Source organism: Pelodiscus sinensis, unplaced genomic scaffold (assembly GCF_049634645.1).
Source record: "Pelodiscus sinensis isolate JC-2024 unplaced genomic scaffold, ASM4963464v1 ctg76, whole genome shotgun sequence".
Classification (NCBI taxonomy): Eukaryota; Metazoa; Chordata; order Testudines; family Trionychidae; genus Pelodiscus; species Pelodiscus sinensis.
Window position 1 is genome coordinate 1 of NW_027465891.1, and position 119145 is coordinate 119145.

Consider the following 119145-nt stretch of genomic DNA (forward strand, 5'->3'; position numbering starts at 1 on the left):
CGTCTACGTGCGGCTCATTGACTCCATGTCCAAGCAGGTACCGGCCTGGGGGGGAACGGGGGGGGGGCAGGGACAGCTCGGGGGGGGGCAGGCTGGGGGCTCGGACCCCGTCACCGATCTCAGCAAGTCCGGTGCCTCCGCGGTGCCACCCAGCCCTGGCCTGGCTCTCGGCCTTCTCCGGCCCTGCCCCCCTGCACCCACCCCGTCCAGCCCTGCCCCCCTGATCCCGCCCCATCCAGCCCGCCCCCCTCCCAGCCCTGCCCCCCTGATCCCGACCCATCCAGCCCGCCCCTCCCAGCCCTGCCCCCCTGATCCCGACCCATCCAGCCCGCCCCCCTCCCAGCCCTGCCCCCCTGATCCCGACCCATCCAGCCCGCCCCCTCCCAGCCCTGCCCCCCTGATCCCGCCCCGTCCAGCCCGCCCCCCTCCCAGCCCTGCCCCCCTGCACCCACCCCGTCCAGCCCGCCCCCTCCCAGCCCTGCCCCCCTGATTCCGCCCCGTCCAGCCCTGCCCCCGACCTGTCCCGCCCTCCTGCTTCCACCCCATCTAGCCCACCCCTGCCCTGCCCTCCTGCCGCCCGCCCCCCCTGCACCCAGCCCATCCACTCCCAGCCCTGCCCCCCTGATCCCGACCCATCCAGCCCTGCCCCCCTGATCCCGACCCATCCAGCCCGCCTCTCCCAGCCCTGCCCCCCTGATCCCGCCCCGTCCAGCCCGCCCCCTCCCAGCCCTGCCCCCCTGCACCCACCCCGTCCAGCCCGCCCCCTCCCAGCCCTGCCCCCCTGATTCCGCCCCGTCCAGCCCTGCCCCCGACCTGTCCCGCCCTCCTGCTTCCACCCCATCTAGCCCACCCCTGCCCTGCCCTCCTGCCGCCGCCCCCCTGCACCCAGCCCATCCACTCCCAGCCCTGCCCCCCTGATCCCGACCCATCCAGCCCTGCCCCCCTGATCCCGACCCATCCAGCCCGCCCCTCCCAGCCCTGCCCCCCTGATCCCGACCCATCCAGCCCTGCCCCCCTGATCCCGACCCATCCAGCCCTGCCCCCCGACCTGTCCCGCCCTCCTGTTTCCACCCCATCTAGCCCACCCCTGCCCTGCCCTCCTGCCGCTGCCCCCCTGCACCCAGCCCATCCACTCCCCAGCCCCGCCCCCACCCTGCCCCCCGATCCTGCTCTGTCCCCCCCCGCCCCCACCCCGCCCCCCCGATCCCGCTCTGTCCCGCCCCGCCCCCACCCCGCCCCCCGATCCTGCTCTGTCCCCCCCCGCCCCAACCCCGCCCCCCCCCGATCCCGCTCTGTCCCGCCCCGCCCCGCCCCGCCCCGCCCCGCCCCCACCCCCCCCCGATCCCGCTCTGTCCCGCCCCACCCCCACCCCGCCCCCCCCCGATCCCGCTCTGTCCAGCCCTGCCCCCAGCCCGGCTTTCCTAAAGACGCCCCCCTCCCCTGGCCCCCCCGTCCCCCAACCAGCCAGGGGAGGGCCTGTGGGTGGGGGCTGGGCTGGGCTGGCCCCCCTACCGGGCAGCTCTGTCGCGGGGCTCCCCTCAGCCCTGCTCTCCCTCCAGGCCATCATCTACGAGGGGCAGGACAAGAACCCGGAGATGTGCCGCGTGCTGCTGACCCACGAGATCATGTGCAGGTGGGTGGGGGGCTCAGCCGGGGGCGCGAGTCTGTGGGTGGGTCCCCCTCCAGCCGGGTGTGTCCCCGGCCCCCGCCCGTATCCCCGGCCCCCGCCCTGCCCGGGGCCCCCTGTGTCCCCGGCCCCCGCCCGTATCCCCAGCCCCCGCCCGTATCCCCGGCCCCCGCCCGTATCCCCGGCCCCCGCCCTGCCCGAGGCCCCTGTGTCCCCGGCCCCCGCCCGTATCCCCAGCCCCCGCCCGTATCCCCGGCCCCCGCCCTGCCCGAGGCCCCTGTGTCCCCGGCCCCCGCCCGTATCCCCAGCCCCCGCCCGTATCCCCGGCCCCCGCCCTGCCCGAGGCCCCTGTGTCCCCGGCCCCCGCCCGTATCCCCAGCCCCCGCCCGTATCCCCCGGCCCCCGCCCTGCCCGGGGCCCCCTGTGTCCCCGGCCCCCGCCCGTATCCCCAGCCCCCGCCCGTATCCCGGCCCCCGCCCTGCCCGAGGCCCCTGTGTCCCCGGCCCCCGCCCGTATCCCCAGCCCCCGCCCGTATCCCCGGCCCCCGCCCTGCCCGAGGCCCCTGTGTCCCCGGCCCCCGCCCGTATCCCCGGCCCCCGCCCGTATCCCCGGCCCCCGCCCTGCCCGGGGCCCCTGTGTCCCCGGCCCCCGCCCGTATCCCCGGCCCCCGCCCGTATCCCCGGCCCCCGCCCTGCCCGAGGCCCCTGTGTCCCCGGCCCCCCGCCCGTATCCCCGGCCCCCGCCCTGCCCGAGGCCCCTGTGTCCCCGGCCCCCGCCCGTATCCCCGGCCCCCGCCCTGCCCGAGGCCCCCTGTGTCCCCGGCCCCCGCCCGTATCCCCGGCCCCCGCCCTGCCCGGGGCCCCTGTGTCCCCGGCCCCCCGCCCGTATCCCCGGCCCCCGCCCGTATCCCCGGCCCCCGCCCTGCCCGAGGCCCCTGTGTCCCCGGCCCCCGCCCGTATCCCCGGCCCCCGCCCTGCCCGGGGCCCCCTGTGTCCCCGGCCCCCGCCCGTATCCCCGGCCCCCGCCCTGCCCGGGGCCCCCTGTGTCCCCGGCCCCCGCCCTGCCCGGGGCCCCCTGTGTCCCCGGCCCCCGCCCGTATCCCCGGCCCCCGCCCTGCCCGGGGCCCCCTGTGTCCCCGGCCCCCGCCCGTATCCCCGGCCCCCGCCCTGCCCGGGGCCCCCTGTGTCCCCGGCCCCCGCCCGTATCCCCGGCCCCCGCCCTGCCCGAGGCCCCTGTGTCCCCGGCCCCCGCCCGTATCCCCGGCCCCCGCCCTGCCCGAGGCCCCTGTGTCCCCGGCCCCCCGCCCGTATCCCCGGCCCCCGCCCTGCCCGAGGCCCCTGTGTCCCCGGCCCCCGCCCGTATCCCCGGCCCCCGCCCGCATCCCTGGCCCCCGTACTGCCCAGGGCCCCCTGTGTCCCCGGCCCCCTGCCCGCATCCCCGGCCCCCGTACTGCCCGGGCCCCCTGTGTCCCCAGTTCCCACCCTGCCCAGCCCCCTGTATCCCTGGGCCCCACCCTGCCCAGGGCCCCTGGCCCCCTGCCCACATCCCCAGCCCTGCCCAGGGCCCCCTGTGTCCCCAGCTCCCACCCTGCCCAGCCCCCTGTATCCCTGGGCCCTGCCCAACCCCCCACCCTGCCCAAGGCCCATGTCCCCAGCCCCCCGCTGCAGGGCTCGCCCCTGGGCACGGCCGACTGCAGGGAGCCAGACCCCCCGGCGCCCACCCCGGCACTGAGCCCCACGGCCGCCCAGGCCAGGCACCCGGGGAGGGGGCAGCCGAGCCGGGCTGGGTGCTGGGGGCCGAGGGCCGGGGGCAGCGGCACACGGCGGGGGGGCCACGGGGCCGGGAGCGTCCCTCCCCCAGCTGGTCCCTGGTGCCCCATTACCGCCGCCGTGTTTACGGCTGGCGCGGTGTTTGTGGGAATTAGCGGCTGCGTCAGCGCCGCCGTCCCAGCTAATTGATCTCCAGGAGCCTCGCTAATGAGCCCGGGGCCCAGGGGACGGGGCGGGGGGCTGCTCACCCCCCCGGCTTTGTGTGCCACCGAGCCCCTGGGCCCGCTGCCGGCCGGCTACCGCCCCCTCATGGGGCTGCCCTCTGCCCGCCCTGCCTGGGGCTCCAGCTGCAGTGGGGCCGGGCTGGGAGATGGGGGGCAGCGCTGCCCGTGGCTGCAGTGGGGCCAGGCTGGGAGATGGGGGGCAGCGCTGCCCGTGGCTGCAGTGGGGCCAGGCTGGGAGATGGGGGGCAGCGCTGCCCGTGGCTGCAGTGGGGCCAGGCTGGGAGATGGGGGGCAGCGCTGCCCGTGGCTGCAGTGGGGCCAGGCTGGGAGATGGGGGGCAGCGCTGCCCGTGGCTGCAGTGGGGCCAGGCTGGGAGATGGGGGGCAGCGCTGCCCGTGGCTGCAGTGGGGCCAGGCTGGGAGATGGGGGGCAGCGCTGCCCGTGGCTGCAGTGGGGCCGGGCTGGGAGATGGGGGCCAGCGCTGCCTGTGGCTGCAGTGGGGCTGGGCTAGGAGATGGGGGGCAGCGCTGCCCGTGGCTGCAGTGGGGCCAGGCTGGGAGATGGGGAGCAGCGCTGCCCGTGGCTGCAGTGGGGCCGGGCTGGGAGATGGGGGGCAGCGCTGCCCATGGCTGCAGTGGGGCCAGGCTGGGAGATGGGGGGCAGAACCCCCCACAAGGCAGTGGTTCCGACCCCCCGGTGAGCAGCGACCCCCCCCCCCCACGTGCCCAGGGCGGGGGCGTTTAGCTAGAGGGGCCAGGGGTCTGAGCCCCCAGATGCCCGAGTGGCGTTTTGCCCCAGGTCGGGGAGGAGCCGGGTCGCCCAAGCTCCCGGCCGCGTGCTGGGCCTGGCTGGCTCCCTGCCCCCCAGGGCTCCGTGGGGTCCCCTGTCCCCAGCCAACGACACCCCGGGGCCCCTTCCTTGGGTGGGCAGGCAGGGGCTGGCTTGCTGGGCCAGTCCTGCAGCTTTGCCCCCCTGTGATTAACCCCCAGCTCCAAGCCAGGGGGTGTGATGGGCCGGGCCGGGTCTGGGCACAGCTGAGGGCGTCCGCTCAGGGCAAATTGCTCAGATTTGGGGCTCCTTACAGCCCCCAGACTGGAGACCTCCCCAAACAGGCCACACACCAGTCCCACAGAGCGCTTCAGCTGCCTGTCTGGAGCCTCACGAGCAAAACCCCTCGAACACCCCAGCAATATCCGTGCCCCAAACAGCCCCAGGACTAACAGACGGGTGGGGGGTCCTAGCACCCAAACCCACCTACCCCGAACAAGTCCTGTCCGGTTCCAAGAAACCAGCCACAGATCCCTGGTCAATTTCCCCTCTGGATCTTACCCACAAATCACGCTGGGCCAATCCTGTAGCATCGAACATCTAAAGGGTTATTGCTACGAGAAAGAAAAGCCTGAGAGTGAGGCTGTTAAAGGATCCTACGTTACATGCACCGAATCTCCCAGTCCTCAGTGCAGGCTCTAGCAGAGATGTTGCAGCTGCTGGGTTAAAAGTCCTTGGTGCACATCCTATGCCAGGATGGGTTCACAGGTCTTCCCGGCTGGTGATTCCCTGCGAGGCCGCGTCTGGGATGAAGGGCTGAGCGGAGCACCAAATGGAGTCGGCCACATGGCCCCTGTATCCCTCCTTCCGGGTCTCTTCTTGGCTGCAGCAGGTCACCTGGCCCGTGGCCTGTCCCTGTGTCCCCTGCTGGCAGCCCCTAGGTATCGGTCCCCATTCTGGAGGGGTGTCCCCGGGCTATGAAGGGCCGTTGTCCCTAGGCCGAGCTCCCTCGCCCGTTGCTCAGCCCCGCAGGGAATAGTCGGATCCGCAGAGCCCGTGCTCACAGCGTCTCCGACGTTACAGTCGCGCGAGGAGCACGCACAGAGCCAGCAGAAGAGAGGCTTTCGCTTGACCCCTCACATGGCCCCTTTGTGCCCCCCCATGGGTGCAGCAGTGACCTGCCTGCTCCCCTCAGAATCCAGTAACGTGACGGGGGCATGACAGACGCCCCCCCAGGAACCGTGCTCCTGGCCCCCCCAGGCTCAGGAAGGGCCGGGACCCCCAGGCAGCAGCCGGCTCTCTGGGGCTTCCCCATGGGTCTTGGGTCTGGCTGCTGCCCCAGGCTGGATCCCCACAGGCCCTGGCTGCGGCTCTGGGGGCAGGGCTGGTCTGGGGGGGCCTCTATGGAGGTGTCGGGGGAGGGAAAGGGCTGGGGGCAGCGTGGGGCGGGGGGGGCCTGCGGGGTTCTCAGCCTGGCTGCCCTGTACCATTGCCCCCCGCAGGAGGGGAGTGGTGGGCGCTCAGGGCAGCCCGGGCGTGGGGGGCCAGGTGTTCCCCCCTCACCCCAGCTCTTGTCTCTCCCCCGCCCGGCCCAGCCGCTGCTGTGACAAGAAGAGCTGTGGGAACCGCAACGAGACCCCGTCCGACCCCGTCATCATCGACAGGTGAGGGGCCCCGCCGACGCCCCGGCCCTCTCGGCCCCACGTGCCACGGGACCCCCCAGCGCCCCCGGTCAGGAGACCCCCCCCAATGCCCCCAGCCACGGGACCCCCCAGCGCCCCCGGTCAGGGGACCCCCCCAATACCCCCAGCCACAGGACCCCCTCCAGCGCCCCCGGCCAGGGGACCCCTCCAGCGCCCCCGGCCACGGGACCCCCCCCAGTGCCCCAACCACAGGACCCCCCCCCACCCCAAGTGCCCCAGCCACGGGACCCCTCCAGCACCCCCGGTCAGGGGACCCCCCCCAATGCCCCCAGCCACGGGACCCCCTCCAGCGTCCCCGGCCACGGGACCCCCCCAGAACCCCCGGCCACGGGCCCCCCCCCCCAGTGCCCCAACCACAGGACCCCCTCTACCCCAAGTGCCCCAGCCACGGGACCCCCCCCAGCGCCCCCGGCCACGGGACCCCCCCAGTGTCCCCCGCCATCCCCGGGACCCCCGGCCGCGGGACTGCGGCCCCTGCCGATGGAGCTGCTCTGCCTGTTGCGAGGCAGACTCGGGCCGAGGGTTCTCACCCTGCTGGGGCAGCAGGGCCTCTGCCATGGGGCTTTCCAAAGGGGCCTGTGGGGCTCCCTGCCCCATGCACCAGCCCCCCCGGGAGGGGAGGGGGAGCTGGCTGAGGACCCGCGCGTTGCCATGGAAACGAGCAGCTGGTCCCGGAGCTCTTGGGCTTTGTAAGCGCCTGCGGCTGAGCCGGGGTCCCTGGGTCGCCGCTGCCCTCTGCTGGGTGCGCACAGAGCTGCCCCGCTGTGTGTCATGGGCCCAGCACGGCTGGTGAGAGTCGCCCTGCCGGGGTGTGTGGAGGGGTTGAACTGCGGGTCACGCGCTGGGGGCGGTGGGGCGTGGAGCGGGGCAAGGCCCCTCGGGGGGAGACGGGGGGGTGACTCCTGCAGGCTCTGGCCATGACCCACCCCTCAGCTCCGGACCTGGGAGGCGAGTCCATAATCACCCAGTTGTGGGGTTTCTTGGGCTGGCTGCTGTCAGACAGGTCGTGGGCTGGACTCTGTGTGTGACTGTGCTCTGCTGGAGGGAATCAGAACTGTTGTGCTGTGTGTCATAGGCCCTGTACTGCTCTAGCAGCGATTCTCCGTCTGCTGCAGCGGCAGGAGAAGCCGAGTTCCAGCCCTGCTGTTGCTGGTCAGTGCCTCCGGCGTGGGCATTGTGCCAGCGCTCGGGCTCGGCCCCGGGGGACTGTCGCCTTGTGACTATGGCTGGGGCTCCAGGGCGTGTGAAGTGTGGGGAGGGGTCAGTTCTGCGCCCCCCCCCCCCCCGTGTCTCCGCTGGGCCCATGGCTCTCCCGGCACGTTCTCCTGGGGAAGAGCCATCCCCGGCCTGCCGCCTTGCTGCCGGGGGCCTTTCCCTGCTGTGCCAACGGGCCCACCCGGGCCACGAGCCATGGGCAGGGGCTTCCGGCAGCGCGCCCCTGCGCCAACCCCCTGCCCTCTGCCGCCGGGGGCCGGGGCTGCACGCTGGCCCTGTGTGAGACAAGTGCCCCGGGGGTTGGTGCTTTCAGCAAGGCCAAGGAGACAGACGGGCCCCCGAAAATCCCCAGGCCCGGCTTGTCGGGGGGCAGGGCAGAGCTGGGGGGCAGGCCAGGGTCACAGGAAGGGCCAAAGAGCAGCAGGGAGCGTTTGCCGTCTGGCCCATGCGACCCTGCCTCCCGGGAGCAGGGTGGGGTGTGAATTCCCCCCTCAGAGCCCCCCGAGTCGCCGGCTCCTTGGGGCCCCACAGGTCCGGGAGGGGCAGGGGGCGGGGGCCCCTTGGGGATCCGGGGAGCGAGTGCCGCCCTCGGCAGCGCCAGCCCTGGGTTCCTGCCCCAGCGTGTGCCCCGGATCGGGGCCTAAAGCGGGTCTGTACGTTGGGCAAACGAGGGAGGCCCCCCCCCCCGTGCCAGCGGGCCAGACTCGCGTCCTCCCCGCCGCGGCCACCGCGAATTGGGCAGCTCTTTGTGCGTCGCCCGGCTCCCCCGGCTCCTGCCCGGACCGGTGCCACTGGGGGTCACGGCTCGAGGGGCCTGTCGGGGCGCTGGGCCCCGGGAGTCAGAGGCGGGAGGGGAGCAGGCTTGGGGTGCGCCAAGGCCCTCAGGGCCTCTGCTGGCTCCGGCCCCGGCTCGTGGCTCCCTCCCAAGGGGTATCCCGGGGCAGGTTTGGCTGCTGAGGCCTTGGTCTCGTCGCCTGCCCGGAGCCCCCTCCGCAGCGCGTGGGAGCCAGCCGTCCCGGCTGCTTTCCTGCCCGCGGGCTCCCTGCCTGCCGCTCCCACTCCGCCCCCTGCGCGGCAGCCAGGCAGCCAGACGCGGCAGATGGCGGAAGTGACATTTGCCGCCAGCCCGCCGCTTGCACCGCAACGACAACAGATAAATAACACACAACACACAGCTGCTGCCGCGAGCCCCACGGGGACGTGCGCGAGCGTCGTGCCGGGACGCTGCCGGGCTCACCGTGCGGAGAGCAGGCGCGCTCACGGGGCATCCACCCGTGCGAGGGTGACATTGACGTGGTGTCCAGCCAGCCCCTCGGACACGCCACGTGCAGCCACGCCAGGCCAGGCACACACCCATGTGCGAACGCCCCTCCCCACCCAGGCTGTGCCACACCCCCACAGCTCCCTTTCCCAGGTGCCCAGGCTGTTTGCACACAGCTGTGCTCGTCAGCCACGCACATGTAACCAAGGGGACGTGCCACGTGTCCACTCGCAGGGCCGTGCCGGGGCCTCGCCAGGCCGTGCCGGGGCCTCGCCGTGCCGTGCCGGGGACTCGCCGGGCCGTGCCGGGGCCTCGCCGTGCCGTGCCGGGGCCTCGCCGGGCCGTGCCGGGGCCTCGCCGGGCCGTGCCGGGGCCTCGCCGGGCCGTGCCGGGGACTCGCCGGGCCGTGCCGGGGCCTCGCCGGGCCGTGCCGGGGCCTCGCAGGGCCATGCCGGGGACTCGCAGGGCCGTGCCGGGGCCTCGCAGGGCCGTGCCGGGGCCTCGCCGGGTGCGCCTGGGTCTCTGCGAAGGAGCCAGTTGCAGAGGCAGGTTTTGCCAGGCAGAGACTTGCCCACAAGGAGTGTGGCTGCAGCTCCCCTTCCCCCCCCCACTGCCTTTTGGCCCTGCCACGGCGGGAGGAGGGGCGAAGGGCTCCGTGGCCAGCTGCGATTCCCGGGGCCACGCAGCTGCTGGGGCAGAGATGCCCTGGGCTGAGCCCCCAGCGGCGAGTCGGGGGCCTTGCAATGTGCCACGTCTGTGTAACCCCAAAGGCCCTGCTCTGACACCCGGAGGCTGCCGCAGAAACTGCCGGTGGCTACGGCCGCCTGACCTCACCCCCGCTTTGTTCAGGCTGAAATTTCCCGCCGTTGGCCTCTGCCCGCGGGTGCATCTTTCTGGAAACCGTGGGTAGACGCGGTTTGGCTGGCTCAGAGTCCAATGACCAGCCCCCCGCTGAGCACACAGGCTGGGTCTGTGCCCCGTGGCAGGGGGCGGGGAGTGGCCCGGCAGGCTGGGTCTGTGCCCCGTGGCAGGGGGCGGGGAGTGGCCCGGCAGGCTGGGTCTGTGCCCTGTGGCAGGGGGCGGGGAGTGGCCCGGCAGGCTGGGTCTGTGCCCCGTAGCAGGGGGCGGGGAGTGGCCCGGCAGGCTGGGTCTGTGCTCCGTGGCAGGGGGCGGGGAGTGGCCCGGCAGGCTGGGTCTGTGCTCCGTGGCAGGGGGCGGGGAGTGGCCCGGCAGGCTGGGTCTGTGCCCCGTGGCAGGGGGCAGGGAGTGGCCCAGCAGGCTGGGTCTGTGGCCCCGTGGCAGGGGGCAGGGAGTGGCCCAGCAGGCTGGGTCTGTGGCCCCGTGGCAGGGGGCGGGGAGTGGCCCGGCAGGCTGGGTCTGTGCCCCGTGGCAGGGGGCGGGGAGTGGCCCGGCAGGCTGGGTCTGTGCCCCGTGGCAGGGGGCGGGGAGTGGCCCGGCAGGCTGGGTCTGTGCCCCGTGGCAGGGGGTGGGGAGTGGCCCGGCAGGCTGGGTCTGTGCCCCGTGGCAGGGGGCGGGGAGTGGCCCGGCAGGCTGGGTCTGTGCCCCGTGGCAGGGGGCGGGGAGTGGCCCGGCAGGCTGGGTCTGTGCTCCGTGGCAGGGGGCGGGGAGTGGCCCGGCAGGCTGGGTCTGTGACCCCGTGGCAGGGGGCGGGGAGTGGCCCGGCAGGCTGGGTCTGTGCCCCGTGGCAGGGGGCGGGGAGTGGCCCGGCAGGCTGGGTCTGTGGCCCCGTGGCAGGGGGCGGGGAGTGGCCCGGCAGGCTGGGTCTGTGGCCCCGTGGCAGGGGGCGGGGAGTGGCCCAGCAGGCTGGGTCTGTGCCCCGTGGCAGGGGGCGGGGAGTGGCCCGGCAGGCTGGGTCTGTGCCCTGTGGCAGGGGGCGGGGAGTGGCCCGGCAGGCTGGGTCTGTGCCCCGTGGCAGGGGGCGGGGAGTGGCCCAGCAGGCTGGGTCTGTGCCCTGTGGCAGGGGGCGGGGAGTGGCCCGGCAGGCTGGGTCTGTGCCCCGTGGCAGGGGGCGGGGAGTGGCCCGGCAGGCTGGGTCTGTGCCCCGTGGCAGGGGGCGGGGAGTGGCCCAGCAGGCTGGGTCTGTGCCCTGTGGCAGGGGGCGGGGAGTGGCCCGGCAGGCTGGGTCTGTGCCCCGTGGCAGGGGGCGGGGAGTGGCCCGGCAGGCTGGGTCTGTGGCCCCGTGGCAGGGGGTGGGGAGTGGCCCGGCAGGCTGGGTCTGTGCCCCGTGGCAGGGGGCGGGGAGTGGCCCAGCAGGCTGGGTCTGTGCCCTGTGGCAGGGGGCGGGGAGTGGCCCAGCAGGCTGGGTCTGTGCCCTGTGGCAGGGGGCGGGGAGTGGCCCAGCAGGCTGGGTCTGTGGCCCCGTGGCAGGGGGCGGGGAGTGGCCCAGCAGGCTGGGTCTGTGCCCCGTGGCAGGGGGCGGGGAGTGGCCCGGCAGGCTGGGTCTGTGCCCCGTGGCAGGGGGCGGGGAGTGGCCCGGCAGGCTGGGTCTGTGGCCCCGTGGCAGGGGGCGGGGAGTGGCCCAGCAGGCTGGGTCTGTGCCCCGTGGCAGGGGGCGGGGAGTGGCCCGGCTGGCACTGGGCCGGAGAAGCCACATTGGCAGGGCGCCCGTGCCCCTCAGCAGTGTGGGGTGCAGGGAGGAGGACTCCTGGCCCGGCGGAGGCAGCAGGCGGCCATGGCAGGGCGCGAAGGAACGTGCCGCGGCCCCGGGGGCCAGGGCTCCCCGCGGGGAGACGTCGGGGGGGCCTGCCAGGCAGAGAGGGAGCCAGGCAATGGCCCAGGGTGCCTGGGGGGGGCCAGCTGCCAGTCTGCGAGACGAGGTGTGATGCAGGGAGCCAGATGTGCGGCGAAGGGAAGGGAGCTCGTTAGCTAATTGCATATGCAAATCACCCCTCCCTGTCCCTTGGCACCGGGACCGAGCCATGCAGCTGCCACCACGCGGCCGGGGGGGGGGGAGTGGCCCCCCAGTTCCTGCACTGGGGCCTCGTCTACCCGTCCCATCGGAACAGGGGAAGCCGAGGCCAGGCTGTGCCTGGCCAATCAGGACAGAGCAGGGCCCGTGTAGTCTGGTAGCGTGTGGGTCCGAGTGTGTCTGGGTGCGTGCGTTAGCGTGTGGGAGCCTGTCTGTGCGTGTCGGGGCGTAGGTGAGTGCGTGCGTTTGCATGTGTGAGCCTGTCCATGTGTGTCAGGGTATGGGTGCGTGTGTGTGTGTGTGTTAGTGCGTGTCCCTTTCCGTGTGTGTCCGGATGTATGTGCGTGTGTTAACATGTGTTACCCTCTCCGTGTGTGTTGGGGTGTACATAAGAACGGCTGTACCGGGTCAGACCAAAGGTCCATCTAGCCCAGTATCCTGTCTGTCAACAGTGGACAGTGCCGGGTGCCCCAGAGAGGGTGGACCGAAGACAATGATCAAGCGATTTGTCTCCTGCCATCCCTCTCCAGCCTCTGACAGACAGAGGCCAGGGACACCATTTTATCCCCTGGCTAATAGCCTTTTATGGACCTAACCTCCATGAAATTATCTAGCTTCTCTTTAAACTCTATTATAGTCCTAGCCTTCACAGCCTCCTCTGGCAAGGAGTTCCACAGGTTGACTACACGCTGTGTGAAGAAGAACTTTCTTTTATTAGTTTTAAACCTGCTACCCATTAATTTCATTTGGTGTCCTCTAGTTCTTCTATTATGGGAACTAATAAATAACTTTTCTTTATCAGCCCTCTCCACACCACTCATGATTTTATAGACCTCTATCATATCCCCCCTCGGTCTCCTCTTCTCTAAACTGAAATGTCCCAGTCGCTTTAACCTCTCCTCATATGGGACCTGTTCCAAACCCCTAATCATTTTAGTTGCCCTTTTCTGAGCCCTTTCCAAGGCCAAAATATCTTCTTTGAGGTGAGGAGACCACATCTGTACACAGTATTCAAGATGTGGGCGTACCATAGTTTTATACAGGGGCAGTAAGATATTCTGCGTCTTATTTTCTATCCCTTTTTTAGTAATTCTTAACATCCTATTTGCCTTTTTGACCGCCGCTGCACACTGCGTGGACGTTTTCAGAGAACTGTCCACGATAACTCCAAGATCTTTCCTGATTTGTCGTAGCCAGATTAGCCCCCATCATACTGTACGTATAGTTGGGGTTATTTTTCCCGATGTGCATTACTTTACACTTATCCACATTAAATTTCATTTGCCATTTTGTTGCCCAATCACTCAGTTTGGTGAGATCTTCTTGGAGTCCCTCACAGTCTGCTTCTGTCTTGACTATCTTGAACAGTTTAGTATCGTCTGCACTGTGTATGCACTGTGTTAGCGTGTGTGAGCCTGTCCGTGTGTGTCAGGCTGCATGTGTGTGTGTTAATGTGTGTGAATCTGCCTGTGTATCGGGGTGTATGTGCGTGTGGTAATGCGTGTGAATCTGTCTGTGTGTCAGGGTGTATGTGCGTGTGTTAGCGCGTGTGACTCTGTCTGTGTGTGTCGGGGTGTATGTGCGTGTGTTAGCGCGTGTGACTCTGTACGTGTGTGTTGGGGTGTATGTGCGTGTGTTAGCGCGTGTGACTCTGTACGTGTGTGTTGGGGTGTATGTGCGTGTGTTAGCGCGTGTGACTCTGTACGTGTGTGTTGGGGTGTATGTGCGTGTGTTAGCGCGTGTGACTCTACGTGTGTGTTGGGGTGTATGTGCGTGTGTTAGCGCGTGTGACTCTACGTGTGTGTTGGGGTGTATGTGCGTGTGTTAGCGCGTGTGACTCTGTACGTGTGTGTTGGGGTGTATGTGCGTGTGTCAGTGCGTGTGACTCTGTACGTGTGTGTTGGGGTTATGTGCGTGTGTTAGCGCGCGTGACTCTGTACGTGTGTGTTGGGGTGTATGTGCGTGTGTTAGCGCGTGTGACTGTATGTGTGTGTTGGGGTTATGTGCGTGTGTTAGCGCGTGTGACTCTGTACGTGTGTGTTGGGGTGTATGTGCGTGTGTTAGCGCGTGTGACTCTGTACGTGTGTGTTGGGGTGTATGTGCCTGTGTTAGCGTGTGTGACTCTGTACATGTGTGTTGGGGTGTATGTGCGTGTGTTAGCGTGTGTGACTCTGTATGTGTGTGTTGGGGTGTATGTGCGTGTGTTAGCGTGTGTGACTCTGTATGTGTGTGTTGGGGTGTATGTGCGTGTGTTAGCGTGTGTGACTCTGTCCGTGTGTGTTGGGGTGTATGTGCGTGTGTTAGCGTGTGTGACTCTGTCCGTGTGTGTTGGGGTGTATGTGCGTGTGTTAGCGTGTGTGACTCTGTCCGTGTGTGTTGGGGGTGGTACCAACCGGTCACATGGGGTCAGACCGAGGGTGCGTCCAGCCCGTGCCCACTGTGCCGGGTGCCCTGGTGGAAGAGGCGACCAGGTGAGGAGAACACCCCGCCCCGTCGCTCCTGCCAGTCGGGGGGCAACCGGGGGCTCCCCTCTGGTCTCTCGCCTCTGCCCCACAGAGGAGCCCGGGCACCTGGGCTGCCCGGTCCTTGGTCTGTCCGAGGGCGTCAGCCTGTCGCTGTTACAGCACTTCCCCGTCGTGGAACGAGGCGTGCAGCTAGTTTGGATAGGAAGGCTAGTCCGAACTAGCTACTCCGTGCCGCGTGTAGCCGCGTGTAGCCGCATGTAGCCGCGTGTAGCCGCGTGTAGCCGCGGGCACACAGTCCGAACTAGCCGGCATTTAAAAATGGCGGCGCCCGGCTTCATGCAAATTAAGCCCGGGAAATTCAAATCCCAGGCTTCATTTGCAACTCCGAATGACTACATTACCCCGCTAGTTCGAACTAGGGGGTAGTGTAGACAGACCCCCAGTCTGTATGCTAGCATGTGTGTGTCTTGGCGGTTGTGAGCACACGTGGTAGTGTGTGTGCTAGCGTGTGGGGGGCAGTTGTGAGCACACGTTTTAGTGTGTGTGCTAGCGTGTGTGGGCAGTTGTGAGCACATGTGTTAGTGTGCGTGTGCACTGTCCCAATGCCCGGCGTGTTCCTGCCTGTGTGCTGGGCGCTGGGAGGGGGAAGAGCCCGCCTGGGCTTTGTGTGCCTCGGTGCCTGTGCCATGTGTGGTTGAGGCCGGAGAGCAAAGGCCCTGACGGGGAAAGACTCAAACCCCTCCCAACCCGTGGCAGGCCATTGTGTGCCACGGCCCTTCGCGCCCCTCTGGCCCCAGTGCGGGCAGCATGCCGGGGGCAGGGCGCGCCGTCCCCCTGTCCCTACACAGCCCTGTTTGTCTGTCCCTCTCTGCTGCCAGGAGGGGGTGCAGGCCGCTCCAGGGGAGCCCCCGGGTAAGAGCGATGGGGTGCGAGCCCAGGGCCCCGCCTTGCTGCCAGCGGAGGAGTGTCCTCGCCCCCGGCGCGGCCCACGGAGCCCGTCCTGCCTGGTTCTGGGGGCAGGCCGGGCCGGGCAGCGGGGGGGCTGGCTGGGGAATCGGGGCTCTGCTGCTCACAGCCTCCTGCCTGCAGGACCCGCCGGAAGGTGCACGCGCTGGGGAGGAGTCAAGGAGCCGGGCCCGCGGCAGCTGGGGCGGGGGCTCCGTGCCAGGAGGTGCCCGCCCCCGGGACACTGGCCCGCTCCTGGCCGGAGAGCGGGAGGGCAGAGCCAGGCCGGCCCGCGCTGGCCGGGTGCTGTGCCCCATGCGGAGGGGGGAGCGGTCCCGGGCCGGGCCCAGCTGAGGAACGCTGCAGGGGCCGGAGGGCCCCCCCCCTACAGGAAGGGTCCAGGCCCCCCCCCACAGGAAGGACGTGGGCGCACTGGAGAGGGGCCGGGGGGGCGATGAAAGGGGGCTGGAGAGCACGACCTACGAGGGGGGGGCTGAGGGACTGGGGCTTGTTCCGTCTGCAGAAGGGAAGAGCGAGGGGGGATTGGGGAGCAGCCGGCAGCTCCCTGCAGGGGGGTCCCCAAGAGGCTGGCGAGAGGCTGTTCTCAGGGGGGCGGATGCAGAACGAGGAGCAATGGGCTCAAGTTGCAGGGGGGGAGGTCCAGGTTGGACATTAGGCAGGGGGGGGAAGCGCTGGGCTGGTTCCCTAGGGAGGGGGGGATTCTCCATCCCTAGAAGGTTTCAGTCCCGGCTGGACCAAGCCCTGGCTGGGCTGATTGAGTTGGGCTGGTCCTGCCTTGGGCAGGGGGCTGGGCGCCCTGACTCCTGAGGTCCCTTCTGCTCTGGCTCTGGGCCAGCTTTGTCCTCGAGGGAGGCCTGGCCGGCTGGGCTGGGCCATCGCCCCGCGCCTTGCGTGGTCCCTGCCCCTTGCGTTACAGTCGCGCCTGTCTCCTCCCGTCGGGCCGTAGCTTCCCCCTCTGCAGAGCTGGCAGCTGCCCGGCCCTGCGCGGCAACTCTGACCGCCCCCCCCGCGCCCTCGAACCACGAGGGAGAACAGCATCTCCCTCCCGAGTTCCTTGGGGGCGTGGGTGGGGGACGGGTCCGTGCATGAAGGACTTAGTGAAGGAATGAGCCATGTGGGTCGTTTATGGGTTGTGGCCTCTTCTCTGTAGTGGCAAGGAGTTCCACAGATCAGGGCCAGGTCTATAAAATCATGGCTGGAGTGGAGAACGTGAATAAGGAAAAGTTATTTACTTGTTCCCTTAACACATGAACGAGGGGCCACCAAAGGAAATGAAGAGGTACTAGGTTTAAAACAAACAAAAGGAAGGTTTCCTTCATGCAGTGCACAGTCAACCTGTGGAACTCCTTGCCAGGGGATGTTGTGAAGACCAGGACTTTAACAGGGTTAGAAAAGAACTGAGACTCCCCTGTCAGCCAGGTGCCCGACTATGACTCCCCCACCGACTTAGGGCCCCGTGGGATTTCCAAGGCAACCAGAGGGCAAGTGCTTGGGCTTCAGGAAGGTCTCTCTCCCTGTGTCCAATCGTAGCCCCCTCCCCTGCACCCGGCTCCAGCCCCTAAGCTCCATGGCTAAGGGCCTGGCCCCGCCCTCAACCTCACACCATAGGGCTCTGGGCCTCCTCTGGCCGCTGGCCCCTCTGGGGTGTCTGAGTCACTGCCTAGGGGAAGCTGGGGGGCCTGTTCCTCCTTCCCCCTGCACGCCGCCCAGCGTTGCGTGGAAGCCAGGCACTGGGGCAGCCACCCAGGAGAGATTCCGGTGCTGCCCCACGGATTGGCAGAGCGCCCCCAGCCAGCAGCAGCCAGCAGCCTGTTTCTCCTGGTGGTGCACATCCACACATGCTTCCGTGCACACAACAAAATTTCTTCCGCACTTGAATGGAAAACCTTGGCCCCCACCTGCACCAAAGCCCGGGGGAGCAGGGAGCTCTGCAGGGACCCCCCAGCTGGGCCGCCCCCGCTCTCAAAGCGAGGCAAAGCCCCAGCGAAGGGCGTCGCGCTGTGAACCGGGGGCAGCAGGAACCGCCGGCGGAGAGCGGGACGAAAGGCCAAGTCCACCCGGCGCCCCGGAAAGGCCCCTTCGGATAAAGTGAGGCCCCTTCCCCCCCGGGTTTCCCATCGTTCCCTCCAGCATGGGGGTGGCCTGTCTCCTTCCAGCGACTCTCCACGGCCCCGCCCTGCCTTCCTGCCCCGCAGCAGCCCGTCCTTGCCCAGGTCAGCTGGGGGGCCAGGCTTCCCCTCCCCGGGCGCCCCGCTCCCGCGTCCCCTGGCGCCCAGCCCCACTGGTTTAGAGAGCCCGGTAAGTGCCCTATCAACATGTTAATCAAATTACTTAGGAGCTAAAATTGACGCTTTTCATTAATTATACAAGATTATTCTAATTGCCAATTCAAATTTATGCGCTCGGAACAGAAGGTGTTCGGCAGCGTGGCTGGGAATTTGCATATTAAATGGGGAGCGTGGTGCATTAGGGATGCTAATGTATGCGCATTGTCTTTATTTTTAACTCCCGGGCCCATATGCGCGGCTGCCGCGCTCCGAGGTGAAGAAGTCCGACGTCGGCTTCTTCTTATTTCCCCCCCTCTCCTCTTAGTCAAAGTCGGGGGTGCCGGAGGGGGGTGGGAGCAGCCGTGGGGGGGTCAGTGGGGGCTCGGGGCTCGTTTGCTGTCAATCTCAGCTCCTTCCTGGGGTGGGGGGAGCGGTTCTCCCCCCCTTTTCCATGTTCCTTCCTTTCTGTGATTACCACCTGGGATGGAGGCTGGGCCGCCGCGTCCCGAGGCCCCGTCTCTCGGCCTCTCGCCCCCTCTGCTCTCGGCGGCGAGCCCCGCGGCAGGGCCGGCCCTGAGGCTGGCTCCCTTGGCCGGCGCGAGCCACGCGCGGGTTTTCCTTTTCCTTTCCTCCCCGCGACTCCCTGCCGCGGCGCTGTGCGGGTCGTGCACCGAGCCGGATGGGCTGCCTGCTCCGGGGAGGCCTCGCCCGGGCCCTGCCGCGGTCGGGGCGAGCAGCGCAAGCGGGGCGCGGCTGGGTAGGAGGCCACTTGCAGCCCCGGGAGAGGCCATCTGCGTGCGGTTAAGACGGGGCAGAGCTGAGCCAGCCACTGCAAAGGGAACGGCACGGCGCAGTCCGGCACCTGTTAGCGTAGACGCGGCGTTAAAACATCAGAACGGCCAGGCTGGGTCGGACCAAGAGTCCATCCGGCCCAGGGTCCTGTCTGCCCACAGCAACCAACGCCCGGGCCCCGGAGAGAGGGAACCGAACAGGGAACCATCACGTGATCCCTCCTCATTCCCGTCCCTGAAAAAACAGAGGCCAGGCACACCTCCCTGCCCAGCCTGGCTAACGGCCATCGATGGGCCTAACCTCCATGGATTTATCTGGCTCTTTGTAAAGTCCTGGTCTTCACAGCATCCTGTGGCAAGGAGTTCCACAGATTGTGCGCTGCATGGAGAAAAACTTCCTTTGGTTTGTTTTAAACCTGGTGCCCCCTAGTTCGCGTGTTATGGGGTTCTGGAGCATGCCCTAAGGGTTCTGGACCATCGCACTCCTCCTCCCCGGGCAACAGGTCTCCATCACGTGGGGCTGGCGGTGCAGGGCGTTGGCTTTGTCTGAGCTCAGTGCAGTGGGGGCCCTTTGGCACAGTGCGGGGCAGCGCCGCTCTGCACAGCTCTGTGCTGGCCGGGAACAGCGCCCCCGGGGCAGGACGCCACCTGGCCCAGGAGACATTGACACCTGCAGGGGTTTGGGAGAGGAGCCGGGGCCCAGCGGGGGTGAGGGGCTGGGTTCTGCGCCAGGCCATGACTCCGGAGGGGCCTGAGACATCTGGGGGCAGGTTAAATGTCCCAGACAGGATCCCTGCGCCTGCTCTGCCCTTAGCGGCTGGTGCCTCCCCGTAGGCCCAGCCCGGGCCCCCAGCCCCGAGGGAGATGGAGAAGTGTCAGGCCCTGGCCCCCCCAAGCTTTGGGTCTCCCCCGAGCCGTGGGTCAGCGAGGCGGCTGAGCTGCCTGGTACCTTCTGCAGACCCAGTCCAGGTGTGCGCCGGTGCCAGGCCCCGAGGCCAGCCCCTGGGGCCAGCGCCGGAGAGAGCTGGGGCGTGGGCATGCGGGGCCCTTGTGGGGCATGGGACGCTGCCTGGGCCACTCCCGCCCCCCGCCGTGCCGCTCCCGGCAGGACCCGGCGCTGCAGGGCTGGGCTGTGGGGGGAGGTGCGTGGGGGGCGCTGTGTGGAGATGGGGATTGTATTAACATGCTTTGCCACTCGTGCCCAGCCCCACATGCCTAGGGCGGGTGCGCCTGCGGGGGGGGGGGGGGGCTTAGGCTGTAACCGCCCCCCGGGCCAGCGTCCTGCTCTGTGCGGGAGGCAGATGTGGGGTCATCAGCCCCCTCGGCTCCTGGGAGGGCCCTCGAGGGCCCCTTAGCCCAGCCGCCGCATGGAGGCCGGACCAGGCTCCCCGGGCCCAGCCCCGACGGGTTTGTCGGCCTGTTCCTGAGCCCCTCAGTGGCGGGGACCCCCAGCCCCCCGGGAGGCCTGCTCCCAGCTCAGCCACTGGGGCTAGATCCCCCCACGGCTCCCTGCGGCAGGTTCCGCCCCTCGCTCCTGCTCTCAGCCCGCCACAGACGGGACGGCTGGGCCAGGCCCCCTTCGCCGTCGCCCCTCGCGGCCAGACGTGCCCCGTCCGTACCCCACCTCCGGCCCCTGCACCGTCTCCCTGCGGCGCGGCTCTGCCCCGGACTCAGACCTCCCCGCCCCTCTCCCAAGGGGGCCCGGCTCTGGGCGCAGCCCCTGGCCAGTGCGGCCCACCGGGGCTCAGTATGTGACCCAGCCCTGGCCGCTGGGCAGCTGGTCCCTGCTCGGGCTGGGGGCTGCTGGCTCCTTCCCCCCTCCGCCCCCCGAGTGCCTTGCACCGCTCGCTGGGCCGTCTCCCCTGCTCCATGTCAGACCCGCCGGGCCCCCTGGGATTCTCAGCCTGCCCCCCGCAGGGAGGGGGTCGGCCTGCTCGGTGGGAGCCGGGCCAGCCCACCCTGGCGGTCCCTGGCTGGCCAGTCATCGGCCCAGAGTTGTCTCGGATTCCCCCGGCCCTCGCCCCCTTTGTAAAGGCCGGGGCAATGTGTGGGGTTCCCTGGGACTCGGGGCCTGCCCCCGAGATCCCGGAGCCTGTCGCTAGCGGTTCCAGGACGGCTCCGGCTGGGCTCTGACCGGATCCCGGCAGGGCACGGATCCAGGATACAGGCCCTGAGGACGGGCCGTCTGGCCGAGGCCCTGGGGCTGGCGGTGTGAGTCCCTGCCACAGCCTGGGAGGTGGGAGCAGTCCGTTCCCCTGGGACAGGCCAGGCCTGGGGGGATCTGGGCCTGCCCCAAGGGGAGCGGGGGAGCCGGAGACCGGCTGAGGAGCACGGCTCTCGGGGCTGTGTGCCCCTGTTCCCAGGGGGCTCATGCCAGAGGTGACACCTCGGTGTGCCCCTCGCCCCCTCCCCACCCTGGGGGCAGGGCAGCTGTGGCGAGAGGAATGGGGCAGGGAGGCCTGGGAGAACCGGCCCTCAGGGCAGAGACCCCCTGTTACGGGGTGTGTGGGAGCCCCCGGGCCCTGCCCCCCAGCTGCAGCCAGCGGGACTCTCAGGCGGCAGGTAGAAGAGAAGGGTTGTTGGTACCCAGGGCCCAGGAGCCACCAGTGCAGCCCATGCGGGGGATGGGGGACCCCTGGCTCTGGGCCCCAGCCCCCCAGGCCAGCTGGGCTCCCTTCTCCCCCACCAGCGGGGAAACTAACTCCTGGCCCCAGCCCCCCGGCTGCCCCGCCCCCTCCTGGGTTCAGATTCCTGGGCAAGGTGTCACCTGCCCCCCCCCCCCCAGGCAGCCGGGGCTATTGTTGGGAGGTGCTAAGCCACGCCCACATTCCCATCCCCAGCCGGGCACCAGTGCAGCACCAGGGAAACTGAGGCACACCTGGGTTACAGCACAACAGCACAGGCCAGTAGGAACCTCACACAGCACAACAGAGCAAACACAATCCCCACCGTGTCACCCCCCCCCCCCCCCGGCTCCTCCCCGCCCCTCCCCTGCACTCCAGCCTCCTGCTCATCAGCCGCTAATGGGGCTGCTGCTAAGTGGGTTCCTTCCCGCTGTGGCTCCTCTCACCTGAGCCCTCCACCAACCCCCTTCACGCACCGCCCCCCCATCCCATCCCCCGCCTGGCCCCTTCCCCCCAGTCGCCAGTGCTCTGCTCAGCCCCCTTCCCAGCGTGGGGCAGGAGGAGGGCTGGGAAGAGCTGGGGAGGAGCAATGGGGGTGGGTGCGAGGCAGGACTGAGGCACATTAGCAGGACTGGGGGGCAGACGGGCTGGGGTAGCTGGGCTGGGGGTCGGGTTTGGGGGGATTGGCAGAGCAGGGGGGCAGACGGGCTGGGGTAGCTGGGCTGGGGGTCGGGTTTGGGGGATTGGCAGGGCAGGGGGGCAGACGGGCTGGGGTAGCTGGGCTGGGGGTCGGGTTTGGGGGGATCGGCAGAGCAGGGGGGCAGACGGGCTGGGGTAGCAGGGGCTGGGGGTCGGGATTGGGGGATCGGCAGAGCAGGGGGGCAGACGGGCTGGGGTAGCAGGGGCTGGGGGTCGGGATTGGGGGATCGGCAGAGCAGGGGGGCAGACGGGCTGGGGTAGCTGGGCTGGGGGTCGGGATTGGGGGGATCGGCAGAGCAAGGGGGCAGACGGGCTGGGGTAGCAGGGGCTGGGGGTCGGGATTGGGGGATCGGCAGAGCAGGGGGGCAGACGGGCTGGGGTAGCTGGGCTGGGGGTCGGGATTGGGGGATCGGCAGAGCAGGGGGGCAGACGGGCTGGGGTAGCAGGGGCTGGGGGTCGGGATTGGGGGGATCGGCAGAGCAGGGGGGCAGACGGGCTGGGGTAGCTGGGCTGGGGGTCGGGATTGGGGGATCGGCAGAGCAGGGGGGCAGACGGGCTGGGGTAGCTGGGCTGGGGGTCGGGATTGGGGGATCGGCAGAGCAGGGGGGCAGACGGGCTGGGGTAGCTGGGCTGGGGGTCGGGATTGGGGGGATCGGCAGAGCAGGGGGGCAGACGGGCTGGGGTAGCTGGGCTGGGGGTCGGGATTGGGGGATCGGCAGAGCAGGGGGGCAGACGGGCTGGGGTAGCTGGGCTGGGGGTCGGGATTGGGGGATCGGCAGAGCAGGGGGGCAGACGGGCTGGGGTAGCTGGGCTGGGGGTCGGGATTGGGGGATCGGCAGAGCAGGGGGGCAGACGGGCTGGGGTAGCAGGGCTGGGGGTCGGGATTGGGGGATCGGCAGAGCAGGGGGGCAGACGGGCTGGGGTAGCTGGGCTGGGGGTCGGGATTGGGGGATCGGCAGAGCAGGGGGGCAGACGGGCTGGGGTAGCTGGGCTGGGGGTCGGGATTGGGGGATCGGCAGAGCAGGGGGGCAGACGGGCTGGGGTAGCAGGGGCTGGGGGTCGGGATTGGGGGGATCGGCAGAGCAGGGGGGCAGACGGGCTGGGGTAGCTGGGCTGGGGGTCGGGTTTGGGGGGATCGGCAGAGCAGGGGGGCAGACGGGCTGGGGTAGCTGGGCTGGGGGTCGGGATTGGGGGATCGGCAGAGCAGGGGGGCAGACGGGCTGGGGTAGCTGGGCTGGGGGTCGGGATTGGGGGGATCGGCAGAGCAGGGGGGCAGACGGGCTGGGGTAGCTGGGCTGGGGGTCGGGATTGGGGGATCGGCAGAGCAGGGGGGCAGACGGGCTGGGGTAGCTGGGCTGGGGGTCGGGATTGGGGGATCGGCAGAGCAGGGGGGCAGACGGGCTGGGGTAGCTGGGCTGGGGGTCGGGATTGGGGGATCGGCAGAGCAGGGGGGCAGACGGGCTGGGGTAGCTGGGCTGGGGGTCGGGATTGGGGGATCGGCAGAGCAGGGGGGCACAGAAATGATAGGCTAAACAGAAGGCGAAGAGTGGAAGGGGAAACTGAGGCACCGAGCGGGGCTGGGACTCTGCGTGGGGCTGGCTGTGAGGGGTGATCCAGGTCACCGGGGCGGGGGGCAGGGAGGATGCAGGAGGCGCTGAGGAGTGTCCGGCCCAGGGACTAGCAAGGGCGGAGCAGGAGATCCCGGGTCGGGGGTGCGCACGTGGAGTGGTGCTGAGCCGGGTTACTGTGCGGAGACGCCGCCGGCCCTGGGCCCTGGGAGTGGGGTCAGGCCTCCAGGGCGGGGCAGGCCGGTCGAAAGGTGCGGGGGCTCGGCGTGGGCACAGACGCAGGGTGTAGGGCACAAGCCCTGCCCCCAGGGGATGTGGCAGGTCCCAAGCGGATGCTTGTGCATCTGGCTTCACGTTCCCAGCTGGCCGGAGGGACCTACATTCTAAGCCTGACTCGTTCAGCCCCACGTCCCTCCCCTTCTTGAGCCTCTGGGAAATGCAGTCGAGTCCTGTACCTGGGCCAGGAGCATGGGCTACTGCTGCCCTCTGCTGGGGGAATCAGAACTGCCCACCGCGGTTCATAGCCCCTGTACTGCTAGCAGAGGAGATTTGCCATGAGCAAGGGGCTGAGCCATTGGACCAGGGGATCTGACTTCCAGCCCTGCTGTGGCTGTGAAGTGCCAGGGGAGAGCCTGCCCCCCTGCCACAGGATATGTTACTCCAGCAGAACCCGGGGGGCTGTGGTGTGGGGCTAAGGCTGCCAGCAATGAGAGCAGGGATCAGGGCTGGCAAAGGATCCCCCCCATGTGCCACCTCCAGCCCAGACGCTAGGGAAAGGGCCGCAGGCTGAGGAAGCAGCGAGAATACCCCAGGGCTCCTCTGTAAGGCACCGAAGCAGGCTGTGTCCAGACTGCACCCCTCTGTCGCCAGAGCGATGGAGATTAGCACGTCAGAATTGCTAATGAAGCAGGGATTTAAATATCCTGCGCTTCATTAGCATAAACATGGCCGCCGCTTTTTCGAGAAGACCCGGCAGTCTAGACGCGGCTCTGTCGAAAAGAAACGACAGATCCTGGAACCTTCGCTTTGTGCGGAATACAGGGTCTGTCGCCAAAGGGGTCACTTTCACCAGACCCGCGTCTCCACTGCCGGTTTTGTTCTTTTTTCGAAAAAGCTCCACTTCGAAAAACGCGGCGGCCATGTTTATGCTAATGAAGTGCGGGATGTTTTAATCCCTGCTTCATTAGCAATTTTGGTGTGTTTGATTTGCATCTCTCTGTCGACAGTGGGGTGCAGTCTAGACGTAGCCCCAGTCACACAGAGCACTTGACAGCCCGGTGCTCCCTGTGCCCCCCAGCCCCCCTCACACAGGGGAGAGGTTATAACCCATCCCCCCCCTCCCCTCAGACACCCCAGTGCTCCCTGTGCCCCCCAGCCCCCCTCACACAGGGGAGAGGTTATAACCCATCCCCCCATCTCCCCTCAGACACCCCAGCGCTCCCTGTGCCCCCCAGCCCCCCTCACACAGGGGAGAGGTTATAACCCATCCCCACCTCCCCTCAGACACCCCAGTGCTCCCTGTGCCCCCCAACCCCCCCTCACACAGGGGAGAGGTTATAACCCATCCCCACCTCCCCTCACACACCCCAGTGCTCCCTGTGCCCCCCAACCCCCCCTCACACAGGGGAGAGGTTATAACCCATCCCCCCCTCCCCTCAGACACCCCAGTGCTCCCTGAGCCCCCCCAGCCCCCCCTCACACAGGGGAGAGGTTATAACCCATCCCCCACCTCCCCTCAGACACCCCAGTGCTCCCTGAGCCCCCCCAGCCCCCCTCACACAGGGGAGAGGTTATAACCCATCCCCCCCTCCCCTCAGACACCCCAGTGCTCCCTGTGCCCCCCAGCCCCCCTCACACAGGGGAGAGGTTATAACCCATCCCCCACCTCCCCTCAGACACCCCAGTGCTCCCTGTGCCCCCCAGCCCCCCCTCACACAGGGGAGAGGTTATAACCCATCCCCCACCTCCCCTCACACACCCCAGTGCTCCCTGTGCCCCCCAACCCCCCTCACACAGGGGAGAGGTTATAACCCATCCCCCACCTCCCCTCACACACCCCAGTGCTCCCTGTGCCCCCCAACCCCCCTCACACAGGGGAGAGGTTATAACCCATCCCCCACCTCCCCTCAGACACCCCAGTGCTCCCTGTGCCCCCCCAGCCCCCCTTACACAGGGGAGAGGTTATAACCCATCCCCCCCACCTCCCCTCACACCCCAGTGCTCCCTGTGCCCCCCCATCCCCCCCTTACACAGGGGAGAGGTTATAACCCATCCCCCACCTCCCCTCAGACACCCCAGTGCTCCCTGTGCCCCCCAACCCCCCTCACACAGGGGAGAGGTTATAACCCATCCCCCACCTCCCCTCACACACCCCAGTGCTCCCTGTGCCCCCCAGCCCCCCCTCACACAGGGGAGAGGTTATAACCCATCCCCCACCTCCCCTCACACACCCCAGTGCTCCCTGTGCCCCCCAACCCCCCTCACACAGGGGAGAGGTTATAACCCATCCCCCACCTCCCCTCAGACACCCCAGTGCTCCCTGTGCCCCCCCAGCCCCCCTTACACAGGGGAGAGGTTATAACCCATCCCCCCCTCCCCTCACACACCCCAGTGCTCCCTGTGCCCCCCCAGCCCCCCTTACACAGGGGAGAGGTTATAACCCATCCCCCCCACCTCCCCTCACACCCCAGTGCTCCCTGTGCCCCCCCATCCCCCCCTTACACAGGGGAGAGGTTATAACCCATCCCCCACCTCCCCTCAGACACCCCAGTGCTCCCTGTGCCCCCCAACCCCCCTCACACAGGGGAGAGGTTATAACCCATCCCCCACCTCCCCTCACACACCCCAGTGCTCCCTGTGCCCCCCAGCCCCCCCTCACACAGGGGAGAGGTTATAACCCATCCCCCACCTCCCCTCACACACCCCAGTGCTCCCTGTGCCCCCCAACCCCCCTCACACAGGGGAGAGGTTATAACCCATCCCCCACCTCCCCTCAGACACCCCAGTGCTCCCTGTGCCCCCCCAGCCCCCCTTACACAGGGGAGAGGTTATAACCCATCCCCCCCTCCCCTCACACACCCCAGTGCTCCCTGTGCCCCCCCAGCCCCCCTTACACAGGGGAGAGGTTATAACCCATCCCCCACCTCCCCTCACACCCCAGTGCTCCCTGTGCCCCCCCATCCCCCCCTTACACAGGGGAGAGGTTATAACCCATCCCCCACCTCCCCTCAGACACCCCAGTGCTCCCTGTGCCCCCCAACCCCCCTCACACAGGGGAGAGGTTATAACCCATCCCCCACCTCCCCTCAGACACCCCAGTGCTCCCAGTGCCCCCCCCCAGCCCCCCTCACACAGGGGAGAGGTTCTAACCCATCCCCCCCCTCCCCTCAGACACCCCAGTGCCCCCTGTGCCCCCCCAGTCCCCCTCACACAGGGGAGAGGTTCTAACCCATCCCCCCCTCCCCTCAGACACCCCAGTGCTCCCTGTGCCCCCCCAGCCCCCCTCACACAGGGGAGAGGTTCTAACCCATCCCCCCCTCCCCTCAGACACCCCAGTGCTCCCTGTGCCCCCCCAGCCCCCCTCACACAGGGGAGAGGTTATAACCCATCCCCCACCTCCCCTCACACACCCCAGTGCTCCCTGTGCCCCACCCAGCCCCCCTCACACAGGGGAGAGGTTATAACCCATCCCCCACCTCCCCTCAGACACCCCAGTGCTCCCTGTGCCCCCCAGCCCCCCTTACACAGGGGAGAGGTTATAACCCATCCCCCACCTCCCCTCAGACACCCCAGTGCTCCCTGTGCCCCCCAGCCCCCCTCACACAGGGGAGAGGTTCTAACCCACCCCCAGCAGGTTCTCCCGGTGCCAAAGGATGAGCCACACGCCCAGGTCAGTTTATACCGGGGCTCTCACCCCGGAGCCCCCTGGGCCTGTCTGGCTTGGGCAGGGTGAGGAGTGGCGGAAGGAGGCCGCGGGGGCGGGTGAGGGAAGCCCGTGGCTGGGGCCGGCTCTCAGCAGGGACGAACAAGCGGCAGCTCCCCAGTCTCTGGGGGTATGTCTACACTAGAAAGTTAGTTCGAACTAACGGACGTTAGTTCGAACTAACTTTCCTATGCGCTACACTAGCGCTCCGCTAGTTCGAATTTGAATCGAACTAGCGGAGCGCTTAGTTCGAACTAGGTAAACCTCATTTTACGAGGACTAACGCCTAGTTCGAACTAGCTAGTTCGAACTAAGGGCTGTGTAGCCCTTTAGTTCGAACTAGTGGGAGGCTAGCCCTCCCCAGGTTTCCCTGGTGGCCACTCTGGCCAACACCAGGGAAACTCTATGCCCCCCTCCCGGCCCCGGACCCCTTAAAGGGGCACGGGCTGGCTACGGTGCCCGTGCCAGGTGCAAGCCTGCCAGCACCCAGCTAGCAGACCCTGCACCTGGCACGGCACAGAGCCACCCACCCGATGCCCCCCAGCCCACCCCCTCTTGCCGGGACCAGGCTGGCGGCTCCCGGGAGCTTGCCCTGGACCGCAAGAGGCGGGCACCTTCCTGGGCTAGTGCGGACATCGTGGACCTCGTCCACGATCTCCGCACTAGGCACAGGAAAGTGGCCGTCTAGGGCAGGAGAGCTGCCAGCCTGGCCACCCAGGACCAGGTGTGCATGAAAATCAAGGGGGTCCACTGAGACCCCCGACACTGAGCCCTGAGCTTACAATGGCCGTACTGGGTCAGACCAAAGGTCCATCTAGCCCAGTAGCCTGTCTGCCAACAGCGGCCAACCCTAGGGACCCTGGAGGGGATGGACCGAAGACAATGACCAAGCCATTTGTTTCGTGCCATCCCTCTCCAGCCTTCCACAAACTTTGGGCAGGGATACCACTCCTACCCTCTGGCTAATAGGACTCCATGGACCCAACCTCCATGACTTTATCTCACTTCCCTTTCAACTCTGTTCTAGTTGTAGCCTTCACAGCCTCCTGCAGCAAGGAGTTCCACAGGTTAACTATTTGCTTTGTCAAGAACAACAACTTTCTCTTACTAGTTTCAAGCCTGCTACCCATTCCTTTCCTTTGGTGTCCTCTAGTCCTTCTTTATGGGAACTCAGGAAGAACTTTTCTGAATGCACCCTCTCCACCCAACCCCTGCTTTTAGAGACCTCTATCCTGTCCCCCCTCCGTCTCCTCTTTTCTAAGCTGAACAGTCCCAGTCTCTGTAGCCTCTCTTCATCTGGGACCTGTTCCCAACCCCTGATCATGTTAGTTGCCCTCCCCTCTCCCAGCCTTTCTCTTCCCCTCTCCCACCTCCTTTTCCCAGTCTCCCCCAGTTTTGTTCAATAAAGACAGAGTCAATGTTGGAAGAAACGTTATCTTTATTTTGTACATCAATAAGAAGGGGGGCTAGGGAAGGGCAAGTGGAAGGAGGTGAGGGAGGAATGGGGTACGAGCCCCCGATGGGGAGGACTGGGCTGGCTCTGCGGGCTTCTGGGGGTGGAAGCTCTCCTGCAGCCCCCCAATTACTCCCTCTCCCCAGATGGCAGCCTGCGGCAAGTGCAGCCGGGCTGATGGCCGAGTGGTGTGATGTGCCCAGTGTGGGCACTCAGGGCACTCCAAGCCAGAACTTCTTTGCAAGCGGGGCACCCCTTAGAACTGTGTGTCCGGGGTGGGGGTCGGGACCCTTTAAGCGCAGCCCTCGGCTAGCCTGAGACAGCATCTCCATGCTCTAAGTCCTCCTTTTATGCCCTGCCGGCACTGCTTCCGGCCATCATTAAGCCCTGTTCAGAGTCCACTCAATGTGGACTTACTAGTTCGAACTAGCAAAACGCTAGTTCGAACTAGTTTTTAGTTCTAGATGCGTTAGTTCGAACTAGCTTAGTTCGAATTAACTAATTCGAACTAAGTTAGTTCGAACTAGCGCTGTAGTGTAGACGTACCCTGGGACACGTCCTGCGCCGGGCCGGCGCGCCCTCCCCTCTGCGCAGCGCGAGGATGCTCTCCCCGAGGAGGGCTGGGCTGGAACGCAGGGGCCGCTAGGGCTCGCGCGTCCCCTGGCCCGCGTGCAGGGACTCCTCTGCTCCCCTTGTCCGCCTGCCCAGCGCCTTTCTCGGCAGCAGAGCCCCTCCCGTGTGGGTCGCCCCCCGCGCTCCTTGTCCCTCGGGGACGCGGAGTCACTGGCCTTGCCTCCCAGAAGCAGACACTTGGGTAGGTTGCTGTGCGGCCAGGCGTGCATGTGCGTAGGGGTCTGTGGCTGGGTGTGCTCGGAGGTCGGGGTGTGGCTAGATCCCTGTGCTTCAGCGTGTCCGGGTGTGCGTGTGGATAGAATCCCACGTGTCCAACTGTGTGTGTCAGTGTAATCCCGAGTCTCTGGCTGTGTGTGTCGATAGAACCCCAGGTTTCCAGCTGTGCATATCAGTGGAACCCCATGTGTCCAGCTGTGTGTGTCAGTAGAACCCCGAGTGTCCGGCTGTGTGTGTCAGTAGAACCCCGAGTGTCCGGTTGTGTGTGTCAGAAGAATCCCAGGTGTCCGGCTGTGTGTGTCAGTAGAACCCCGAGTGTCCGGCTGTGTTTGTCAGTAGAATCCCAGATATCCAGCTGAGCATGTTAGTGGACCCCTGAGTGTCCGGCTGTGCGTCTCAGTAGAACCCCGAGTGTCCGGTTGTGTGTGTTGGTAGAATGCCAGGTGTCCGGCTGTGCATCTCAGTAGAACCCCGAGTGTCCGGTTGTGTGTGTCAGAAGAATCCCAGGTGTCCGGCTGTGTGTGTCAGTAGAACCCCGAGTGTCCGGCTGTGTTTGTCAGTAGAATCCCAGATATCCAGCTGAGCATGTTAGTGGACCCCTGAGTGTCCGGCTGTGCGTCTCAGTAGAACCCCGAGTGTCCGGTTGTGTGTGTCGGTAGAATGCCAGGTGTCCGGCTGTGCGTCTCAGTAGAACCCCGAGTGTCCGGTTGTGTGTGTCGGTAGAATGCCAGGTGTCCGGCTGTGCATCTCAGTAGAACCCCGAGTGTCCGGCTGTGTTTGTCAGTAGAATCCCAGATATCCAGCTGAGCATGTTAGTGGACCCCTGAGTGTCCGGCTGTGCGTCTCAGTAGAACCCCGAGTGTCCGGTTGTGTGTGTCGGTAGAATGCCAGGTGTCCGGCTGTGCGTCTCAGTAGAACCCCGAGTGTCCGGTTGTGTGTGTCGGTAGAATGCCAGGTGTCCGGCTGTGCATCTCAGTAGAACCCCGAGTGTCCGGTTGTGTGTGTCGGTAGAATGCCAGGTGTCCGGCTGTGCGTCTCAGTAGAACCCCGAGTGTCCGGCTGTGTGTGTCGGTAGAATGCCAGGTGTCCGGCTGTGCATATCAGTAGAATCTTGGGCCCCGATTGTGCTACCATTGGGTGGGATGGGGGGGCTGGGAAAGGATGGGGGTGGGATGGAGGGGAGGTGTGAGGGGCTGGGGAGGGGGTGGGAGTGAAGCCACAGGCCAGATGAGCCCCCCCCACACACACACACACACTAAGCACCTGCTTTTCTTCCCCTTTCTTCAGGTTTTTCCTCAAGTTCTTCCTCAAGTGCAACCAGAACTGCCTGAAGAACGCAGGGAACCCCCGGGACATGCGCCGCTTCCAGGTGAGCCCGGCCCGGCGGGGGGGGGGGGGGGGTCCGTCACGCCTGAGGGGCCGGCGGGGGTGGGTACGAGGGGCAGCCCTCCAGTGCCCACCGTGGCGGGGTCTCGCTGCGGGGAGGGGCTCAGCCCCCAGCAGGAGCTGAGGGAGCAGCATGGGGTGGGGCCAGGGGGCAGGGCACGGGGGGGCAGACCTCTGGCTCCCCTGGGTGGGGGCGAGGGGCATCAGAGGGGCCACAGCTGGGCCAGTGCCTTGGCTCGCGGGGCCCAGGGGCTGCGTCTCTGCTCTTGGCCAGGTGCCCTCATGGCGGGGGGCAGCTTGGGGTCCTGAGGGGACCAGGCCTGTCTCTGGGCTGTGCCCGGCGGTGGGGGCGGGGACACATCTGAGCTCCAGGCAGCTCAACCTCCTCTCGGCCCCCAGGGAGGGGAGAGCCCCCCCGGGAGGGACCCTGCGTCTGATGGGCCAGGCCGTGGGACGGGGTGACAGAGAACAGGTGCCTGCGGGCACCACGGAGCGGCTCAGAGCAGGGCCAACTGCTCCGAACAAGGACGACCCACAGCCCAAGCCGGGGGGTCCCCCTACAAGCACCAAACCAGCCGCACCGAGCACCTCAGCTGCCCCCCTGGCCAGCACCAAGCCTCCCCAGCAAATCCCCTGAGACACCCCGGTGCTCCCTGTGCCCCCCAGCCCCCTCTCACACAGGGGAGAGGTTATAACCCATCCCCCACCTCCCCTCAGACACCCCAGTGCTCCCTGTGCCCCCCAACCCCCCTCACACAGGGGAGAGGTTATAACCCATCCCCCACCTCCCCTCACACACCCCAGTGCTCCCTGTGCCCCCCAGCCCCCCTCACACAGGGGAGAGGTTATAACCCATCCCCCACCTCCCCTCAGACACCCCAGTGCTCCCTGTGCCCCCCAGCCCCCCTCACACAGGGGAGAGGTTATAACCCATCCCCCACCTCCCCTCACACACCCCAGTGCTCCCTGTGCCCCCCCCCCAGCGCCCCCTCACACAGGGGAGAGGTTATAACCCATCCCCCACCTCCCCTCAGACACCCCAGTGCTCCCTGTGCCCCCCAGCCCCCCTCACACAGGGGAGAGGTTATAACCCATCCCCCCACCTCCCCTCACACACCCCAGTGCTCCCTGTGCCCCCCAGCCTCCCTTACACAGGGGAGAGGTTATAACCCATCCCCCACCTCCCCTCACATACCCCAGTGCTCCCTGTGCCCCCCAGCCCCCCCTCACACAGGGGAGAGGTTATAACCCATCCCCCACCTCCCCTCACATACCCCAGTGCTCCCTGTGCCCCCCAGCCCCCCCTCACACAGGGGAGAGGTTATAACCCATCCCCCACCTCCTCTCAGACACCCCAGTGCTCCCTGTGCCCCCCAGCCCCCCTCACACAGGGGAGAGGTTATAACCCATCCCCCCACCTCCCCTCACACACCCCAGTGCTCCCTGTGCCCCCCAGCCCCCCTCACACAGGGGAGAGGTTATAACCCATCCCCCACCTCCTCTCAGACACCCCAGTGCTCCCTGTGCCCCCCAACCCCCCTCACACAGGGGAGAGGTTATAACCCATCCCCCACCTCCCCTCACACACCCCAGTGCTCCCTGTGCCCCTGGGTCTGTCTACACTACCCCCCTAGTTCGAACTAGCGGGGGTAATGTAGTCATCCGCACTTGCAAATGAAGCCCAGGATTTGAATTTCCAGGGCTTCATTTGCATGAAGCCGGCCGGCGCCATTTTTAAATGCCGGCAGTTCGAACCCCGTGCCGCACGGCTACACGCGGCACGGAGTAGCTAGTTCGGATTAGGCTTCTAATCTGGGGACCGTGGAGAGCCGAGCCGGCAGTACAGATCCCCCCAAACATCCCCCCGCGGCAGGCGACCCGGCAGAGGAGGGAAAACCCATCCCAGGCCAGGGCTGACAAAGCCCCAGCAAGCCCAGCCCCCACCCTGCCGAGGGTCCGGGGGCCATGCTGAGCTCAGGCTGCTATCCCTGGCCGAGGTGGATCCCGTGGCCTCGCGGGGCGGGGGGTTCGTTCCCCGTCTGTGGAGGGAGCAGAGCAGCACGGGACACGCAGCCTCGCGCTGTCTCCCCCCGGCGTGGGGCGGCAGCCCCCTGGCTGGCTGTGTGCACCGGGCGCGGCCCCGGGAGCACCGTGGCAGGCTGAGAACCCCACCGCAGAGGACACGGGGTCGGTCACCGTGGCAGCCGAGCGACGGAGGGGGCCCTGGGGAGCTGGGAGTGATCCCCCTCAGGCTGACTCCACTGTGGGACCTGGCGGGATTGTGCCCTCTCGCCCCGTCCAAACGGAAGGGAGCCGAAACGCGGCCCCTGCCCCTCCCATTAGCCCCTGGCCTGGCTCCGGCGCAGAGCCAGAGCGCGGCGTTTGGGGACGTCTCTGTCCCTGCTGGGCGGGTGTGACGCGGGCCCAGGGGCCGGCACAGGGAGGCAGACTTGCGCCCGGCAGGCCGTTCACCGGGCGGCTTCTCTCTGCCTGGCCCGTCTGACTGACTGGGGACCAGTGCCAACACCCAGCCTGCTACCATCGCCCGCTCCTGGGGCACAGGCGGGCCTGCCAGCCATGGCCGCCTCGGGGTCTGTGGGGCCCTGAGTCCGACGCCCTGGGTGTGCTACCAAGCTCAGCGGCCTGCGCCATGTTGTGCAGCCTGCCTGCGGCCCAGGCCACGAGCACGGGGCGTCTGGACAGCTGGGTGCTGTGAGCAATTGTATCAGACACGCTGGGGCAGCCAGCCCTGTTCTGCCACCTGCACTGTGCCAGGCGGGCGGGGGGGTCTGTAACCCCGAGCTGTTCTCTGCTCTCAGCCCCTGTAGCCTGTTGGCTGCCCTCCGCGACGGGACCCCGGTCCTAGAGGTAAAGACACGGACGTTAAACTTCTCGGGGCACCCGTCAGCTCCCTAGGCTGCCCACTGCGATGGGGCCTTGTGTCCCAGCAGTTAAAGACTCGGGTGTAACACACACACACACACACACTGCCCTGACTGTCGGCTGACAGCCCCTCTGCACTTCTCACGGTGCCTTGTTGCATGAGCAAAGCCCCATCATGTCACAGATGGTAAACTGAGGCACGGACAGCGAAGTGACTTACAGCTGCCCAGCAGTGCCGTGGCAGAGCTAGGGCCCCATTGGCTCTCTCAGCCGGAGGGGCACACACCCTCTCCCTGCGCCCCCCACCCCGTTGCATTGCACAGCAAGGGCCGGTTAGGACGCCCCTAGCCAACAGCCCTGTATCTCTCCCAGCAAGCAGGCCCGGCCCCTGCAGGCCCCCTGCATCGCCCGGCCGTGCCCAGCTCCCTCTGGCGCCTGCTGGGTGCCGCTTGGCAGGCGGAGGCGACGGCTCCGGCCCATCTCCCCAGCTCACACCCAGCGTGGGCGCCTTCATTAGGGCCTCTCGGAAAGATATGATAATTGTGACATTTTTACATGATTAACAACCCATCCAATTTGCATAGCGCCGCGGCTCCTGGGAGAGCAGCCAAGCCCCCCCCCGACAGCCAGCGAGCGGGGGGCAGGGGCAACCTGGCAGCCGGGCTGGGGCTGACCTGCCCCCTCGCCTCCCGGGACCACTGACCCGGGCTCTGCAGGGCAGTGCCACAGCTCAGGGTGTGGGACTGAGCAGCTCCTGTGCCCCAGAGCCCCCCCCCCGGCATTCCCATGGTGCACCAGTGAGTGACATGGGCCGTCCCCTGGTACGCAGCCTCTTGTGACAGCATCTCCCTGCCCCGAGAGGGCTGGGCCACTGCCGGCAGCCAGGGGCCAAGCACTGCCGTGGACTGCCCAACTGGGGGGTCGGTGCATGCTGCGGGGCAGTGGGCTGTCCCATGGGGGGGGGTCTAAGGATGCTATGGAGCAGTGGGCTGTCCCATGGGGGGGGTTCTAAGGATGCTATGGAGCAGTGGTCTGTCCCATTGGGGGGGTTCTAAGGATGCTGTGGAGCAGTGGGCTGTCCCATGGGGGGGGGTCCTAAGGATGCTATGGAGCAGTGGACTGTCCCATGGGGGGGGGTCTAAGGATGCTATGGAGCAGTGGGCTGTCCCATGGGGGGGGGTTCTAAGGATGCTATGGAGCAGTGGTCTGTCCCATTGGGGGGGGGGTTCTAAGGATGCTATGGAGCAGTGGACTGTCCCATGGGGGGGGGTCTAAGGATGCTGTGGAGCAGTGGACTGTCCCATTGTGGGGGAGGGTTCTAAGGATGCTATGGAGCAGTGGTCTGTCCCATGGGGGGGAAGGTCTAAGGATGCTATGGAGCAGTGGGCTGTCCCATTGGGGGCTGTTCTAAGGATGCTATGGAGCAGTGGACTGTCCCATGGAGGGGGGGTCTAAGGATGCTATGGAGCAGTGGACTGTCCCATGGGGGGGGGTCTAAGGATGCTATGGAGCAGTGGACTGTCCCATGGGGGGGTCTAAGGATGCTATGGAGCAGTGGACTGTCCCATGGGGGGGGGGGGTCTAAGGATGCTATGGAGCAGTGGACTGTCCCATGGGGGGGGGGGTCTAAGGATGCTATGGAGCAGTGGACTGTCCCATGGGGGGGGGGGGTCTAAGGATGCTATGGAGCAGTGGACTGTCCCATGGGGGGGGGGTCTAAGGATGCTATGGAGCAGTGGTCTGTCCCATGGGAGGGGGGTCTAAGGATGCTATGGAGCAGTGGTCTGTCCCATGGGGGGGGGGGTCTAAGGATGCTATGGAGCAGTGGACTGTCCCATGGGGGGGGGTCTAAGGATGCTATGGAGCAGTGGACTGTCCCATGGGGGGGTCTAAGGATGCTATGGAGCAGTGGACTGTCCCATGGGGGGTTCTAAGGATGCTATGGAGCAGTGGTCTGTCCCATGGGGGGGGGTCTAAGGATGCTATGGAGCAGTGGTCTGTCCCATGGGGGGGTCTAAGGATGCTATGGAGCAGTGGACTGTCCCATGGGGGGGTCTAAGGATGCTATGGAGCAGTGGACTGTCCCATGGGGGGGGTCTAAGGACTCTACCCTTCCTGGCCAGCCTCTGGCATGTGCTCTCGTGGTGCAGCTGGCAGCGATGCCTGAGAGCTGCGGGGGCCCCTGGCCGGTGCGCAGGACGCCCCTCCTGCCGTGCTAACACTGGTGCTCTGCCAGGTGGTGGTGTCCACGACGGTGAACGTGGACGGGCACGTCCTGGCGGTGTCCGATAACATGTTCGTGCACAACAACTCGAAGCACGGGCGCCGGGCGCGACGCCTGGACCCCTCCGAAGGTGAGTGCCTGGCTCCGCCGAGCAGCCGTCCTGCCGCCCGCAGGCCGCCCGGGCCCAGAGCGGAGGCAGCGGCGGGGCCGGCTCAGCGTGCAGGGGTCTCCGGGCACGGAGCGTGGGGCCCTGAGAAACCTGCTCCTGCCCCTCTCCCCCTGCAGCAGCCACCCCCTGCATCAAGGCCATCAGCCCCAGTGAAGGCTGGACCACCGGCGGCGCCACCGTCATCGTCATCGGCGACAACTTCTTCGACGGGCTGCAGGTCGTCTTCGGCACCATGCTGGTCTGGAGCGAGGTGGGGAGTGCAGCCCTGCCCCCACACGCCCTGCCCCACCGGTGCCGCTGTGCCTCACGCTCCCTGCCCCACCGGTGCCACTGCGCCCCACTCACCCTGCCCCCATCAGTGCAGCTGCGCCCCACACGCCCTGCCCCACCGGTGCCGCTGTGCCTCACGCTCCCTGCCCCACCGGTGCCACTGCGCCCCACACGCCCTGCCCCCATCAGTGCTGCTGCGCCCCACACGCCCTCCCGCGCTGGTGCCGCTGTGCCTCATGCTCCCTGCCCCACTGGTGCCGCTGTGCCTCACGCTCCCTGCCCCACCGGTGCCACTGCGCCCCACTCGCCCTGCCCCCATCAGTGCAGCTGCGCCCCACATGCCCTCCCCCGCTGGTGTTGCTGTGCCCCACATGCCCTGCCCCACCGGTGCTGCTGTGCAACGGCTCAGCCACTTCCCCGTGGGCCTGGGTGGCCCCTCCGGCTGGATCACGGCAAAGGAGCCTGCCCCCTCCCCGCCCTCTGGGTGCGGAGCCAGGCTCCCTTCCGAGCTCTGGCCCCAGGGAAGAGCAGGGGGCTGGGGAGGGGCCCGGGGCTGCCTGGGAGGGGCGGTGGCGGAGCGACGGGTCCCTGCCCCAGCCCGGCAGCGAGGCCGGGAAGCCGCCAGGCTCAGCCCCGCTCTCTCGCCCTGCAGCTGATCACCCCCCACGCCATCCGCGTGCAGACGCCGCCCCGGCACATCCCCGGCGTGGTGGAGGTGACGCTCTCCTACAAGTCCAAGCAGTTCTGCAAGGGGGCGCCCGGCCGCTTCGTCTACACGGGTGAGGGCGCGGCGCGGCCGGCTCCGCGACTCCGCCCAGGGCCTGAGCCGCCGGCTGTGGGGGCCCCGCGGGGGGATCGCCCCGGGGTCACTTGCGCCCAACCGGCGCCGCTCGCCCCCTCTGTGAGGCACCGAGCAGGGCCCTGTGCTCCATGGCCCCACGGGCAACCCCTCAGACACCCCAACTGCCCTGTGCCCCCAGCCCCCCCCACACAGGGGAGAGGTTACAACCCATCCCCCCTCCCCTCAGACACCCCAACCGCCCTGTGCCCCCAGCCCCCCCCACACAGGGGAGAGGTTACAACCCATCCCCCCTCCCCTCAGACACCCCAACCGCCCTGTGCCCCCAGCCCCCCCCACACAGGGGAGAGGTTACAACCCATCCCCCCTCCCCTCAGACACCCCAACCGCCCTGTGCCCCCAGCCCCCCCCACACAGGGGAGAGGTTACAACCCATCCCCCCTCCCCTCAGACACCCCAACCGCCCTGTGCCCCCAGCCCCCCCCACACAGGGGAGAGGTTACAACCCATCCCCCACCTCCCCTCAGACACCCCAACCTCCCTGTGCCCCCCCAGCCCCCCCCCACATAGGGGAGAGGTTACAACCCATCCCCCACCTCCCCTCAGACACCCCAACCGCCCTGTGCCCCCAGCCCTCCTGTGACGGCGCGTTGGGGTCCCCCGCCTCCTGCACCCCTGGAATGGCACGAACAGACTCCCCCAGCCGGTAGAACAGAGGGGGTTTATTGCTTCTTCAGGATACAGCACAGCACAGATGTCACCAGGTTACAGGGCAGGCCTAGGATGCCTCAGCCCCCCTTGAGATGGGGGGGTCTCGGCTTCTAAACCCCCCAGCCTGTTGCTGAGGCTGCTTCCTCCATGCTCCCAGACAGAAACTAACTCACCCTCCTCCAGCCCTGCCCCCAGCCAGGGCAGCATCCACCTTCCTTTGTTTCTCCCCATGGGGGGTGTCTGGTTCAACTGGTATGGAGTCCCCTTTGCATAATGAGGTTTTCCCTGCTGGGTCTTGCTCCAGACAGCAGGGGTCACCACAGCCCAGCAAGTACCCCCACTACGTCACACACACCCCCCCCCACACACAAGGGAGAGGTTCTAACCCATCCCCCCAAATCCAAACGGGTTCTCCCAGGGTACGTCTCCACTTCATGGCTCTGTCGACGGAGCCACGTAGCTTTGTTTATTGGGCAAAGGGAAATGAAGCGGATTTCAATAATCGCCGCTTCATTTCCATGTCCGTGGCTGCCAGGCGGCGCCGACACACGGCTGATCCGCGCGCTAGTCTGGATGCTCCGCGGTCGACGTCAAAGCCCTTTGTCGATGCTCCATAAACCTCATCCCACGAGGAATGACGGGGCGTCCTCCCACCCCTCCTCCCCGGCCCCCACGTCCTAGAGGAGCCTCTGGCCCCTGCTGGGAGCTGTGCCCAGCCAGGCGCCTGGGGCCAGCCCCCGGGCGAGCCTCTCCCCGTGCAGGGGGCAGCCGCCGGGTCTGTCGGGCACCTGGCCACAGCCCTGGCTCAGCCCGGAGACATACGGGCTAAAGTACCGGCCGACCGGCCAGCCCCTGCTACGCCCCAGCCGGGAGGGAGCAGGAGCCGGCCCCTTCCCCAGTGTGCCCGAGTCGTGGGCTGGGCACGCTGCTCCCAGGGCGGGTGTTCAGCCTTGGGGGCCGGCCCTGGTAGCCCGGGCGTCTTGTGTCTTTGGGTCGGACGCTGCACCCCTGGGTCTCCCGGCCTGGCCGGCGAGCACATGTCCCCTCTGCCCCCTGGGAGACAGGCAAGGCGGGAGGGAAACCGAGGCACGCTGGGGTGACAGAATCATTACGAAACATTCTCACTTTGTCACCCCAGGACTCCTGGTTGTGCAGGCTGGCCGTGAGCCCGCAGTCCGGCCAGCCCCCTGTGTCGTGCCTCAGTTTCCCCCACTGGGAGAGCGCCGGCCCACGGGACCTGACCCTCCCTCTCTCCCTCCCCAGCGCTGAACGAGCCCACCATCGACTACGGCTTCCAGCGGCTGCAGAAGGTGATCCCCCGGCACCCCGGAGACCCCGAGCGCTTACCCAAGGTAGGGCGGCTGCCATGGGGGGGGTGGAGGCTGCGTGGGCTGGGCTGGATGGCCCCATGGTGGGCATGGCAGCGCCCCTAACAAACGGCTGCACGGCTCTGGCCCCGCCCATGTGGGGAGGCTCCTCACGCCTGTACAGCGCCTGGCGCCAGCCCGAGGGGGCAGGGGAGGGGGGACGACGCCCCAGTGCCCAGCATCTGCCTTGGGCTCCCCTAAGATCTTGAATCCCACCCATGCACCCTGTGGCCACTTACTGAGTTTGTACCCTGAGGGGGAAACTGAGGCACAACTGGCCGGCAGTCCCTGGGGCCTCCCCGCTGCCAGGGCCACCCAGCCAGCTCACAAACACCCCCTCACGTCTGAGCCCCACGCTCCGTCTCCTGCCCACGCCGCTGTCTGAGCCCCGCAGGCTGCCGGGCAGCCCCGGGGACCATGGCGGGAGCTGGCGCGTGGCTGGCAGCGTCCCGGAGGGGCGAGGCCCGTGGGGCTGTCGGGGCGCAGGATTTGGGCAGAGGCGCATACCAGCGGCAATGGGCATCGTGCGGGGGGTGAGGGGCCGGCCCAGCGTCTGGCCCGGGGGCGGCACGGCGGGAGGCGAGGGAATAACGTGCCCGGCGGCCAGACAGCTTCCTTCCCTGAGCGCTGCCACCCTGGGGAGCCCCCCGCCCCGTCTCAGGCCCCTCTCTCCCCAGGAGGTCCTGCTGAAGAGGGCGGCTGACCTGGTGGAGGCCCTGTACGGGATGCCGCACAGTAACCAGGTACCGCAGAGCTAGCGCTGAGCCGCCTGCCCATCCCCTTGGCCTCTGACCCCCCTCCGGGCATGGGCCCGGGTGCTGCCCGATGCGGCTCGGGAGCCAAAGCCAGCGCCAGAGCGACTGCCCGGGCTTGGCACCCGCAGGGGAGACGGGCCCCGGGCCCCGCCGGGGAGCTGGGGCGGCCACCAGGAGCCCAGGAGGGGGGCAGGGCCTGGCACTCCGTGCTGGCCCCAGCCCCTCATGCGCTTCCCATCAGGAACCCCGGGTCTGAGGGAGCCGCCCTGCCCCTGCCCCTGCCCTGCCCCTGGGCACACGCTGCGCCCGCGCCCCCGGAGCTCCTGCGTGACACGAGTTTGGGAGGCCTCAGCCCCCCGCCAGCGCGCAGCGTCTCCCTCAGCCCCTGCCCCAGGGAGGGGGTGGCCGGGCCGGGCTGGGCGCCCGGGGCTAGCGGGCTCCTGTCCCTGCAGGACATCATCCTGAAGCGCGCGGCGGACATCGCCGAGGCCCTGTACAGCGTCCCGCGCCCCCCCAGCCAGCTGGCCTCCCTGGCCGGGAACCACGCCCACGCCGGCATGATGGGCGTCCCCTCCTTCGGCAGCCAGCTGGCCAGCATGAGCGACTCCGGCCCGGGCCCCGAGCAAGGTGTGTGGGGCAGGCAGGGGGCGCGGTGGGTGGGCAGGGGCCTGGCCCCCCAGGTGGGGCAGCTCGGGCCTCTCGGCTCCCTGCCAGGGAGGTGGGGGGCAGGCCTGTCGGTGCCTTAGACACTGAGCTCCCAGGGGGCAGAGCCCCTTCTGGGACCCCCGGCAAGGCGGTGCCCGGCGGCCTGAGCCTGGGGCCCGCGCTGGCAGCTGAGCCCCACTCCCTGCCCACCTCCTGCCAGCAGAGCGGGTGGCAGACACCCTGCGCCTGAGCTGCTGGGGGCTGGTAGCAGCTGCTGCGCCCCTCCCCAGAGCTGGCTGCACTGCAGGGGGAGGCGCCTGCCCTGAGGAGCCCGGCGTGGGGCCAGCAGACGGGCAGGTTCTGGGCCGGGCCCCGGTCTCTGCGTGGCTGGGGCCTGCGCTCCGGTTCGAGCACAGGCAGCCAGGCCCCACGGCCCCGTGCGGACCAGCCAGCGGCTCCCTGCCGGAGGGGCTGGACCGGGGGCCCACTCCCATAATGCTCCTGGCTGGGGGCCCATTGCTCCCCCGGGGGTCGGCCCCCCCCGGCCATCCTGCCCAGGCTGCCCCTCTTGCCCGCAGGCTACGCCCGCAGCACGAGCAGCGTCTCGCCGCGGGGCTACGTGCCCAGCTCCAGCCCGCAGCAGAGCAGCTACAGCACCCTCACGTCCAGCATGAACGGCTACGGGGCGGCCGCCATGGCCGGCCTGGGCGTGCCCGGCTCCCCCAGCTTCCTCAACGGCTCCACCGCCAACTCCCCCTACGCCAGTGAGTCCCCCCGGGCCGCGGGGCGTCGCCCACAGCTCCCAGGGCCACGGGGTGTCACCCACAGCTCCCCAGGGCCACGGGGCGTCGCCCACAGCTCCCAGGGCCACGGGGTGTCACCCACAGCTCCCCAGGGCCACGGGGCGTCGCCCACAGCTCCCAGGGCCACGGGGTGTCACCCACAGCTCCCCAGGGCCTCTGGGCGTCGCCCACAGCTCCCCAGGGCCACGGGGCGTCACCCACAGCTCCCCAGGGCCTCTGGGCGTCGCCCACAGCTCCCCAGGGCCTCTGGGTGTCACTCACAGCTCCCCAGGGCCACGGGGTGTCGCCCACAGCTCCCCAGGGCCACGGGGTGTCGCCCACAGCTCCCCAGGGCCTCTGGGCGTCGCCCACAGCTCCCAGGGCCACGGGGTGTCACCCACAGCTCCCCAGGGCCTCCAGGTGTCGCCCACAGCTCCCAGGGCCACGGGGCATCGCCCACAGCTCCCTAGGGCCACGGGGTGTCGCCCACAGCTCCCCAGGGCCACAGGGTGTTGCCCACAGCTCCCCAGGGCCTCTGGGTGTCACCCACAGCTCCCCAGGGCCTCTGGGTGTCGCCCACAGCTCCCCAGGGCCACGGGGCGTCGCCCACAGCTCCCCAGGGCCTCTGGGTGTTGCTCACAGCTCCCCAGGGCCACGGGGCGTCACCCACAGCTCCCCAGGGCCTCTGGGTGTCGCTCACAGCTCCCCAGGGCCACGGGGTGTCGCCCACAGCTCCCCAGGGCCACGGGGCGTCGCCCACAGCTCCCCAGGGCCACGGGGTGTTGCTCACAGCTCCCCAGGGCCACAGGGTGTCGCCCACAGCTCCCCAGGGCCTCTGGGTGTCGCTCACAGCTCCCCAGGGCCTCTGGGTGTCGCCCACAGCTCTCCAGGGCTACGGGGCGTCGCCCACAGCTCCCCAGGGCCACGGGGTGTCGCTCACAGCTCCCCAGGGCCACGGGGCGTCGCTCACAGCTCCCCAGGGCCTCTGGGTGTCGCCCACAGCTCCCCAGGGCCACGGGGCGTCGCCCACAGCTCCCCAGGGCCTCTGGGTGTCGCTCACAGCTCCCCAGGGCCACGGGGCGTCACCCACAGCTCCCCAGGGCCTCTGGGTGTCGCTCACAGCTCCCCAGGGCCACGGGGTGTCGCCCACAGCTCCCCAGGGCCACGGGGCGTCGCCCACAGCTCCCCAGGGCCACGGGGTGTTGCTCACAGCTCCCCAGGGCCACAGGGTGTCGCCCACAGCTCCCCAGGGCCTCTGGGTGTCGCTCACAGCTCCCCAGGGCCTCTGGGTGTCGCCCACAGCTCCCCAGGGCTACGGGGCGTCGCCCACAGCTCCCCAGGGCCACTGGGCGTCGCTCACAGCTCCCCAGGGCCTCTGGGTGTCGCCCACAGCTCCCCAGGGCCACGGGGTGTCGCTCACAGCTCCCAGGGCCTCTGGGTGTCGCCCACAGCTCCCCAGGGCCACGGGGCGTCGCCCACAGCTCCCAGGGCCCCGGGGGCAGGGTGTGTCGCCCACAGCTCCCCAGGGCCATCGGGGCGTCGGCCACAGCTCCCAGGGCCACGGGGGCAGGGCGTGTCGCCCACAACTCCCCAGGCATGTGGGGCAGGGTTCCCCCCATAGCTCCCCAGGGCTGTGGGGGGGCACGGCGCGTCACCCACAACTTCCCAGGAGTGTGGGGCGGGGGCCCCCCCACAAGCCCCTAGGGCCGTGAGGGGCAGGGTGTGCCCCCAGAGTCCCTGCCCTGCCCCCACGCTGACCCGGCTGCTCCCTGGGCTCCTGCCTGACTCTCTGCCCGCTGCAGTCATGCCCTCCAGCCCCCCGCTGGGCACCTCCTCCATCAGCCTCCCGGCCGGCACCGGCTCCTCCACCCCCAGCGCCGTCTTCTCCTTCTCCCCGGTCCACATGCTCTCGGCCGTGAAGCAGAAGAGCGCCTTTGCGCCCGTGGTGCGCCCGCCCGCCTCGCCCACGCCCACCTGTGCCAGCGCCGCCAGCCTGCAGGGTGAGCCACGCCCGGCGGGGGCAGGGCCACTGACGGACACGGGTGCCAGCTCTGCCCCAGCCCAGCAGCCCCAGGGTCCCCGGAGCCAGGCCAGGCCCGGGCCGTCCCTCCCCTACTGTCCTCGGCTGCGCTGGGTTTGAACGCCTCTCAGGCATCGCCAGCTCTCCCGCCCTGCAGCAGCCAGTTCCACAGGTTAACAAGGCTGCCACTGTGCCCGCCCCCGTCCCTGCCGCCTGGCCTGGCCTGTGTTACCCTTCCCGCCAACGGCATTCCGGCTGCCCCTGCCTGGGCGGCTCTGCCCCAGTCGCGGCACCGGCTTGGGCCTGAGATGTTAGACCTGAGTCCGGCCAGAGACTTGGCAGAGCAATCCCAGCTGGGCGAGGGAATCCCCTGCAAAGAGGGGCACGGGGGCTGCCGGGCGGGGGGATCCCCTGCAGAGAGGGGCACAGGGGGGCTGCCGGGCGGGGGGATCCCCTGCAGAGAGGGGCACGGGGGGGCTGCCAGGCGGGGGGATCCCCTGCAGAGACGGGCACAGGGGGGCTGCCGGGCGGGGGGATCCCCTGCAGAGACGGGCACAGGGGGGCTGCCGGGCGGGGGGATCCCCTGCAGAGACGGGGTGCAGATGGTCTTTCCCCCCCCCCCGTGCTGACAGTCTCTCTCTCCCCCTCCTGGCTGCCCAGACCAGACTTTCGAGGACTCGGAGAAGTTTCACCCGCCGGCTCGGTCGCTGCAAGGCCTGGCCTATTCCTAGACACAGTACGTCCCCCCCGCCGGGACCCCGCCCGACCCCCTCTGCTTCCCCCCCCGCCGGGACCCCGCCCGACCCCCTCTGCTTCCCCCTCCACCCTCTGGGACTCGGCCCGACCCCCTCTGCTTCCCCCCCGCCGTACCCCGCCCGACCCCCTCTGCTTCTCCCCCCTCCCGCCGGGACCCCGCCCGACCCCCACTGCTTCCCCCTCCTCCCTCAGGGACTCCGCCAGACCCCCTCTGCTTCCCCCCCCCCCCGCCGGACCCCACCCGACCCCCACTGCTTCCCCCTCCTCCCTCAGGGACTCTGCCCGACCCCCTCTGCTTCCCCCCCCCCGCCGGGACCCCGCCCGACTCTGTCTCCTCCTTCTGCAGATGTGTGGGGTCTCTTCCTGCCGCCCGTGTGACCTGGGACCCCTGGACGAGGACCCCGGAGGGAGCGGCCCACACACGGGGACTGAACCTCGCCAGTGACTGTGCCCCCCGGGCTGGGGGCTCTTGCCCACAGGCCCCCTCGCTCCATGGACCCTGCGGTGGCAGCTCCTTGGGGGCCCGGCTGCGGCCGAAGGGGGCTCAGGGGCCGCGCTGTCGTGCCGAGGGCCAGAGGCGGACGTGCAAAGGGGTGGGGCTATCTGGGGGCGCTAGGGGGTCTCTCGCTCTGACTGCCCCCCACCCTCCTTCCTTCGGGGGCTGCCCAGCCCCCCACAGGACAGCCGCCCCAGGGGGCCCGCCGGGGAACCGACTGTGGGGCGCTCCCCCTGGCTCAGCAGCCTGACCAGAGGCTTTGGGGCAGGACTCAGGCTCTGGTCCTGGCTCCACCCACTCCCTCAGGACCCACTGCGCCCCAGCCCCTCTGCCAAGGGGGCCGGGAGGGGGCATCAGAGCGGGTCTGGATTCCGTACCCTGGGGTGTGGGCGGCCCCCCGAGTCGGGCTGGCCCAGCCCCGCCACTTTGTGGGGCAGAGGTGCCCGTCTGACCCCCCGCAGCCGCTGGTAACGTGGCCCATGCCCCACGGCCTCCAGCCAGCGCTAACGTGGCCCGTGCCCCGCGGCCTCCAGCCAGCGCTAATGTGGCCCGTGCCCCGCGGCCTCCAGCCAGCGCTAATGTGGCCCGTGCCCCGCGGCCTCCAGCCAGCGCTAATGTGGCCCGTGCCCAGTGGCCTCCAGCCAGCGCTAACGTGGCCCGTGCCCCGCGGCCTCCAGCCAGCGCTAACGTGGCCCGTGCCCCGCGGCCTCCAGCCAGCGCTAACGTGGCCCGTGCCCCGCGGCCTCCAGCCAGCGCTAACGTGGCCCGTGCCCAGTGGCCTCCAGCCAGTGCTAACGTGGCCCGTGCCCCACGGCCTCCAGCCAGCGCTAACGTGGCCCGTGCCCCGCGGCCTCCAGCCAGCGCTAACGTGGCCTGTGCCCCGCGGCCTCCAGCCAGCGCTAACGTGGCCTGTACCCCGCGGCCTCCAGCCAGCGCTAACGTGGCCCGTGCCCCGCGGCCTCCAGCCAGCGCTAACGTGGCCTGTGCCCCGCGGCCTCCAGCCAGCGCTAACGTGGCCTGTGCCCCGCGGCCTCCAGCCAGCGCTAACGTGGCCCGTGCCCCGCGGCCTCCAGCCAGCGCTAATGTGGCCCGTGCCCCACGGCCTCCAGCCAGCGCTAACGTGGCCCGTGCCCCGCGGCCTCCAGGCAGCGCTAATGTGGCCCGTGCCCCACGGCCTCCAGCCAGCGCTAACGTGGCCTGTGCCCCGCGGCCTTCAGCCAGCGCTAACGTGGCCCGTGCCCCGCGGCCTCCAGCCAGCGCTAACGTGGCCCGTGCCCCACGGCCTCCAGCCAGCGCTAACGTGGCCCGTGCCCCACGGCCTCCAGCCAGCGCTAACGTGGCCCATGCCCCACGGCCTCCAGCCAGTGGCCCCGGGGCCTGGGGTACGGGAACCAACCCATCCACTTGGCTACTTGAACATCAAAGCGGCAGAGCCTGGCTCCGGGGCCGCTGGGCTTTGGGGCAGAGCCGCGCTGAGCGGCAGGCACGGGGCTGGGCAGCCAGCCGGCATGCCAGGGGCAAGGCCAGAGGGGCTCGTGGGCCAGATGCAGGGCATGGGAGGTGCCCGTCCCAGCCCACTGCGGTGCTGCCCCCCCACGGGTCCCCACACCGAAGGCAGGGGTCCCCAGAACGGCCACCTTAGCCCAGGCCGCAGTACAGGGCGGGGGCTCTGGGCTGGAGCCGAGTCTGGCCTGGCCGGGCCGCTGGCCCCAGCCCTGCGAGCACCAGAGGGACGGGAGCCCAGGCCGGCCGTTGGATTCCTCTCCCAGGCCACCCCCCGAGTCCCCGGCTGCCTGGCCCTGGCCCGGGGAGGAATTCGCAAAGCGCAAGAGGCGCAGGCGGGCGCCAGCCAAGCGCCACACCCGGGTACACGAGTCAGACACTCGCTGCGCTGGCCTCTCCCCTCCGCTCCGGGTTAACCCTGGGGGCCCTGCCCCAGCCTGGCCCCTGGCTCTCTGGGGGGCCCTGCCCCAGCCTGGCCCCTGGCTCTCCGGGGGCCCTGCCCCAGCCTGGCCCCTGGCTCTCCGGGGGCCCTGCCCCAGCCTGGCCCCTGGCTCTCCGGGGGCCCTGCCCCAGCCTGGCCCCTGGCTCTCCGGGGGGCCCTGCCCCAGCCTGGCCCCTGGCTCTCCGGGGGGCCCTTTCCCAGCCTGGCCCCTGGCTCTCCGGGGGGCCCTGCCCCAGCCTGGCCCCTGGCTCTCCGGGGGGCCCTGCCCCAGCCTGGCCCCTGGCTCTCCGGGGGGCCCTGCCCCAGCCTGGCCCCTGGCTCTCCGGGGGGCCCTTTCCCAGCCTGGCCCCTGGCTCTCCGGGGGGCCCTGTCCCAGCCTGGCCCCTGGCTCTCCGGGGGGCCCTGCCCCAGCCTGGCCCCTGGCTCTCCGGGGGGGCCCTGCCCCAGCCTGGCCCCTGGCTCTCTGGGGGGCCCTGTCCCAGCCTGGCCCCTGGCTCTCCGGGGGGGCCCTGCCCCAGCCTGGCCCCTGGCTCTCCGGGGGGCCCTGCCTGAGTCCGGCCCCTGGCTCTCCGGGGGGCCCTGCCTGAGTCTGGCCCCTGGCTGCAGACACCCAGTCAGAGGCGCCACCCCTGCGATTTCATGGCTCCCCACCCCACCCCAGCTGTGTGTTTGTGCTGAGCGGGGCAGGCTGGGCGCACGGCTCCTGGGTCAGGCCCTTTCTTCCTGCTGCTCTCCCCAGCCGGCCGCGGGGAGCCAGCGTCTGTAAATAGGGGAGGTGGGAGGCGAAAGGGGGCTCCCCAGCGCCCCGTCTCTCGGCACCGGCGGGCGCCCCCGTGCTGACTTTTCTACTCTCCCTCGTGTCCTGTGAAGCCTGCTCCGTAGCCGAGCTCCCGCCCGCACTGTGTAACTGTGAGCGCCCTGGGCGCCGGAGCCTAGAATATACTGTCTGCCGCTGCCTCCGGAGGGCTCCGCGTCTCGTCTCTGCCCCGCGGCGTCCCGGGTCGCCCAGCCGCCTTCCCCAGGGCCAGATCCACAGGCTGGGTCTGGAAGGCCAGAGCCAGGCCGGCACCGGCCACGGCTTTGTACCACGGAGCTGGGCTGGGCTCCCGTGTGCCTGCGAGGCCGTGAGCCGTGGGGGGGGGACTCCCAGCAGCAAAACGTGGCCACGGGTCGGATGCGAAGGCCGCTCCGCCAGCCAGCTGCTCTGCACGGAGACCCGGCCGCTGCCTCCCGAGCCGGCCCGAGCAGCGGGGGGAGCCCAGGGCGTTCGCAGCCGGACGTCCCAGCTCGAGGCCTGGGCGCCAAGCGTGGGAGACTCCCCGGGCCCCTCCGCGCGCTCCCCAGGGCCGGTGCCTTGGCCACCGTGGGGCAGGTCAGCACGGGGCACCCCGGGACTACAGCCGGGGGCGGCGGGACGGAGCCATGCTCAGGTGCAAGGGTCCCCCTGTCTCCCCACTCCGGGCGCAGACTCCCTGCCCTTGGAGACGTGGCCAGGCCTGGGCCCCGCGGGGCAGTTTCCCCACACGCAGCCTGCAGCCCACCTGCCCCTCTGCGGGAACGGGAACCTGGGAGCACGGCCGAGAGTCCATCGGAGAACCACTCAGAACCGGGGCGACCTGCAGCCCAGCCTGCCAGCGCTCCCTGTGCCCCCCCCAGTCCCCCCACACAGGGGAGAGGTTATAACCCATCCCCCACCTCCCCTCACACACCCCAGTGCTCCCTGTGCCCCCCCAGCCTCCTTACACAGGGGAGAGGTTATAACCCATCCCCCACCTCCCCTCAGACACCCCAGTGCTCCCTGTGCCCCCCAGCCCCCCTTACACAGGGGAGAGGTTATAACCCATCCCCCACCTCCCCTCACACACCCCAGTGTTCCCTGTGCCCCCCAGCCCCCCTTACACAGGGGAGAGGTTATAACCCATCCCCCACCTCCCCTCACACACCCCAGTGCTCCCTGTGCCCCCCAGCCCCCCTTACACAGGGGAGAGGTTATAACCCATCCCCCACCTCCCCTCACACACCCCAGTGCTCCCTGTGCCCCCCCAGTCCCCCCACACGGGGGAGAGGTTATAACCCATCCCCCCCTCCCCTCACATGCCCCAGCGCTCCCTGTACCCCCCCAGTCCCCCCCACACAGGGGAGAGGCTATAACCCATCCCCCACCTCCCCTCACACACCCCAGCGCTCCCTGTGCCCCCCAGCCCCCCCTCACACAGGGGAGAGGTTCTGACCCATCCCCCACCTCCCCTCACACACCCCAGTGCTCCCTGTGCCCCCCCAGTCCCCCCCACACAGGGGAGAGGTTATAACCCATCCCCCACCTCCCCTCAGACACCCCAGTGCTCCCTGTGCCCCCCCAGTCCCCCCACACAGGGGAGAGGTTATAACCCATCCCCCACCTCCCCTCACACACCCCAGCGCTCCCTGTGCCCCCCAGCCCCCCCTCACACAGGGGAGAGGTTCTGACCCATCCCCCACCTCCCCTCACACACCCCAGTGCTCCCTGTGCCCCCCCAGTCCCCCCCACACAGGGGAGAGGTTATAACCCATCCCCCACCTCCCCTCAGACACCCCAGTGCTCCCTGTGCCCCCCAGCCCCCCTTACACAGGGGAGAGGTTATAACCCATCCCCCACCTCCCCTCAGGCACCCCAGTGCTCCCTGTGCCCCCCAGCCCCCCCTCACACAGGGGAGAGGTTATAACCCATCCCCCACCTCCCCTCAGACACCCCAGTGCTCCCTGTGCCCCCCAGCCCCCCTTACACAGGGGAGAGGTTATAACCCATCCCCCACCTCCCCTCAGACACCCCAGTGCTCCCTGTGCCCCCCAGCCCCCCTCACACAGGGGAGAGGTTCTAACCCATCCCCCCCTCCCCTCAGACACCCCAGTGCTCCCTGTGCCCCAACTCCCATAAGCTCCCGATCCCAAAGGACCCACAGTCCCAGGGACATTTCGCCCGCGACTGGCACCCCAAGGGCTCGCGGGGCCGGCGCTTTAGCGGAAGGTTTCTGAGCGCACCGGGGTGCGGAGGCCGAGGGTCGGCCGGCTGAGGAGCACCCCTCACCCAGCCCGGCCCCGAGCTCTCTCCGCAGGGAGGGGACCAGCTGCTGGGTCACCCGTCTGGGGCCAGCGAATCCGCCCCGGCCTGTCCCCTCCAGGGGCAGGAGTGGAGAGAAGATGGAGGCGCCTCGGGCCCTCCTGTCCCCCTGCCCGCGCGGAGGGACAATCCCTCCTCTCCTGGGGCCGGTGACCCCCAACGGGCTGGTGGGTCCTCAGGCCAGGGCCCTTGTGGGCGCCTCCGGGGCCGTTGGCCACACGTCAGCGCCACGGCCCGTGCACCCCACGCCACCGCCCCTCCCGGTAGGCGGGCGCCGCCTGCCACTGCCTCCCAGGAGCAGCGCTGGAAACACAAGTGCAGCGCCCGTGGCCACGGCACCGGAGCAGGCAGGTGGCCACGGAGCAGCGAAGCCACTGCGCCCAGCCCGCCGCCACTGTGTTCGGGGCACGCCCCCCAGCGGTGCAACAGCCACGTGCCTGGCCGTGAACCCCCCTCGCGTGACCCCCGGCCTTCGCTGGGGGACGTGGCTCCCGAGATGGCGCCTGAGCAATTCGCCCTGAGCGGATGCCCTTAGTGGTGCCCAGACCTGGCCCGGCCCGTCCCAGCCACGTCTGTGCCACGCCAGCCAGGAGCCCCGTGGCAGCGCCGGGTGCGTCTGCACAGCAGCGTCATTTCGGAGCCATGGGCGCACGGCCAGCCGGTCCTGCGAGCCGCCCCCCGCACCCCCCCCCCCCCGCGGCGCGAGGGAAGCCGGGGGAGGAGCGCTCCCCAAAGCCGAGTTCAGCCCCTGCGGCCCCCGCTGCGCAATCGCTGGGTGGGCGCCCCCGAGGCCAGCGGGTTCCTTTGGGGTGCACTTTGGTGGGGGACACCCAGCTTCTCAGCGACCCCCCCAACACTTGCAAGGGCTTTACAGGCCGACGCCAGGCCCCCCGTGCCAGCGCGAGGGGGCAGGGACGTCCAGCCGGTGCCACTCAGCGTCACTGCCTCTGGACTGTTCCTTGCCGGGCTGAACGGCCCCCGCCCCCAGCGGCGTGTGGGGGAGCCCCTGGGCCCTGCCCCCGTTCGCAGCAGGAGGGGACTCTCCGGCGGCAGGTAGAAGAGAAGGGCTGTTGGTTCCCAGGGACCCAGCGTAGCCCAGACTTGTTCCAGGAGCCAGGAGCCTCCAGTGCAGCCCAGCTGGGGGGCGGGGGGGGGGGCAGAGCCAGCGCCCTGCCCCCTCCCTGCATCCCCGCCAGCCGAGAGCGATCACCCCCCCCCCGCACCACACCCGGCCCCGCCGCCTCCTTTGTCCACCTGGGTGCTCCCCTCACCCAGGCCAGCCCGAGCTATTGCTGTGGCCATGCTCAGAGGGGCAGCCTCCCTCGGTGAGTCACGCCCACCATTCCCAGCCAGGTGCCAGCGCAGTGCCTGGGGAAACTGAGGCACACACATGGGGTTACAGCGCAGCGCCCGGGGAAACTGAGGCGCACACATGGGGTTACAGCGCAGTGCCTGGGGAAACTGAGGCACACACATGGGGTTACAGCCAAGCAGCACCGGACAGCAGGAATCACACCCAGCCTGACACAGCCCACAGTGCAAACACAACCCATGCGGTGTCCGCTCCGGGCCCACCCTGCGTTGGGAGCTGGACAGCAGCAGGGGCCCTGCTCCAGTAAGGGGCCTAGGCACTACTGGCCCAGCTACCCGCACACAGGGGCATGGGCAGGGCGTGCACACATCACACACATGCGCACACACACACCTGCACTGGCACTCGGGCTCCCTACACGCTCACCCCTTGCCAGCCCGCGGGGGGGGGGATGGGCTCTGGTGTTCGCCTTTTGGCCTCCCACTCATCATTACAGGGCAGAATCCAGGCAGCTGGGGGGGGGGTTCAACCCCAGCTCTGCCACTGACGGCCTGCATGGCCTTGGGCAAGTCACTAGCCCCCGTGCCTCAGTTTCCCCATCTGGCAAACAGAGCTACTCTCCTTCCTTTGCTGGTGGCAGGAGCCCACATGACTCACCCTCTCAGCTGGAGGGGTGATGGCTGAGAGCACCATGGGGCTGCAACCCCAGGGGAGGGACAGTGGGGGGCAGAGCACAGGGCCCTTGCCAGGGCACTAATCAAAGCCAGAAACACACATGCACACCCCGCCAGCCCCTTGGCTCATGCTGTGTGAGGGGGCAGGCAGGGGAGGAAGCGGCCTGCAGCCGGCCAAACCCACCCCAGCCCCACCCTGCCAGCCCTGGGGGCAGGCGCGGCTAAGCCCAGCACCAGTGCACATAGGGCCAGCCTGGGGCTCCAAGCATGCAACACCCCCCACACCCCCTGCCCCTTCCCAGCCAGCCAGGAGCTCCGAGCATGCAACCCCCACTGCCCAGGGCAGCCTCCCAGGTCACCCGCAGGGGCCTGCAGCAAATTGCCTGCCTCTGCCCCACTCCTCCCTCCCCCCTTGCCAGCTCTAGGGCCAGAGGGAGGCTGGGGGGGAGCCCGGCCTGACCAAGCCCTGGCGGGGATGACTGAGTTGGGGTGGTGTGATGTTGTGGGGATTTTGTCCACTGTGTTCGCTCTGTTGTTGCATTGGCTGGTTGCTGTGTTGTGCTGTGTGCGATTCCTACTGTCCCGTGCGGCTCCGCAGTGACTGTGTGTGTGTGCCTCAGTTTCCCCGGTTGCGTAAGGAGGGGAGGCCGGGCACGGCTCACTGGGGATGTTCAGTCTCTCACCACCCGAGGGCCCGGTGGCAGCAGATAACCCCCTGGGCCTGGAAGCAGTAGCTGGGTGTGGGCATTAGTTTCTCTGCTGGCTGGGGGAGAAGGGAGCCCAGCTGGCCTGGGGGGCCAGGGCAGGGGCCCAGAGCTGAGGCTCTGCCCCCCCCCCCCCCAAGCTGGGCTGCACTGGCGGCTCCTGGCTCCTGGAACAAGTCTGGGCTACGCTGGGTCCCTGGGAACCAAAAGCCCTTCTCTTCTACCTGCCGCCGGAGAGTCCCCCTGGCTGCGGGTGGGGGGCAGGGCGGGGGCTCCCCCACACTCCGTGACAGATGGGTCCTGCCCTGGGCAGGGGGCTGGAGTCGCTGGCCCCTTCCTGCCCTCGCGTGCTCTGCTTCTGGGACTCGCTGGCCCTGACTGAGCCCCCAGCTGCATGGTCCTGCAACGCCCCCGGCTCATGGGTCAGCCCCAAGGGCCCTGCCCCAGTGGAGAACCTGCCCCCTCCAACTGCCCCGGCAGCCAGGCCCGGACAGGAGACCCCCCCAGGCCATGCCAGGACCAGGGGCCCCCGCTTGTCAATGCCAGGACACGCCCTTTGTGACCTACCATCGCCCTGCGTCCCCCGCCAGGCCCGCGGCAAGTTCCCCGCCCTCGCCCGGCCCTGGCAGCTCCTGCCCCGGCACATGGGCAGCACCGGCTCCCTGGGCAGCGCCCACCCCCCCCACTCTGCAGCCCGTGGGTGCCGAGGGCAGCACAGGTCCATGGCGCGGGTGCAGGGACTTGGCCTGTGCCTGGGAGCTGCTGGCACCGGGCCGGGGGGTCCGCCTGCCTGGGGAAGGGGCGCCCGGGCAGCGCTCTGCGTGGGGGGGCGTGCGCCCAGCTGGCAAGCTGAGCACGGCAGGTTTCCGGGGGCCGGCGGCTCCAGGCTCCCTAGCGGGGCGGGAAGGAGGCAGTGCAGCGGGCTGCTCGGCGCGGGACCCCCAGGGCGGCAGGGCCGTGGGCGCAGGCAGCTCGCAGCAGATTGTGCGGCGCCTGCCGGCTTCACACGTCTGCCCGCCGTGGGCTGCGCTCCCCTCCCTTTGCGCCGCAGGGCCGGAGGCGACGGCGCGGTTCTTGGGCATGGCCCTGGTCCGGCGGCCGGACACTCGGCCCAAGCCCTAGGGATCCGGGGAGCACGGGGAGGGGACCGCGCTGAGGAAGAGGGCGTGGGACGAGTGTCGCACCTCCACATGCGGGGGGCTCGCTACCCCCTGGGGGGCTGCACATGGGGCTGGGGCTGCCAGAGCTGGGGGGTGGCAGCTCCTGGCTCCAGCGCGCTGGGCTCTGCCGCCTGCCTGGTGCTGCCCACCCTGGATGGATTCCTCGTGTCCCTCCATCCGTGGCTCCAGCGGGTCCACGTCCCACACGTGCCTGGGCCGAGCTCCGGGGCGCAGCTCAGCCGGGCCCAGAGAGGGGCTGGCCAGCGGAAAAGCCTTGTTACCGCCCCGAGCGCAGAGCCTGGCGCTCCCCAGGCTGGCCCCCCAGGGCCGAGGAGCCAGCAGTTTGATGGGGGGCCTGGGGGAGCCCACAGGGGGGTTCCCCTGGCTCTGTTGCTGTGGCCCAGGGTTGGGTCCTCCCGTGATCCGCCAAGGCCCCTTCTCACCCCACGCTGGGGGCCGCCTTTGCCCCGGGGCCGGGCGAGGCACAGGGAGGGAGGCAGCGGGCTGTCCGGAGGGCCCGGCGAGGCCTGGCCCGAGTGCGACTGGCCCGAGGGCGCTCGCCTGGCGCCTCTAGCGGGGTCCCTCTGGCACGGCCGGGGCAGTGTGCAGGGCGAGTGCTCCGACCTGGCCTGGGGAAACCCCGAGCCCCTTCTGTGACGATGCGTTGGGGTTCCCCGTCTCCTGCACCCCGAAATGCCACAGACAGACTCCCCCAGCCGGTAGAACAGAGGGAGTTTATTGCCTCCCCAGTATGCAGCACAGCACAGATGTCATCTGGTTACCGGACAGGCCTAGGATGCCTCAGCCCCCCTTGAGATGGGGGGGTCTCGGCTTCTAAACCCCCCAGCCTGTTGCTGAGGCTGCTTCCTCCATGCTCCCAGACAGAAACTAACTCACTCTCCTCCAGCCCTGCCCCCCAGCCAGGGCAGCATCCACCTCCCTTTGTTCCTCCCCATGGGGGGTAGCTGGTCAGACAGGTTTGGAGCCCCCTTTGCATAACGACTCCTGTCACAGCCAGCAGAGGTCGCCCCCAGCCCACTGCCCAGCAAAGCCACGAACAAGGCACCCCCACTACGTCCCACCTTCGCAGCCAGGAGCCGGCTGGCCCCGAGCCGAGCGCCGCCCCCCCACAGGCGCCGAACGCACCCGCGCTCGCAGGCCGCCTGGCTCTGGCGGGGTCTGCATGGGGGGGCGAAGCCAGAGATGGTGCCAAGGGCTGAGAGACAGGCACGTGGATCTCATGCCGCCTCCCGCGCACGGCTGGGGGGAACGTGCATCCCTCGTGCTCACGGCGCCTGGACAGAGCCCTGACGCCCCCCGCGGCTGGCAGCAGCGCCTCTGTCGTGTTGGATGCATGTGCCGTCCCGAGGCAGCGCGGCCCAGTGGCTAGAGTCAATGACACAGGCGTCTGGGGCAGAGGCCGGTGACGTCTGCGTGTGCAAGCGGGTGTTTCTGCCTGGCTGTGCTGTGTTCGGTGGGGTTCCCGCTGACTCGCTCCGGACCGGAGGGCCAGACTCAGAAGATCCCAGCTCTCTCCCAGGGTCAAAGATCTAGGCGGGGCTGAGTCCAGGCCTGGGGCAGGGGCAGGCTAGGAGCAGTGCAGGGGCTGAGAGCAGGGAAGGGGGGTTCAGGGCCCTTCCCCCCGGAGGAATGGGGCTGTCTGCTCTCGGGGTCGTGCTCACACCGACCCTGCGCTGCGCCGTGTCCCTGGGAACCAATAAACCTTCTAGTCTACAGGCCGCCTGAGAGTCCCCTCCTGCCGCCGATGGGGGTGCAGGCCCCTCCCGTGGCCGTGGCGACCGACCGCTACCAGCCTCCAGTTTCTATGTCCTTCCCGGTCGGCGAGGAGGCTACTGACCCGCGTGGGGCGGGCGGCAGCGGGGGGAGCCCCAGAGCCAGCCCCCCAGGGACTCCCCAGCGACGGGCGACACCGGCTGCTCCAGCTCGGCTGGGTTTTGTCCCTGCCACGCGGGCCGGACTGAGTTTGTGCGGCGCTGGGGGCTCTGGCCCGGGCTCCGGGCGGGCAGGGATGAACCAGCGTGAAGCTGGGCGGGTTTCTAACGGCGCCGGCCGGGACTGAGCGGCTGCAGTCCGGACCTCAGAGACAGGGGCTCTGAAGCAAAGGCCCCAGTGGCTGCTCGACCCAGCGCCAGCCCCGGCCCGGGCGGCAGCGCAGCCTGCGCTCGAGCTGAGAGAACGTGCCGGGGATAATTGCCTTCATCAGGAAAGGTTAATGAGGTGCTGTGTGTACAGCTGTGGCGGGTGTGATCACAGCCCCCGGCCTGCTCCTTCACCTCGGCAGCTATTAGAGCCGCCTCCGTGCAGCAAGCCGCCCTGCCCTGCCACGGAACCCGGAGCCACAACCCAGCCACCAAGAGCGCCCCTGCCGCCCTGCCCGGCCACGGAACCCGGAGCCACAACCCAGCCACCAAGAGCGCCCTATCGCCCAGCCCGGCCACGGAATCTGGAGCCACAACCCAGCCACCAAGAGCGCCCTATCGCCCAGCCCGGCCACGGAACCCGGAGCCACAACCCAGCCACCAAGAGCGCCCTATCACCCAGCCCGGCCACGGAACCCGGAGCCACAACCCAGCCACCAAGAGCGCCCCTGCCGCCCTGCCCGGCCACGGAACCCGGAGCCACAACCCAGCCACCAAGAGCGCCCTATCGCCCAGCCCGGCCACGGAACCCGGAGCCACAACCCAGCCACCAAGAGCTCCCTATCACCCAGCCCGGCCACGGAACCCGGAGCCACAACCCAGCCACCAAGAGCGCCCTATCGCCCAGCCCGGCCACGGAATCTGGAGCCACAACCCAGCCACCAAGAGCGCCCTATCGCCCAGCCCGGCCACGGAACCCGGAGCCACAACCCAGCCACCAAGAGCTCCCTATCACCCAGCCCGGCCACGGAACCCGGAGCCACAACCCAGCCACCAAGAGCTCCCTATCACCCAGCCCAGCCATGGAGGTAAGAGCCACAACCCAGCCACCAAGAGCGCCCTATCGCCCAGCCCGGCCACGGAACCCGGAGCCACAACCCAGCCACCAAGAGCGCCCTATCGCCCAGCCCAGCCATGGAGGTAAGAGCCACAACCCAGCCACCGAGAGCACCCCTGCTGCCCAGACCGCCCATGCCACGGAACCCGGAGCCCCAACCCAACCGCTGAGAGCGCCCCTGCCATCCAGCCGGCCCGTGCCATGCCAGAGCCAAGAGCCACAGCCCGGTGTGCTGACGTGCCCCTGACACCTCGCCTGCCCACACGGTGTCACAACCCAGCCTCTGAGAGGGCCCCTGCTGCCTATCCCACCCGCGCCATGCCAGAGAGCCAAGAGACATCAGCCAGCCCGCTGACGGTGCCCCTGCCACCCGGCCCAACCCACGCTGCACCACGGAAACCAAGAGCCACGACCCAGCCACTGCAGAGAGGGCAGTAGGACCCCTGGAGCCAGGCCTGGAATGGCAGAGCCGGCTTCACTAGCAGGACAAAGATCTTGCTGTGAATTTCTCAGCCCTCCCTCCGTGCGTGTGGGCTCCTCTGTCCAGGATGGGGGTCTCTCTTGCTGAGTACCCCACTCCCCTTCCCTCCCCTGCCCAAGGTGCCCTGTAACGCCATTCCCAGTGCACTCCATGAGGGCCACGGGGCTCAGGGGGGCAGGTGCCCAGGGAAACTGAGGCACACACACACACACAGAGTTACACCAGAGCCACACAGGCGAGTGAACACAGGGATGCCAGGGGCCAGCACAGTCTCCGCCACGGCACAGGGAGCGAGGAGGTAGCTGAGCCCCGCGGGAAGCTCAGGACCCTAGGAGAGAGCCAGGCCTGAACACCAGGCTGAAACCTCGGGGGACAAACCATGCAGCCCGGGTGGCCATGCCAGGGGCTTGCTGGCCTCGCGCACCCCCCGCCCCCGGCCTCCCGGCACCCGCCTGGGGCCCTGGGCAGCAGCGTGGTGGGGGAAGGGCTTGGCCGCGGGCGTCAGAGCGAGGTGCGGACATTCCCGGCACGTGGCACGAGGCGGGGGCTGCTGAGATCGATTGGCTCCCGGCGCCGGCAGAGAGGCAGGTGGCCCCAGCGGCTTTGACGGGCAGCATCTGGGGAGCACGGTCACCGAGCCGCAGCGGGGCAGGAGGGGCGGCCGGGCGGGGAGCAAAGCACTTTTATTAACTCATCTGTCATCCGAATCTTCCCCACTCAGCCCCCTGCCTCTGCTGCCACGGGCCACGGGCCGGCACCTGCCCCCGGGCTGCTCCAACCGGGCGGGGCGGCTGGCACGGCACGGCCAGGCAGTGTGGGGGGCAGGACCGAGCGCGGGGGAGTCGGCATCCGGCCCCCACCACAAGGCAGGGCTGGGCTACACCGAATGCTCACAGGCCGGACCGGGCCCCCCCAGCATCCCTTAGCCCTCCCCCGGGCCTCCCCCAGCCCCCCCAGCTCTCCTCTGGCCCCCCCAGCATCCCTTAGCCCTCCCCCGGGCCTCCCCCAGCCCCCCCAGCTCTCCTCTGGCCTCCCCAGCATCCCTTAGCCCTCCCCTGGGCCCCCCCAGCATCCCTTAGCACTCCCCCGGGCCTCCCCCAGCCCCCCCAGCATCCCTTAGCCCTCCCCCGGGCCTCCCCCAGCCCCCCCCCAGCATCCCTTAGCCCTCCCCTGGGCCCCCCCAGCATCCCTTAGCCCTCCCCCGGGCCTCCCCCAGCCCCCCCCCAGCATCCCTTAGCCCTCCCCTGGGCCCCCCCAGCATCCCTTAGCACTCCCCGGGCCTCCCCCAGCCCCCCCCCAGCATCCCTTAGCCCTCCCCTGGGCCCCCCCAGCATCCCTTAGCCCTCCCCCGGGCCTCCCCCAGCCCCCCCCCAGCATCCCTTAGCCCTCCCCTGGGCCCCCCCAGCATCCCTTAGCACTCCCCCGGGCCTCCCCCAGCCCCCCCAGCTCTCCTCTGGCCTCCCCAGCATCCCTTAGCCCTCCCCTGGGCCCCCCCAGCATCCCTTAGCCCTCCCCCGGGCCTCCCCCAGCCCCCTCCAGCATCCCTTAGCCCTCCCCTGGGCCCCCCCAGCATCCCTTAGCCCTCCCCCGGGCCTCCCCCAGCATCCCTTAGCGCTCCCCCGGGTCTCCCCCAGCCCCCCTTAGCCCTCCCCTGGGCCCCCCCAGCATCCCTTAGCCCTCCCCCGGGCCTCCCCCAGCCCCCCCAGCATCCCTTAGCCCTCCCCTGGGCCCCCCAGCATCCCTTAGCCCTCCCCTGGGCCCCCCCAGCATCCCTTAGCACTCCCCCGGGCCTCCCCCAGCCCCCCCCAGCATCCCTTAGCCCTCCCCTAGCCCCCCCCAGCATCCCTTAGCCCTCCCCCGGGCCTCCCCCAGCCCCCCCAGCATCCCTTAGCCCTCCCCCGGGCCTCCCCCAGCATCCCTTAGCGCTCCCCCGGGTCTCCCCCAGCCCCCCTTAGCCCTCCCCTGGGCCCCCCCAGCATCCCTTAGCGCTCCCCCAGGCCTCCCCCAGCCCCCCCAGCATCCCTTAGCCCTCCCCTAGCCCCCCCCAGCATCCCTTAGCCCTCCCCCGGGTCTCCCCCAGCCCCCCTTAGCCCTCCCCTGGGCCCCCCCAGCATCCCTTAGCCCTCCCCCGGGCCTCCCCCAGCCCCCCCAGCATCCCTTAGCCCTCCCCTAGCCCCCCCCAGCATCCCTTAGCCCTCCCCCGGGCCTCCCCCAGCCCCCCCAGCATCCCTTAGCGCTCCCCCGGGCCTCCCCCAGCCCCCCCAGCATCCCTTAGCCCTCCCCCGGGCCTCCCCCAGCCCCCCCAGCATCCCTTAGCCCTCCCCCGGGCCTCCCCCAGCCCCCCCAGCTCTCCTCTGGCCTCCCCAGCATCCCTTAGCCCTCCCCTGGGCCCCCCCAGCATCCCTTAGCCCTCCCCCGGGCCTCCCCCAGCCCCCCCCCAGCATCCCTTAGCTCTCCTCTGGCCTCCCCAGCATCCCTTAGCCCTCCCCTGGGCCCCCCCAGCATCCCTTAGCGCTCCCCCGGGCCTCCCCCAGCATCCCTTAGCTCTCCTCTGGCCCCCCCGCATCCCTTAGCCCGTACATTTTAAATTAAACTAAATTAAATGAATGGAGATGCCTGTCTCTAAGAGCTGGAAGGGACCTCGCAAGGTCATTGAGTCCAGTCCCCTGCCCTCACAGCAGGACCAAGTACCAGCCCTGACCAATTTTTGCCCAAATCCCTGAACGGCCCCTGCAAGGATTGAACTCACAGCCCTGGGTTTAGGAGACCAATGCTCAAACCGCTGAGCTGCCCCTCCTCCGGCCCACAACATTTTGGACCCTGAGGTGGGGAGCTCAAATGACGCCCCCAGGCCCCTGGCTTGGGCCAACACTTTGCAAGGCTCAAGGCAGGTGCCTTCCTGCCCTTTTGCCCTCCCTCCTGCAGCATGGACCCCCCCCCCCCCCGCCGGGCGCCTGGGGCAGAGCGCCCCCATGTGCACCAGCAGTGCCACAGCTGCCTGCACTCTGGGTCCTGGGGCGCCCCCTCCCCCACAGCCTGGCACTCGGGCGGCTGCCTCAGTTCCCCTCACGGTAAGGCCAGCCCTGCCCCTCCCAGCACCCCTGAGCCTGCCCCTGGGAAGGGCTGCAACCCGCCATGCTCCTCCCTTAAGGAGGGGCTTGCTCCAGCACTGCCCTCTTCCTGCTTTGGGCCCAGTGGCATTCTGGGAGCTGTAGTTTGCAGGACACATGGGAACTGTAGGCCCCACAGCAAGGAATCCTGGGAAGGGTGGCTGTATATAAGCAGCTCCCTTGCCTGGCCGCAGGGCAGAGCAGGGAGGGTGGGGATCTAGCTGGGGGCAGGCAGGGACAGACACTCTGCCAGTCATGGGGCCTGGGCCAGAGGCGGAAGGACTCGTCTGGGGATTGCAGTGAAGAGCCGGGTGCTGTGCCCCAAACTAACCACCCCCCAGGGCACTTTGGAGCCCAGCGCCGGTGCCGGGAAGCAGAGGGCTGCAGGAGTCGGGGGCAGGTGTCCCTGTGATGGCAGCTCACTGAGAAATCGGCACTAAGTGCCCGGGTTAGAGGCACTGAGCAGCCCTCTGTGTTCCCGGCCCCTGAGGCTGCCCTGCTGGGGGGTGTCACGGAGCGTGGGGAGTCACTGGGCCCTGCACCCCACCCGCAGCCAGCGGGACTCTCCGGCGGCAGGTAGAAGAGAAGGGTTATTGGGTCCCAGGGACCCAGCGTAGCCCAGACTTGTTACAGGAGCCGGGAGCAGCCAGCGCAGCCCAGCTTGGGGCGTGGGGGGCCCAGAGGGGGCCAAACCCATTGGCCAGGCCCAGCTGAGAGAACGGCCCCTCGGGCCTCGTGCCCCCGGACACCCCAGCGCCCTACCATGGGCCCCCCGGCCAGGCGATACGCCCCCCAAGGAGACACACAGCTCGGGGCAGGCTGGCTGATGTACTGAGCTGGAGCTGGTGGCACCGGCTCTAGAGCGCGTCCAGGAGGCGCAGGAAGCAGGCGCCCAGGCCCTGCAGGCAGAAGAGCAGGAACAGGGCGGGCACCAGGTAGAGGAGGAAGCGGAAGGTGACGGGCACGAGGTGGGCGAAGAAGATCTTGCCGGCGGTGGCGGTGGCGTGCACGAAGAGCACCCCCACCTCCAGCAGGAAGAAGAGGAGAATCAGGCAGGCGACGAGGTCCAGCAGCCAGACGGGGCAGGGCAGGGCGCAGAGCTGGGCTTCCCCCATGGCCTCTCCCCCGGCACGCGGCCACACCTGGCTGGGCTCCACAGCGGCTCCGGCGTGGGGCTCGCCCTGCGAGGGAACGGAGGGAGGCGGGGCTCAGACCTGCCCTGCGCAAGGGCAGCGGTGCTGGCCCTGGCCGGGGGAGGCCACGGCCCTGTGAGGCTTGCTGCCAGGCCAGGGCTGGGCCCCTGCATGGAGGATGCCTCCTGGCCTTAGGATGCAGCACGGGGCTGTCAGCCTCCCTCGGGAGTCACCTGGGGCTCTCCGGAGCCAGACAAAGCCGCCTTGGGGCATGGCCCCATTTCGCAGAGGGGTGAACTGAGGCACCGAGCTGGGACCTTGCCCCAGCAGCAGCGGCACCAGGGTTAGCGCCCATTCCTGTTCCCCCCACTAGGTGACGCTGCCTGTCTGCAGGACCCGCACAATCAGCAGGCGCAAGGTGGGTGGGTCTCACCCCCTGGAAAACGCCAGGGACGAAGGATGTGGGGAGATGGGCCCATGAGCTGGCACGGTGGGGGGGACATGACCTGAGCTGGCACAACGGGGGGGACCTGGGCTGACATGGGGGGGGGCGGGCGGCACCAGAGGGTGCTGAGCTGGCACGGGGGGGACCTGAGCAGGCACAGCGGGCAGGGGGCTGAGCCGGCACCGTGGGGGGCACCGCACCAGAGGCCCCGGCTGCTGCAGAAGCAGGGAGGGCGCCTGAGGAATCTGCCCCAAGCCGGCCCGGAGGGGGGGTGTCCAGCCGGCGGCCCGTCAGGGAGCCCCTCCCGTGCACAGGGCGCGGCTGGAGCCATCCGCATTCAGAGCCAGCGAGACCAGCCTTGACCCGTCCTCGAACTCGGGGCCAGGCCCTCTCCCCGGCGCCCCGCCCAGGCCGGCCCCCGTGCGCAGCGCCGGGGGGGGGGTGCAAACCCTCAGCAAAGGGGCCCCGGCCTCTTTCTCTCGGTGTCGGGGGTTTCCTGGGGCGCGTGGCGGGAGCGGGGCGGAGCTGCCCGCGGGGCGTTACCTGGGGTGGGGGGTCACACGAGGTCCAGGAAGGCGATGGACAGGGTCAGGCACATGAGGAAGTAGCAGTAGAGGAGGGCGGCGGGGAGGAGGAGGTAGGAGAGGAGGGCGACGAAGGGGACCAGGTAGAAGGAGAGGACGAGCAGGCCCGGCAGCAGGAAGTAGAAGAGGACGCTGGTGGCCCGGGAGAGCAGGAGCAGCAAGGCCACGCAAATGAGGACATCCAAGACGCCTTCAGGGCTAGAAATGGCTTCCATGGAGCGGGCCCTGCCCCTCGCGGCTCAGCTGAGACCCGCTCCGGGCTGCAGATGCTGCACCCCCTGCAGGAAGCAGAACGAAGGGCCGTTAATGCCCCGCCCGTGGGACCATCCCGGCCCCCGCTGCACGGCCGGCCAGCCCCACGGCGGAGCGTTTCGCCCTCCTCTGCCCCCTGGGCCGGGGGCCACGCCCACCCCATAGTCCGGGGCCGGCAGGAGCAGGGGACTGTCCCCACTCTTCTCTACTGCCTTCACTCTGGCTCTGCATTCGCCGTGTTGCGTGTGAGTGAGTCTACTGTCCTGCGCTGCTCTGGAGTAACTCTGGGGGCGTGCCTCAGTTTCCCCGGGCGTGCCTCAGTTTCCCCGGGCGCTGCAGCACTCTCTGCATACGGAGGGGGAGGCCAGGCACGACTCACTGGGGAAGTATGTTCAGTCTCTCCTGGCCTGAGGCAGAGAACACCTTGGGAAAGGAAGCGGGACAAAGCAGGAGGCGGGGCGGCCTGGGGGCTGGGAGCAGTGGCTGGGGGTGGGGAGAAGGGAGCCCAGCTGGCCGGGTGGGGGCTGGGCCTCCCTTTCCTCAAGCTTGTACTGATGGGATTAGTCGGGGCTGGTCCTGCCTTGGGCAGGGGCTGGACTCGGAGACTCCTGAGGGCTCTGCCGGCCCTGGGGTTCTGGGGTTCTGGGGTTCTATGACGGCGCCTGGAGCCTGTAACAAGAAGCCCTTGAGCTACGCTGGGTCCCTGGGGACCAATACACCAGTTCTACCTGCCGCTGGAGAGTCCCGTCCGGCTGCGGGTGGGGGTGAGGCCCCGTGGCTCCCCCGCACCCCGTGGCAGCCGGAGATCGGCGATGGACAGTCCAGCGCAGGGCTAGCTGTACCTGGGGCCGTCCACAGGCCAGCGGCTCAGCTAGGGCGCCCGGGGGCCCAGGAGGAGTTTCAGACAGAAACACGCACAGCCTGCGTCTGTTTCAACATCGTCTCAGAAGAACGTCCGGCCAGAGTGTCACGTGACTGGATTTGGAGGGGAGCAGCCAGATCACCGCTGTGCCCATGGGGGGGGGTTGCCCCAAAAGTCGGTACGAAGGGGACCATGGGAGGGGTCAAACAAAAGCTTGTGCTCTACTGGTTCTGTGTGCGCCCTTCATAGCTGTGTGATGTGTGTGTGGACTTAGGGGTGTGTGCTCTACTGGTTCTGTGTGTGCCCTTCATAGCTCTGTGTGATGTGCGTGTGGACTTAGGGGTGTGTGCTCTACTGGTTCTGTGTGTGCCCTTCATAGCTCTGTGTGATGTGTGTGGACTTAGGGGTGTGTGCTCTACTGGTTCTGTGTGCGCCCTTCATAGCTGTGTGATGTGTGTGTGGACTTAGGGGTGTGTGCTCTACTGGTTCTGTGTGTGCCCTTCATAGCTGTGTGATGTGTGTGTGGACTTAGGGGTGTGTGCTCTACTGGTTCTGTGTGTGCCCTTCATAGCTGTGTGATGTGCGTGTGGACTTAGGGGTGTGTGCTCTACTGGTTCTGTGTGTGCCCTTCATAGCTCTGTGTGATGTGTGTGTGGACTTAGGGGTGTGTGCTCTACTGGTTCTGTGTGCGCCCTTCATAGCTGTGTGATGTGTGTGTGGACTTAGGGGTGTGTGCTCTACTGGTTCTGTGTGCGCCCTTCATAGCTCTGTGTGATGTGTGTGTGGACTTAGGGGTGTGTGCTCTACTGGTTCTGTGTGCGCCCTTCATAGCTGTGTGATGTGTGTGTGGACTTAGGGGTGTGTGCTCTACTGGTTCTGTGTGCGCCCTTCATAGCTCTGTGTGATGTGCGTGTGGACTTAGGGGTGTGTGCTCTACTGGTTCTGTGTGCGCCCTTCATAGCTCTGTGTGATGTGCGTGTGGACTTAGGGGTGTGTGCTCTACTGGTTCTGTGTGCGCCCTTCATAGCTGTGTGATGTGTGTGTGGACTTAGGGGTGTGTGCTCTACTGGTTCTGTGTGTGCCCTTCATAGCTGTGTGATGTGTGTGTGGACTTAGGGGTGTGTGCTCTACTGGTTCTGTGTGTGCCCTTCATAGCTGTGTGATGTGTGTGTGGACTTAGGGGTGTGTGCTCTACTGGTTCTGTGTGCGCCCTTCATAGCTGTGTGATGTGTGTGTGGACTTAGGGGTGTGTGCTCTACTGGTTCTGTGTGCGCCCTTCATAGCTGTGTGATGTGCGTGTGGACTTAGGGGTGTGTGCTCTACTGGTTCTGTGTGCGCCCTTCATAGCTGTGTGATGTGTGTGGACTTAGGGGTGTGTGCTCTACTGGTTCTGTGTGTGCCCTTCATAGCTCTGTGTGATGTGCGTGGACTTAGGGGTGTGTGCTCTGCATGAGACGGGGAGTTTCTCTGTATGTGGTTGAGCAATGGGCGAGAAAAGCTCGGCCTATGGACACGCTAATTAGGGACAATAGGTCTCTTAAGTACCAGAGACCCGCCTGGGAAGGGATCTAGGTGCCTGGCCACTGGCCATGTGACTGTCTCCAGCTTGGAAGAAGCCAGGGAGGGATATAAAAGTGCCATGCAGCCGGCTCCATCTTGGTCTCCAGTTTTGCTCCTGACCCCAGAGGCAGCTTTGCAGGGAATCATGAGCCGGAAAGACCTGTGGCCCCATCCTGACGTAGGATGTAACCACAGACTTTTAACCCAGCAGCTGTAACATCTCTGCTAGAGCCTGCACCGAGGACTGGGAGATTCGGTGCATGTAACGTACTGTACTTTAATAACCTCACTCTCCTGCTTTTCTTTCTTGTAGCAATAAACCTTTAGATGTTCGATGCTAAGTGATTGGGTCAGCAGGGTTTGTGGGTAAGGTCCGGAGGGTAAATTGACCAGGGATCTGTGGCTGGTTTCTTGGGACCGGACAGAACTTGTTCGGGGTAGGTGGGATTGGGTGCTAGACCCCTCACCCATGTGTTAGGCCCGGGGCTGTTTGGGGCACGGAGAGAGCTGGGGTGCCCGAGGGGTTTTGCTCGTGAGGCTTCTGGCTGGCCAGGCTGGCAGCTGACGTGCTCTGGGACGGGTTTGTGGCCTGTTTGGGAAGGTCTCCAGTCCGGGGCTGTAGGGAGCCCTGAGTTTGAGCAATTCGCCCTGAGCAGACGCCCTCAGCGGTGCCCAGCCCTGGCCCGGCCTGTCACACAGAGGACGTCTCCTGCAGACTCCTGTCGCCCCCCCTTCACGCGGAGGATAGGAAGTCAGAGGGAGAGGGAAGGCAGACAAGGCCAACCGCCGAGTGCAGCTACGTGGAGGGGAGGCAGTTGCGTAGCTTATTGCAGATTTAGCCCTGCTGGGTGGACATGCCCTCAGTCTGCCCCAGCCAGCCCCTCCGTCAGTGTGGAGAGAGCTCTGAAACCAGCCCCTTGGCCCGCCGGGGCAGCCAGAGAAGCAGGCTGGCGGGGATCCTTCGGGAGAAGGTGGAAAGAGAGGAAGCGTCACGTTGCCGCGGTGTAAATCCGCAGGGCGCCCTCAGTTTGACCCGGCGTGCCAGTGGGGTTGCCTCATTGCCACAAGGTTCAAACAAGCGCACAGACCTGTGGAACTCCTTGCCAGAGGATGTTGTGAAGGCCAGGACGATGGAGGGCAGGTCCATCGATGGCCGTTAGCCAGGCTGGGCAGGGAGGGTGTCCCAGCCTCTGTGGCAGGGATGGGCAGGGGTGACAGGAGTGGGGTCATGTCACGATTCCATGTTCTGTTCCCTCCCTCGGGGCCCCTGGCCCCGCCACGGTGCAGTCGGCTCAGAAGAGGCGCTGTGGCTGGCATTGCCGCGGGGACAGACCTGGGCATGGGGGCAGAGCAGGGGGGAGAGCGGAGATGTGACTATCCCCCCCCGAATGTTCCTCTGCGCCAACCTAGGGAGCTGCACCCGCCACTCGGGGGCCCCTGCTCCAGTGCAGGAGCTGCCACGCCCTGCCACGCTGCTGCCATTCTAACGGGCCACCCACTCCCCCTGAGGCTGCCCATTGCTAGGGTGAGGCCATTCCCCGCCTCTGGCGCGGGTGCGAAGGCAGCTGGGGGCCTGGTGCCCACGGCTGGGGGGAGGCGACATGCCGGAGAGGGCTCCGGGAAGAGCCGCGGTTCCGTTACGCCGGAGTGGGCTCCGGGAAGAGCCGCGGTTCCGTTACGCCGGAGAGGGCTCCGGGAAGAGCCGCGGTTCCGTTACGCCGGAGTGGGCTCCGGGAAGAGCCGCGGTTCCGTTACGCCGGAGAGGGCTCCGGGAAGAGCCGCGGTTCCGTTACGCCGGAGTGGGCTCCGGGAAGAGCCGCGGTTCCGTGACCAGGAACCCGGCCCAGCGGTGAGAGGTGCGGGGGGGGGGGGGGGGGGGGGCCCTGAGCAGGCTGCTGGCAGCCCTGGGCTGTGGGAAGTAGTCGGTGCCCCGCAGGTTTGCCCCTCGGGCCCCCCACCTGCCCCAGCCAGCCAGACCCTACCTCTGCGTGGCCCGCGCCGCTCTGCACGTGGGTGCTGGTCCCTGCGCCCTTCAGCCCCGCATCCTGCTGGACGTCCCCAGCCCCCCGCGCGGGCCAGGCCCCCGCCCCGCATTGTGACACCGAGGGCAGAAGTGCTGTTCTGACATCACAGAGCAGGTGGGGGAGGCGCCGTCTGGCTCCCTTCCCGCCCCCCTCCCCCGGGCCTGCCCCAGGAGCTAGGGAGGCAGCACCTGTCTTCCACGCACGGGGGTGGGACGCGGGCCACTCGCCTGCCCTCCCTCCGCCCAGTCCTGTCCTGGCTGCCCCTCGCCTCCCCCACGGCGGGGCCGGCGCCCTCTCCCCGGGCTGCCCCGGGGAGCAGCACGCAGCTGGGCTGGGCTGGGCAGCGGCTGGAGAGCCCCGCGGGCGCAGGACCGGTTTCAGCAGCGGCTGTCGCTGTTCTCAGCACTGCCCGGGGCGGCAACTCTCAACCCAGGGTCCCTGGCCTCCCGAGCCATGGCAGGAGGCGTTAGACTGGCAGGGCCTGGAGCTGAAAGCCCCGAGCGTCTCTGGCACCGCCCCGAGTGTCTCCGGCACCGCCCCGAGTGTCTCCGGCACCGCCCCGAGCCCTCGTGCTGAGTAATACCCGGAGCCCTGGCACGCCCCAAACCCAGCACCCTGGCGCCCCGTGTAACCGCCGCCCAGCAGAGTTGAACCCGGGCCCTCTGGAGCTGAGTGCAGGCGCTGCCGCAGCTTGAGCGATAAAGCCGGCTGGCTCCCTGGCGCTCCCTGGGACAGCGACCCGCGCGAGGGGTGTGGGTTACACCCCCACTGACCTGGCTCCGGGCGCCCTTGCCGGCTCTGTCAGGTGTGCGGCGGCTGCCTCGCCTCCGGGCCTTTCCGCACCTGGCTCCCCCGCACGGGCCGCACCTCCCTCCCCAGCGCTCCCTGGGGGGCCTGGGCTGGGGCCCGGCAGCGAAATCCTGCAGCCCAAAGCACGGGACTGGGGCATCCCCGGAGGCTTCCGACGCCTCCCTCGCCGCCCCAGGGGAAGTCCTGACACAGCCGGACTCAGGGAGCTGCCCGGGCCTCTGGGCCCCATCCCTGGAGCCTGGCCCAGGCTGGCGGAGCACCTGCCCCTCCTTCCCAGACATCCCGTCCACCCCGGCCCAGGGCAGCTCTTTAACCTCGTCCTCCCCATCCTGGGGGCACCCCAGAGCGAACCCGCGGGGCTGTGGCATGAACACCCCAGGCTGTGAACCGGCCCCTGCCCAGCTCCAAGGACGGCTGCTGAGCACCTCGGGGCCTGAGGGGCTGGGGCCGAGGGGCGTCAGCAGGGCCAGTTTGTGGGGCCCGCGCCTGAGGGACCCGAGGGCCAGCGGAGCCCCAGGGAGAGGGATCCCTCGGTGCCCCGGAGCGTGCCCTGCCTGGGGATCCGGCTGCGTGCCAGGGCTCTGCACGCGCAGACACGAGAGCCAGGTCACTGCCCAGACACCACCGCTGAGCCTTGGCTGGGGCAGGGTCAGTGCTCGCTGAATGGGCCCCGCCCGTGGGGGGATCCACCCCCGCCCAGTCAGGAAGGGGCTAATGGGCTGCTCTGGCTCTGGGCCCTCGCTCCTCTGCAGCCTGGCGAGGGCCGGGCGCCGGAGAGAGGGGCCGTGTCCTGCCGGGGCCGCGCCCTGGGTGCTCGCTAGCGCCCCGCGCTCCCTTTTCAGAGCCAGGGCGCCCAGCTGGGCCCTCCCGTGCAGACCAGTCCAGGCCCGAAGCAGGGGAGGAAGCTGAAGGTTTATTCTCTTTGGGGGGGTACAGCCAGCCCCGGGGAGCTGCCTCTGTCAGCGCCAGGCCCCCCCTCGGCACGGCAGCGGTGACTGTCTGGGGACCACGGTCCCCCCGTGTGTCTCAGGCCGGGCGGGGGGTCCTCGTGAGCCACGGCCCCTCCCTTTCCATCGGCTGGGGCGCGGCCCCCGGCTCACCAGATGAGCAGCAGGAGCTGGGTGGAGCCAGGCAGCAGGATGTGCCGGGCCGCCAGGTAGATGACGAGGGTGGGGAAGAGGGAGACGAGGAAGGTCGCCATGGCCGGGAGCAGCCGGTTGAAGAAGTGGTCGGCCACGGGCCCGAGCGACTTCAGGAAGCCCAGGGAGGCCGGCAGCACGTGGTCGTACACGATGAAGACAGGGAGGAACATGAAGAAGAGGAGCATGAAGGCGACGCGGAGCAGGAGGTCGCAGAATATCACCGTGACCACGCAGGAGAGCACCCGCCGCAGGGCCCGCAGGGCGCTCCGCAGGACCGCGTTCATTCTGCAGGGGCCCCTGGCGCACGGGGCCGCTTCGCCGATGCTGCGCGCTCCCTGGGGGAAGCAGGAGGAAGGGCCAGGCTGAGACCCGAGCGGCGGAAGGGCCCCGTTCCTCCGCCCTCACCTGGCGCCGATTTAACAGCCAGGCCCGGGGGCCGTGCTCAGCGCGGGGCAGGCACGGACCTGGTCTCTGCGGTGGCCAGCTGGCCCTTCAGGAAGAAGGCCTATTTTGGGGGGACGCTGGGTCTGTCTGTGGGAGCAAATGCCGGAGCCTGGAACTTCCCGGCCGAGCGCAAAGGGCCGGGGGCAGACGGGTTTCGGGGGCTGTTTCTGAGGGGAGTCCAGGAGACCAGGGGGGCGCAGAGAACCCGAGACGCAGGGACAGAGGCTGGGGGCTGGGACTGAGCCCAGACTGTCCCCTGCCCTCGCGCTCTCTCTGCGGGAAGCAGGACTTGGACGGGCTGGAAACACACAGGGCTGCGCCCCATTCTCCAGGCCCCTCGCTGCCCCTGGGACCCCAAAGCACCCGCCCAGGCCCGGCCTGCTGGACCATTCGGCCAAAGGGGCCTGGGAGAGGTGGGCCAGGCAGCGCAGGGGCTAGACCAGGCCTTTTGGCCGGCTAGCCCCGCCCCCTTTGCCTGCAGCCAATGGCAGGCCTGGAGGGAGGTTAAAAGGAAGGGGCCTGGCTCAGTTAGGGGCTGACCAGCATGGAGGCAGGAGCTGGCTTTGCCGGCTGCAGGACCTGAGCCGGAACCCATCCTAACGGGCCAGCCGCCGGGGCATGGACGCCTCCAACCCCAACCCCTGGAGCAAACGAGGGGAACCTACGAGGAACCCAAATAAAAGGCCGGAGTTCTCAGGCCAGCAGGGGCTGCACCCCTTTACCCCCCTGCTAAATTGGGAGCCTAACCACTAGGCCATGCTGCTGCCAGGGAGATGTCGCCACAGGGCCTGCAGACCCCCTGCTGCCTCTGGGGGGCCGTCTCAAGAGACACCAGCCTTTTTACTCCCTTCCTCCTGCTGGCAGGGCGCTCGAGGCCAGATGGCGTCTCCCTGCTCAGGCGCCAGTGAGCCCCACGCGCTCGCCGGGAGAGCCAGGCTCAGAAGCCGCCCAGCCGCAGCCGAACTTGCCTCCTGTCCAGCCCAGGCTCGAGTGGCCTGTTGAACCGCACCCCCTGCATGGGACCCAGCTCTCAGCCGGCTGCACGCACCGCCTCCCCCATGGCTCCGCCGCCGCCCGGGCTCTGAGCCACCGCCCGGCTGGCACTGCTGCCCCATTGTGATGTCACAAAGGGGGCGGGGGGCTCAGAGTCTGGAAGGCAGCTGAGCAGCAGCTGGATTTCTTGCACCCGCTCCAGGACAGCTACGTGCTGCACAAATACACAAGAGGGGATTTTCAAAGGCTCCAAAGTGGCTAGGCGCTGCACCCGACTCCTATGGGAAATCAGCTGAGCCCCTGGCCCCATTTGTGCCTCTGAAAAATCCCCTTTTCCACGCACACAGGTGAAATCTCTACAGGAACCAGGCAGCCAAATATCATAAAGGGAGGCACAGGTAAGACGCCCGAAGGCAAACCCATCGCCAGCCACGTGACAGCTGTGGAGACCATTTCTCCACTTTGTCCAGATCAGTCTGAATTTCCATCCCATCCTCCAAAGCACTTGCAACCCCTCCCAGCTTGGGACCATCTGCAGACTTAATGGTAGCGCCATCTAGGTCAGGGGCAGGCAAATACCAGCCCATGGCTGGCTCCAGTCTGCCAAGGTGAGCCCCTGGCGGGCCCCCATTCCACGCCTCTGCAGGCAAGGAGGATCTCGGCTCCCCTCGGCCGCAGATCGCCAGCCCCAGCCAATGGGCGCTGCGATCGCCCACACCTGCGGAGGTGCAGGTAAATATAGCGGGAGCAGCCCGGGGCTAATCCTGGTCAACTGCCACCGTTTTATGGCCCGCCCCGATCTAGGTTGTGTCTTCCTAGTTTGTTAATGAGGACATGTGATATTGTATCAAAAGCCTTACTATAGTCTAGGTATAGCACATCTACCGCTTCCCCCTCCTCCACAAGGCTTGTGATCCTACCAAAGAAAGCTCTCCGGTTGGTTGGACTTGATTTGTTCTTTACAAGTCCAGGCTGGCTGTTACCTGTCCCCTCATTATCTTCCAGGTGTTTGCAGATGGATTCCTTAATTACCTGCTCCGTTATCTGCTCTGGCACAGAAGTGAAACCGACTAGTCTAATTCCAGCGTTGTCCTTGTTCCCCTGTTAGAGATGGGCACCATACTTGCCGTTTCCCCACCCCAGAGCCTGGATGGGCAAGGAGCTGCGCCCTGGATGACATGGGGTTATTTGAGCCCGGGGTCCCCTCGGCCCACGACATGCGCACTGAGAGATCAGACAGCGAGACACACACAGACGGCTCTTTTGAGCAGCAGCAGCTCAGCACACAAGCCGCGCTGCCTTGCGGTACAGATGCCACAGGGCGAGCTTCAGGCAGAGGAGGAGGGAGAGCGGGAGAGACAGGGAGACGAGGAAGACGGCCAGAGCCCGGGCCACGTCGTGGAGGAAGACGTCTGCAACTGGCCTCAGGGTCTGGAGGAAGAGCAGCGCGGCTGGTAACACGTGCTCATAAAAGGCAACTCCAGGGACCACCAGGAAAACGAGGAAGTAATAAAAGAGCTCTACCAGCGCCGCGACATAGACCAGGAAGGCAAGGAAGCAGAGTCCCCATCTGAGCCCTCGGAGGAGGTCTCTGGCGGTGGGATGCATGTTACAGGCCGGCCGCTGGGCACCTCACGGTCTGCTGGGTCTCTCCTCGGGCCTGCACGCTCCCTTGGAGAACCGGCTCGGGGTGAGGCCTGCACCGAGACCGGAGGAACAAGGACAGTTCTCAGGGCAGGTCTGCTGGTTGCTCGGGGGTTGTTAAAGGTGACGCTATTGCTGGGGGAGGTCTGGTAGTGGGAATCGCACTAGCAACCCTCTTCCCTAGGTCGACCGGACCCGCCCGCTCGTCAGAGCTGGCTTGGCCTCGGTCCGCCGGGCGTGTGCGTGGGCTCGGGGGCCTGGCATCCATCGGGGTCTCTGCTCTCTACTTGTGTCCTGAGAGTCCTGCAGGGACCCGCCCTTGCGGTTCTTCCCCAGGGCTCGGTGAACAAATGAATCTTTCCTGCTGTGATGTGATGTGGTGGGTGGGGATTGCGTGTTCGCCGGCTGCTTTGCGGTGCTGTATGTGAATCCTGCTGTCCTGTGCGGCTCTGTGTGTGTGTGGTGCCCAGCGGGGGAGGGGGTCTCTGGGGGACGACTCTGGGGGGGAGGGGTGGACAGGTAGGGAATGGCCCAGGCCGGCCGCACACCTGAGCTAGGTGGAGGATTCAGGCAGGTGCCACTTTGCCTGGGAATCTGAACAAAGGAGGAGGAGGGGCAGTGGTTGGGTGTGGGAGTCAGTTCAGGGCCCCCCCATTCCCCAGCTGGGTTGTACTCAATGCCCCTGGCTCCTGGAACAAGTCTGGGCTACGCTGGGTCCCTGGGAACCAACAGCCCTTCTCTTCTACCTGCCGCCGGAGAGTCCCCCTGGCTGCGGGTGGGGGTGCAGGCCCCTCACCCCTGACACCCACAAAGTGCGGCACAGCCTAGCGTGGGCTCTGGGGAGTGCCGTGGCCAAAGGCCCTGCCTGGGCCTTGTCGCTCTGTTACTTACCGGCTGCGCCCCCGCCCGCTGAGCCCTGGAGCACCCGCTGAACTGCGCCCCCGCCCGCTGAGCCCTGGAGCACCCGCTGAACTGCGCCCCCGCCCGCTGAGCCCTGGAGCACCCGCTGAACTCATAGCCCGTGCGCTGGGCACCGTGGCGTTAAAGGGGGCTGCTCCCGCGCCCACCGATCGAGCCATGAAACCAGCCCGCTCACCCGCAGCGGTGCAGCCCCCGGCCTCCCCAAGCCCCTCGCCCGCCGCTGTGAGGTGGCCGCCTGGCCTTTGTGTCCCAGCAAGCTGGTGCGCTTGGGGCGCTTGATGTCACAGGTCACGCGGTGGAAAGACGGTGCCAGGGAGGGTTCCTTGCTCTCTCGGACCAGCAGGGGCTGTGGGCGGGAGAAGGGTTCCCCCGACTTCTCTAGCATGGCCATCCAGGCAGCAGCTGGGCCCTTCTTCCCAGCACGCCGCGCGGGGGCGCCCACGTTCTGCTCAGTCGCCGCCGTGACCCCCGGGGACTGGTTCACCATCGCCGCTTCCCGGGCAGAGCGCTCCCTCCGGGGGGGCTGTCTCGGCGTCGGTTTTGTGACTGTCATAATGGGAGACAAACCACTGCGGGCCCGAGAGGCGTGGCGGGCCAGTAGTGAAACACACCGAGAGACTCCCAGAGAAGGCGGCGGCCCAGGAGCGGAGGGGGCAGACGGACCCTCTTTACGGCAGATACTCCCCCCACGCAACGGGCCGAGGGAGCCATGGATTGGCCCCAGTTCCACGCCGTTCTCCGGTGGGAATTCACCCGCCAACCACGACCTGATGTGGCAACGTTGCCTCCGTCCCATCAGCATGAGCAGGCAGGGGGTGTGTATTATTACACCTGCCCCAATTACGTTACCTCCGTCCCATCAACATGAGCAGGCAGGGGGTGTGTATTATTACACCTGCCCCAATTACGTTACCTCCGTCCCATCAGCATGAGCAGGCAGGGGGTGTGTATTATTACACCTGCCCCAATTACGTTACCTCCGTCCCATCAACATGAGCAGGCAGGGGATGTGTATTATTACACCTGCCCCAATTACGTTACCTCCGTCCCATCAACATGAGCAGGCAGGGGATGTGTATTATTACACCTGCCCCAATTACTGGTTTGTAATTAAATCAACTGAAACTTCCTGAGTCACAAAGGACGTGACCTCAGGAGTCACTGAACACAGCCCCCGGCCCGAGGCAGGACCAACCCCAGCTCCATCAACCCAGCCAGGGCTTGGTCCAGCCGGGACTCAAACACCCCTAGGGATGGAGATTCCACCCCCTCCCTAGGGAACCATCCCAGGGCTTCCCCACCTGCCTAGGGAAAGAATTTTTCCCAATATCCAACCTAGACCTCCCCCACGGCAACTAAATAGGCCCAGTTCCAGTGGCCAATGGCTCAGTAACACATCAGCCAGCTCCCTCGGCTGCATTCGATCCAGCCCCAGGGGGGTGTGCCCAGCGTACTGTGCCCAGCAGCTCTTCACCTGCTCCTCCTCCGCCAAGGGCTGCCCCCCCATGCTGCGTGCCCAGCGATAAGGACCCTCAAGGCCCGGGAGCGTGCGCCGCAGGACTGCGCGGGGGCAAGCGGAGCGTGAAGTGGGGGCTCCAAAGGACAGGCGAGGCCTTAGCGCTCCACTGCCCACCCTGCCGCACAAGGAGCCCCACTCAGGCAGGACGTTTCCGAGTTTATTGACGGGCAGCTTTGTCCCCAGGGGAGCAGGCTCCTGGCGCCCAGTGGGAAGCGGCTGCGGCGGGTCGCCCGGCAGGGGTGTATCCTGTGGGCCTCGCACAAGAGGCAGAGCGGAGGGCGAGGGGGGCGGGAGTCCGGGGCTCAGAAACTGCTCCTCCGTCTCCTCCTCCGAGAGTGGTGCCTGCGGCCTCGTCGCCGCCTGCCGTGCCGCCTGCGCCTCCTCCTGCGGTGGCGGCCCCCGCGGCCTCTCCGGCGCCGCCGCCTGCGCCGGCTGCGGCTCCGGCTCCGGCTGTGCCTGTACCTCGCCATGCCCCGCAGGCCCTGGGCTCTCTCGCGCTCTGCAGCAGGCCGGCCTGGAGTGGGGCTCCCTGAGCTTGGGGGAAGCAGCCGCCCCCCTTTATAGGCAGAGGCTGCGGGCGTGTCACACAGGCCCGGGTCACTGGCCTGTGAGGGCGAGCGGGTGTGGCCAGCGGTGGGCCAGCCTGCCCATATAAGGAGAAATCCCGCAAGGTTTGCCCATCTATGGCCACGCAGTACCAGTGCCCACCAAGCCAGCTGTCCGGCCCCCCGTGGCCACCGCAGGGCGCTCAGCTGGAGTGACACGAGCAGGCGTGGGACGTTATGACTCAGAAGAACACCAGTGCAATGCCCGGGTTTTGCGGAGGAGGCAGGACACAGAGCCGGGTCCTCGCCCCAACGAGCGGAGCTTTCTGACCCTCCGAATTCCCAGTGTGTGCACCGTGCCAACGAGGGCGTCAGCTGACCTGCGGGCAGGCCGCGATTAGCGCAGTCCAGGGTGAACACATTCAGCTTTGTCACACGTTAATCACAGGCATTAACGCGTCAAAGGGACAGTGCAGCACGGAGCCCGGGACCAGCTGTGCGGGGGCGGCCCTCTAGAAACGCCGCACGTTTTGCGGAAAAGCGTCCGTGGCCCATCTAGACGTGCTTTTCCGCAAAAAAGCCCCGATCGCCATTTTTGCAATCAGGGCTTTTTTGCGGAAAACAGTCCTGTGCTGTCTACACTGGCCCTTTCGCGCAAAAGTCTTTCGGAAAAAGACTTTTGCCCGAATGGGAGCAGCATAGTATTTCCGGAAAAGCACTGATGATTTTACATGAGATCGTCAGTGCTTTTCCGGAAATTCAAGCGGCCAGTGTAGACAGCTGGCAAGTTTTTCCGCAAAATCATTTGATTTTGCGGAAAAACTTGCCAATCTAGACACAGCCCAAGAGTAGATAGATAGATGGGGTATATGGAGAGAGAGAGAGAGAGGGAGAGAGATTTATAACAATAATTTGTAATTTAACTAGAGCAGTGGTCTCCAACCTTTTTACACCCAAGATCACTTTTTAAATGACAGACCAAGCCAAGATCTACCGCCCCGCCCCTTCCTCGAAGCCCCGCCCCTTCTGTGAAGCCCCGCCCTCTCTATTCTCCTCCTCTCCTTTACTTGCTGTCCCCAATCCTTATACTGCTGCTTTTTTTTTTTTTAATTCTTCTGTAGGAAGAGGTTTTTCCAACATTTGGCCTGTCTACCCTGGACCAAATGTCAGAAAAACCCTTCTTTTGGAAGCCACCGTATTCCTTGTGGAAAGAGGAATATAGGGGTGACCAAAAGAGCCAGATTGTTCTTCCACTAAACAAGCGGAAGAACAAACGCAACCCTGGATGCAGAAGAGTTTTTCTGGGATATCTCCAGAATCCTGAAAAACTCCTGCAGTCTAGCCGGACCCCCGCTGGGTTGAGACAGGACGTGTAGGCTCTGGGGTGGGAATGAGGGATTTGGGGGTGGGAAGGGGTGAGAGGTGCAAGCTCTGGGAGGGAATCTGGATGGAGGAGGAGGAGGAGAAGGGGACACTGGCTCGGGGAGGGGGCTCCAGGCTGGGCGGTGTTGGGATACTAAGCAAGTCACAGGCTGGTGGATGTGAGGGTGCAGGAATCTGGGTTGGGGTATGTGAAGGGCTCAGGGCAGGGGGTTCCAGTGTTTGATAGGCTCAGATCTAGGGTCTGGGGAAGGGGGAGTGCAGGAGTGGTTGTGGCCAGATGGGGGCTTGGCCCCAATTGGGGGTTTGTTGGCCAGGGTTCATTTTTAAATAGAATACTGTGTTAAACACAAAGGCTGTGTCCAGACTCAGGGTTTTTTTTGAAAAAAGTAGCCTTTTTTCGAAAAAACATCACCTGCGTCTAGACTGCAGCTGCATTCTTTTGAAATTAAATCGAAAGAACGTGGCTTTTCTTTCGACGGCGGTAAACCTCATTTCACGAGGAAGAACGCCTTTTTTCGAAAGTGCTCTTTCGAAAAAAGGCATTCTTGAATGCCAACAGGGCTTTTTAGAAAGAGAGCATCCAGACTCACTCGCTGCTTTCTTTCCAAAAAGCGGCTTGCGTTTTCGAAAGTACTGCTTGCAGTCTAGACGCTCTTTTTCGAAAGAGGCTTTTTCGAAAGAGGCTTGCAGTCTAGACATAGCCAAAAAGTTTCTGCATTGTCTTTATTTATGAGAATGGCAGGGAACCTGCCTCGAGTCTGTTGGGGGAAATCTCGTTCCCCTGGGGTACAGAGCCCCCAGAAGGGTCCGAGGCCGGAGGTCAAATCAAATCAGTGAGGCAGGAGAGAAACCTAGAAAGGAAAACTTTATTATGCCTGCATGCAGGCTGACAGCAGAGCCATCGCAGTCAGCCCTGAGTTACAGGTTTTTGGATCCTTTATACAGAATGCTTTACACAGCTCAGTTGTGGATTGTTTTTCTTTAACATATCAAAGTCGGCAGAAGCACTCTGAGACTTCTGTTCACCCCAGGAGTGCTAGAAGTAAGTTTTATACAACAAAGGCACATGAGAATGTGGAGTGAGTGGTCTTACAAGGCAAACAGTGCCAAAGAGAAGAGTTTACATGATCATTTGTGACAGGCTAGGAGTCTCCATGAATTTGAGACAGGCATTGGAAGGGTCTTTGATTAGAGTTAATTTGATTTCACTCTGATACAGGGAGAGAGGTCTGGAAAACTTTTAACCCTTCCAGCAGTTTTCTTTTAGAGAGCAAAATGCAGGACAATGTAGCACTGTAAAGACTAACAAGATGGTTTATTAGATGATGAGCTTTCGTGGGCCAGACCCACTTCCTCAGAGCAAATAGTGGAAGAAAATAGTCACAGCCATAGATACCAAAGGATACAATTAAAAAAATGAACAAATATGAAAAGGACAAATCACATTTCTATCGCTATTCTTTTAGAGAGTTTTGATTTCTGCACAGTCCCCCCTTAGGCACAATTGGAGTTATTGGATTTTCCCCACAAGTCAGGGGTCACTGGCCCATAGAAAAGTCCTTTGGGAGTGGGGGACACAGTACTGGGGAGGGGTGCTAGTGGGTTCTGGAGCAGGGAACAGGGTGCCAGTGGGGGCAGGGTGCCAGGACAGGTTTCTGCAGCAGGGGACAGGGTGCTGGGGGGGACAGGTTTCTGTAGTAGGAGACAGGGTGCCAGAAGGAACTGGCTTCTGCAGGGGGGCAGGGTGCCGGGGGACAAGTTTCTGCAGGGGGGGCAGGTTTCTGCAGCGGGGTCGGGGGGGCAAGGGAGAGGGAACAGGGGGCCAGGAGGGCGGGGGACAAGTTTGGGGCAGAGGAGAGGGGACAAGGTTGGGGGCAGGGAGTTCCCTACTCCAGCCACAGAGGGAAGCCTCCGACCCGCGCTCCCTCCGGACTGACCGCAGAGCAGCCAGGCTGGAGGGAAGAGAAGCGGCTGCCCGGCCAGCTGGCCATGGCGCTCAGCCAGGTGCCACCAAGCTCCACGTGGGCAGGCGCAGAGGAGAAGCCGCCCAATCAGCTGGAGCGCAGTTCAGCCTCCTCTTGGCTGAATGCCACAGCCAGCAGGCCAGGCAGCTTCTCCTCTGCGCCAGCCCACGTGGAGCGTGGTGGCACCCTGGCTGAGCGCCATGGCCAGCTGGCCGGGCAGCTGCTTCTCTTCCCTCCAGCCCGGCTGCCCTGAGCTCAGCCCAGGGAGGCTGCACCTAGCTCCAGCTGTGAAAGCCACAGTCAGCTGGCTGGGGTGTTTCAGCCCTCCCAGCCTCCCAGCTCCCACCATTCCTCGCAGCTACTCACCTGTGGTGTTGCTCAGTGAGTAGCTGCTCCTCAAATGAGCAAATCTAATGTAAATGTCCTGCACAGGCGCGCAGTTCAGAGAGGGCTCAAGAGCTACTCGTAGAGCCCCTGAGATCGATCGGTAGCTCACGATCTACTGGCTGGTGACCACGGCACTAGAGCAACATAAGATACTTGCATTGGACGGGCAGCCTGCCAACGGAGCCTTTCCTGCCGACAGGCCCAGCGTTTTCATAGCCTTTCTGGGCTTTGCCGAGAGAACGCCCCTGTGCTTGGTAGTTTGTGCTGGTCTCGCTCAGCCGCACGGTTAAATGTGTGTGCTCCTGTCTAACCAGCGGTGAGAGCCACTTCCCATTTCGGACAGAGCTGTCCTGTCGCAGCCGGGCCCGGCTGGCTCTTTAACTAGCTCCCGGCTGGCTTTTCTAGCCAGAGCTGCGCCCCCGCGTCCTTTCCCCTCTGTTCCCAGCGTCACTCGGTCTGACTGTAACCCGCAGCCGGTGGTGCTAGCTCTGCCTGTGTCTGCTAGATTCATGAGCCCTTTGGGGCCTGTTTTGCTCTCGGTTTTGTTCATTTTACACCGATTGAGTGCTTTAAGCCTGCCCCTGGGAGGCCACGAACACCCCTGGCACATGACTGGATTTTAAGGGGAGCAGCTAAGATCACGGCTGCGCCCATGGGGGGGGGGGGGTTGTCCCAAAAGTGGTACAAAGGGGCCTTGTGAGGTGTCAAACGAAAGCTTGTGCTCTGCTGATTCTGTACGTGCTGCTCAGGTACTTGTATAATGTCTGTGTGTGGAGATAGAAACATGGACTCTGTGGGGACGCTGGACACGTCTGTCTGTGGCTGAGCAATGGGCCAGGAATGCTCAGCCAGTGGCTATGCTGAGGAGCGAGCTCCAGGGACACTGGATCTAAATGCCAAAGACACACCCGGCCACGGACCATGTGACCCTCTCCCGCTTGGAGAGACCAGGGATGGATATAAAAGCCATGTGGCAGAATCCATTTCTTGTCTTCAGTTCAGCTCCTGATCCCAGATGCAGCCTTGCAGGGAACAACGAGCTGAAAGAACCGTGGACCCGTCCTGACATAGGATGTAACCAGAGACTTTTAAGCCAGCAGCTGTAACATCTCTGCTAGAGCCTGCATCGAGAACGGGGAGATTCAATGCATGTCATGTATTATCCTGCAACAATCTTACTCTCAGCCTTTTCTTTCTTTTAGTAATAAACCTTTAGATGTTCGATGCTAAAGGATTGGCCCAGCGTGATTTGTGGGTAAGATCCAGAGGGGAAATTGACCAGGGATCTGTGGCTGGTTTCTTGGGACGGGAGAACCCGTTCGGGGTAGGTGGGATTGGGTTCTAGAACCGCTCATCTGTGTGCAGGCCCGGGGCTGTTTGGGGCATGGAGAGAGCTGGAGTGTCTGAGGGGTTTTGCTCGTGAGGCTTCTGGCTGGCCAGGCTGGCGGCTGAAGCGCTCGGTGGGCCTGGTGTGTGGCCTGTTTGGGAAGGTCTCCAGTCTGGGGCTGTACGGAGTTTGAGCAATTTGCCCTGAGCGGACGCCCTCAGCTGTGCCCAGACCCGGCCTGGCCCGTCACACCACCTGCACCCCCCCATTTGTACTTGCTTTGCGTTATGGCCCGGGCACAGGGTGTGCATGGGTAGAACGGCGACTGTGCTCAGGCCTGGAACGGCCGCCCGGCTGGCGTCAGTTACCAACGCACCCTGGGGCTGGGAGAGAGCCGTGGCCCACGAGTCCCACCGGCTCTCAAACCACAATGGCCTTGATCCCCTTGGCCCTGTTCTGTCTTAGCAGGAACGTGAGGCCTGCAGGATTTCCCCCGGGGGCGTTGGCTTCGGCGGGGGGGGGATGACCAGAATGCCAGGGACAGAGACGGTGTGAGATTCCCCCTTCGTTGTGGAAACGTGGGGTACGGTGACGCCGTCCGCAGGTGCGTGCCGTGGGCATTCGAGCGTGCTGGGTCTAGCTCACGGGGATGAGACAGGCGCTCCCACAAAGCCATCTGCCGAGGCACCCACAGCCTGCAGACACTGTGCCCTGCCGCTACCACCCTCGGAGCTGGCGTCTGATGGACTCCCGCGGCGCAGGTGTTCCGACGCCAGGGTCGGCGGTTAAGAGCAGTGCCCCCAAAGCGCACCCCAACTTCTCGGAAAGGGGGGGCAGCCCAAGACGTGCACTAACACACCGCGTGCCCGCTCGTGCACCGTCACAGGGAGGCCTCCATGGAACGCGCCAGTCGAACACAAGCACCCACGAATCTCTTCGGGCACGGAAGCCTCTTCGTGGCCTGGAGGGTGGCGCCTGCATGCCACCAAACAGGCCAATGAACTTGGAAGGCCCAGAGTGTGAGACCCGCGGGACGTGGCCCCGGTCGTCATTCTCAGCCTGCTCTTTGCTCGCTAAAACGTCCCTTCGAAGCGCTGCCCGAGTCTTGCTTCCTTACGCTGCCTCTCGGCTCTCACTGAAACCCTCTGTAGCAAGGGAGCAGCCCTGTACCCCTCAGAGCCGGCGGGGGGCGGGAGGCGAGAGGAGGGTGCTCTGCTGGGTGATTGCATTTGCTTCAGGGGGAGCCGACTTAGTCTGTACCGAAAAAAACCAACCAATGGGCTGGTAGCGCTTTGTAGACGAACAAAACCTGTCGATGGGATCATGAGCTTTTGTGGGCACAGCCCACTTCTTCAGATGGCCAGAGTTATGAGTAGGGGATATGAAAACTCGAAATGGAGAGGAGAGGGGAAGGAGGGGGGGGGGGAGAAAGGAAGGGGGAGTGGGAGACAGAGCATCATTAAGTATCTGGAGAACGGGTACTTAAACCTAAGCAGATCAAAGTGAATAGATGCTAAGACCGGAAGGGTACCTGTGGCCAGGACTTTGTTGCCTAGTGCCAGAAAGGCCGTTCCTGAGCGTTCTGTGGTTCCCGAAAACTCCCTCTCAGACGCAGAGATCGTCTGGCATCTCCACCCGTGTGACCGGGGCGAGGGGTGAGCTAGGAATTTTCCAGTCCGATTCGGCGAGCCTCGCACCCCAATTATATTCCCCGACCCTTGGCCAACAGACCTCAGGAGGCACCGAGTCCAGCCCCCTGCCCAAAGCAGGACCAGCCCCGACTCGGTCCTCAGTGACAGCTCTTCTGCAGGTTTCTCAGGCAGACGGTCCTGAACCTGTTTCACTCGGACTTGGTGTGTGCTGTACAGGGACGCGTTGGAAGGCAAACGCCTTCGTCTCTCCTGCTTCATTCTAGCCGTGTGACCGTTCCATGCAGCCAAATGTGCATTAACCCAGACACTTAGGTTCAGCCTCCCAGGGAGGGAGACAGAGGGAGGAAGGCAGAGACCAGCACCAGGCTGGAAGGGAGGCAGTGGCTGTCTGGGAAGCATGGAGAGAGGAGGTTAAGCGGGGGCCTAGGGGCGATGGACCCCTAACCCTGGGGTCTGAGGCATCCTGGCCCTGGGCCCTGTAGCGACATCACGTCTGTGCTGGTCTGTGTCCTGAAGGAACAATAAGTCCCTCTCTATTCTACCACTGGTGCAGTCTGTTCTTGTTGCTACAGGGATGCAGGAACGGGGGAACCCCGACTGCGTCGTCACATGGGTATATGCCACGTGTAGTGTTTCTTGGGTCCCTCTGACACTTAAAAACTCTTTCTCACAGTCCTTAGCCTGCCAGTCATGGATTCATCCCTAATGTCTTTAGCTTTCCTTATCAATTTTCTACACTGCAGAGTGACCTCTTTATAATGCGTATTTGTTCACTGTCTTCTTACACGTATGTTAGAAGCACAGCGTCTGAGGGGCGATTTTGTTGTTACTGAAGTTTGGCGACTGGAAATTAGAAAAACAAGCCTTGCGGTGGCGACTACCGATTGTGAGGCGCACCAAGGTGGCCGTGATGGGGCCAGATAAACACAGTTTCCCCAATTATCACCTGTAATACCATTAACTCACAAACATCCCTCTCTCCCTACCTTTAATATCAGCAATTCACAGACACTTACCTTCCTTCCTCCCCCTTCCCACCCCCCCGCATCCTCCTTCTGTTCTGCAATGTGATTTGTCCTTTTCATATTTGTTCATTTTTTTTAAATTGTATCCTTTGGTATATATGGTTGTGACTACTTTCTTCCACTATTTGATCTGAGGAAGTGGGTCTGGCCCACGAAAGCTCATCATCTAATAAACCATCTTGTTAGTCTTTAAAGTGCTACATTGTCCTGCATTTTGCTTCAGACTCCTGGGGATTTGTCTGAAAGCCTCTGGGAAGGGCACAGGGCCTGTTCCTCACCCCACCCAGGCTGCTAAGCCTGGCCCTGCCTCGCCTGGGTCATCCCTCCGGCCTCGCCCGGCCATGGCTCCCAGGGGTGGTCTCTGCCTTATATGGGCGTGCTGAAATGACCCGGGATGCTGGCGCCATTGTTCCGGGTCACAGCTGCCCCTTTAAATGCAGGCCTGCCGAGGCGCCGCCCCTGAGCGCAGGGCCAGCCTGGCATAGAAGCGGCCTGGCGGGGCGGGCAGGGATGCTCCAGTCACCGGAGGGCTAACACCACCCCAGGAACCAGCCATGGCGCGGTGTCACTGCATGCCGCCCACCCGAAGGAACCGGCGGCGGAGCTGCCGGGGGAGGAGACGGCGAGCCCGGCGCAGGAGGCACAGGAGGCGGAGGAGAGGTGAGTGGGAACGGAACCCGCCGGGGAGGCTGGCGCCGCTGCGCAGCCAGTGCCCAGCCGCCATTCCCGGCTTGCGCCCCGTCCCGGTTTCAGTTCCAATGCCCCCCCCCCCCCGTTTCCAAATGCCCCCCTCCTCCTTCATGCTGTCTTCTCTCCCCAGGCTTCACCACGCGCACTGTGTACTACTACCGGAGGAAGAAATAACCCGCCGCTCCCCTTCTCCGGCCCCGCCAGGTGCAGGAGCCCTGCAAGCGAAGGAGCAAAGCCCGAGCCCTCATTAAACCTGCAGCCGCATTGCCTGCTCTGGGTGCCGCGTGTTTCTCGCCTGCCGGCGTGGCCCCGTCCCTCGGGGAAACCTACCGGAGAAGAGGCACCGGGGGTCCTGGGCGAGGCTCCGCGTGAGCCGCCAAGGACACGGTTCTGTTCAGAAGGGGACGAATCGGGGCTGGACTCCATGGCCTCTTGGGGTCTATGAGTGCGAGCTCCCCCAGGCTCGCTCCCGGCCAGCCCCTTCACATGGCCGAGGCCCCCTGTAGAAGGACCTACGCCAAGGGCCCCCGCGACTGGCACCCTCTAGGGATTTCCCCGCCCTGCGCTCCAGAGGCCCCGGTCCCGGGCTCGGCGGCCTGAGCCGGTGATACCAGGCAAGGCGGGAGCCGGGCCTTGCATCTGGGAGGCAACGTGCACGTGTGCGCTTGTGTCTCCAGCTGGGGAGCTCCTTCTGCGCTGCGAGACGGATCCCGCTGGGGCCCGGCGCACACACGGGGGTTAAGCGAGGGGCTCAAACTGCAGCAGGGGAGGGTTGGGGTGGACACGAGGAAAGACGTCCTGCCTGCCGGGGGGGACACGGGGATAAGTTGCCGGGGGTTGTGGAATCCCCATCCCTGGAGACTGACGAGCAGGCTGGACAGACGGTCAGGCAGGATGGTCTAGACGGCGCCGGGTCCCTTCCCATTCCAGTGTCCTAGGGTCAGAGAGGCTTGACCTCGGCAGCAGGACTCGGGGTCAGAGTTACCGGGTGCTTCGCTGGCCCACGCGGCGCTGGGAGCCTCGGCTCTCAGAGCCCCCGTTGGGCGTATTCTCTGCCCAGCATTTGTAGCCTGGTGTCGCGGCGCGGCCTGGCGCGGGGGGCAGCGCCGTTCCGTTCTGGGTGTGAAGGCCAGGAGGGACTGGGAGCTCCCGGGTAGCCCAGGCCGGAAACTGTCACCCAGCAAAGAGCCAGATAACTTGGGTTTGACTAGAGCATCCACCGGACAGAGCCAGACCAGCGCCACGCACACCAAGGCTGGAGCCTCCAGCGCTTCCGAGGTCCAAGGCCAGGAGCCTCCAGCGCTTCCGAGGTTCAAGGCCAGGAGCCTCCAGCGCTTCCGAGGTCCGAGGCCAGGAGCCTCCAGCGCTTCCGAGGTTCAAGGCCAGGAGCCTCCAGCGCTTCCGAGGTTCAAGGCCAGGAGCCTCCAGCGCTTCCGAGGTTCAAGGCCAGGAGCCTCCAGCGCTTCCGAGGTCCGAGGCCAGGAGCCTCCAGCGCTTCCGAGGTCCAAGGCCAGGAGCCTCCAGCGCTTCCGAGGTCCGAGGCCAGGAGCCTCCAGCGCTTCCGAGGTCCAAGGCCAGGAGCCTCCAGCGCTTCCGAGGTCCGAGGCCAGGAGCCTCCAGCGCTTCCGAGGTCCAAGGCCAGGAGCCTCCAGCGCTTCCGAGGTCCGAGGCCAGGAGCCTCCAGCGCTTCCGAGGTCCAAGGCCAGGAGCCTCCAGCGCTTCCGAGGTCCGAGGCCAGGAGCCTCCAGCGCTTCCGAGGTTCACCTCCCTGCCGGGACCCTGCCGCGCCTGTTCTGCCAGGCTGGGGGGCCCTTTGGGCCTGGCATTTTGACCCTGTGGACCATCGCCCCTCGAGCCTTGGGGATCAGCTAACCCAGCTGGGCTCTGTACGTCCCTCCCCGTCAGGGACCTTCTCCCGCCCGGGACCGAGCCCCCCACAGAGCCTGGAGGGCGCGGGGGGGCTACCAGGGCCCTGGAGGCAGCAGGAAGGCAACAGTCACAGCACAACTTGCACTAAGCTGGTTTATTGATCAGCGGCTCCGGCGGCGGGTGCTCCCGGGCCTGGCTGGGGGCCCGGCTCTCCCGTCGGCTCGGTGTTGCGAGGCTCACGCCAGGAGCGGGACGAGCGGAGGCGCTGGGGCCTCAGAAGATCACGCTCCGCCGGTAATAGAAGCGTCGGCCTGGGGAGAGAAGAGGGAAGGAGCTGAGTTCGGGCCGCACGCGCGGAAGGGACCCGGCCGTCCCCCCGCGAGGACGCGCAACCCTGTGGCGGTACCTCGCCTCCTGCCTCGCCGCCGCCTCCGGGCTCGCCTCCTCCCGCGGCGCCGGGGTCTCCTGCGAGGCCTCCGTCGCCGGCACGGGCTGAGATAGCGAATGTACCTGACCATGGTCCCGCGGCACCGAGCCGGCCGGCTCTCACATGGGCGCTCTGCCTCTGCCCGGCCAGCTGGGCGGTGAGTGACACGCAGGGCTCCTGGCGCATCACAATGGGCTGGGACTGGCCTCGCCCATATATGGCCATGACCATACATGGGTGTGCAGCGGCCCTCTCCTGCCCCTGGGATTTGCCCTCGGGGCAGGAGCTGTGGGGGGAGAGGAAGGGGCGGGCCTGCTGAGCGATTTCGGGGCACAGGGCAAGCAGGGAGCCATGGGCAAGGCCAAGGGGGCGCGGGAACCAAATGAAATTAACGGGTAGCTGGTTTAAAACTAATAAAAGAAAGTTCTTCTTCACACAGCGTGTAGTCAACCTGTGGAACTCCTCGCCAGAGGAGGCTGTGAAGGCTAGGACTAGAATAGAGTTTAAAGAGAAGCTGGATAAATTCATGGCGGTTAGGTCCATAAAAGGCTATTAGAGAGGGGATAAAATGGTGTCCTTGGCCTCTGTCTGTCAGAGGCTGGAGAGGGATGGCAGGAGACAAATCGCTTGATCATTGTCTTCGGTCCACCCTCTCTGGGGCACCTGGTGTTGGCCACTGTCGGCAGACAGGACACTGGGCTAGATGGACCTTTGGTCTGACCCAGTCCGGCCGTTCTTATGTTCGTAGGGTGCTCTGGCGAGAGGCCAGACAGATGCAGGACAGGCCAGGGAGGGGCTGGCGGTGGAGGCCGCCATGCCTAGTGCAGGGTGAATGGCCCCACGCCGTTCGTACGGGGGAGTCACCGGCTTCCAAGAAGCTTTCCCGTCAGACAGCCGGAGCCCTGCCTGCCCCGAGTCCGGCCAGGTGAAGGGACGTGCCCAGGTGCCTCACTCCGTCTGGGCTGGGAGCCACCCAGCCAGAGCCATGGGGTTCCCTCCACACGGGCGAGGGAGGGACGAGGCCCCGCGGGCGCCTCCTCGCGCCAGGAGCAGCTCTGCTGTGAAGCGAGCCCGGGAGGATGGAGGCCCCGTCCTCACAGACCTGTCTGTCCCGAATAAACCTTTCCAAGTCAAACGCTAAAGAGCCGGCCCAGAGAGCCCTTTGGGGGAGACCCGAGGTATAGAGCGCTTGGGACTGTGGTGGGTCCTTCGGGACCAGAGAACCTGTTGGGAGGTGGGGGATGGGTTAGAACCTCTCCCCTGTGTGAGGGGGGCTGGGGGGGCTGGGGGGCACAGGGAGCACTGGGGTGTCTGAGGGGAGGTGGGGGATGGGTTAGAACCTCTCCCCTGTGTGAGGGGGGTTGGGGGGCACAGGGAGCACTGGGGTGTGAGGGGAGGTGGGGGATGGGTTATAACCTCCCCTGGGTGCAGTGGGTGGGGGTTGGGGTGCGAGGCGCTTACCTGGGCAGCTGATCCCACATTGCCTGTTCCCAGCGGCTGGCCCCTTGGCTCTGCTCGGGGGAGAGTCGCGGCCGGGCGCAGTGCCGAGGCGCCCAGCCGAGCGGGGGCCGGTCAGGCTGCCGGGAAGAGCAGGCGGAAGAGCCGGCGGCCGCAGGGCAGCAGGCCGCGGTGCAGGCAGGCGGCGAGGAAGACGGGGAGGCACAGGGAGGCGAGGAAGACGCCCAGCGCGGGCAGCAGGCGCGTGAGCAGCGCGTCTCCGCACGGCGCCAGGCTCTGGCCCAGGAGGCGCGCGGCTGGCAGCACCTGCCGGCAGAAGACGACGCCCGGCAGGCCGAGGAGCACGAGGAGGACGCAGGACGCGCGGAGAGCGAGGTGGTAGCCCACCCCGAGGGCCAGGAGGGCCAGCAGCCTGCGGAGGACGCGGAGCAGAGTGCGGCAGGCGGGCTGCATGGCGCAGGCCTCAGGGCGGCCACCGCAGTGTCTCCGGCCACGCGCCCAGCCTGGGGAGCAGACACAGGTGGGCGGAGGAGCACGAGGGGCAGTGCTGCGCAGTGGGCAGGGCTGGGGAGAAAACAGCCCCTCTCCCGGCCAGGGGTAACTCCAGCGCGTCTCCCGGCCAGGGCGAGGCAGGCGCGCCAGGAAGTCACCACCCCCAAAGGAGCGTGAGAGCCAGGCCACGCGGAGGGCCGGGAGCCCGGGCTGGAAGCGGCAGGCCCCCCCACGCCCGTACGACCCGAGCGGGAGGGACAGGGGCACAGCCGCACCCAGCCGCTTGGGCAGAAGGCAGCTGTGGGGGTTTGGGAACGCCCGGGCCGGTCCCCTGCTCGGTCACAGACGCCCGGTGTGGCCTGGGGCAGCCACTGCGCCCTGCTGCGGCGTGGGGCAGACGCGCCCTGGCCCGGGCGTGCGCAGACACCACGGCCCACGCAGCTCAGCAGCCCTGCTGCCCACTTGTGACGTCACAGACGGCTGTGGGCTGCGGTAGCTCTGCAGGGCCCCGGGCACAGGCGCCGCTTGGCTTTCGGCCCTTCCGGGGCGGGTGGGCCGGCCCCGACGCGCGGCAAATCTCACAGGCCCTGGGCCACGGCACCCTGCCAGGGGCTGCCCGGCTATTGGCCTGCCCACCCCCGCCCGCCGCCCAGGGAGGGGACACCGTGGTGCTCCGGTTCCCTGGCCCGGGCACGATTTCACTGCCCTGCAGCTGCCGGCCCGGACAGCAGGAGATTCCCACCCGGGGGCAGGGAGGAATCTCGCCCGGAAGAGTCGCTCTAGGGCACCGGGATCCCCAGGCCAGTCCAGCCAAGGCCTGGCTCCACCTGGGAGCGCAGGGGACTAGGCAGGGAGGCCCCCGGCTGGCCGGACCAGTGTGGAGCGACTCTCCCGCGGACACAGGTGCACCCCTCCCCAGGGAGGAGACCCAGCGCCAGGCAGGCTCTGGCTGGGCTTCCCGCTGGACCTCCCGCCCCTGGGGTGAGACGCCGCCCAAAGGACCAGGCCTCGCCTGCCCTGCTCTCCTCCCGGGACACTGAGACCTGGGCGGGCTCCTAGCAGCTGTTTGCAGCTCAGGACAACGGCTGGGGAGCTCAGGAACTCAGGACTCGGGGGCGAGGCGCCTGGTCGCTGCAGAGAACCACAGAGCCCTAGGACTGGCAGGGGCCTCGCGAGGGCACCAAGGCCAGTCCCCGGCCCTCCTGGCAGGACCAAGCTCCCTCTAGAGCAGCCCTGGCAGGGGTCTGTGCAACCTGCTCTTCAGTATCCAGGGACGGGGATTCCACGGCCCCCAGGCGATTTACTCCAGTGCGTCACCCCCGACAGGCAGGAACTTTTCCCTAATGTCCAACCTCAACCTCCCCGGCTGCAGCTCAAGCCCCTTGCTGCTTGTTCTGTCCCCAGAGGCCAAGGGGGACAATTTCCCCCCCTCCTCCCTGTGACCCCCTTTTAGATCCCTGAACACGGCTCTCACGTCCCCGCTCAGCGTCTCCTTTCCCAGCTAAACCAGCCCAGTCTCTGTCAGTCTCCTGTTCCCTGGAGCTTTCATCCCCCTCGTTGCTCTTCTCTGGACCATCTCCAGTTTCTCCACATCTTGCCTGAAATGCCGGGCCCAGAGCGAGACACAAGATCCCAGCTGAGCTGGCCCCCGAGCTCACCCGGGGCTTGCTAACCGGAAATGCCCGTTACCCTGTAACTCCCCGGCGGGTCTCTGCGGCCAAGAGACCTTCCTTCCCCGTCCCACCTGTCCCTGGCGCTCACTCCTGGGGCCCGCGGGGCCTGGATGAGCTCCGCCCCCGCAGCGGGGAGGGGCGGGGCTTTCGGAGCACACCATGTACATGCCCCCTGCTCTGGTGGGTACCCGGCCGGCCGAGCGCGGTGGCGCCAAGTGACCCGCGGCGGCTGGGGCTGCCAGTCCTGATCCCACGGAGCGCAGGATACAGGGCAGCAGGGCCGGGCGTGACCTGCCCTAAGGAGGGGTCCCCCTCGGCTGAAAGTGGGGGGTGGGGACAGGTGTCCCCGCCGGGGGGAGGCAGCTCCCCTGACCTGTCCCTCCCCACGGCGCAAAGAAAGAGCGAGCTCCGCTTCGTTAGGAGCTTTGTTCTGTCCGGCGCTCGGTGCAGCTGAAGCCACTGGCGATGGGCGCGGCGTGGTTCCTTGCCCCGTGGATGCCCGTGGACGCCGGCCCGGGGCGTGGCCAGACCCCTGCACTGCGCCGCGCCGTGCGCTCACCACGTGAGCCGAAGCAGCTTGAGGAAGACCGGCAGCAGGACCCTGCGCAGGCAGAGGTAGAGGAAGACGGGCGGGGAGAGGGAAATGAGGAAGACCACCAGCGCCCGGAAGAGCTCGTTCAGCAGCACCTCGGCGGCGGGCAGCAGGGAGCGCAGGCAGGCGAGGACGGCGGGGAGCACCTTCCGGACCAGGACGATCCCAGGCAGGCAGAGGGAGAAGAGCAGGATGCTCGCGAGGCGGATGAGCAGGACGAAGGCGACGGTGGCGGCCAGGCAGCAGAGCGCTCGCTGGAGCCCGCGGAGGAGGCCTCTGCCGAGGGGATGCATGCCTCAGGCCTCGGCCAGGAGCAGGGGTCTCTCCGCGGGGCCCGTGCCCCCCTGCGGGCGCACAAGGAGAGGCCGCGCGGTGAACGGAGAGCCCCCCAGGAGCGCTGCGGCTCGCCAGCAAGGCTTGGGGGCCGCGCCGCCCTCGCGAGCAGGGGCCCCCTCGGCGCTGGGTGTGGCGGGGCCGGGCAGGCGGCCAGCGCAGAGGCAGGGGGTCTCCTCCCCAGGGGGCTGCCGGGCTGAGCGGCCTGAAGGGCGGGGAGAGGAGAGGGTCCGTGGAGACCCCCTGCGCGCCGGCGCTCGCCAGCCACCCGGCACAGGGGTCCGGGAGGGAAAAGCCGGCGGGGCCCAGGGCAGCCTTGTCCCCACCAGGGAACAAGGCAAAGGGGGTGGGGCCTCGGCGGGAAGGGGCGGAGCTGGGCGCCCCTCCCCCACCGCCTGTCAGCCCCGCCGGCGATGTCAAGGGCCCGGGGGGCCGGTCACTGCAGCAGCTGTGGAAGCAGCCAGGAGCCCCGGGCCCTTTTAAATCCCTGGCCCCCAGGCAGCTGCCCCCCGCCCCCCGTTGTTCCCTATGAGCCCCCCCGACGTGTCCAGCCAGCCCCGCAGCCCTGAGCAGGGGGCTCCCGGCGCGGCCCCAGGTGACGGCTCCTCGGCCCCACGCCTGCTCTGCACCGAGTGGGGGAAGCCGGGCTGCAGCGACCCCCCAGCTTCCCACAGCCCTCCCTTCCGTTCCGCCTGCCGCCCCCCCCACCATGGGGTCCTGCCCCTCCGGCATCCGGGGACCTGCGCTACGCCCCCCCTTCCCCGGCCGCACTGGGCCCACGTCGCCCTCGCACCGCTCCCCCCCGGCCCAACTGGGCCCACGTCGCCCTCGCACCGCTCCCCCCCGGCCCCACTGGGCCCACGTCGCCCTCGCACCGCTCCCCCCCGGCCCCGCTGGGCCCACGTCGCCCTCGCACCGCTCCCCCCCGGCCCCACTGGGCCCACGTCGCCCTCGCACCGCTCCCCCCCGGCCCCACTGGGCCCACGTCGCCCTCGCACCGCTCCCCCCCGGCCCCGCTGGGCCCACGTCGCCTTCGCACCACTCCCCCCCCCGGCCGCACTGGGCCCACGTCGCCCTCGCACCGCTCCCCCCCCCGGCCGCACTGGGCCCACGTCGCCCTCGCACCGCTCCCCCCCCGGCCGCACTGGGCCCACGTCGCCCTCGCACCGCTCCCCCCCGGCCCCACTGGGCCCACGTCGCCCTCGCACCGCTCCCCCCCGGCCCCACTGGGCCCACGTCGCCCTCGCACCGCTCCCCCCCGGCCCCGCTGGGCCCACGTCGCCCTCGCACCGCTCCCCCCCGGCCCCGCTGGGCCCACGTCGCCTTCGCACCACTCCCCCCCCCGGCCGCACTGGGCCCACGTCGCCCTCGCACCGCTCCCCCCCCGGCCGCACTGGGCCCACGTCGCCCTCGCACCGCTCCCCCCCGGCCCCACTGGGCCCACGTCGCCCTCGCACCGCTCCCCCCCGGCCCCACTGGGCCCACGTCGCCCTCGCACCGCTCCCCCCCGGCCCCGCTGGGCCCACGTCGCCCTCGCACCGCTCCCCCCCGGCCCCGCTGGGCCCACGTCGCCTTCGCACCACTCCCCCCCCGGCCGCACTGGGCCCACGTCGCCCTCGCACCGCTCCCCCCCCGGCCGCACTGGGCCCACGTCGCCCTCGCACCGCTCCCCCCCCTGGCCCCCGCTGGGCCCACGTCGCCCTCGCAACGCTCCCCCCCCGGCCCCGCTGGGCCCACGTCGCATTCGCACCGCTCCCCCCCAGCCCCGCTGGGCCCACGTCGCCCTCGCACCGCTCCCCCCCCGGCCCCGCTGGGCCCACGTCGCCCTCGCACCGCTCCCCCCCCCCGGCCGCACTGGGCCCACGTCGCCCTCGCAACGCTCCCCCCCCGGCCGCACTGGGCCCACGTCGCCCTCGCACCGCTCCCCCCCCGGCCGCACTGGGCCCACGTCGCCCTCGCAACGCTCCCCCCCCGGCCGCACTGGGCCCACGTCGCCCTCGCACCGCTCCCCCCCCGGCCCCGCTGGGCCCACGTCGCCCTCGCACCGCTCCCCCCCCGGCCGCACTGGGCCCACGTCGCCCTCGCAACGCTCCCCCCCCGGCCGCACTGGGCCCACGTCGCCCTCGCACCGCTCCCCCCCAACCCCGCTGGGCCCACGTCGCCCTCGCAACGCTCCCCCCCCCGGCCCCGCTGGGCCCACGTCGCCCTCGCACCGCTCCCCCCCCGGCCGCACTGGGCCCACGTCGCCCTCGCACCGCTCCCCCCCTGGCCCCCGCTGGGCCCACGTCGCCCTCGCAACGCTCCCCCCCCGGCCCCGCTGGGCCCACGTCGCATTCGCACCGCTCCCCCCCAGCCCCGCTGGGCCCACGTCGCCCTCGCACCGCTCCCCCCCCGGCCCCGCTGGGCCCACGTCGCCCTCGCACCGCTCCCCCCCCGGCCACGCTGGGCCCACGTCGCCCTCGCACCGCTCCCCCACCGGCCCCCGCTGGGCCCACGTCGCCCTCGCACCGCTCCCCCCCCCGGCCGCACTGGGCCCACGTCGCCCTCGCACCGCTCCCCCACCGGCCCCCACTCAGCCCACGTCGCCCTCGCACCGCTCCCCCACCGGCCGCACTGGGCCCACGTCGCCCTCGCACCGCTCCCCCACCGGCCCCCACTCAGCCCACGTCGCCCTCGCACCGCTCCCCCCCCGGCTGCACTGGGCCCACGTCGCCCTCGCACCGCTCCCCCCCCGGCCGCACTGGACCCACGTCGCCCTCGCACCAACCCTCCTGCCAGTTACAGGCTCTTCTCTCTCACACACACTCACATGCACACATGCAGACATACATACTCAGGCACACACACACACACAGACACACAGACTCCCATACACACAGACAGTCACACAGATACACACACACACAGACGCCCATACACACACACAGTCACACAGATACACACACACACAGACTCCCATACACACAGTCACACAGATACACACACACACAGACTCCCATACACACAGACAGTCACACAGATACACACACACACAGACGCCCATACACACAGACAGTCACACAGATACACACACACACAGACGCCCATACACACACAGTCACACAGATACACACACACACACAGACGCCCATACACACAGACAGTCACACAGATACACACACACACAGATGCCCATACACACAGACAGTCACACAGATACACACACACAGACGCCCATACACACACACAGTCACACAGATACACACACACACACAGACTCCCATACACACAGTCACACAGATACACACACACACAGACGCCCATACACACAGTCACACAGAGACGCCCATACACACACACAGTCACACAGATACACACACACACAGACACCCATACACACACACAGTCACACAGATACACACACACACAGACGCCCATACACACACACAGTCACACAGATACACACACACACAGACGCCCATACACACACACAGTCACACAGATACACACACACACAGACTCCCATACACACAGACAGTCACACAGATACACACACACACAGATGCCCATACACACAGACAGTCACACAGATACACACACACACACAGTCACACAGATACACACACACACAGACGCCCATACACACACACAGTCACACAGATACACACACACACAGACTCCCATACACACAGTCACACAGATACACACACACACAGACGCCCATACACATAGACAGTCACACAGATACACACACACACACACAGACGCCCATACACACACACAGTCACACAGATACACACACACACACACACACACAGAGTCACACAGATACACACACACACAGAGATTATCTGTCGCGAGCCCAGTGCCCGGAAGCGAAGGCCCCACGCCCAGCCTGGTTGCCGGAGCGGCAGAGCCCAGACAGCCCCGGCCTGGCTCCCATGTCCCCAGTTGCTGCCCTAGCGCAGGGCAGATCCCTGCCCGCTGTCAGCCCGCGGCTCCCCCGGCCGTGGGTCGCGCATGAGGCTGGGCAGGGGAGCAGCCACCCCCAGATATCGCTGGGCGTTGGTTTCCTTCCACCCGAGCACCGAGACTTGGCGCTTGCCACAGGCAGGCTCCCGGCCCAGGGGTCTGATCCCACGTGGCAAGTCCCATGGAGCCACCGGGACCTCTGCAAAGCGTCCCCGTGTAAAGGAGTCGGCTTTGGGGGAGGGCTGGGGCCTGGCGACGGAGCAGTGGCACCGACTACATTAACCCCCCCCCGCCCCTGCGCCAGACCCTGATACCTCGCCAGCGGCCACTTCCACTCCCGAGCCACGGCCCCCCCGGCTTTGTGACACATGCAGCGCCCGACCGCCATGAGCCACGGCCCTGCCCTGGCTTTGTGACACACACGGTGCCCCACCGCCATGAGCCACGGCCCTGCCCTGGCTTTGTGACACACACACGGCACTGGCCTTGCTGCCCTGTTACTGTCACAAAGGGTGGCGGGGGGCAGGCCTCAGCTCACGTGAGACCATTCCCGGGTCAAAGTTCAGCAGCCCCATGGCAGCAAATGCAAACCGGCCAGCCCTCCGCTCCGGGCGCCCCACGGCCCCCTCGGCAGCCCCGTCCACCCCTCTGCCACCTCCCCACCCATGGCCGGCCTCACTCCCCCTCTCCCCAGGCCCTGCATCTCCTGCCCCAGGCCTGCCCCCCCCCCCCCCCGTGTATCTCCCCCTTGTCCGATGCAGGCGCATCCCTCCTTCTCCTGCAGCCCCACCCCCGACCGCCCCCAGTCGCCTCCACGTCGCCCTGCCCCCCTTCCCCAATGCCCTGGCCCTCCCCAGCTGCCTCTCCACAGAGCCACAGGCGCCGCCCTCTTCCCTAGGGCAGTGCCACTGGGATGGGGACTCCCGCCAGGGCGGCCATCCCCAGTGAGGGCACCCTCCAGCTTCAGCCCCGGCGCAGCAATGGGCAATGGCAGCCATTTAAAGTAAGGGCAACGGGAGACGGTAAAACCCCCCTTCCTAGCTTGAGCCTTTGCCTCCCCCATGTATCCGAGCAGCCTCAGACGCGCATTGTGCGCCCTGCACACACATCCCGCCAGCCACGGCCGTCCCGCCCTCCCCACATCCCGCCAGCCACGGCCGTCCCGCCCTCCCCACGTCCCGCCAGCCACGGCCGTCCCGCCCTCCCCTCTGCCTGGGGCTCCCGCTCAGACCCTCTGGGCTGCAGCGGCACCTGCTGGGGCAGGGGGCAGGGAGCTAATCCCCCATGAGGCAGTGGGGAGTTTTGGGGGTGTCACATTATTGGATTGTGAGGGGAGCAGCCGGATCACTGCTGCACCCATGGGGGGGGTTCACCCCAAAAGTGGTACCAAGGGGGTCATGTGAGGGGTCAAACAAAAGCTTACTGTCTTCTGATTCTGTATCTGCTCTTCATGTATCTGGGTACGTCTACACCACCCTCCTAGTTCGAACTACCGTTACTCCTCGTGAAATGAGGTGTACCGGTAGTTCGGAATAGGCACCCTAGTCCGAACTACCTAGTTCGCGCCCCGTGTAGCCGCGCTACACGGGGTTCGAAGCAGCGGGGATTTAAAAATGGCGGCTCCCCGCTTATGCTAATGAAGCCCGGGAAATTCAAATCCCGGGCTTCATTTGCAAGTGCGGTATGCCTACATTACCCCGCTAGTTCGAACTAGGGGGGTAGTGTAGACAGACCCTCTGTATGTCTGGGTGTGCAGTTAGGGGTCTGTACTCTGGATGGAGACTGGAAGTCTCTCTGAATGTGCTTGAGTATTGGGCAGAGCCTGGCCTATGGACATGCTGTGACGGCGCGTTGGGGTTCCCCCGCCTCCTGCACCCCTGGAATGGCACGAACAGACTCTACAGCCAGTAGAACAGAGGGAGTTTATTGCTTCTCCGGATACAGCTCAGCACAGATGTCATCTGGTTACAGGGCAGGCCTGGGATGCCTCAGCCCCCCCTTGAGATGGGGGAGACTGGGCCCCGAAATCCCAGCCCCTTTCCCTAGGCTGCCAGACCGAAACTAAAACTCTTTTCCAGCCCTGCCCCCAGCCAGGGGCGGCATCCACCTTCCTTTGTTCCTCTCCCTGGGGGGTAGCTGGTCAGACAGATTGAGAGACCCTTGTGTGACAGCGCGTTGGGGGTCCCCCGTCTCCTGCACCCCGAAATGGCACAAACAGACTGCACCAGCCGGTGGAATAGAGGAAGTTTATTGCCTCTCCAGGATACAGCACAGCACAGATGGAATCTGGTCACAGAGCTGGGCTAGGATGCCTCAGGCCCCCTTGAGATGGGGGAGACTGGGCCCCTAAACTCCAGTCCCTTCCCTAGGCTGTCTCCTCCATGCTCCCAGAGAGCCACTAACTAACCCTCTTCCAGCCCTGCCCCCCAGCCAGGGCAGCATCCACCTTCCTTTGTTCCTCTCCATGGGGGGTGTCTGGTTCAACAGGTTTGGCATCACCTTTGCCTAGTGACTCATCCCCTGTCCTGCTGGGCCCTGCTACAGACAGCAGCCAGTGGGGGTCACCCACAGCCCCAGCATAGAAACAGCCAGGTACCCCCCACTACATCACACATGCTACTTAGCGAGGCCTTGTGGGACAATAACACTCAAGGGGCCAAGGACACACCTTGGGAATGAGGGCTGACACCTAAGGGCTACCAGCAGGGATAGGCCGCTGGCCAGGTGACCTGCTGCAGCCAAGAAGAGACCAGGAAGGAGGGATAAATAGGTCATGTGGCTGACTCCATCTTGGTTCTCAGCTCAGCACTTCATCCCAGAGGCAGCAGTGCAGGGATCGAAGAGCCAGGAAGAACTGTGGACCCATCCTGATCCTAGGATTTTAAGCATTTTAAGCCAGAGTCGAGAACTGGGAGATTCGGTGCATGTAATGTACGATACTTTAGCAACCTCACTCTCAGGCTTTTCTTTCTCTTAGTAATAAACCTTTAGATGTTCGATGCTAAAGGATTGGCTCAGCGAGATTTGTGGGGCCTGGATATTGCTGGGGTGTCGGAGGGGTTTTGCTCGGGAGGCTTCAGGCAGGCAGCTGAAGCGCTCGGTGGGACTGGTTTGTGGCCTGTTTGGGGAGGTCACCAGTCTGGGGGGGCTGTAAGGAGCCCCGGACTTGAGCAATTCGCACTGAGCGGACGCCCTCAGCTGTGCCCAGCCCCAGCCCGGCCCATCACAGGAGGTTCAAAGGGGGGTTGCACACAGGGGGGCTCAGTGCCTGGAGGTTACTGGTTCAATGTGAGCGGGGGGGGGGGGGGGCAGTTTGTGGTGTCAGAGAACAGCCCAGAGTTGGAGCCGGGGGGGTCTGGTGCCCTGGTGCCCCGGCCCTGCTCAGAGGACACGGCCGGTTCTGGCCAGAGACAGACAAGGGGCGGCAGAGGGGACCCTAGAGACCCACCCAGCTGAGCCCAGCGAGGGGGGAACATTGGACGGGGAGGGGGGAGAAGAGGGGCCCGGGCGACCCTCTGACCTGGGGAGAGACACTGGGCGGGGGAGGGGCTGTGGCTGGGGTACTGAGGCTCTGCTGGGAGACGGGGGGTGTGTTGGGGGCTGAGGGCAGGGCAGGCAGGACCCAGCCGGCTGTGGGGCGGCTGTCGTGGGGCTGGGGCCCAGGCTGAGGGCAGGGCAGGCAGGACCCAGCCGGCTGTGGGGCGGCTGTCGTGGGGCTGGGGCCCAGGCTGAGGGCAGGGCAGGCAGGACCCAGCCGGCTGTGGGGCGGCTGTCGTGGGGCTGGGGCCCAGGCTGAGGGCAGGGCAGGCAGGACCCAGCCGGCTGTGGGGCGGCTGTCGTGGGGCTGGGGCCCAGGCTGAGGGCAGGGCAGGCAGGACCCAGCCGGCTGTGGGGCGGCTGTCGTGGGGCTGCGGCCCAGGCTGAGGGCAGGGCAGGCAGGACCCAGCCGGCTGTGGGGCGGCTGTCGTGGGGCTGCGGCCCAGGCTGAGGGCAGGGCAGGCAGGACCCAGCCGGCTGTGGGGCGGCTGTCGTGGGGCTGGGGCCCAGGCTGAGGGCAGGGCAGGCAGGACCCAGCCGGCTGTGGGGCGGCTGTCGTGGGGCTGCGGCCCAGGCTGAGGGCAGGGCAGGCAGGACCCAGCCGGCTGTGGGGCGGCTGTCGTGGGGCTGGGGCCCAGGCTGAGGGCAGGGCAGGCAGGACCCAGCCGGCTGTGGGGCGGCTGTCGTGGGGCTGCGGCCCAGGCTGAGGGCAGGGCAGGCAGGACCCAGCCGGCTGTGGGGCGGCTGTCGTGGGGCTGGGGCCCAGGCTGAGGGCAGGGCAGGCAGGACCCAGCCGGCTGTGGGGCGGCTGTCGTGGGGCTGGGGGCCCAGGCTGAGGGCAGAGCAAGCAGGACCCAGCCGGCTGTGGGGCGGCTGTCGTGGGGCTGCGGCCCAGGCTGAGGGCAGGGCAGGCAGGATCCAGCCGGCTGTGGGGCGGCTGTCGTGGGGCTGCGGCCCAGGCTGAGGGCAGGGCAGGCAGGATCCAGCCGGCTGTGGGGCGGCTGTTGTGGGGCTGCGGCCCAGGCTGAGGGCAGGGCAGGCAGGATCCAGCCGGCTGTGGGGCAGCTGTCGTGGGGCTGGGGCCCAGGCTGAGGGCAGGGCAGGCAGGACCCAGCCGGCTGTGGGGTGGCTGTCGTGGGGCTGGGGCCCAGGCTGAGGGCAGGGCAGGCAGGATCCAGCCGGCTGTGGGGTGGCTGTCGTGGGGCTGGGGCCCAGGCTGAGGGCAGGGCAGGCAGGTCCCAGCCGGCTGTGGGGCGGCTGTCGTGGGGCTGGGGCCCAGGCTGAGGGCAGGGCAGGCAGGACCCAGCCGGCTGTGGGGCGGCTGTCGTGGGGCTGGGGCCCAGGCTGAGGGATCCTTTGCTGGTCAAAGCTCAATAGACCCCCCCGTTTTGTGCTGGCTGATAGTGCTCTGCTCTAGAGAACAGGGGGGCTATCCGAGGGGCTCACGCGGAGGCAGGCGGCTGGAGGCCCTGAGAGGCAGCGTCCCGGAGGTGGGGGGGCGGACCCCCCGGTGAGAAGGGGCCCCCCAAAGAGAGTCACTGCGCTGGAGTGGCCCCGAGAAGGGGCTGCTGCGCGGGAGGGGCGCCTGCCCGGGGCCAGACGGGCCGAGCGTGGGCACGACCTGAGAGCCGTGACACCCCCCAAGTGTTTGCTCTTGTTCGGGGCTCCCTAGGCTGCGGGGCAGGGCCCCAATGCCCGGAGCCAGGGACCCGTCTGTCACGTTGCTGAATTGGAGGGAAGCAGCCAGATCGCTGCTGCACCCCTAGGTGGGGGTGTTGGCCCCAGAAATTGGTATGGGGGGAGCCATGTGGGGTATTGAATGGGAGCTTATTGTTTGTTGATCTTATTTACGCTATTTATGTGAGTGTATAATGTCTGTGTGTGTAGGTAGGAATCTGTAATCTGTGTGGAAGCTGAATATTTCTGTGAATGTGGTTAAGCATGGCTATGGACAGGCTGAGTAGCGAAGCCCTGTGGAACAATGGCTCTCAATAGGCTATGGACACACCCAGAGAATGGGATTTGTCACCTGAGGGCAGCCAGCAGGAAACATAGAGATTGGCCTCTGACCAGGTGACTTGCTGCATACAAGAAGAGGCCAGGAAGGGAATAAAAGAGGCCATGTGGTCGATGCCATTTTGTTCTCAGCTCAGCACTTCATCCCAGAGGCAGCACTGCAGGGATTGAAGAGCCCGGAAGACCTGTGAACCCATCCTGATGCTAGGATGCGCAACAAGGACTTTTAACCAGCAGCTGCAACATCTCTGCTAGAGCCTGCATCGAGAACTGGGAGATTCGGTGCATGTAACGTACTGTACTTTAATAACCTTACTCTCGTGCTTTTCTTTCCTGTAATAATAAACCTTTAGATATAGATTCTAAAGGATTGGCCCAGCGTGATTTGTGGGTAAGGTCCAGAGGGTAAATTGACCAGGGATCTGTGGCTGGTTTCTTGGAACCGGACAGAACTTGTTCGGGGTAGGTGGGATTGGGTGCTAGGACCCCCCACCTGTGTATGAGGCCCGGGGCCATCTGGGGCACGGATATTGCTGGGGTGTCGGAGGGGTTTTGCTCGGGAGGCTTCAGGCAGGCAGCTGAAGTGCTCTGTGAGACTGGTTTGTGGCCTGTTTGGAGAGGTCACCAGTCTGGGGGCTGTAAGGAGCCCCGGATTTGAGCAATTCGCCCTGAGCGGACGCCCTCAGCTGTGCCCAGACACGGCCTGGTCTGTCACACCGTCCTCAGCCCGGCTGCGGCGCTGCGCAGTGGTGTCCTGGGCACCAGGGAATGTTCCCGTCGCTGCAGCGTTTCCACGGCAGCCCCTCGGCGCCCGGCCTGGGAGAGTAGTAGTGACCGTGCAGAGCCCCCCCCCCCCCGGGTACCATCGGCCCCACGGCGCCCGGCCTGGGAGAGTAGTAGTGACCGTGCAGAGCCCCCCCCCCCCCCCCGGGTACCATCGGCCCCTCGGCGCCCAGCCTGGGAGAGCGGCAGAGACCGTGCAGAGCCCCCCCCCCCCCCCCGGGTACCATCGGCCCCTTGGTGCCCAGCCTGGGAGAGCGGCAGAGACCGTGCAGAGTGCCCCCCCCCCCCCCCCGTCCCGGGTACCATCGGCCCCTTGGCGCCCGGCCTGGGAGAGCGGCAGAGACCGTGCAGAGCCCCCCCCCCCCCGGGTACCATCGGCCCCTTGGTGCCCAGCCTGGGAGAGCGGCAGAGACCGTGCAGAGCCCCCCCCCCCCCCCCCCCCGGGTACCATCGGCCCCTCAGCGCCCAGCCTGGGAGAGCGGCAGAGACCGTGCAGAGCCCCCCCCCCCCCCCGTCCCGGGTACCATCGGCCCCTTGGCGCCCGGCCTGGGAGAGCGGCAGAGACCGTGCAGAGTGCCCCCCCCCCCCCCGTCCCGGGTACCATCGGCCCCTTGGCGCCCGGCCTGGGAGAGCGGCAGAGACCGTGCAGAGCGCCCCCCCCCCCCCCGGGTACCATCGGCCCCTTGGTGCCCAGCCTGGGAGAGCGGCAGAGACCGTGCAGAGCCCCCCCCCCCCCCCCCGGGTACCATCGGCCCCTCAGCGCCCAGCCTGGGAGAGCGGCAGAGACCGTGCAGAGCCCCCCCCCCCCCCCCCGTCCCGGGTACCATCGGCCCCTCGGCGCCCAGCCTGGGAGAGCGGCAGAGACCGTGCAGAGCCCCCCCCCCCCGGGTACCATCGGCCCCTCAGCGCCCAGCCTGGGAGAGCGGCAGAGACCGTGCAGAGCCCCCCCCCCCCGGGTACCATCGGCCCCTCGGCGCCCAGCCTGGGAGAGCGGCAGAGACCGTGCAGAGCCCCCCCCCCCCGGGTACCATCGGCCCCTCAGCGCCCAGCCTGGGAGAGCGGCAGAGACCGTGCAGAGCCCCCCCCCCCCGGGTACCATCGGCCCCTCGGCGCCCGGCCTGGGAGAGCGGCAGAGACCGTGCAGAAACACACAGGCAGGGCGCGTAGCTCGAGCACACAGGGAGCAGGCCAAGGACATGGGGAGCCCAGGCTGGCTGGGCGGGCCCCAAACGGGGGAGCCTGGAGGAGGTGCGGAGAAGGGATCCCCCGGCTCCGGGGCTGGGCCGAGCGTAGCTCAGAGCCGGGGGGGGAAGGGTTGGGAACCGGCCTGGCGGCGACCGATGCAGGATCTGTCGTGGCACCGCAACAGGGACGCGGCGGAGGGGCCGTGCTGAGCCCCCGGGCCGGCTGGCAGAGGCAGGGGGAGCCCGGCCAGTGGCTGGAAGCCGAAGCTGGACACAGTCCCAAGGGGCACCCCCCGGGAGCGGGGCGATTCTCCCGCATGGCACGTTTTACCCCAGGCCGGCGGTTCCCCCTCCCTGCGGCTCTGCTCTCGGTTGCCGTGGGGCAGGGCTCCGGGAGGGCAGGTCCCATGCTCACAGGCGCCCGGCTGGCCTGGGCCGCGCAGACCTGTGGGTCTCGGCGCGCAGAGGTGGTGGGTGGGGGCAGCGCCGGGCTGGGCCGGGGGCCGGGGAGGACAAAGCCGGGTGTGACCAGCCTGGCTGCCCCCCAGCCGCTCCCAGAGCCCCGCCTGCGCCAGCGTGAGCCCAGCGGCTCGGGCCCCGGGCCCCGCGGCCTAGGCCAGGCACTCGCTGTGGCGCCTCTTCTCCGGGCCCCAGGCTGGCGCGGCCCTGGCCAGGAGCAGGCGTTGGCGGAAGCTGCGTAGAGAAGCCAAACTCTCGGAGCCCCCGTCTGCACACACGGAGCCACACGGCAGGACCCGGCGCCCCGAAGTCTCCTGCCCCGGGCCCCAGGCTCAGGCGCGCGAGGGGAAGGGGCAGCGTCTGTCTCCTCAGCCGGGGCCCCGACCCAAGACCGGTCCCCCCGCCCCCCCCCAGGGCAGCCAGAAGGGGGCTCTCCGCGCCCTGCCCCGGCGGGAGTGAAGCCCGGAGCCGGCCTGCGCCTCACTGCTGTATTGAGCCGGAGCTGGGCCGCGGCAGCGCCAGGAGCTCGCCCAGCCACTGCAGGCAGAAGAGGAGGAGCAGGGCGGAGAGCCCGAACTGCAGCAGGAGCAGGACGGAGGGCAGCAGGCTGCTGAAGAAGACGTGGACGGCCGCCACCAGCAGGGCGGAGAAGAGGACGCCCACGTAGCTGGTGAAGACGCAGAGCGCCAGGAAGAGGACGATGTTCAGCAGCATCTTGACCCCGTCCAGCAGGTCCCTCAGGATCCCCCCGGCGTAGTGGGGCCTCCGGATCACCCTGCGGCCGGGCCGGGCCGTCAGCTGCGGCTTCGGAGGAGCCATGGCGCTGTCCCTGGGGGGCGCGAGGGGAAGGCGGGATGAGGCCGGGGGCAGAGGGTGGGACAGCGACGGAGCCAGGCAAGTGTGGCCAACCCTCGATCGGCAGGGCCCGCGGTGGGCAGGGTCGGGAAGGGTTCCGCCCGGCATCTGGCCAGGTGCGTGTGGGGCTGGGCTCATGGGGCCCTGGAGCCCTGGCCGGTGCCGCTGGCAGAGGCAAGACCCTGGACTCGGGGACTTTGCCCTGCTACGGAAGGAGCTCAAGGGCACGAGCCTCGCAAGCCCTGACCGGAAAACGCAGGAGGCTTGTGGTGTTATCCCCTCCGGCTAGATGGGGAAACTGAGGCTCAGCGCAGGGCAGTGCCTGGCCCCAGAGCCATAGAAATGTGGGGCTGGAGCACAGGGATGGATGGAGACCTGCTGGTCCAGTCCCCTACGCAGAGGCCGGACCAGGCTCACCAGGCCCAGCCCCGACGGGTTTGTCGGCCTGTTCCTGAGCCCCGCAGTGGCGGGGACCCCCAGCCCCCCGGGAGGCCTGCTCCCAGCTCAGCCACTGGGGCTAGATCCCCCCACGGCTCCCTGCGGCAGGTTCCGCCCCTCGCTCCTGCTCTCAGCCCGCCACAGACGGGACGGCTGGGCCAGGCCCCCTTCGCCGTCGCCCCTCGCGGCCACACGTGCCCCGTCCGTACCCCGCTTGCACGCCGGGCCCCTGCACCTTCTCCCATCGCTGGGCCCTTCCTGCAAGTGGGGCCCCCAGAATGGCCCCCAAGCCCACACAGGCTCCTCGGGCCAAGCAGGGCAGGGAGAGCTCGCTGCGGAGAGCGATTGCCAGGGACTGTTACCTAAGCCAAGGGCATGTGAGAAACGGGTCTCAAATGAGCGAAGGGCTGGAGCAGGTAGACAAGGAACAGCGAGGGGACAAGCCCTCAAGCGGAGAGGCAGCAAATTCATACCCAGCCACAGGACGTGTTCTTTTCATGCGACCTGCGGAACTCCCCGCCGCAGTGAGTCCAGGAGCCCGAGAATCGAGCAAGCTCAGAAAGGGACTGGCCATTTCTACAGAGAGGAGGTGTGCCCCAAGTAGCCCTGGTTAACGGCAGCACCACATCTGGAAGGGTCCGCGGGCTTCAGGGCTTACACCCGGCTCTGACTCTGAGGCCAGGAGGTGACTCCAATGGGGAGCCCATCACCCCGCATCTGCTCCGGGGGGCCAGTGTCAGTGCTATGTGGCCAGCTGGCCCTTGGATCTGGTCCCCCCGGCCTAGAACCCCCCACCCGTCTGTGGCCCCGAGGCCGGCCTTTCCAGCCCCTGGGCGGGGGAGCTGCTGGGACGGCTGCTCCAATCTAAAGCAAAGAAAACCTCCCTTCCCGGCTCCCTCCCTCCCCGACGTGCCCAGGCCGGCTGGGTGGATCCTCCCTCCCGCTCGCCTTGGCCGGGAACGGAAGGGCCCATGGGCCCTCCAGCGAGGGAGCCGCCCCCACTCACAGGCAGGGAGCAGAGAGGAGACGCGCCCGGTAGCTGTACCCATGCTCCTGAGGGGTCCCGGCAGGCGTCCGGCCCCGGCCAGCGCCCACCCTGCTCTCCCCAGCCGTACCAGCCTGTGCACGTGGCTGCACCCCCTCGGGCTCCGCGAGCCACGATGCACCGGGCAGGACCCCTCGCACTCCTGCCTGGTGCTGCACACCCGCTCCTGCCCCGGGCCCTGCCCCAGCGCCACGGCCCAGCCTTTGCGGCAGCGAGACCAGCCTGTGCCCCACAAAGCCCCGGGCAGCCGGCGTGCACATGCGGGTACCCTAGCAGGGTCCCTGCCCCCCCCCCCCCCGTGGCCCAGCCACTGCTCGGGCACATGGCCCGGCACGTCAGCCTGGCTGCCGGGGGTGGCCGCGCGCTGGGGGCTCGGGGAAGGGGGACCCCGCGCTGCAGGAAATGGACGGGACCCACCTCTGCCTGCCAAGGGAGCTGCCCACAGCCCCCCCCATGTGACGGCCGCCAGCTGCGTTGGCCCCACGGCAGAGGGAGAACCCAGCACTTGCCTGCCCCTCGGTGTGGCCATCAAGAGCCCAGCGTGGGCTGGCGCATCCCGCGGCCCTGGAGGATGGAGGTGCCTGGCACAAGCCTCAGAGCCGCCCCTGCGCCATCCCGGGCAGCCGCAGCACTGGGGGGGCCAGCGAGCCGCCCCACGGAGTCTGACGATGTCACAAACCGGCCCGGCCGGACCATTTCCAGCGGGGGGAGGGGCCCCCGCCCCCAGGCCTCGGTTGGTGCAGGCTGGCTCGGTGGGGCTAGTGGGTGTGATGGCGCGTTGGGGGTCCCCCGTCTCCTGCACCCCGAAATGGCACAAACAGACTGCACCAGCCGGTGGAATAGAGGAAGTTTATTGCCTCTCCAGGATACAGCACAGCACAAATGGAATCTGGTCACAGAGCTGGGCTAGGATGCCTCAGGCCCCCTTGAGATGGGGGAGACTGGGCCCCTAAACTCCAGCCCCTTTCCCTAGGCTGTCTCCTCCATGCTTCCAGACAGCAACTCACTAACCCTCTTCCAGCCCTGCCCCCCAGCCAGGGCAGCATCAACCTTCCTTTGTTCCTCTCCATGGGGGGTGTCTGGCCATACTCGTTTGCATAGTGACTCATCCTGTTTTGCTGGGTCGTGGTACCCACGGCAGCCAGTGGGGGTTACCCCAGAGCCAGCAGCATAGAAACCAGCCAGGTACCCCCACTACGTCACAGTTCTCCCCCCTCCGAGAGCGAACTGAGCAGGGTCACTCCGCTCGTGACCTAGGGAAGTTCGGGTCCTCTGCGTGGGAACCCGCCCCGGGGACATGGGTGCTCCCCTTGACTCGGGCCGGCCGTGGCAAGGCCCCACATGAGCTGGCTTCCCTCTGTCCACTCGCCGCCCCGCTCCAGGGCGACTGGCACAGGCCTGTCCTCGGGGGTCACACCCACCCTTCCGCTGGCCTTGATCTCTGGCCAGGGTCTCTCGGGCTGGGGCCATGAGCTCAGCGAGCCTTCTCTGGACAGCCAGGGCGGCTTCCACCCCCGAAGCTCCATCCAGGGAGGACTTCCCCTCCCATAACTCTCTCAGCAAGCCCAGAGGGTCTATCTGGGGTAGAGACCCCCAAGCCGCTTTCCTCCTGTCTTGGGCCTTCCCGCCCCTCTGGCAGGAGTCACAGGACCGGCAGTACCGCTGCACGGCTGTAAAGATTCCCGGCCAATAGAAGTGCTGGAGCAGCTTCAGCTGGGTGCTCCGGATCCCCCGGTGGCCCCCAATGGGGACATCGTGGGCCAAATACAGCAGCTTGAGGCGATACTTTCGGGGGACGACCAGCTGCCGCTGGACCCCCCATGCCCTCGCCTTCCTGGGGGGGAGCCACTCACGGAACAGGAGCCCACGCTCCCGCAGGAATCTCTCCTGGCCACCTCTCCCCCGGGGCTGAGCTGCACGGAGGCCAGCCTGGTCCCTCAGCCTCTGCAAGGAGGGGTCTGCCTGCACCTCAGCCTGGAATTCAGCTGCTGAGGCAGGGATCGGGCCCTGTCCCCCACCTTTGCCTAGGTCCGGAGTCCCAGCCTGGCTGGACCCCGTGTCCACTGGGATAGGACCCTGAGAACGCTGCCAGGAGTCCTTCCCTGGACCCACGTTGTCAGCCCCCCGTTGGCTCTGGCTCCGGGTGGTGACTAGAGCCCTCTGGGATTCATGGGGCCACTCCTCTAGGTCATTCCCCATCAGCACCTCGGTGGGCAAGTGCGGGTGCACCCCCACTTCCTTGAGGTCTTCCTTCGCCCCCCATTTCAGATGCACCCGGGCTACAGGCACCTTAAATGGGGACCCGTCTATGCCCTTCAGGGTCAGCTGCGCGTGGGGTAGTATCCGCTCTGGGGCCACTATGTCGGATCGGGCCAGAGTCACCTCCGCCCCTGTGACGGCGTGTTGGGGGTTCCCCGTCTCCTGCACCCCGAGATGTCACAAACAGACTGCACCAGCCGGTGGAATAGAGGAAGTTTATTGCCTCTCCAGGATACAGCACAGCACAGATGTAGTCTGGTCACAGAACTGGGCTAGGATGCCTCAGGCCCCCTTGAGTTGGGGGAGACTGGGCCCCTAAACTCCAGCTCCTCTCCCTAGGCTGTCTCCTCCATGCTCTCCCACAGTAACAACTAAATTCCCTTGCAGCCCTGCCCCCCAGTCCAGGGCAGCATTCACCTTCCTTTGTTCCTCTCCATGGGGGGTGTCTGGCCACTGGTTCGACAAGTTTGGCCTTATCTCTGCCTAGCGAGATTTTCCCTGCTGGGTCTTGCTCCAGACAGCAGGGGTCACCACAGCCCAGCAAGTACCCCCACTACGTCACAGTTCTCCCCCCTCCGAGAGCGAACTGAGCAGGGTCACTCCGCTCGTGACCTGGGGAAGTTCGGGCCCCTCGTTACGGGACAGCGCGTCGGCGATGATGTTTGCGCTCCCCTTGACGTGGATCACTTCCATGTCGTAGTCCTGCAGGAGCAGGCTCCACCGCAGCAGCTTGGCGTTCGTCCCTTTCATCTGGTGCAGCCAGGTCAGGGGGCAGTGGTCGGTGAACACCGTGAAACGCCGGCCAAACAGGTACGGCTGCAGCTTTTGCAGGGCCCACACCATGGCCAGGCACTCCCTCTCTACGGTCGCGTAGCTCCGCTCCCGGGGCAGCAGCTTCCTGCTCAGGTACACGATGGGGTGACGTTCCCCTTTCTCGTCCGCCTGCATCAGCACCGCCCCCAGCCCGGTGTCCGAGGCGTCAGTAAACACAATAAAGGGCTTGTCAAAGTCTGGGTTTACCAACACTGGAGCCTTGGCCAGGGCTTCCTTCAGTGCACAGAGAGCCCTCTGGCACTGCTCCGTCCAGACCACCCTGTCGGGCCTCCCCTTCCTGCACAGCTCTGTGATCGGGGCAGCGATGGAGCTGAAGTTGGGCACAAACCTCCGGTAGTACCCCGCCATCCCAATGAAAGCCTGGACCTGCTTCTTGGTCTGGGGCACAGGCCAGTCCCGGATGGCCTCCACTTTGGCCGGCTCTGGCTTCAAGCAGCCGCTCCCCACCTTATGGCCCAGGTAGGACACTTCGGCCATTCCAACCTTGCACTTCCCAGCCTTTACGGTCAGCCCAGCCTCCCTCAGCCGATCCAGTACCTGGCTGACCTGGGCCACGTGGTCCTCCCAGGACTGGCTGAAGACGCAGATGTCATCGATGTACGCTAGGGCACAGTTCTCCATTCCCCTCAGCAGCTGGTCCACCAGGCGCTGGAAGGTGGCCGGCGCCCCTTTGAGGCCAAAGGGTAGGACCAGGAACTCATAGAGCCCCAGCGGCGTGATGAAAGCCGATTTCAGTCTGGCCTCCTGGTCTAGCGGCACCTGCCAGTAGCCCTTGGTGAGGTCCAGGGTGGTGAGATAGCGAGCTCCCCCCAGCTTGTCCAGGAGCTCGTCGGGCCTTGGCATCGGGTAGGCGTCGGACACCGTGATGGCGTTGAGCTTCCGGTAGTCCACGCAGAACCGGATCGACCCGTCCTTCTTGGGAACCAGCACCACGGGAGAGGCCCAGGGGCTGGAGGACGGCTGGATCACCCCCAGGGCCAACATGTCCTGGACCTCTCTCTCCAGGTCCTGGGCTGTTTTCCCTGTGACTCTGAATGGGGAGCAGCGCACCGGGGGGTGAGTGCCCGTCTGCACCCGGTGGACAGCCAGGTTGGTAAGACCCGGCTTGTTGGAGAACAGCTGCTGGTGGGAGCGCAGCACCTCCCGGATCTCGGCCTGCTGGGCCGGGGTGAGCTGGTCCGAGAGGGAAATTGACTCCAGTGAAGAGTCCTCTCCGGTCCCAGGGAACAGGCCCACCAGGGGGTCCTCCCCCTGCTCCTCCCAGGGCTTACACACGGCCAGCACCAAGTTCTCCCTGTCCCAGTACGGCTTCATCATGTTAACATGATATACCCGCTGGCCGCGCGTCCGGCCCGTCAGCTCCACCACGTAGTTCACCTCGTTCAGCTGCTTAACCACCTTGAAGGGGCCGTCCCAGGCGGCTTGCAGCTTGTTCTTCCGCACGGGGATCAGGACCATCACCTGGTCCCCGGTAGCGTAGGCGCGGGCCCGTGCATTGCGGTCGTACCAGACCTTCTGCTTCCTCTGGGCCCTGCTCAGGTTCTCTCTGGCCAGGCCCATGAGCTCGGCAAGTCTTTCCCGGAATGTCAGGACGTATTCCACGACCGGCTCACCCTCCGGGGAGACCTTCCCCTCCCACTCGTCTTTCAATAAGTCCAGGGGGCCCCTCACTCGCCTCCCATATAACAGCTCGAACGGCGAGAACCCCGTGGACTCCTGGGGCACTTCCCTGTACGCAAACAGCAGGTGGGGTAGGTACTTGTCCCAGTCCTGCGGGTGTTTGTGCATAAAGGTCCGTAGCATCTGCTTCAGAGTCCCATTGAACCTCTCCACCAACCCGTTGGTCTGGGGGTGATACGCCGAGGCCCAGGTGTGTTGCACCCCACTCTTCTCCCACAAGCACCGGAGCAGGGCCGACATGAAGTTGGATCCCTGGTCCGTGAGAACCTCCTGGGGAAACCCCACCCTGCTGAAAATGGTCAGCAGGGCATCTGCCACCGTGTCTGCCTCGATGGAGGGCAGGACCACGGCCTCGGGGTAGCGGGTGGCAAAGTCCACCACCACCAGGATGTATTTCTTCCCTGTCCGGGTCGCTCTGCTGAAGGGCCCCACAATATCCATCGCCACCTTCTGGAAAGGCTCCTCTATGATGGGCAGGGGTCTCAATGCAGCTTTCCTCCTGTCTTGGGCCTTCCCCACTCGTTGGCAGGAGTCGCAGGACCGGCAGTACCGCTGGACAGCTGCAAACATCCCCGGCCAGTAGAAGTTTTGGAGCAGCCTCAGCCGCGTGCGCCGGATCCCCTGGTGTCCCGAGAACGGGATGTCATGGGCCAGGTGTAGCAGCTTGCGGCGATACCTTTGGGGAACCACCAGCTGCCGCTGGAGCCCCCACTTGCCTACCGTCCCGGGGGAAAGCCATTCCCAGTACAGAAATCCCCTCTCCCACCGGAACTTCTCCTGGCAATCTCCTCCTAGGGGTTGAGCGGCACCCAGGTCAGCCCGGTCCCTCAGGGCCTGCAAGGAGGGATCTGCCCGCACCTCCGCCTGGAATTCAGCGGCTGGGGCTGGGACAGGGCCGTGGTTCCCCCCACTGCCTAGGTCCAACTCTAGGTCTGCTGGGACGGGGCCCTGGGCCCCCTGTTGGGGAACCTCCTCGAGTTCCGGGCCGCAAGCCCCTCGCTTGCTCTGGCTACGGGTGGTGACCAGCGTCCTGTGGGGTCCGTCTGGCCACTCCTCTAGGTCACTCCCCATTAGCACGTCGGTGGGCAAGTGCGGGTGCACCCCCACTTCCTTGGGGCCCTCCTTGGCCTCCCATTTCAGATGCACCCTGGCTACAGGTACCTCAAAGGGGGTGCCGCCTATGCCCCTCAGTGTCAGCTGAGTGTCGGGTAGCATACGGTCTGGGGCCACTATGTCGGGTCGGGCCAGTGTCACCTCCGCCCCCGTGTCCCAGAAACCCGTCACCTTCCTGCCGTCCACCTCCAGGGGTACGAGGCACTCGCTCCGCAGGGGCCGCCCCGCCCCCACCCGGTGCACGGATAAATCTGTCTCCCGAGGGTCAGACCTCCCAGGGGAGGTGCACTGAGCATCCTTCCCCTCTCTCTGAGCTGAGGTTTGCCGGCCAGCCCCTGCCACTGGGGCAGCCTGCCCTTCCTCCCGCCCCAGCCAGTTAACCCTGGAACGTCCCAGGTCATGGGACCTGTTCTTGCGCCTGGTGCATTGAGCCCTCTTGTGGCCTCGTTGCCCACAGCGATGGCAAGTTAGGTTCTGTGGGCCCATTCGGGTCGGCTCTGCCCGGGCCCTGGCTGGTTTTCTGGGGTATCGACGACTGGTCCTGGTCCCTGGGGCTCGCCTCGGAGGTGTCTCTCTCCGTTGCTCCGCCGAGAACCGGTCTCTGCGCGATTCTCTTTCTCTCCGGGACTCCCGTTCACACCCGGACCGGCTCTCCGTGAACTCATCCGCCAGTCTCCCGGCCTCCTGGGGGTTCTCTGGTCTCCGGTCCTTGAGCCACAGCCTCAGTTTGGGTGGGCACGCTTCATAGAACTGCTCCATCATGACCAGCTTGAGCAGCTTCTCTGCGGTCTGGGCTCCGACTCCCGAGACCCACTTGCGGCAGTATTGCGCCAGGCGGGAGGCCAGGTCCACATAGGTCTCCCGTGGCCCTTTCTGTACCCCCCGGAACTTCTTCCTATACATCTCGGGGGTCAGCCCGAACTTGTGCAGCAGGGCCTCCTTGACTCGGTTGTAATCCCCTGGCTGTAGGTCCTCCAGCTGACTGAGCACTCCGGCCGCCTCCTGGTTCAGTGCGGGGACGAGCTCCTGCAGCCAGTCAGCTGGGGGGACCTGTTGCAGCCCACAGGCCCTCTCAAAGGAGCTGAGGAACCCGTCTATGTCGCCCACGTCCTTCAATTGGGCCACCATGAGCCTCTCCAAGCGCCTGGCATCCCCGGGACTCTGGGGCCCATCCACTCTTGGCGCAGCCGGGGCCCCGCAGGTTCTCCGCTCTGCCATGGCCAGCTCATGCTGTCGCTGCCTCTCTCGGTCCTGGCGCTCCTTCTCTCGGTCCTGTACTTCCAATTCCTTCATCCGCAGCTGGATCTCCAGCCGCCGCAGCTCCGCTGGGCTGGCCCCTGCCCTAGATGGGCTACGGCTTGCAGGCCTCCCGGGAGACGCTGTCTCATCTCTCCGGTGGGTCCCAGCGCTCCTCCCCCTCTCTGAGCCTGACACACTCTCAGGGGGGGTCTGGCTGCTTCCCCTGGGGACAAGATCCTGGCCCCGTGGCTGGTCATTCTCTTCCAGCTGGGTAATCAGCTGGGCCTTGGTTGCTTTCCGCACCGGCAAGCCCCTCTCTCTGCACAGCCCCACCAGCTCTGCCTTCAAGAGTCGGGCGTAGGCCATCTGCCCGCTGGGCCCCTCGGTGCAGACTCACCAGTCTAGTGCTGCAGCGCCCCACGATTCCCAGGAACCGCTTCGCTCTGTCTCCAGCACGCCTGGCTCCAGGGCTCTTGCTTCTACAGCGCCTTGTCGCTCACCGCTGGGAGCTCCATCCACGGGGTGCAGTGCATCCCACTTCTGACACCAGTGTGACGGCGTGTTGGGGGTTCCCCGTCTCCTGCACCCCGAGATGTCACAAACAGACTGCACCAGCCAGTGGAATAGAGGAAGTTTATTGCCTCTCCAGGATACAGCACAGCACAGATGTAGTCTGGTCACAGAACTGGGCTAGGATGCCTCAGGCCCCCTTGAGTTGGGGGGAGACTGGGCCCCTAAACTCCAGCTCCTCTCCCTAGGCTGTCTCCTCCATGCTCTCCCACAGTAACAACTAAATTCCCTTCCAGCCCTGCCCCCCAGTCCAGGGCAGCATTCACCTTCCTTTGTTCCTCTCCATGGGGGGTGTCTGGCCACTGGTTCGACAAGTTTGGCCTTATCTCTGCCTAGCGAGATTTTCCCTGCTGGGTCTTGCTCCAGACAGCAGGGGTCACCACAGCCCAGCAAGTACCCCCACTACGTCACAGCCCCCCAGAAGCCCGTCACCTTCCTACCATCCACCTCCAGGGGTATGAGGCACTCGCTCCGCAGGGGCCGTCCTGCCCCCACCCGGTACACAGAGAAATCCGCCTCCTGAGACCTCCCAGGGGAGGTGCACTGAGCATCCTTCCCCTCTCTCTGAGCTGAGGTTTGCCTGCCAGCCCCTGCCTCTGGGGCAGCCTGCCCTTCCTCCCGCCCCAGCCAGTTAACCCTGGAAAGTCCCCGGTCCTGGGACCTGGTGCACTGAGCCCTCTTGTGGCCTTTTTGCCCACAGCGCTGGCAAGTTAGGCTTTGGGCTGTCTCTGTCCAGGCCCTGGCTGGTTCTCTGGGGCACAGACGATCTGTTCCTTGGTCTCGCCCCGTAGTTGACTCCCTCCGTCGCTCAGCCGAGATCCGGTCTCTGCGCGGTTCCCTTTCTCTCCGGGACTCCCGTTCACACCCGGATCGGCTCTCCGTGAACTCATCCGCCAGTCTCCCGGCCTCCTGGGGGGTCTCTGGTCTCCGGTCCTTGAGCCACAGCCTCAGTTTGGGTGGGCACGCTTCATAAAACTGCTCCATCATGAACAGCTTGAGCAGCTCCTCTGCGGTCTGGGCTCCGACTCCAGACACCCACTTGTGGCCGTATTGCGCCAGGCGGGAGGCCAGATCCACATAGGTCTCCTGTGGCTCCTTCTGCACCCCCCGGAACCTCTTCCTGTACATCTCGGGGGTCAGCCCGAACTTGTGCAGCAGGGCCTCCTTGACTCAGTTGTAATCCCCTGGCTGTAGGTCCTCCAGCTGGCTGAGCACTCCGGCCGCCTCCTGGTTCAGTGCGGGGACGAGCTCCTGCAGCCAGTCAGCTGGGGGGACCTGTTGCAGTCCACAGGCCCTCTCAAAGGCACTGAGGAACCCGTCTATGTCGCCCATGTCCTTCAATTGGGCCACCACGAGCCTCTCCAAGCATCTGGCAGTCCTGGGACCTTGGGGCCCATCCGCACTTGGCGCAGCCGGTGCCCCGCCGGTTCTCCGCTCTGCCATGGCCAGCTCATGCTGTCGCTGCCTCTCTCGATCTTGGCGCTCCTCCTCTCGGTCCTGGCGGTCCTTCTCTCGGTCCTGGCGGTCCTTCTCTCGGTCCTCTACTTCCAATTCCCTGATCCGCAGCTGGATCTCCAGCTGCCGCAGCTCCGCTGGGCTGGCCCCTGCCCTAGATGGGCTACGGCTTGCAGGCCTCCCGGGAGACGCTGTCTCATCTCTCCGGTGGGTTCCAGCGCTCCTCCCCCTCTCTGAGCCTGACACACTCTCAGGGGAGGTCTGGCTGCTTCCCCTGGGGACAAGATCCTGGCCCTGTGGCTGGTCATTCTCTTCCAGCTGGGCAATCAGCTGGGCCTTGGTTGCTTTCTGCACAGGCAAGCCCCTCTCTCTGCACAGCCCCACCAGCTCTGCCTTCAAGAGTCGGGCGTAGGCCATCTGCCCGCTGGGCCCCTCGGTGCAGACTCACCAGTCTAGTGCTGCAGCGCCCCACGATTCCCAGGAACCGCTTCGCTCTGTCTCCAGCACGCCTGGCTCCAGGGCTCTTGCTTCTACTGCGCCTTGTCGCTTGCCGCTGGGAGCTTCATCCACGGGGTGCAGTGCATCCCACTTCTGACACCAGTGTGACGGCGCGTTGGGGGTCCCCCGTCTCCTGCACCCTGAAATGGCACAAACAGACTCCACCAGCCAGTGGAATAGAGGAAGTTTATTGCCTCTCCAGGATACAGCACAGCACAAATGGAATCTGGTCACAGAGCTGGGCTAGGATGCCTCAGGCCCCCTTGAGATGGGGGAGACTGGGCCCCTAAACTCCAGTCCCTTTCCCTAGGCTGTCTCCTCCATGCTTCCAGCCAGCAACTCACTAACCCTCTTCCAGCCCTGCCCCCCAGCCAGGGCAGCATCCACCTTCCTTTGTTCCTCTCCATGGGGGGTGTCTGGCCACTGGTTTGCATAGTGACTCATCCTGTTTTGCTGGGTCGTGGTACTCACGGCAGCCAGTGGGGGTTACCCCAGAGCCAGCAGCATAGAAACCAGCCAGGTACCCCCACTACGTCACAGTGGGGCTGTGCCCTGGGGAGAGGGGCAGCCCGCAGGGAGCAGCGCTGGGCTGGTGGAGGGGGCGGGATGCTGGGGGTGGCGAGGGGCAGGGGGCAGCCCGGTGTCCTGGCTTTGCCAGGCCCTGGTCACAGGGGAGCGGGCAGCGCGGTACCCAGCCTCCCCATGGGGCCAGTGGAGAGCAGGCTGGGCTTGGGCAGCCAGGCAGCCGGCGGAGTGAAACCCTTACGCATGGGGCGGGGCGGATACGGAGCCCGATGCCTCTGCGCCGGGCGGGCGGCTGCAGGGACCTGCCAGGGGTGCCCGCTCTGGCCCCCGGGCCTCGCTGGAGGGTGCATGGCTGTGGGGTGCCGGCGCTGGCCCTAGGCACGTAGCAGGGCTGGGGGGGGTGGCATGCTGGCCCCTGGGCCTCGCTGGAGGGTGCATGGCTGGGGGGTGCCGGCGCTGGCCCTGGGCCCGTGGCAGGGCTGGGAGGGGTGGCATGCTGGCCCCTGGGCCTCGCTGGAGGGTGCATGGCTGGGGGGTGCCGGCGCTGGCCCTAGGCACGTAGCAGGGTTGGGGGGGGGGGGTGGCATGCTGGCCCCTGGGCCTCGCTGGAGGGTGCATGGCTGGGGGGTGCCGGCACTGGGCCTAGGCACGTGGCAGGGCTGGGGGGGGGTGGCATGCTGGCCCCCGGGCCTCGCTGGAGGGTGCATGGCTGGGGGGTGCCGGCACTGGGCCTAGGCACGTGGCAGGGTTGGGGGGGGGGTGGCATGCTGGCCCCTGGGCCTCGCTGGAGGGTGCATGGCTGGGGGGTGCTGGCGCTGGCCCTGGGCCTGTGGCAGGGCTGGGAGGGGTGGCATGCTGGCCCCTGGGCCTCGCTGGAGGGTGCATGGATGGGGGGTGCCGGTGCTGGCCCTGGGCACGTGGCAGGGCTGGGAGGGGGGGTGGCATGCTGGCCCCGCGGCGCTCAGCCCCACCGCCCACGTAAAACGAATTTAAAAAATATGAAAGGTCAAAGTCAATATGCTGAAATCACAAAGCTCTGTGTGCACTTAGAGGGGGGGGGGGGTGTGTGCATAGAGCTCCGTGTGCTGGTGTGTGTGTGTATGGAGAGCTCGGTGTGCTTCTCCATGCAGGTGTGTGTGTGTGTGTGTGTGTGTGTGTGTGTGTGTGTGTGTGTGTGTGTGTGTAGTGCTCTGTGTGCGTGTGTGTGTGATACTGCATGTGCCACAGCTGGGCAGAACTGTGGGGCTGTCAGGTTTGCGAGAGGATTTAGAGATATGGGGCAGGGAGCCCCCCGCAATGGGGTGGGCTGGGTGGGGTGGGGCTGGCCAGGCAGCGGCACGTGGGGGAGCCGTCTCTGCCCCGCTGTGACACCAGGCAGGGAGCAGGGCTGGCGCTAGGCTTGCCAGGTGTCCGGTTTTGAACCGGACCGTTCAGTGTTTGAGCTTTCTGTCCGGGAAACAAACGGAGAAAATATCACTGTCCGGTATTTTCGAATTAAGTTAGTTTTCTTATTAGCATGAGTATCAGACGCAGTTGCGTCCTGCGCGAGCGTGTCCACCAGCCAGGCCGACTATGCAGTGACGATGGAATCCCCAGGCCGGACTCACCCGGGACCGTGCGTGGGACGGGCAGCACCCCAGGAACTGCATGCGCCTGGGTCAGCCCCCCTCCTCATCAGCTGGTTCCCCCCCAGCCAGCCCCGCTCCCCCCCGACACCCTCCCCCCTGCTTCCCACCCGCCAGTCCCCCCCCGATCTCCCCCAGCCAGCCCCACTCCCCCCAACCCCCTCCCAGCTAGCCCCGCTCCCCCGGACACCCTCCCCCCTGCTTCCCACCCGCCAGTCCCCCCCCGATCTCCCCCAGCCAGCCCCACTCCCCCCAACCCCCTCCCAGCTAGCCCCGCTCCCCCCGACACCCTCCCCCCTGCTTCCCACCCGCCAGTCCCCTCCCCCCGATCACCCCCAGCCAGCCCCACTCCCCCCAACCCCCTCCCAGCCAGCCCCGCTCCCCCGGACACCCTCCCCCCTGCTTCCCACCCGCCAGTCCCCCCCCGATCTCCCCCAGCCAGCCCCGCTCCCCCCGACACCCTCCCCCCTGCTTCCCACCCGCCAGTCCCCCCCCGATCTCCCCCAGCCAGCCCCACTCCCCCCAACCCCCTCCCAGCTAGCCCCGCTCCCCCGGACACCCTCCCCCCTGCTTCCCACCCGCCAGTCCCCCTCCCCCCGATCTCCCCCAGCTAGCCCCACTCCCCCCCAACCCCTTCCCGGCCAGCCCTGCTTCCCACCCACCGGTCCCCCCAACCCCTCCCAATCAGCCCCACTCCCCCCAACCCTTCCCCTCCCAGCTGGTCCCCAGCCCCCTCCCGTTCTGAGATCACGTGTGTCTGGTTTTGTTGAAAGCCATCTGGTAACCCCAGCTGGTGCCGCCGCCTGAGGGGGGAACCTGCCCCCCCCCCCGTGTCCCGCCTGCCTCAGGTGCTCTGGCCCCACCCCCTTGGCATGGGGCCTACCCCCCTCTGTCCCAGGGGGCTCCAGGTAGGTTCCGTGTCAGTGGGAGTGCAGTGAGCTGGGGGGAGGATGGAGAGCGAGCAACGGAGGGAGGGTCAAGAAAGGGGCGGGGCCTCCGGAGAAGGGCGTGGCCTCAGGGGTGGGGGCGTGGCTAAGCAGCTGGAGGCTGTTTCCTTCTCAGGTGGCCAGCCCCAGGTGCCAGGAAGACCCGCCTGCCCCTCCCTGAGCCTGCAAGGGCAGGGCCCGGCTGGGAGCGCCCGGGAGAGCGAGTGTGGAACCCGGGCCTGGGGGTCATGGGCCCCTGGGTAGGACGGAGCCAAGTCCGGGCGGGTCACCCTGCCAGGGAGCCGCTGCCTGCGCTGATGGAGCCATGGGGCCCTGCTGGTGCTGGGAGCCGGGGCAGGAGGGAGCAGGGCGGGGAGAGGAGCCGGGCCGGGCCACAGCCAGCAGAGCGCCCAGCCAGTCCCTGTGTGGTCCCCCGCACGGGCTGCGCCCCCAGGCTCCTGGCACCGGGGCTCTGCCGCCGAGGGAGCCGCTGCCATAGCACAAGCGCCGTTCCCACGGAGGCGGCTGCCCTGGGGCGGGAGCGAGGGGCGCAGGGCTCCGTGGGCGAGGATCCCGCCTGGGCGCTGAGCCATGGGGCCTGGCTCCGAAAGCTTTCACCTGCCACAGCCCTGGCCTGCCTGGGCCGGGTCCTCACTGCCGGGGGCTCGGCCTGGCCTGCCCGGGGGCGTGGAAAGGGCTAGCGACAGGGCCTCCCCCCCATTCCCATGCGCCCTGCTCTGGGGGTTGGCGTCGCGGAGCTTGGGTGAGTCTCGGCTCGTGTGCCTGCCCGCCCCCGCAGCGCAGGACCCGCCGTGCCCCCGGGCCTGCCCCTCCCGCCCGCGCGAGCGAGCGAACACAAGGCGCCGGAGCCGTGTCACTGTGGGCGGCTGTATTGAGCCGGGGCTGGCCGGCCCGGGCAGGGGATCAGGGCCCGCAGCCTGGGCAGGCCGAGGCAGAGGAGCGAGGCTGCCAGGACGGAGGTGGAGAAGACCAGCAAGGTGGGCAGCAGGCGGGCGAAGGTGCCGAGCGCCTCGCCCAGCACGGGGGCCATGGGGCCGAAGAGCAGGAGCCCGGCGGGGGCCCGGACGGTGGCCTCAAGGATCCCGGCGCAGGACAGGCACTGGCCGAGCGCCAGGAAGAGCGTGAGCTGCAGGAGCCAGTGGAGGGCGGCGCCGGCGTCCCACCCGCACGTGCCGCGGGCTGCAGCATCTCCCGCCGGGCTGGAGCGCTCGCCCTGCAGGGGACAGGAGAGCCGTGGGAGGGGGCCCGGGGACAGCGCCCCCTCCTCGCCCAGTGCACCCTACGCAGCCAGGGGCAGCCCAGCCCCCGCCAGCCTGGGCCAAGCCCCTCACCCGCCCGGGCCCTTCATGGCACCCCCCTGCCCCGGTGCCTCTGGCTCCACAGCAGGGCCTGGCGCAGCCCCGGGGAGAGCCCGGCCGTCTGGGGGAGGGGGGCAGGATTCGGGGCAGGGGCAGTGCAGGGGGGATGGGGGCAGCGGCCCTGGGGCAGTGCAGGGGGCACATGCAGATCCCCATGGAGTGGGGTGAAGGGGGGGCCAAGGTCTGGGGGGGAAGGGCAATCTGAGGCAATGGGCACAGGCTCCGGGGTGACAGGTGCAGGATCTGGGGGTGCAGTGGGGGGCAGGATCATGGAGGGGAGAGCAGAGATGGGGCAGGGTCTGGGGGAGGGGTGGGTGCAGGGTCTGGCGGATCAGTGGGTGGATGGCGCAGGTCGGGGGAGGGACGGAGGGGAGGGGTAGGAACCGGGGGGCAGAGGGAGGGGATGGCGCAGGTCGGGGGAGGGACGGAGGGGAGGGGTAGGAACCGGGGGGCAGAGGGAGGGGATGGCGCAGGTTGGGGGGAGGGGTGGAGGGGAGGAGTAGGAACCGGGGGGAGAGGGAGAGGATGGCGCAGGTTGGGGGGAGGGACGGAGGGGAGGGGTAGGAACCGGGGGGCAGAGGGAGGGGATGGCGCAGGTTGGGGGGAGGGACGGAGGGGAGGGGTAGGAACCGGGGGGCAGAGGGAGGGGATGGCGCAGGTTGGGGGGAGGGACGGAGGGGAGGGGTAGGAACCGGGGGGCAGAGGGAGGGGATGGCGCAGGTTGGGGGGAGGGACGGAGGGGAGGGGTAGGAACCGGGGGGAGAGGGAGGGGATGGCGCAG

At 67.3% G+C, this 119145-nt stretch overlaps 2 protein-coding genes and 5 long non-coding RNA genes across 8 annotated transcripts in view; 3 read left to right on the forward strand and 4 right to left on the reverse strand.

The window, feature by feature from the left end:
* The first annotated feature begins 6 nt into the window (after window positions 1-6).
* Window positions 7-47267, forward strand: EBF4 (EBF family member 4). 2 transcript variants are annotated; one of them, XM_075916077.1, is made up of 14 exons: window positions 7-37; window positions 1560-1633; window positions 5984-6052; window positions 30388-30469; window positions 35606-35723; window positions 35879-36012; window positions 36685-36811; window positions 38806-38894; window positions 39587-39652; window positions 40117-40291; window positions 40888-41073; window positions 42894-43091; window positions 43772-43847; window positions 44214-47267. In XM_075916077.1, the coding sequence occupies exons 1-13, from the start codon at window positions 26-28 to the stop codon at window positions 43840-43842; spliced, it is 1401 nt and encodes a 466-aa protein (XP_075772192.1). In that variant the 5' UTR covers window positions 7-25; the 3' UTR covers window positions 43843-43847; window positions 44214-47267. The 2 variants fall into 2 exon arrangements, with proteins under 2 accessions (XP_075772192.1, XP_075772193.1); XM_075916078.1 differs by having other exon boundaries at window positions 43777-43847.
* A 23089-nt stretch (window positions 47268-70356) lies between these two features.
* Window positions 70357-74659, forward strand: LOC142824310 (uncharacterized). The gene is made up of 2 exons (XR_012899231.1): window positions 70357-70490; window positions 71098-74659. It is a non-coding gene; the product is annotated as an uncharacterized LOC142824310 (long non-coding RNA).
* Window positions 73377-74724, reverse strand: LOC142824309 (uncharacterized). Its single transcript, XR_012899230.1, has 3 exons — window positions 73745-74724; window positions 73507-73552; window positions 73377-73442 (listed from the first exon to the last, which is right to left on the reverse strand). It is a non-coding gene; the product is annotated as an uncharacterized LOC142824309 (long non-coding RNA).
* Window positions 74725-82685: 7961 nt separating this feature from the next.
* On the forward strand, window positions 82686-83413 carry LOC142824312 (uncharacterized). The gene is made up of 2 exons (XR_012899233.1): window positions 82686-83119; window positions 83280-83413. It is a non-coding gene; the product is annotated as an uncharacterized LOC142824312 (long non-coding RNA).
* A 1744-nt stretch (window positions 83414-85157) lies between these two features.
* Window positions 85158-85623, reverse strand: LOC142824313 (uncharacterized). The gene is made up of 2 exons (XR_012899235.1): window positions 85425-85623; window positions 85158-85329 (listed from the first exon to the last, which is right to left on the reverse strand). It is a non-coding gene; the product is annotated as an uncharacterized LOC142824313 (long non-coding RNA).
* Window positions 85624-87861: 2238 nt separating this feature from the next.
* Window positions 87862-94401, reverse strand: LOC142824314 (uncharacterized). The gene is made up of 2 exons (XM_075916087.1): window positions 94368-94401; window positions 87862-90004 (listed from the first exon to the last, which is right to left on the reverse strand). The coding sequence occupies exons 1-2, from the start codon at window positions 94381-94383 to the stop codon at window positions 89064-89066; spliced, it is 957 nt and encodes a 318-aa protein (XP_075772202.1). The 5' UTR covers window positions 94384-94401; the 3' UTR covers window positions 87862-89063.
* A 23458-nt stretch (window positions 94402-117859) lies between these two features.
* The window catches only part of LOC142824311 (uncharacterized), a 1556-nt gene continuing 270 nt past the window's right edge, over window positions 117860-119145 (reverse strand). Inside the window, exon 2 of the long non-coding RNA XR_012899232.1 lies at window positions 117860-118219. This is a non-coding gene — a long non-coding RNA (uncharacterized LOC142824311). The remainder of the gene's footprint in view (window positions 118220-119145) is intronic.

Coding starts and splice junctions, on each gene's coding strand:
- EBF4 (XM_075916078.1), top strand. Junction 6,053..30,387: donor GACCCCGTCATCATCGACAG/GTGAGGGGCCCC, acceptor CCCTTTCTTCAG/GTTTTTCCTCAAGTTCTTCC. Junction 43,092..43,776: donor CAGCGCCGCCAGCCTGCAGG/GTGAGCCACGCC, acceptor TGCCCAGACCAG/ACTTTCGAGGACTCGGAGAA.